The sequence below is a fragment of the Equus asinus genome, chromosome 2, assembly GCF_041296235.1.
Source record: "Equus asinus isolate D_3611 breed Donkey chromosome 2, EquAss-T2T_v2, whole genome shotgun sequence".
NCBI classification, from domain to species: domain Eukaryota; kingdom Metazoa; phylum Chordata; class Mammalia; order Perissodactyla; family Equidae; genus Equus; species Equus asinus.
The window spans coordinates 125,893,073-126,024,178 of record NC_091791.1 but is presented as its reverse complement, the minus strand read 5'-3'; the positions used below and the strand labels follow the sequence as shown (position 1 = coordinate 126,024,178).

General features: G+C 52.0%; 8 protein-coding genes and 1 long non-coding RNA gene across 39 annotated transcripts; 4 read left to right on the top strand and 5 right to left on the bottom strand.

Annotated features, from left to right (window-relative positions):
* The first annotated feature begins 9,855 nt into the window (after positions 1-9,855).
* Positions 9,856-28,468, top strand: CSK (C-terminal Src kinase). 7 transcript variants are annotated; one of them, XM_044764500.2, is made up of 14 exons: positions 9,856-10,649; positions 23,335-23,434; positions 23,531-23,600; positions 23,775-23,888; positions 24,011-24,123; positions 24,480-24,699; positions 25,596-25,689; positions 25,891-25,956; positions 26,036-26,135; positions 26,227-26,317; positions 26,802-26,875; positions 26,962-27,157; positions 27,263-27,349; positions 27,613-28,468. In XM_044764500.2, the coding sequence occupies exons 1-14, from the start codon at positions 10,604-10,606 to the stop codon at positions 27,793-27,795; spliced, it is 1,554 nt and encodes a 517-aa protein (XP_044620435.1). In that variant the 5' UTR covers positions 9,856-10,603; the 3' UTR covers positions 27,796-28,468. The 7 variants fall into 7 exon arrangements, with proteins under 7 accessions (XP_044620435.1, XP_014696838.1, XP_070354063.1 ...); XM_070497962.1 differs by having other exon boundaries at positions 10,255-10,649; positions 23,355-23,434; XM_070497965.1 differs by lacking the exon at positions 9,856-10,649 and adding an exon at positions 15,280-15,331 and having other exon boundaries at positions 23,355-23,434.
* A 5,801-nt stretch (positions 28,469-34,269) lies between these two features.
* Positions 34,270-45,921, top strand: LMAN1L (lectin, mannose binding 1 like). 9 transcript variants are annotated; one of them, XM_044764498.2, is made up of 13 exons: positions 34,270-34,578; positions 36,932-37,086; positions 37,200-37,307; positions 37,399-37,457; positions 39,064-39,097; positions 39,475-39,595; positions 40,426-40,481; positions 41,044-41,176; positions 41,486-41,637; positions 42,765-42,832; positions 43,666-43,801; positions 44,438-44,565; positions 45,620-45,921. In XM_044764498.2, exons 1-13 carry the CDS (start codon positions 34,401-34,403, stop codon positions 45,750-45,752), a joined length of 1,461 nt encoding a protein of 486 aa, XP_044620433.2. In that variant the 5' UTR covers positions 34,270-34,400; the 3' UTR covers positions 45,753-45,921. The 9 variants fall into 9 exon arrangements, with proteins under 9 accessions (XP_044620433.2, XP_014696841.3, XP_014696842.3 ...); XM_014841355.3 differs by having other exon boundaries at positions 38,998-39,097; XM_014841356.3 differs by having other exon boundaries at positions 38,998-39,097; positions 45,623-45,920.
* Positions 45,922-46,665: 744 nt separating this feature from the next.
* Positions 46,666-51,096, top strand: CPLX3 (complexin 3). The gene is made up of 3 exons (XM_014841365.3): positions 46,666-46,983; positions 48,198-48,285; positions 49,964-51,096. Exons 1-3 carry the CDS (start codon positions 46,820-46,822, stop codon positions 50,186-50,188), a joined length of 477 nt encoding a protein of 158 aa, XP_014696851.2. The 5' UTR covers positions 46,666-46,819; the 3' UTR covers positions 50,189-51,096.
* Positions 51,097-55,791: 4,695 nt separating this feature from the next.
* ULK3 (unc-51 like kinase 3) lies at positions 55,792-62,891 on the bottom strand. Of its 8 annotated transcripts, none has more exons than XM_070497897.1 (16): positions 62,655-62,891; positions 61,818-61,958; positions 61,620-61,692; positions 60,959-61,065; positions 60,053-60,196; positions 59,764-59,829; positions 59,058-59,213; positions 58,773-58,878; positions 58,504-58,544; positions 58,170-58,272; positions 57,971-58,035; positions 57,806-57,884; positions 57,687-57,727; positions 57,280-57,327; positions 56,983-57,049; positions 55,792-56,862 (listed from the first exon to the last, which is right to left on the bottom strand). In XM_070497897.1, exons 1-16 carry the CDS (start codon positions 62,754-62,756, stop codon positions 56,846-56,848), a joined length of 1,356 nt encoding a protein of 451 aa, XP_070353998.1. In that variant the 5' UTR covers positions 62,757-62,891; the 3' UTR covers positions 55,792-56,845. The 8 variants fall into 8 exon arrangements, with proteins under 8 accessions (XP_070353998.1, XP_014696854.1, XP_044620430.1 ...); XM_014841368.3 differs by having other exon boundaries at positions 61,615-61,735; positions 62,655-62,886; XM_044764495.2 differs by having other exon boundaries at positions 59,764-59,846; positions 60,961-61,065; positions 62,655-62,885.
* Positions 62,892-63,483: 592 nt separating this feature from the next.
* SCAMP2 (secretory carrier membrane protein 2) lies at positions 63,484-85,277 on the bottom strand. 2 transcript variants are annotated; one of them, XM_044764497.2, is made up of 10 exons: positions 85,067-85,248; positions 73,998-74,066; positions 73,452-73,550; positions 72,797-72,925; positions 71,424-71,541; positions 70,746-70,874; positions 69,895-70,054; positions 68,705-68,806; positions 65,330-65,450; positions 63,484-65,073 (listed from the first exon to the last, which is right to left on the bottom strand). In XM_044764497.2, exons 1-10 carry the CDS (start codon positions 85,121-85,123, stop codon positions 64,939-64,941), a joined length of 1,119 nt encoding a protein of 372 aa, XP_044620432.1. In that variant the 5' UTR covers positions 85,124-85,248; the 3' UTR covers positions 63,484-64,938. The 2 variants fall into 2 exon arrangements, with proteins under 2 accessions (XP_044620432.1, XP_014696857.2); XM_014841371.3 differs by lacking the exon at positions 72,797-72,925 and having other exon boundaries at positions 63,487-65,073; positions 85,067-85,277.
* Positions 85,278-87,381: 2,104 nt separating this feature from the next.
* On the bottom strand, positions 87,382-92,427 carry LOC123282852 (uncharacterized). Its single transcript, XR_006523146.2, has 3 exons — positions 92,291-92,427; positions 87,978-88,111; positions 87,382-87,571 (listed from the first exon to the last, which is right to left on the bottom strand). It is a non-coding gene; the product is annotated as an uncharacterized lncRNA (long non-coding RNA).
* A 1-nt stretch (position 92,428) lies between these two features.
* Positions 92,429-100,537, top strand: MPI (mannose phosphate isomerase). Of its 2 annotated transcripts, XM_014841372.3 has the most exons (8): positions 92,429-92,523; positions 92,976-93,103; positions 94,104-94,304; positions 95,080-95,221; positions 95,559-95,741; positions 97,531-97,704; positions 98,393-98,601; positions 98,874-100,537. In XM_014841372.3, the coding sequence occupies exons 1-8, from the start codon at positions 92,508-92,510 to the stop codon at positions 99,090-99,092; spliced, it is 1,272 nt and encodes a 423-aa protein (XP_014696858.1). In that variant the 5' UTR covers positions 92,429-92,507; the 3' UTR covers positions 99,093-100,537. The 2 variants fall into 2 exon arrangements, with proteins under 2 accessions (XP_014696858.1, XP_014696859.1); XM_014841373.3 differs by lacking the exon at positions 92,976-93,103 and having other exon boundaries at positions 92,442-92,523.
* A 226-nt stretch (positions 100,538-100,763) lies between these two features.
* On the bottom strand, positions 100,764-107,046 carry FAM219B (family with sequence similarity 219 member B). Of its 8 annotated transcripts, none has more exons than XM_070497835.1 (6): positions 106,705-107,032; positions 106,438-106,525; positions 105,694-105,771; positions 105,205-105,253; positions 104,964-105,052; positions 101,327-103,458 (listed from the first exon to the last, which is right to left on the bottom strand). In XM_070497835.1, the coding sequence occupies exons 1-5, from the start codon at positions 106,916-106,918 to the stop codon at positions 104,969-104,971; spliced, it is 513 nt and encodes a 170-aa protein (XP_070353936.1). In that variant the 5' UTR covers positions 106,919-107,032; the 3' UTR covers positions 101,327-103,458; positions 104,964-104,968. The 8 variants fall into 8 exon arrangements, with proteins under 8 accessions (XP_014696860.1, XP_014696862.1, XP_014696863.1 ...); XM_044764493.2 differs by having other exon boundaries at positions 101,327-103,461; positions 106,705-107,031; XM_014841374.3 differs by lacking the exon at positions 104,964-105,052 and having other exon boundaries at positions 100,764-103,461; positions 106,705-107,046.
* Positions 107,047-115,917: 8,871 nt separating this feature from the next.
* COX5A (cytochrome c oxidase subunit 5A) lies at positions 115,918-129,303 on the bottom strand. The gene is made up of 5 exons (XM_014841378.3): positions 129,007-129,303; positions 122,113-122,229; positions 120,335-120,456; positions 118,735-118,857; positions 115,918-116,084 (listed from the first exon to the last, which is right to left on the bottom strand). Exons 1-4 carry the CDS (start codon positions 129,110-129,112, stop codon positions 118,744-118,746), a joined length of 459 nt encoding a protein of 152 aa, XP_014696864.1. The 5' UTR covers positions 129,113-129,303; the 3' UTR covers positions 115,918-116,084; positions 118,735-118,743.
* Between the last annotated feature and the right edge of the window lie 1,803 nt (positions 129,304-131,106).

Here is a 131,106-nt window from a genome sequence, read left to right as displayed (position 1 = left end):
CAGTCTCGGGCGCCCCCTCGTGGCCGATCGAGAAGCACATGCTTCCCGCAGCCACCGACGGTCACCGGCAGCCCTGGGATTCCCATTCCACATAGAAAATCTAAGGAAAAGCAGGTTTATTTTGCAAATGCAGCTTCAAGACAAGTCTCAAATTCTTCCTACTCAGAAATTCTGGGGAAACCACTAAGAATGACCAGAGGACACTCCCTCCATCATTCCCTGGTCTGGCCATTATAGACTTACCCGAAGTAGAAATTCTTTGTCCAACTCCCTGCCAAGAGTTTAACTTCTATTCTCTTAATTCCAGGGACAGGGAACTCACTACCCTCAAGGCTGACTCATCATCTTCCTGTGCTGGGGGTACGGGGAACACTGGTGGTGTAGACCCTTCCTGACCTCCTGGGACTCACACCGCTCACTTGCCTGGAGCAACAGGTGGGTAAATGAGGGTTACAGGTACACCGACAGGCACAGAGATGGGAGCGGCCAGTTCTACAAGGACCTGCACCCCCACCTACCTCTTCTCAGGGGTCTTGTAGTCAAAGGAATTAAATCCTAGGATCTTGGAGATGTCTGGAGTCCAACTGCCCCCTTGATTCTGCCTGAGAATCGGCCTGCGTTCCCTGAGCACTTGCTCTCTGCTGGAGTTTTGCCCCACTTAGTGCTCATGACACTCTGTGAGGCCAGTGTGCTCATGCCCACCAGGCAGATGGGGACAGGGGTGCAGAGGGGGAGGTTACTCACCCAGGATGACACTGCTAGTCATTTGCAGAGTCAGACTTGACCTCAGCCTGGCTGGTGGCTCTTGGAGCTCATGCAGAATTCCTTGCACAAATGCAGGACACCTGGGCCCAAGCCAGGCCTGCTGAGAAGGTTCAGGACGGACTGTGAAGCTGGAAATGTGACCCCTGTCTGCCCCCTACACCTTTGCTTCCCAGCCCTGCCTCTGCCAGTGCCCCAGCTCTGCCTCCCACCTTGGGTTCCAGGACCATTCTACACAGACTCTCCTGCCCCGCACCAGCAGCTCCTCTGTGCCTCAGTGGAGGACTGGCAGGCAGGATGTCAACATCTTCCCCAGCTCACTGCCAACAAACCTAGGACCTGGGGCCTGGGACCTCTGGAACTGCTGTCTGAGAGCCCAGGCTTTGGGCGGTCCCTCGAATCATGTTCTGTGGGCCTCCCTTGCCATACAGACAAGATCTAGATGCTACTGTTTTCCTTGAAGGATAAAGACCAAATGAGATCAAATGTACAAACAGCCAGCACACGGTAGGTGTTCAACAAAGCGTGCCTTCCTTCTTGTCCTTGTCCTGCTCTTGTTATTTAGGAGAATCCCAGAGATGTCAGCAACACCGAGGCCAGTCCAGGCACCCAGGAGACCAGAGTGGTGGTGACCTTGGAATCAGAGAGCAGCCCAAGTTGGGGGACTCTGGGGAATGGGGTAGCCAGGTGCTGATCTGGCTGTCCCCCACCAACACCCCATGTGGAAGAGCCCTTCCAGAGCCAGATGGGGGCCACTGGAAGTGGTTTCGGCAGGGCTGGTTTCTGCCTCTCTGGGAAGGAATGACCAATCCACCCATGCTTTCTTGAAGTGGCCGTATCTGCTCCCCTTCCAGCTCCCTCAGTTCCCCATCCTCATCTGCCTGGGCCAGCCCTGCCCAGAGCCTGCCCTGAGACACTCCCACTTGGAGAGGGTCAGCTCTGACTTTGGCTCTTGTTCACTCTGAGTCCTCTCTCAGCTCCCAGCAGCCAACCTTTTCCAGAGCAGACATGCTCCTGCTCTCCGGACGTGGTCCTGGGGCTGCTGGTCGGAGCCTGTGACTCTGCCCTGCCTCCAGCCCCATCGCCTCCCCTTCCCCTTGGGATCTGCACTCTGGCCACCAGGAGGCGCTGTTCCCCCTCAGACCTGATGAGCCCACAGGCCAGCACCGTCAGAGACCAACTCTATTCTAGATAAGGGCAGAAGCAAGTCACTGTGGGGAGTGCAAGGGGAAGACAATGGCCTTTGTCTAATCGCCGCTATGAATCTGGCACTTCCCACGCAGGACCTTACCTCATCCTCCCTCTGCCATGATGAGGGTGGGGTCAGGGGCACCGGGCAGGGTTCTAAGACTCAAACAACAGAAACCGACCTCTGGTTAACATAAGCGAAAAATAAACGTACTGCTCACAAAAGTGGCAGGAAAGACAGTCACCCAAGGAAGAAAGCAGCAAGGAGACAGCTAAGATCAGGCTCGGGTGCAGTTTGAACAGGGTGCTGTCCCTGGCCTCTCAGCTCCCAGCTGCCACTGAAAACCGTCTCCAAGGGTCCCTGGTGTTTGTGGTACTGCTTTCCTCCATCACGCACCCTCGCCCTAGCCAACTTGAAGCTTCTTGTTCCCTCTGCACCCCAAGCTCAGGGAAGCAACCCGCTCCTCCCAGCCTTTGGTCCTGTCACCCTATCTTCAATCCTTTGCTCATTCAACCAATGCCAGGTCCCTGTCGAATCGAACACCTAGGACTCAGGTTCCCAGACGCAGGCTGGCCTTCTCTCTGAGGCTGCCCTGCTCACAGCTGGGGTGAGGGCTGGCTGAGGAACTGGAGTTTCACGGCCCCAGGAGTGGGAGGGGAGACTTCAGGGGATAGGAGGGCCACCTCTCCAACCAGAACTGGCTCTGCCTGGAGGGAGAGGTGACCTAGACCTCCAGGGGCCTATCTCTATGTCAGGATAGCGCCCCTGGAGACCCAGAGGTTAAGGAGAGAGGTCTAAGAAGATGGGCTGGGGGGGGAGAAAACAGGGAGGCAGGTAAAGACCTTCTCCTTGGAATGGGAGCCCTGAGACCTGTGGCTGGAGACCCCAAGGAGAATTCAGTCACTCACTTATTCAATCAACATGGCTTTACAGTTACAGGCTCTGTGCCACCCTGTGGAGAGACAAAGAAAAGGAGCTAGTCCCTGTCCTCAGAGAGCTCGCCCTGCCCAGATACCTACTCTCTGGAACTAAACTCTGAGGGGTCTAACAACCAAAACGGCGGGGGGTGGGGGGGGGCCAGGGCCACTTCCCTCCTGGTCCCCTGGAGCCCACTGAGGAAGGGCCCTCTAGGCTCCATCCCTAACTCCCAGGTGGCTTCCAGAAACTCCTCCTGTGTAGGGAAGGTCCTGTACCTACCCAGCTCCGCCCCACTCCCAACCAAGGGAGGGGTCTTTGGAAATCTCCCCTGATGTCCCACAGGGACAGGTGTTGACACTTACCAGTCACAGGTACGGATACCTGGGCCAGAGGATTTGCATGTGATTTACAAAAGCTTGGCCTGAGGCAGCTCACCAGCACCCAGCTGCTCTCCCTTTGCAGCCTAAGCCAGGCCAACCCCCTGCGCCCTCTCCTTGCCTGCCCCGGGCCAAGTTTCCATCCTTTGCACCTTGGAGAACCCCAGGACCCCTTTTCTTGCGTCCCCCCAAACCGTTCCCATGCAGAAGCCAGAACAGCACCAACTGGGGCCTCCAATCCACAAAGCAGAACCTGGAGACTTCTGGGTGGGGGTGGTCTGGCTTAAAGATGACACCTGGCAGGCGAGGGTCTCTGGGCAGCACTGAGGGGGAAGCGCCAACCTGTAAGACATTTTGTGAGCCCAGGACTCCAGGTGAGAACCAAAGAAGCTCTGGCCCTGTCCCCTCTCAGGGGCCCTGGGGCCTGGAAAGTAGTCCAGGAAACACACCCTCGATATCTGGTGAATGGACGAAGAAGAGCTTCAGTTCATCAGCCTCTGTGAAACTGTAGGCTCAGGAACAGACAAAGCCTCAGGGAGCAGACTAAACACTGGGAGGACAGCAGGCGAGGCCCGGCACTACACAGCCTGTTTCCAGAGTCAGAGAAAAATATTCATCTCACTGCCAGTGAGCAAGAGTGCCCTGCACCAAAGCACTGTGCTAATGAGGAAATTTACATCATCTCAGTTTAGCACAGGGAGTACCTTGTGAGGTGGGCCTCTCATCCCCATTTTAGAGATGAGGAAATTGAGGCTTCAAAAGGTTAAGTGACTTTTACTTAAGGTCACATAGCTGAGCAGTGGTGAGCCTGTAAAAAAAATTCTGTGAGAATGATGTGATGGCATCGCGGGTCCTTTTTCCCTGACCCAGGATCTGGCAACTGAGTTCCTTCACTGGAAGCCCTCTTCAGATTCCTTATCTGCAAATGGAGACAAGAATGATGTCGAATATATTGTGAGGATTAAATGACACTTAAGACATGCAAAATGCTTAGGACAGTGTCTGGCACCTTGTAAGCCCTATATTAGTATTACCTATTATTATTATTATTATGAATTTAAATCCATGTCACTCATTCATTCAACCAACATCTGGGCACCAGGTTTCAGCCTCCAAGAGCAGATCAGGCAGCCCGCACAAAGTGGGCAATCAGTGCTACAGTGCTGAGAAGTGGGCCCGTTGAGGGGCACAGCAGAGGGGAATGGTCTAGCCTTGCAATTTGGGAAAGGTCATTGCAGTTTCCTGGGAGCAAAAAGCCAGTCAATTCGCACCAAGAAGCAGGGGTGATCTTTTACAAATGCATGGCTGAGACTGTGGTAAAACCCTCAAACAGCAGGGTCCCTCTTTCCTGAGGAGGATGTTGAGATTCCCGCCATCCACAGGAGGCCCTGCAGGCTCTGGCCACTCGGCCTCTGCTCCAGGGCTCTGCCCCCAGGAGCTGCACCTCACCCCATTCTGGCCTCTTGCCCCTTCTCCCAAAGCGCAACCCCTCACGGCTCCAGGGCCTCTGCTCCTGGGTCCCCTCTGCTGACCTCCCAGGCATCTCTCTTCCTGCAGGGTCTGAGCGCTCAGGTGAGGAGAGCTCCTCTGCTCTGCACCCACATCATACGTGCACATCCCTCCTGGTAACTTTCATCACCTTGTTTAACATCTGTGCCCCCACTAGACAGAACATTCCAAGAAGACCGGCACTGAGGAGGAGAGAAATATGTGCCATGAGGGAGGCACCACGACAGTTTGCAGGGATCCCAGGTCCCTTGACCAATTCATGTCTTGGACTTGGTTCTGGATCTGCCTACTCCAGGAAGATTCCAAATCGGAGAGCCCAGAACCTATGACCTTCAAGGTCAGGGGACCAGCCAGTTAACACCTATGGTGTGGCAGGGGAGGTGCAGAGTGGGGTCCTCCAGCCCCCACTGGCCTCTTGATTGGGTCACCACCACCAGAAACACCACTAAAGCCACAAAGCCACCAAACCACCACCACCAAGACTTCTGCCACCGTGACATCAAAAACAAAGACTAACTTACTAGGAAATCCCCTTGGAGCAAACTGGTGCAGTGAAGACAACAGATCTTAACCTGACATAAAAAATGCTTGGGCATAGTACATGCTCAGTAAATATTAGCTATCATCATCGTAATAATCATGAAGTACCCAGCACACAGCAGGTGCTCAGTAGCTCCCTGGTCCCAGGGGGACAGAAGTTGGAGGAAGTTGGCAGCCACCCACCCACCCCCATCCCTAGGGCCTCCTCTTGTGCACAAGGAGTCAGAGCACCAAATGCAACCCTTTGGTACACAGGTGGGCAAACTGAAGCCTGGACAGGGAGGACTTGCCCAAAGTCAGAAGCCAGGTCTGTCCCTGGAACCTGGGTCTCCCAAGCCCCAAGCCGATGCCTTGTCCCCTGATGAACTCAGCCAGTCTGAGGAGGGAGGTTTTCAGTGTGTGCTGCCTCTGGCTTCAGGCAGGTGATGCTGACTCCGAGGACAGCCTTGTGGGGCGGAGCTCAGGCCCCTTGAGCAGAGCTCCAGGGCTTCTCTGGAAGGCTGGGGCTTGGCCCCTGCATGAGGCAGGTGCAGCTTCTTGACTTGATGGAGCCAAAAGAAGCCTGCTGTCCGGCCAGTCAGGAAGGGAAGAGGTCACAGGGGAGGCCCATCCTGGCCCCTGGTTCCCTGAGTCTTTAGCAGCTATGAATGTCAGTGTGGCCATCCAGCCAAGCGGCCCCTGGCATTGAGATGGCAGGGGCCACCGTGGCCACTTGCTTTCTCCTGGTTTCTGGCCTTCCCTGAGACTCTCAGCCACCAGCACTGGTCCCTGGCCACCTTCCCTTAGGCTCTCTTTCCACTGCTTCCACCCCTCAACCTACCCCCACAGGTCAGTGAGACACTGCAAGTCAGTGACCAAGGAAATGGCATTCACACCAAGCCCGAGGGACCCCAAAGCCCGTACCCTTTCCGCTTGGTCTCACTGCACCAGGTTTCCCCAGGTGCTGTTTCCTGTCAGTGCCACCACTAGGCCTCTTTCCCAGTGACCGCTCCTTCCACCTTCCATGGCCTCTTTCTGGAGGAGGCTCATTCCCCAAGGCCCTGGCAGGAGCTCCCTGGTGGGGATGGTGATGACAAGGTCAAAGAACAGCTCCCAAAGGAGGAAGGCTGGCATGGGGCACCCAGAGGTGCTGTCAGCAGAGGAAGCTGCTCACAGTGAGCTCAGCCTGAGCACCTGCTCTGCCGGAAGTAGAAGGGGACTTTGCTGGAAATCTGCCTTTAATCTTGGCTTCCTGTTTTCTGCCCTGGGGGACCGCCCAGAAGATCTGAGTTTCAAACTATTTCACACCAGCTTCTCTAAACTGTGATCTCAGAGCAAAGGGGCTGGGGGAGGGGAGAAGGCAGGGTAGAGGGAGAGAGCCCCTCCTCTCCCCAGAGGACCCATAAAGGTGCTTAAGCTCTGGACTTCTGGCTACCACTGACCAACTCCACTTTGCATCGAGCTCGCCCAGTTGGCCTGTATCATCAAAATGCAGCCAGAAGTCTGAGCTCCATTCCCCATATCCAGGGGTCTCCCCTCTCTCCTCTTTTCTCCATTCCTCCAGGGTGGGCTCACCATACTGGGGACAAGTAGCCCAGCCTGGGAAACCTAGTGCTTGAGCCTACCTGGCCGAGAGGGGGCTCCTCCTAAATTTACTCCCCAATCCTGAAACCCAAGGCCCCCTTTCTGATAATTTCCTACCGCGAAATCTGTTGAGGGGAGAGGCTGTGTGGTGCTCCAGGCTTTGGAGGTCCTCAGACCTCAATCTCAGTCCTGGGGGTGGACTCTGGAAAAGTTCTTGATGTTGGAGCCTCATTGGGCTTGTCTGTAAAATGTGGCTCCAAACACTGACTTGCTGTCTCCACGTCTCACAGGGACCTTAAACTCAGGTTGTCCAAAGTCCAGCTCTTGAGCGTTACCCCCTGTCCCTCTCCCAGGTCCTCCCTACCTCAGCAAAGAGCATCACTGTTTCCCAGCTGCTCCAGCCGCACCTGAGGATCAGGCCTGCCTTCTCCAGTGGCCTCACTCCCCACAAACAGCCCCTCACCGAGAGCTGTCACATGGCTCTCCTCTGTCCACCAGGGCCCATGCCCATCATGACTGGCCAGACAAAGCAAAGCCTCCTCAGCGGTCTCTTGACCTTCCCTCAATCATGTCACCCCCCCTGTTTAAAATCCTCCCACGGCTCCCCCTTGCTCATACAATACAGTCTGAACTCATGTAATAAAATCCCTGCCCACAATGCCCCACAGGATCTGGCCTTGTCCTCTCATACCATTCTCGCCCACTTGCTGGTCTTGTCACCTTGGCCTTCTGGCTGACCCTGAAGACACTGAGCCCTGGGTGCTGGTGTCCCCCAGTCCTCTCTCCTCCAACAAACGTTCGTTGCCTTCATATCCCAGTGTCTAATTGCCCTGCTTATTTATTTACCCTATTGGGCAAGAACTGTGGCGGTCTTGCTCACATCTTCATCTCCAGCGTCCTGAATGGTGCCTTCACTTAATAGGTGTTCAGTCAGTTTTTGTGAGCGCGCGAATGAGGGAGTGAACGAAGGGTGAGGTTGCAAGCTAACTACTCTTCCACTAAAAGATGGCTCTATGGGGCAGGGCCCTTGATCAATTTGTCCTCTGTGCCTGGGGTTCAGGGAAGTTAAAAAATGTGTTTCACTGCGCTGTGAAGAGGTGGAGCCAGGATTCAAATGCAAGTCTATTTGACTCCAAAGTTCACTCTCTAGGCCACAGCAAACCCAGGGGAAAAAGTCAAATGTGTTTGGAGTAAAGGAAGATAGGCTGGTGACAAAACTGGGACAGGCATTAGAGTATTTTCCTCAAATCCCCACAATCCTTTCCCATTTTGCCAGCTGATTCAGTCAGAGGAGGGAAGATGCCAACTTCTCCCTTCCAGAAGCCTCTGCAGAGCTGCTGAAGTGCTTTCCTTTAGGCTGAGAGATGGCCCCATCCGGCCCGCTTTATCGTTCCATCTTGACCTCAGAGGAAAGAAAGGGAAACCAACCGAGCTGAGCACCTTCCCCGCCCCCCTCACCCCAGGCCGTTATCTTGCTGAATCTGCATCATCTCTCACAAGGGAGGTGTATTTTGAGCCTGATCTTACAGAAGAGGAAACTGAGCTCAGAGACCTTAAGTAATTATCCCAAGGTCACACAGCTAGTAAGTGGCCCAGTTGAGATTTCACTTTGAGATTTGAACACTGAATCCATGCTTTTTTCCATTACACCATAGACATCGCTGAGACTTACTGAATATCTCCTCAAAGGGCAGGGATGTGGCCACTGCCTTCTTCCTTGGAGGGCTGCCCCTTCCCTGGGAAGCTGGCCCAGGGTACACTGGGTCAGAGGGCCAACTTGTGGTTTGTCTGGCAGGGCACACCCAACTCCTGCTCCTGGCATTTGAGGCTCATTTCAATTCTGCAGCCACACTGTCTCCCAGCTCACTCTCCCACAGGGCCCCTTACTGTCCGCTCACTCTCTCGGCCCCTCACTTGTTTTGAATTTCAAGACTTTACCTTGAAGTTTCAACTCATTTCCCCCACCGGAGAATGCCTGTCCTCTCTGCCCACCCAACCCTGACCTTTCTCTCAGGGCCCAGTCCCTGGGAAGTGCCCTGACACCTCCTATCTACACTGGAGTCTCTGGGCTCTCCCCCATCACTGCCTGCCCCAACTCTGTGCCACCCGCCCCCACCACCACCACCGCTATGTGCTCATGGAGCTCAGAGCAGATCACCTCTCGGCACTCTGTTAACACTAACACATAATAGTAGGCAATACTTAACTGAGGGCTGACCGTGTGCCAGCCACTGCACATTAAGCACCTCAAACGTATTAACTCATTTCCTCCCCACAAAACCTTAAGAAGTTGGTGCTATTTCCCCCCCCACCCCCATTTTACCAAATGGGGAAACTACAGCACAGAGAGGTTAAGTAACTTTCCCAAGGTCACACAGCTACTGGCAACTTCCTTATTGCCTCCAGGCTGAAAACAAAGTCCAGGAAAGTCCTACAAGTCTCCTGGGAGCTCTCTTGTCCCTGTGGCCTTCAGGGACCCTATCTCCCACCACTCTCCTGGACCCATACTGCAAACTGTGGCCACACTGGGCTATTTACAGTTCCCAGAGCCATCAAGTTCTCTCACCTCTCCCTACCTTTGTCCATGCTGTTCCCTCTGCCTAGGGTCCCAGCTCTGTGAAGTCTCCCCATTAGCCTTCACCTCTTTTCTGCTCCCTGTGGACCTTGTACCCCACCTCTCCACTCTTATCAACTATTTTTTTGCGCTTGTCTGTTGGCCTGTCAGTTCTCCTCCTGAGAACTCCTTACAGTAATGAAGTGGTCCTACTAGTAGACTCCAAAGAGGGCCTGTCCCGCTGTCAGCGCCAGGAAGTGTTTGTGAATGAATGCTCACTACTGCGAGCGAGGCCCACTCTCCCAAACAGATCCGAGGAGAGGAGCCCAAACCGGGCCTCAAACGCTTCTACCTCGGAGAAGCTGCGCCCGGAGAAGCCTCGGAGGTTGCTCGAAGGCGGGTGGGTTGGCCCTCTAGGAGGGACCTCCGGGAGCCTTCAACGCGGGCAGGCAGGTGGGGGGCAGGGCGTGGGCGCGGACACACCCCCCGCCATGCCCCCGGCGCCCGGCAGGGGGCGCCGCCCCGCCGGCCCACGCCCAGCCGCGCGCCGGGCAGGCCCCCTCGCGCAGGCGCGCTGCCGCGGGCGGAGGATCCGGGCCGCGCTTCCTCTCGCCAGGCCTGCGAGCTTCCTCCCAGCGGAGCCCGGGGCGAGCCGAGCTTGGCCGCCGCCGCCGCCGAGACCGCCGCCGCCGAGACCGCCGCCGCCCTCCCGCTCCCGCCCCGCCTCGCACTCTACCCGGGAGTCCTGCCGGGGTGGGGTCCGAGCGGGCGAGCGCCCGGGCCGCCGCCGTCGGGGCGTCCCCTGGCCGGCCGTCCCTCCCGCCCCAGCCAGCCTGTGGCCGCCGGAGCCTCCGGGGCGTGGAGCGCGGGGAGCCCCCGCGGCCCCCGACGCAGCGTCCGGGGCTGCCCCCGGCGGCCGGCGCGACGGTCCCAAATCGAACCTCAGTGGCGGCGTTGGGAAGCGGAACTCTGCCGGGCCGCGCCGGCTACATTGTCCTCCCCCCGACTCCCTCCCGCCCCCCTTCTCCCGCCTTTCTTCCCTCCCCGACCCGGGCCGCGCGGCCATCCCCTTGCCTCTGTGTGGCCGTCCCTCCTTCCCCTCTCTTCGCACCCTTACCTCTTTGTACCGCACCCCCTGGGGACCTTTGCGCCCCTCCCCCCTGGCTGCATGGACTGTCCCGCAGGCCGCTGATGCTGCCCGCAGCGAGGTGGCCCGGACCGCTGTGCCCCGAGAGAGGTGAGTGCCTGGCAGGCCTGGAGGAGGTGGGCGTCCTAGTGCTTCCCGCCGGCGAGGAGGGTGGAGGTCGCAGGTCCCGCTGCTCTTGCCTCTGTTGCAGCTGCCGTCGCTTCCACTCCCATCCCCCACTCCCTTGCCCCCTCCTTCCCGCGTTCGAATTCTCCCGGGAGTCGCTGTCAGCCCGACTGGGAGGGGAGCGCACGAGGGAGGTACTGCCCTGCGAGCCCCACAGACTTGTCTCAGGCCACTACGAGTCTGTCCTCACCGTGCCCCCTCCCCGTGTAGGGTCTGGCTGGAGCTGGGAGGGAGGCGGTCAGCATGGGCCAGGGCCCTGGAAAAGGGACAGTTTTCCATTCCCTGCCCAGGGCCTCCCCGCAGGTTCCCTGGCCTGCCTGGTTCTGACCCTTCCTTGGTTCTCCCACCGAGGCCCTGCCAGCTCCAGGAAGCCCAGGGCGCAGCCACCTCCCTTGAGCCTACCAGAAGTTGAGCCTGTCACCCTGGACGTCCCAGAAGACTAGGCCTAAGCCAAGGGACCTCTGACCCTTGGGTGGGGAAACTGGGCAAGGTCTCTGTTCTGGGTGGAGGTGACACTGGGTATAAGGACCATACCCCCAACTCATGGCAGCCTGGTCAGCCCATTCGCCCAAGCTCCTCAGGGCCCAGGCCAGGTGTCAGGAAGGGGCGTGTCCATCTCCAGATCCTTGGAGCTTAACTAGGGGTTCACCTCCTCTCTCATTTTAGTGGACCAGGGAACTGAGGCTCAAAGAGGGAAGTTGCTACTCCAGGCCTCTGGCAGAGTTAGGCCATCTCTCTTTTCATCCCCTGCTCTGCAGAGCTGGACTGGGGTGGGTGGAGGGAAACTAGGCAGGCACCTTCACCCACCAGGGGCACAGGGCCCCAGCCTGGCCCAAGGGACCTTGTGGGATGAGCATGTGCTCCCCTGCAGAGGGCTGGAGAGAAGAAAGAGGGCTTCCGGCCCCAGCTCTGCCTGTTTCTAGGCTCAGGCAGCATGGGCAGTGCCTGTGGGATTTCCCCCTGTTGCCTGAGGCTGGGTCCCACTGGCAGGGGATGTGGGGTTGCCTGTGTCGTGTGACCCTGGCACTGAGCTGAAACAGCCTGGTGATCAGTCCTGACCCAGCCTTCCCACACCTTGGCCCAGCTGGTATAGGAGCAACCAAGTTCAAAACATGAATGGGATCTGGATGGGGAAGGTGAGAGCCCTGTTTCCACAGGGAGCACCCTATAGCCTTGACATAGGAGCATTGTCAGAGTGAGGACACCCAGAGAGTCTGTTCCAAGCTCCCCACACCCTGGGGGTCCCAGTGTCTGTTGGTGGGGCCCCATCCAGAACAGGGTGAAGGCAGCAGAAGGGCAGTTGGGAGTGTGGCAGGATCCTCTTGCTTCTGGAAGGATGTGGGTTCCCTGGAGGATGCCAAGCTGTGTCTGGGGCCCGTTGGGTGCTCCTGGGAGTTTTGTCCTGCTCAGGCCTCTGCCCTTGATGTAGAGTTTTTTCCAGTTGCCCTGACATGCACAGCGGGGGGAACCCAGATGTGGTGGACCTGGGAGGCTCCCCTCACCCAGCCCTACCCCCAGCCCTAACTTCCTTTTCAGCCTGAGGGCCTGCCGCTGAGGCCTGACATGGTTGGGCACTTTTATACCAACTGTGAGCTGTACAGTGCGGCCCGGGTCCCCAGGCCTTTGTAGACAGGGCTCAGGCTTCAGGCTAGCACATGTGCTGGGATGTATTTTTTATTTGGTGAGCTTGGTGCCTGTCTCCCTCCCAGAAGGGGCTCCTCTTTTCTCTACATTGGGTCAGGGGCAAGAAAAGACTGGAAGATGGTCTCTAGCCCCACTGCAGGAGGCATTGGTCCCCAAGAGGTTGAGCCACCACAGACCAGCCCAGAGTAGAGGCAGGTGCTGAGGCCCAGGATCCACAGTGTGGCGTGGCTACCCCAGCAAACCCCCAGGTGGTCTGATTGGGCAGGACGGCCTGGTTACAGTTCTGGGCTCCACCTTTTGAGGAATTTCGAAGCCTTGACATATAGTCCCCAAAGAGCAGAGGTGTTTGGTCTGGGGAAGAGAACGTAGGGAAAGACCTTCACGTGTCTGAGGGCTGTACCGAGTGGGAAAGGCCATCAGATGGTAGAAGATGTCTCAGAAGCCAGTGCCAGAGCTGGGGGGTGGGCGGGTCCCAGGGAAGCGAATCTGAGCTCATTGTGAGAACACTACGTATGTATTAGTTTTCTTAATTTAGAAAGTAACAAAACAGCACTTCAGAAAATTTAGAAAACAAAACAAAAATCACCACTCTTTCTTCACCAGTGCCGTGACTGTTGGGATCTCAGAGTTCCCTGCCAGTCTTTCTGATTTTTTTCCCTCGTCGCTGTTGTCATTTGAGTGTGTGTGCATGACACCTTTTTTCATCTAATACTGTGTCTATGGGCATTTTCTCATGTTGCTATATGGTCTGTGTTGCTTTGCCTCTAAAAAGCTAGAGAATATTCCAAATAGTTCTGCCACAGGAGCCTAACCCCAACCCTCTTACTAAGCATGTACACTGTCGTTTCCCATCTGTCACTGTTGTGGTGGTTGTTACTACAGGCCCCCAAAGCAGCCAGGAGTACTGGGGAGAGTGGGCAACTTGGCACCCAGCCAACTGGGGTTCCAGGTCCAGCCATGCCATTTAGGCCAGAGTGGAGGGACTTTGGACAAGTCATTCTCTGAGCCAGAGTTCCTTTATATGCACAATAGGGACGGTGATCCTGCTGCAGAGGAGTGTATGCAGTGTGAACTAACTAACCCAGGTCCTAGAAGGTGCTGGGCACAGCCCCTGGCCTCCAGTAGGCACTGTGTGAGGAGGGGCTGGCATTGGTGATGGAGTACCCACCGAAGGCTGCCTCAACATGTGGCGAAGACACCTCGGCCAGGTTGGCTGATGGCTCACCCAGCCGGGCCTGGTCTCTGCCCCAGGAGCCCTTATGAAACCCTCTGTCCCTGCAGTTCTGGACTCCTCTAGCCAGTGCTCTGTCCTACCTCCCTGCCCTCCCTCCTCCTTGTCACCATGGGATTGGGTGGCCCAGGGCATGAACCTGACCCTGGGAAGATGGGCTACTGGTTGGTTTCTGGGGCCTGACCCTACACATCCTCCTCGTTTTTTCCAAGTGTCAGAGTTGAATGGACAAGGCTTCGTCTCTAAGAGCTCAGCTGCCTCCTGTCCCCCAGCTCTGGGTACTTCCTAGGCCAGCCCCGAATTTCCCCAGTGAAGATAGAGGCGTACTTTCCTGAAAAAACTGAGACTTGGGCAACGAACCCAGGCATCCTGAGCCCCAACCCAAGGACAGCCATGCCAGCCTCATCTCCCACCCTTTCCCAGTGGCCAAGGCAGGGAAGAAAGCTGAAGGGGCAGGGATTCTAGAGCCTCCCCGCTGGGAGTTGGAAGGGAACAGAGATGTCGACAAATCACTGGGAAAGTCTTGTGTGTGAGTGTCCTCCTCTTTGGCAGGTGTTCCCCACGTCTAACCTGAGTGTGTACTGCTGTGACATAACTTGCTTCCTCTTATTCTGCTTCTTTGGAGACCAGAGAACTGGGAATGCCCTCTTGGGGCCACCCCCTGCACAGTAGGAGGAAATCAGTCTCAGCTTGGCACTCCCACGGCCTATGAGACCATAGCCCCAGATGACCCTAGGACCATCCGGGACTAACCTAGGCAGGAAGTCCTCCCCCAGGTGGCCCATTCAGTGCAGAGGTCCCCCAGGCATGTGACCTTGGACTCTGCTGCCGGACTCTTGCCTGTGGGGTGTCTCCCTCCTCCTTGGTCTTAGGGCAGGGGAAGTGGGCATTACAACTACTCTCCTGTCCCACAGCTTGGGTTGAGATGAGGTCACAGGGTGGGGTCCTCTCCAAGATACTGGCCTGGCTGGGGCAAGCCCTTTGGGTGTTTCTCAGTCCCCCCCATCCTTGGTTGGGGACAGGATGGGTGGAGGAGCAGGCTGCCCTCGCACCAGGCAGGGAGCACTGTCTCCCTTCCTCCTCGCCTCTGGGTCCCTTCATCTGAGGGCTGGAAATAGAATCCGCTAAGTAATGATTAAAGTCAAATTCAGACCTAAAAATAAAGAGCTGGTGAAGGAAGAGCTAGTGTGCTCCCTGCATGGCTGAGGGGAGAAATGAGCAGGGCGAGGCTAACTTCGGGGGGCTGAGCCCCTGCATCCTGGGAGAGGCCAAAGCCCACTGGGGGGTCAGGGGTGCTCCACCAGTTGAGGGTCTCTTCTTGGGCAGGATACAGCCTGCACCAATCAAGGACAGACTGGCAGGACCAAGGAGAGAATCTCCTTTTTCCCAGGGGGAAACTGAGGCCCAGAAGGGAGAAGTGGTTTGTCCAGCGACTGTCCAGAAGCTCCCCTTGGCAGGCCCCCAGGGGGCCTGAGGGCCCCACGAAGCCCAGCTCACCCTTTCTGCCTGCTCAGTTTCTCTTCCTGGTTTTAAGGTACTGCGATGAGAGTAGCTCTCATCACACACTAGCTGTGTACGCCTCAGTGGGGCTGGGCCTCCAACCGCAGCTTCCCTTGGCCTCCCCCCACCCCCACTCTCCCGCCCGCCCCTTCTGTGGTCTAGGCCCGGAGGCACAGAACAAGCAGCAGAGAGGCTGCCTGTCCCGCTCTGCAAACAGTTGGAAGCCTTGTGGGTGGGTGAAGACCTGGGTGTCATCTGATGCCTGCCTACCCTGGCTGCTGCTGCACAGCCCTGCCCAGCCCAGCACCTGGTTCTTACCCAGCCTGGGCATCTGCAGCCTGTGTTGTCCACGCTGCGGGGAGACTGGAGGGAAGAATGAAGAGGGGACCCTGAGAGCTCCCCTGCTGGCCGGTAGAGGAGACCAGACTCAGAGAGGAGTCAACTGGGGGAGGCCTGTGGCTCTGACTTCCTGGCAGGGCTGGTGGGAGCTCAGAAGCTGGGGATCTGCGTAGGCTGCAGCAGCCAGGAAGGCTTCCTGGAGGGGAAGGGCCAAGAAAACCAAGAAGCATTTGAGGAAGAGGCTGGGTGGAAACAGAGGTCCTTGCTTGGAACTTCTACCCTCTCTCGGGCTGCTGGCTTCTCTGGTTGCTGTGTGGCCCTGGAAAGACTCTTGGCTTTTCTGTGCAAGGCAGGGTATGGCAGATGAGCAAGGAGGTGGCTCAGATGTAAGCTATGCTCCTGAGAGCAGGAGGGCCCAGCTCTGGACAGCCCTCTCAGCCACCCTCCCTCACTATCTGTCCATTTTCAGGATATCATCGGTCCTGCCCAAGGAAGGATAGAGGATTTTTCTCCTTACCAAATTCAGACAAATCTGAGCCCAAACCCCTGCTGTACCCCTTGAAAGCTGGGTGACCCTCTTCAGAGCCGGATTCCTTGTCTGTCGAACGGAGAACAATAGTAAAACCTCATGGGGTTTTTGAGGATTAAATAACTAACGCAAGGTTGGGTTGGAGACTCTCTCCCCGGCTTTCATTTTTACCGTCTGTCCTGCTGAGGGAGGGCATTGAAAACCGTGGGTGGGTAGCAAGGCTCTATGTCCTTTGTGTTGGGCCCCCATAGCTGTGGGTCCCAGTTCTGAGACAGGAAGACTAGGAATCTGGGGGCCAAAGTTCTAGACAGCTCATGGGCCTCTGGGGCTCAGTCTCCCCACCTATGACCTGGCTAGGACTGAGGGGACAAGGACACTCCATGATTCCTTAGGGTTCTTTGGAAGTCAGTGCTGAGAGGCTAGATGTAGATACAGGCAAATGAGGATGCAAAAGCACAGCCTCTGCTGAGGGGGGTGGGAGAACAGAGGCCTGGGTTAGGGCCCTGGGGAGGCCCAGAGTCCCCGCTGCCCAGGTAATTAGGCTCCTGAGCGGTAATTAGAAACCTTTCTGGGCCAGGAGTTTCGGCCTCAAGCGGCAGCGGTGCCTGGGGGAGGAGGCTCCCCACTAGCCTCCTCTCACTCCAGCCCTCACCCTTCCCAACCATGAGGTGGGATTTCCAGTCCCACTGAGCCACTGAGGGCAGGAAGGAATCCAGTGAGTTGCTGTCATTTGTTTTTTAACATTTTTCAGCCATTAAACTCGCTCCTCTCCTTAGGGCAAGGGGGCTTAAGGCTGAGGGAGCCCTGGGAGTGGGGAGCGGCAGCATACACTGGAGCCAAAGTGGAGAACCATCGATCCCGGCCTCCAGGGAGGTTTAGGCGTCTCCAAGGGTCTTGTGCCTAATTCTGCTGCCGACCTTGAGACATCTGTGCAGTGGAGGTGCTGAGGGCTCTGGACCACCTCCTGGGTCAGTGGCTGCCCTCCAGCCCCACTGCCTGGTATGTGGCCAGGGGCGTCACAGTGTGGGCAGCCTGGGTGCCCTTGACAGACCCAGAGGTGGGGCTGATTTTACTGCTGCCAAACCAGCCCAACTGCTGGTGGTGACCATATCTGTCTATCTGTCCTGTGCTTCTATCTGTCTTGTGACCTATCAGAAACTTCCGGGCTGGGTTCAAAGTTTCCATGGACCCCCACCCTGAGCCTTCTTCAGCCTTAGTTAACTCCCTCCTTACGACTGTTTGGACTCTTAGTCCTGGCCTGATCTAGCACACCCCTCTCCCAGTTACTTCCACCTAAAATCCTCCCAGTTCCAGCTCCCTTCCCCTTCTTCCTGGAAGCCTTTGTGGGTTGCCCCGGTCTCTCCTGTTGAGTCACTGAGCTCACCTGGTCATGATTGACCATCTGGTAGCCAAGAGGAGAGGAGCAGGGCTGCATTTTGTTGGGGTCCCCAGGCTGGCCACAGAGACCGATGAGTGGAGTTCTTAGGACCCCAAGGGCAGGACTCCTGGGCCCTTTCTTCCTCCTGCCCATGCTGGCCCCCCAAGCATGGTGCACAGGAAGGCTCCTGAAACACTGGCTCAAAGAATGAGAAGGCAAGGTGGACCTACCTGTTGCCTCCACTGGCTGCCCCTGCCCCCAGAGGCTCTAGCTGGGTCCTGTGGCAGGACCAGAGTCTCTGGGGGCCATGGCCCCGAGTTCCCCCAGGTCTCATGTGCACTTCCCTTTTCAGTGGGTATTTTTAGCTGGGTGTAAACAGTTACTGAAGGCTCCCACGCCCCACTGGGCAGTGGAGTTTTGGTGAGGGGGGCAGGACAGGGGCCCCTTGACCTACCCTGGTCCTCAGCACGTGCTTGGCTGTGGGGGTCTACAGCTGCCCCCAGGGCAGGAAAAGGGCAGCCTGGGAGTTTCTGGGCTCCCCTCTCCCTGCCGGCCTGGACTCTCAAGAAAGGCCTGCCTGAGGCTGCTTCCACTGACCTCAGTGCTTGGGCACAGTGCCCAGCCTGTTCTCAGGACCCCAGCACAAGGACTGCTGAGAGCAGGGTTTGGGACAGGAAGTCAGAGTGAAGCATTGACTTCACAAAGTTCCAAAACCCCTTGTTCCCTAGACCTGTGGGGGTGGGGTGATAGCGGCTATCCCTCTGGTTACGGGACCTCGGTGTGGTGTGGCCAGCCTGCTTCACCCTTTCGTTTGTTGGTTCATTCATTCATTCAGCACTCATTTACTGAGCTGCCACTCTGGGCCCAGCCCATGCTGGCTTTCCCCCTGCAGAGCTCCCAGGCAAGGATCGGTGGGGTCCTCCCTGGAGCATGGAGATGTGTGAGCGGCTGTGGAGGCCCGGAGCAGCCTCCACAGCTGGTGGACCATGGAAGGCTCCTGGCAGAGGTAGCTTTCAAAAAGTTACTTGTTTTCAATCAGATTTTTAGGGGGAAGGTAATAGATGTATGTGGTTAAAAAAAAATCAAAAAGGACAAAACAGCAAATATACAGTGAAAAGTTTCCCTTGAACTTGATTCTTCCCCTTCCCATCCCAGAGGTGACCTCTGTTATCAGTTTCCTCTATCTTTCAAAGATGATCTGTGGATATCTGAGTTTAGGGATGAATCATATGTCCCCTTGAAAAACAGAGCTTGTGATATACCACGGATGGTGGCCTGCACCTCACTCTCTTTCACAGTCTTTTCTTTTGAGTATTTCAAACCTACCAAAAAGCTGAAATAATAGTATAATGAATACCCACATATCCTTTACCCAGAATCACCATTTCTTAACATTTTGTCATATTTGCTTTACCTCTTCCTTTATATACATAGACATATGTGTTTATTTTTTGCTGATTTATCTGAGTGTTAGTTGTGGGCATCACATCTAAGTACTCCTAAGTACTGTAGCATGCATCTCTTACATAATAGTACCATGATTACACTTAAGAAAATTAACATTAGTTCCATATTATCTAACATTTTCATTTTCCCAATTGTCCCCAAATGGTTTTTATAGCTATTTTTTCCCTCTGATTCAGAATCCGATTCAGGATCACTCATTGAATCTTGTTGTTGTGTTTCTTTCTTTTTTTTCCAGCTTTATTGAGATATGATTGACATAGAACATTATGTAAGTTTAGGTGTACAGTGTGATGATTTGATAACACATGTATGTTGCAAAGCAGTTACCACAGTAAGGTTAGTTAACACCTCCCTCAACTCACGTCATTATAATTTTGTTGTTGTCATGTTTTTTTAGTGTCTTATTTAATCTAGAACATTCCCCAGCCTTCGTTTGTTTTGTCTTTTGTGACGCTGACTCTAAGAGTCCAGGCCAGTTGTTTGGGCTGTGTGATTGCCCCTTCCTGGTGGAGTCAGAGCAGCAGCTCTGCAGGAATACCACAGAGATGCTGTGCCCTCCTCAGTGCCTGGGAGCAGGAGGCACTCGTGTCGCTTCTCTCTTTATCGGTGATGCTGAATTTGATCATTTGGTTAATGAGGAGTCTGCCAGACCTCCCTGTTGTGAAGGTGCTCTGTCATCTTTCTCATTAATCCGTGGGGTGGTACTTGGAAGCCGTGTCACTGTCCTATCCCCCCAGCAACTTTCCCTTCACTGGCTGGCTTTTCACCATTTCTACTTACTCTCTCCCAGGGAGTGTTCTGACCCCGTCACAGCTGGAGCTGTGTTGTTCTCTTTAGGGATATCTGGTCATTTATTCACTTTGTCCCTTGTTAATCGACGTGAATGTTGTCTCCCAGTCTCTTGCTACCACAGACAGTACGGCAGAGACTGTCCTCCTATATTTTTTTAGGCATTGTCTCAGCTGCCCCCCGAAGGCAGAGTGGAAGTTCCTTGGGTAGAGAAGGGGGAGGGAGTGGCGAGGGAATGTGAAGGCAGGGAGGTGGGCAGGGTACAGGTGCCCTGGGAAGAGCAGGTGAGCCAGCAAGTCCCAGAAAGTTCAAGTAACTTTCCCAAGGTCACATAGCAAAGTGGCAGAGCCAGGAGCAGGACTCAGAGTCCCTGACTCCCAGGACAGTATTCCTGCACTGCCTCCACGAAGTGCCCTGAAACCAGGCCCCTCTCTGCCTGACCCAAGCCAGATTGAAGGACAACCACTCTCACTCTTGGCCTCTGAACTGGAGTAGGGTGGCTTGGCTGGACCCTCAGAGCCTTAAGGAGGGGACCCCAGCCTAGGCACTGGCTGGGAGACTGTTGAGCCGTCCTGGGCTCACGGCTTCAGGAAGGAGCTGTCAAGAGATGGTCCACAGCTCCTGCAGGCAGGGTTTTTGCGTCCAGCTGGGCCTTGTTCCTGGTGCTGAGAGGTGGCAGCTCCAGTCCTCAGAGTAGCCCTAGGAGCTGCAGGGTTATCACCAACCCATTGAACAGATGGAGAAACTGGGTCCCAAAGTCAAAAAAAAAAAAGCTGGTAGAGCAAAGGGGAGAGGTTATCTCCTCCCTCTCCTTTCCACATCTTTCTTGGTTGTTAAAGCCCAGACCCTCGAGGAAGCCCACCCGGACCACTCCTGCCTGAGCTTACCCCTTCCTCTGAGCACTACTTGCTTCTCTCTCCTCCCTTGCACTCTCTCTTCTAGGCCAGTGAGGTCCTAACATGCTTGCAGCTCCTGGGGGTATAGTACAGACATCGAAGGCCCAGAGGCACTGGGGGATGGGGGGGTGGGGGTAGGGAGGCCTAATGGCTCAGCGGGGCAGGATGCTCGCTCAAGGTGTAATCTCAGGCCAGGCCACCTTACCTCTTGGCCTTGCCTGTGGTCCTCATCTGTAAAATGGCGTTAATAATAGCCTCTCTCTCTCAGAATTGTCAGAGATTTGATGAGCCATACATGCCAAGGACAGGGCCTGGCACAGAATAAGTGCTCAGAAAACAGGGCCTGTTGTTATTTATTATCATCATCACATCAGTGGGGAGGCGGCAGCAGTAGCAGCTGCAAGCCTGGAAAGGAGTGTTTGCACACTGACAGCTGGGAGGGTGACTAAAGGTACCACAGCCTCCGCACCCTCCTGGGGCTGGTGAGTTTGGGGGGTGGGGGATGTGGAGAACTAGCAGAGCCCCTGTTCCTAAGGACCTGAAGGTTGGGGACCCAGCCAAGCCCAGTGGGACCCCAAATCAAGTTCTAGGCTGTCACCCCTAGCTAGCTGTGTAGCTTCAGGAAAATTATTCGACCTCGTGAGCCTCAGTTTCTGCTTCTATAAAATAGGAGTAAGAAAGATCACAGCTCCCCACAGCCTGTGGTCCTCAGGAGCCCAGGGGGTGGTTCCTGTACTTGTGGTGGCTCAGTCATGTGAATGTGTTGGGGGGGCGGTGTCCAGCCTCATCCTCCTTTAACTCCAGTCTCCCTGTCTAGAGGGTAGAGGTTGATGGGCTGGCCCCTGGGGACGGGAGGTACTGTGTGTTCTGGGAGAAAGGGAAGCTCTTTTGTCCAGGAGGAGGAAGGAGTGCATGCCAGGCCTGTGCCAGAGACTTCCAAGTCTGGGTCTCATTCCACTCCATCCACAGCCTGCTTGCAGGGGACCCCTATCCCCACCTTTCAGGGTGAGGGATCTGAGGCTCAGAAGGGTTGAGTCATTCTCCTGAGCTGCACTCGACAGAGCCAGGACTACCCGACTCCAGCACCTGGAGTGAGACCTGGAGCAGCGCTTCTCCCTGGCTCCACTCTGCCCAGCTCATCTGGTCTGCAAGACCACGCTCCCCTGCTGAGGCCCCCGAGCCCCACCCCTCAGAAGCAAACTCTGGTTCCTCACTTTGGCATTTGATTCCTGCTGCCCTGCAAGATTTATACCAGGCCCACTCGAAACCGTCCCCTTAGAGCAGGCTGACAGGGTGCTCGGGGTGGACTCTGGAAGCTCGGGGTCCCAGAGCCCTTGATGGGCAGGGTCTGTCCATGGGCTTCCAGCCAGGCCAGTTTCTCATGGCTGTGCCTGTCTATACCCTGACATCTTTGCTCAGGTCCCTTCTCCAGCCCGTCCTCTGTGTATCTAAGCTCTCAGTCCTCAGGGCTCAGCTCCAGCGCTCTCTCCTCCAGGAAGCCCACCTAAGCTCTGCACTCCTTGCTCACCTCACACCTCTAAGCACTTGTGCTCAAAAGTCTTCGCCTGGCCTGGGGTGGGTGGTAATGTTTGTGACCGTCAGCCCGGCCCCCAGACCTCATCCATCCTGTCAGATGAGCCTGGGAACCTGGGAGGTGCATGGAGGTGTTTCCCTAAGATTCAATGACCGTTGAGGAGTCACTGGCCCTGTCTATAGATTCAGTTTCCTCATCTGTAAAAAGGGGACAGTAGCCCCAGCCCCTCTGCTTCCTGAGACAGGGATAAGGGGCTCAGGGTGTGTTTGGGAAGACGACAGTTAGGGGCAGCTGTGGGCAGTGTGTGTGCAGGATGGGTTGGCTGGGGTAGATTTGTTTGAGGAGTTAGCTTTGTTGAAGTAAATATATGCACTGAAAAGTGCACCGATCACAAGGATGGAGCTCAATGAGTGGTCACAGAGTGGACTCACCCCTCACTGGGCCCAGAGGAGCCAGATATCAGAGGCCCCTTCCGCCCCTTGTGGTCACTGTCGCCTCCCAAGGTAGTCGCCATCCTGCACCATGGTTTCCAGATTTTGAACTTTTTACACGTGGAATCATAGGCCATGTGCTCTTCTGTGTCTGGCTTCTTGGTGAACGTTACGTGTAGAAAGTCATCAGTGTTGTTTCATAGCTGTAGTTCATTCATGTTTGCTGCCCTACAGTGTTCCTTCTGTGAACAAACCACAGGGGATCCATCTGACTCTTGATGGGCATCTGAGCAGTTCCAAGTTTGAGGTTTATTACAACTTGTGCTGCTGTGAGTGCTCATGCCTATCTCGGAGGACACCTGTCCTATTTTCTCCTGGTTTGTGCCTAGAAGTGGGATGACCAGGTTGTGGGGTTGGTGTACATTTGGCTCTAGAGATGCTGCCTGGGCAAGTTTTTATAGGCGCGGGAACTGAGAGGCCCACAGAGGACAAGTACTTTCCCAAGTCAGAGCACCTGCCCCAGGTTCCTTCCCCCAACAGACCAGTTAGCACCCAGGCTTAGGGCTGGCGGGGCAGGTGGCACTGGTCTGCTCACTCCCCCGAGCCTCCTTTGCCCCTGTTGGCCATTCTGTTGGGCTGTAAGGCCCCCTGTGGGCTTAGGGTTGGTGGCCCCTCTGTCCCTGGGGATCCTCGGCCCTCGTGTTCCTGCCTCCTCCCCTGTGCAGTGCCCTCAGCCTGCCGAGCGAGATTAGAGAGACGGCCCTTGCCCGGTGTCCCAGCTCTGGGAGCTTTTGACACCTGTTGACATTTCTCTGTGGAAGGAGTGGGCTCTCAGAGGCCTGAGGGGAGCTGTCTTCTCACCCCCTCCTCAGTCTTCCCCTTGTCCCTGCAGCTCTCATGGTACCAAGCAACAGGTTGGCCTTCCTGTGACACGGGGACGCCGGATCTTCTGAGAAGATGTCAGCAATACAGGTACCGCAGGGGTGCGAGTATGCCCACCACCCGGAGGGGAGTGTTGAGGGAGAGAAAGAAAGAGGGCTTAGATCAATTGGCTCCCGTTTTTCCCAGCCCTGGCTTTCAACAAAGTAGAATTCCAGGGTGCACTGTCGGACACGAGGCCCTCAAGATGGGAACACAGGTCTGGAGGCAGTGGGGCAATCCCAGCTGGAAGGGACCCAGAGTTCTCAGGGGGAGGGGCACCTCAGCCAGGCTCATGGAGGGCAGCCGAGAGGCTGTGGCCTCGAGGGTGTGCAGGCAGGTGGGTGGGGAGGGGCCCTGGGCTGCACCTGCCCACCTGTCACCTGCCCTGCAGGCCGCTTGGCCATCTGGTACAGAATGTATTGCCAAGTACAACTTCCATGGCACTGCTGAGCAAGACCTTCCCTTCTGCAAAGGAGATGTGCTCACCATTGTGGCCGTCACCAAGGTAATCAGGGACCTCACCTGCCCACTGCCACCCCCTGCCACCTCTGGGCATTCCCTCTGGGTCCTGGCTCCCCTGCAGGGGAGGGTGGGCCTGAGAGCATGTCTGGACTTCCCTCTCCCCAGGACCCCAACTGGTACAAAGCCAAGAACAAGGTGGGCCGTGAGGGCATCATCCCAGCCAACTATGTCCAGAAGCGGGAGGGCGTGAAGGCGGGCACCAAACTCAGCCTTATGCCGTGAGTACCACTGTGGCAGGGTCAGGATCTCCCAGTCTGGGAAGGAAGGAGGACGAGAAGCGCTTGTTCCCCAAGAAGAGAGTCAGAGGAAAACAGGAGGGTGAGAGGAAGGAGCAGGAATGTCCGTGAGGGCTTCTGGAGATGAGGGGAAGGGCCAGGGTGCTAGACCTCAAAGGGGAGGACGGGGCTGGGAGGACTAAAGAAAGAAGGAGCAGAAGCAGAAGACGAGGGCCCGAGTGCCAGAATGAGCCAGTGGGAAGGGCCTTCAGAGGAGGACCTGCAGAAAGTGGAGCCTGTCAGGTGCGCTGGGGTCAGACCCTCGGGCTACCATGACCCCTGGCCTGGCTGCCCCCCAGTTGGTTCCATGGCAAGATCACGCGGGAGCAGGCAGAGCGGCTCCTGTGCCCTCCGGAGACAGGCTTGTTCCTGGTGCGGGAGAGCACCAACTACCCCGGGGACTACACGCTGTGTGTGAGCTGCGACGGCAAGGTGGAGCACTACCGCATCATGTACCATGCCAGCAAGCTCAGCATCGACGAGGAGGTGTACTTTGAGAACCTCATGCAGCTGGTGGAGGTGAGCACCCATGCAAGCCTGCATTCGGCTCCAGTCCCGCCACTTCCAGCGGGTGACCATGGGCGTGTCATGCAACCTCTGGGAGCCTGCATTTCCTCCCCCTTGATGGAGCACCTCCTATGTGCCAGAGTTGGTCACTCACCCCATGATGCCACTACAGGGAGGGTGCCACCATCCCCATTTCCTAAGTCAGAAAATGAAGGTTCAGAGCAGTTAAGGGACCTACCTTAAGTCGCACAGCTATAAATTGAAGGTGCCAGGACTTGAATCTGAGTCTGTCTGACTTCAGAACTAGCTTCCTTCCAGCCACTCACAGAACCACATGCTCAGGTATGTGTATATAAGCATGTCCTCATGAGCTACACCTAAAAGACCAGGGTCCCCTGGGCTCCTGCACCTGCACGGATGCCCACGTGTCCCTGCAGCTCCTGAGGCCAGCCCTGCCAGCCCTGGCCAGGCCACACCTGGTGTCCGGTTGCTCCAGGCAGCCATCCAGATGCCCCCTGCACTCACTCTCAGCTCCTTCCCCCTGCTAGCCTGGCTTGGCCTATGGCAGGGCAGGGTCCTGGGCATACCTGGCTAGAGGCTGGTGTCTGGACTGAGCGAGGGTTTGCCCTCTGCCTCGGGATGCTGGTGAGGCCCAGAGTGGTAGCAACACTGGGGTGTCTGTCCAGTACTTAGGTGTGGGGTGGCATGGGAAATGGGCTGCATGTCCGAGTCTGGGGCCTCCCTAACCCCTGCCCTGCCGGAAATAGGGAGCCCTCCCCACTCAAAGCAACTCCCAGCTGGGCAGGACCAGCCTCTGCTTCCCTCTGGTGGTCAGACCTGGGCAGTGCGTGCAAGCTGCTGGTGGGGCCCTAGGGGCTGGCTCTGAGTGCCTGTGCTGCCCTCTGTAGCACTACACCTCAGATGCAGATGGACTCTGTACTCGCCTCATCAAGCCAAAGGTCATGGAGGGCACAGTGGCAGCCCAGGATGAGTTCTTCCGCAGTGAGTGCCACCCCACCCCAGTCCTTACTTGCTTACCTGCCTCCTCCCTCCCAGGCTTCCTGCCACTCCCCCCATCCCAGAGGCTCTGGAGACCTCCAGGGACCCCCACACATGTTATAGTCCAGTCTGCCTCTGTCACCCCTGCTGTAAACCCTGCTCTGGCCTCAACACCCCTCACGGAACCACCCCTCCCCCCACCAGGCGGCTGGGCGCTGAACATGAAGGATCTGAAGCTGCTGCAGACCATTGGGAAGGGGGAGTTTGGAGGTGAGTGGGAAGGGCTGGACCCCTGGAAGGGCCAAGGGGCTGTGGGGAGTCCAGGGAACAACCCCACCTCTTCCCCCAGATGTGATGCTGGGTGATTACCGAGGGAATAAAGTTGCTGTCAAGTGCATTAAGAACGATGCCACGGCCCAGGCCTTCCTGGCTGAAGCCTCGGTCATGACGTGAGTAGGGGTGGGGGAGTGGAGAGGTCGGCCTGGGCCAGGAGGTAATAGGGAGGCTTGGCAGGCCCTAACCTCCACCGTCCTGCCCCAGGCAACTTCGGCATAGCAACCTGGTACAGCTTCTAGGCGTGATCGTGGAGGAGAAAGGCGGGCTCTACATCGTCACTGAGTACATGGCCAAGGTGTGCACCTGCCCCCGATGCAGCCCCCATCCTAGAGCTGAACACTGGGGCTCCAGCTTCCAACTGCCCCAAACCACCCATTGCACCCGTGGGCCCCTACTCCCTCAGTCACCTCCCCCCTTCTGAGCTGCAAAGTCACCAGGGCTTAGCTTTTGTCCTGGCTTGTCATTTATTCACTATGACCTTGAACAAGTTGTGTCACCTCACTAAGTCGCAGTTTCCTCATCTGTGAAATGATGATAATGATAAAGTTTACCTCAGAGATTTGTGAGGACTTAAGAGAGACAGTACATGACAATTGCTGAGCACAGTGTCCAGCATGTAGACACTAATATTCATGCAGAAGTGGTGTCCTGATCCCGCCCCTGCTCCTTCCCTCTCCTCACACCTCCCTTGGGTGTCACCATTTACCAGCTCCAGGCCTGTTCCTGGAGGCTGGAGGGCAAGTCTGACCTGTGGGGCTGGTCTGTCTGTCCTGCCCCAGGGGAGCCTGGTGGACTATCTGCGGTCACGCGGTCGGTCGGTGCTAGGCGGAGACTGTCTCCTCAAGTTCTCACTGTGAGTGAAGCAGCCCCTGGGGGCGGGAGGCCCTGCCCAGCTATGGGAGCCCCGTCTGAGGGGACATGTGGCTGGCTTACCTCCAGAGACGTCTGCGAGGCTATGGAATACCTGGAGGGCAACAACTTCGTGCACCGGGACCTGGCCGCCCGCAATGTGCTGGTGTCCGAGGACAACGTGGCCAAGGTCAGCGACTTTGGCCTCACCAAGGAGGCCTCCAGCACCCAGGACACGGGCAAGCTGCCAGTCAAGTGGACAGCCCCAGAGGCTCTGAGAGAGAAGGTGGGGCAGGCCTCTCCCAGGGCCTGAGCAGTGGTGGATGGGGGCCCTGGGTCACCCCTACCCCCAAATTCCCAGGATCTGACACTGCTCCCTTCCACATGGCAGAAATTCTCCACCAAGTCTGACGTGTGGAGTTTTGGAATTCTTCTCTGGGAAATCTACTCCTTTGGGCGAGTGCCTTATCCAAGAATTGTGAGTGTGGACCCTCGGACCAGGGCATGACTGGGGCTAAGGGTAGGGCTTGGAGCAAAGGAGGGGGTGGTAGGGGAGGGGGTCTCATTGGCCCTCCCTCTCCAATCTGAGGCCTAGAAGCCGCAGACCTACCCCCCGGAGCCTCCAGACCACTTCCTGGGCCTGGGTCTGAGGCAGAGCTGAAGGGGATCCCTGAAGCTGAGAGAGGGGTCCCCTCCAGAGTTAGGTCCTGCACCGACTCTGTACCACCCACCTGCCCACAGCCCCTGAAGGACGTTGTCCCTCGGGTGGAGAAGGGCTACAAGATGGATGCCCCCGACGGCTGCCCGCCTGCAGTCTACGATGTCATGAAGAACTGCTGGCACCTGGACGCCGCCACACGGCCCTCCTTCCTGCAGCTCCGGGAGCAGCTCGAGCACATCAAAGCCCACGAGCTACACCTGTGACCGCCGGCCTCCGCCCAGGTCTTGGGCACGTGGGGACTGAACCTGGAAAGATTGTGGACCTGGGGCCCCCGCTCACTAGGCTCAAACCTGAACTGAGCCCAGCAGGCTGGTGGGCCTCTTTCCTCTGTCCCAGCCTGCACCCCCTCTGGCCCCCCAGGGACCCCGCCTAGACCTGGCACCTTCTCTCATGGACCCACTTGTGTGGCTTCAGGAGCCCCAACAAAGGGCCGAGAAGGAAGGGTGAGGGGCGGGAGGCAGATGCCCCCTCCCATGCTCAGGCTTTCCTGGCCTCCCGTCTCTCGCCTTCTTAGAGTTTTATTCCTTTCCTTTTTTGAGATTTTTTTCCGTGTGTTTATTTTTTATTATTTTTCAAGATAAGGAGAAAGAAAGTACCCAGGAAATGGGCATTTTACAAGAAGTACGAATCTTATTTTTCCTGTCCTGCCCAAAAGGGTTGGGGAAACCAGGCCCCTCTCTAGGGACCCATTGCCCCAGCCTTGTTCCCCGTTCCGTGTCCCGTGTCGCCTCGGTCGCCCGTGTTTGCGCTTGACCGTGTTGCACTGTTTGCATGCGCCCGCGGCAGACGTCTGTCAGGGGCTTGGAGTTCATGTGCCGCTGCCGCCGCCCACCTGCCTTGTGAGATGGAATCGTAATAAACCACTCCATGAGGACACCGCTGCCCAGCCTCGGCGCTTCCTCCGCCGAGCCTGCCTGTCCTACCCGGCCCCCCATCCCCGTGCCATCTTGTCCATCCCCCTGTCTCTGTGAGTGGGGCTGTGCTTGCCCTGTGAGTGGGGTGGGGTGGGGAGCACGGCTGGGAGATGTAGCCGCCGCTTTGTGTCAGCTGCACGAGCGAGTGTCCTGTGTCTGCCGTGGGGGAGCTCTTGCCACCCACCCGCCCCCCCCATCCTGCTGCAGCGCAGGCTTGGTTCTGGGCCATCTTGGGCTTGGGCCCCGTCCAAGGGAAATGCCTGAGGGTCCCGGCTGCCTCTCCTGCTGTGTTGTTCAAGCCATCAGCACAAGGAGGGCTGGAGCCAAGGACAGGAGGAGGCCAGGCCTGACTAGATGGAGGTGGGGTCCCCTGATAGGAGGCAAGATAAACGCCTCATGCCTCAGAGAAGATGCTGACCCTGGAGGGTGAGGGGGAAGGGGTGACTCTGAGCTGCTGGTGGTTCTTACAGTTTCGCCTAAGATGTAACAGCACTACCCCAGCCCCACACCCAAGGGCCCAGCCTGTACCTGAGGATGTAAAGGAGAGGGCCTTCCCCACCTCACCCTGGGAGGCACAGGTGGAGAATGAGGACCAGCCATGGCATTTTCACTCCCCTCAGTCAGGATCCCCAGGAGCAGTGGTCTGTGCAGAACCTCTGAGGGTTGAGGATGGCTCACTTTGTTCAATGAGACAGGCAGCTGGGGGACCCCCTTGTCATGTTGGGGCTCTGATCCTTCCTGTCCCAGCCAGCAGGACGTGAAATCCAGAGTTCTGACTTTGCAATGTGCCTCATGTCTGCTCCTCCTCAGTCCACTGCGGTCCAGCTGCCATCATCCCCTGGCCCAGAGGAGCAGCTTCCTCGTCTCCCCCAGTCCATCCTCTCTGCACACTGCCTGACTCATTTTCCTAAAACCAGACCATTCAGTAACAAATATTTGAATACCTGCTGTGTGCTAGGACTGGAGTTCAGCAGTGAGCAAAACAGACCCTGTGGAGTTCACAGTTAGGAAGACAGTCAGACAATTACAAACTGATAAGTGCTGTGGAAGAAACATGTATAATATGGGAATCGGATCTTGTCTATAGATCAGGGAGGGCTTCTTGGGAGAGGCAGTATGTACGCTGAGATCAGAAGGACGAACAGGAGGTATGGCGGGGGCGGGTAGCAGTATTCCAGGAAGAGATGCTGAGACTCGTGGGAGGGCAACTGGTTCCAGGATCTCCGAGAAGGCCAGTGAAGATGTACAGTGAGCGCAAGGCTGAGAGGTGTGAAATGGGCTTGGAGAGGTGAGGCTGTGGCAAGGTCTGGCTTTCATCACACAGAGCCATCGGGAGCCAGCGACAGGTTCTGAGCAGGAGGGTGACATGTCAGACACATGTTTTTGAAATGACCATCCTGGCTACTGGTGGAGAGGATCTGAGGGGAGCACAGTAAGGACTCATCCATGTGAGAGACAATGATGGGAGTGGACAGACTCTAGAGAGATGTAAGAGGTGAAACTGACCGAACTTGGTAATGGATTTCGGATGAAGGTGAAGGAGAGAGTGGAGCCATACAACTCCTGATTACCGGGAAGGGTGTGGGAGGACGGGAACCAAGAAACCCATGTTTAGGAGGAGACATCATGAGTTCTGTTAGGGACATCTTGAGTTTTAAGTGTGCCTTTGAAACTGCCGAGAGGTGTTGAGTAAGTTATTGGAACCCAGAGGCTGGAGAGGGAAATTTGAGAGTTATCAGCAAGTGGCTTGTCCATGAGGCCATGGCAAAGAGGAAGTCACTTTGAGAGGACATGCAGAAGAGAAGAGGGCCCAGGACCAAGCCTCGGGGGCTCAACATTCAAAGGTGAAGAAGAAAAGGCTGGCCAAGCAAGGTGCAAAGGAGGAAGTAGGAGTCCTTGCTTTGGAGGCCGAGGGACAGGCCAAGAAGGAAGAACCAGCAGGTCCCGCTTCCCGGAAAACAGAGAGGGAGACTGAGCCAGCCCCTTGTTGTTAGCCATGAGGAGGTCGCTGGTGACTTTAGCAAGACCTGAGTTGTGTGAGGGCAGATTCCAGATTACAATGGCTAGAGGAGGGTGCGAGAAATTCAGGAAGGTTGACGATCTGGAGAAATTTAGCTGTAATGGAGAGGAAAGAGAATGAGAGAGGATTTTTAAGATGGCAGAGGCTTGAACAAATTTGCCAAAGGAAAGGACATTTACCTTCGAGTCTGCGTACCGGGAGGAGGGCAGGAAGAATGGAGGGGCAAGAGTGGTAGTGATGGAAGGTAGAGCGTTCCTTGGAGCAGGGAAGGTGGCTGGAGTCCAGAGCATGAGTGGGAATGGGCCTGTGATGGGCGAGGGACTGCCCACGGCGAAACTGCAGAGGAGAGAGTCAGGCCAAGGCGCGCTGGTGAATGTTTAACAGCCAGATCTGGGGCAGGGGTGAGGCGGGGGGCTCCGATTCATAGTTTGCTGATACCTGTGATGTAGTCTCTCACCATAGCCCATTTCAAGCTACCGACCTGACTTCACTGAATGCAGGAGTTGGGGAGATTTTGACCACCGGCTCTCACTAGCTGTCCAAGCCAATTGGGGTTCAGAAACCGGCAAATGGTGCCCCTGGCCATGGGGTCACAAGAGGGGCCAGGCAGGCGACATAACAGAGAATTGGACAGGTGGGACAAAGGAGAGTGAAGGGGCAGCGTCCAGTTGATGGGGACTTGCAGGAATGCAGGCCCAGGGAGCAGATGTTGCACCTTTCTGCCTGGTCGCATGCGTGTCCCCACCCTCGATTCCTGCATCACTTCCTGTTTCTTACTTAGTTTACGGGGTTTTTATTTTCTCCCTCTTTCTTTTCTCTCATACTTCCCTTCTGCTCTGTGCTGGCCACTGGCATATCATAGATGCGCAAAACAGTTCTCACCCTGAAGGAACTCATAGAGTGATGGGGATCCCACTCGGGACTCAACTTGGTGCCAAGGAATCTGGCGGGCAGCACCCACCACCAGCACCAAGCGGGGGGCAGGGGAAGGAGGCCAGAGGTGGCTTCTCAGACACTTGGAGCCCAGGCAGGGACAGGGAGCAAGGGCAGTCCTGGCAAAGGAAGGGCACTGCCCAGGCAGAGGTGGTGAGGTGCGACAGCCTGCCAAGGCGCTTCTGTGCAGCCAGGGCTAAGGTGCCAAGGGATGCGGTTTGGGATCAAGTAAAGCTGAAGGGAAAGCAGGGCCCAGGCTCCACCTGGCTTTGCAGGCCCCATGAGGAGCTTAACTTTATGCAGAGATGATCAGGAGCAATTGAAGGGTTTAGGACGGAAGAGTGACATGGTCAGCTGTGCATTTTAGAAAGATCTTTCTGGTGGCAGTCTGGCCGGAGAGAGGGAGTGTCCAGAGTGGAGAGAAGGGGATGTGGTGGGGAGGCTGCAGTCAGCCAGGCAGGAGGTGATTGATGGTGGCCTGGGCTGGGGAAGCTGGTGGGAGGAGAGGAAGTGAACACAGTTGACGTTTTCCTGAGCTGAGTGCTCACTGTCTTTAGGCCCTGTTTTAAGTAGAATAGATGTATTATCTCGGTAACCCTCCAAATGACTCTTGGAGACATACGCTATTATCATCTACATTTTACAGATAAGGAAACTGAGGCCTGGAGAGATCAAAGAGTCAGGTCTCAATATGAGGGTGGCAAGAGCAAACTGAAGGGCTTGCTGATGGCTGCTGAGGAGGTGAGGCAGAGGAGGGCATCTGGGAGATTCCAGTCTCTGGCTTGATAAGGTGGGGGCACCATCCATGAGACCCCAGCTCTGAAGGAGAATGGGCCAGGGGTTGGAAAGAGGAGTTCAATTTGGACATGTTGTCTGGGGGCCTTTGTGACATCCAAGGAGAGATGTCCCCTGCAGAGTTGGATATTCAATTGAGCCCGCAGCTCCGGGAGAAGCCAGGCTGAAAGTAGAGATTTGGGGATCGGGCACAGCAAGGGTGCTTGAAGCCATGGGCATGGACAAGCTTGGCCAAGGAGCACGTGGAGAACAGCCGTAAGGAGCCCCCGTGTCAGAAGCCAGGAGGGAGAGCAGTGGCAGAGACACAGCTAACGGGCAGCCTGGGGGCAGGGGAGAGGCAGGTGAGCCTTGAGGGGCCTCAGAGCATGGGGCAGGGGAGGGGACGAGAGGATGTGAAATGTCCACAGCATTTCACGTTGCAGAGACCGGGCAGAGAAGTGTCCACCAGGCACAGAGAACAGGGGCCATTGGCAGGCCTCAGTGGGGTGGTATTCGTGGGGCGGTGGGGCAGGAGCTGGAAGGACTGAGGGGGAGGCAGGGCAGCAGGGCTGGAGTGGGCCCACCTTTCCATAGCTGGGCCGTGAAGGTGATGGGGAGAGCGGGTGGAGGTGGCTGGGGGCTTAGTGTTGAGAAATGAAGTTTTTCTTTTTTTTTCCTTAAAGATTGGCACCTGAGCTGACATCTGTTGCCAATCTTCTTTTTTTTTCTTCTTCTTCTTCTTCTCCCCAAAGCCCCCTAGTACATAGTTGTATATTCTGGTTGTACGTCCTTCTGGTTGTGCCATGTGGGACACCACCTCAGTGTGGCTTGATGAGGTGCCATGTCCACGCCCAGGATCTGAACCGGCGAAACCCTGGGCCACCAAAGCGGAGCACACCAACTTAACCATTCGGCCACAGGGCGGACCCCAAAAGTTTTTCTTTTAGCGTATCTGAAAATTTCCCATTTACAGCCTTGATTTTAATTAATTTGTGGGGCTTCGGTAGCTTAATCCTACTGGGGACCCAAAAGTACAGTAAAACTTCAGCTATCCAGAATTCTCGGCAAACAAGCCACTCTGGAAAACCAACATTTATTTGGATAAAAATATTTGAAATAAAGGATTTCTTACTTTTTAAAAACTTTTTTTTATGGAAAATATCAAACATACAAAAGTAAAGAGAAGAATATAACAAACTCCCATGTCCTCACTGTCGAACTTTGACGGTTATCAGCACAAAGTTCTGTGCCATCCACACCCCATTCCCCCCAAGCTCTGAGATATTTGGAAGCAGATCCTAGACATTATAGCAATTCATCCAAAAGCTTTAGTACATGTCTCCAGAAGACAAAAGACTTTTAAAAAAACATAACCACAGGGGCTGGACTGGTGGTGTAGTGGTTAAGTTCACAGGTTTGGATCTCAGGCGTGGACCTACACACTGCTCATCAAGCCATGCTGTGGCAACATCCCACGTACAAAATAGAGGAAGACTGGCACAAATGTTAGCTCAAGGACAGTCTTCCTCAGCAAAAAGAGGAGGAATGGTGGCGGATGTTAGCTCAGGGCTAATCTTCCACAAAAAAAAAAAAAAAATTAGGCTCCAAACAAGGCCCACATGTTGCATTCATCTGCTCTGTGTCTTAAGGCTCTCTTTCTTTTTTTTCATATGATCTATTTCTTGGGGAAACCAGGTATCCTGGAGGCATGAGAATTTGGGAACATGGGAGAGAGCTGAGCACCACAGCAGAGAGCAGGACAGGGGAGGGTGGGGACATCCATCTTCGGGAAGGAGGCAGGATGTGGAGGCCCATCCCCCAGAGCAGGGAAGAAAGGTCAGCTGCTGAAGGGTAGGCCTATCCCAGGAGTCCCCAAGGCCCCTCAGCTGCTGGAGCTGAGGAAGGTAGAAAGATGGCCCCAGCTGAGTCAGGTTGGCAAGGGGTCTGGCTGCCCCCATCAGGCTGGTGGTAAGCGGGGCGGGGCCTGAGGTGAGGCCTGGAAAGAACAGGATGTCTGTGTTGGGGAGGAAGGGAGGGAGAGGACAGTGCCAAAACCCAGCTCCTGGCCAATCCCCAGCTCCTCCCCACTTGGCCCAGTCCCAGGAGCCCATCCCTGGCCTCTTAGCTACCAATCTACCCTGGGGCCCGGCCGCCAGATCCCTTCACCATGCCGGTGGTCAGTGGCCCTAAACCCTTGCTCTGCCTTCTCCTCTTTCTGCTCCTGGACCCCTACAGCCCTGAGGGGGGTCGTCCTCCTCAGCGAAGGTTTGAATACAAGCTCAGCTTCAAAGGACCACGGCTGGCTTTGCCTGGGGCTGGAATACCCTTCTGGAGCCATCATGGAGGTGAGGGATGGGGTGGGGACCAGCCATGCCCAGAGCTCCTCAGAGTGCCGGAGGGGCCAGCACTGGGTGGCTGTGACTTGGTGGGAGCAGGCCTACCAGTACTAGCCTCTGCCTAAGATGGGGCCAGGCCTGGGGCAGGCAGTGCCAGGGGCCCCAGGACCCCTCCCAGACTTGTCTCTTGCTCTACCACTACAACCCCATCCCCAGCCACCAGCCTCAGTTTCTCCTCTCTGCCCCTCTCCTTCTCCGCCCTAGGACTTCTCTCTTCTCCTTTTCTCTCTCCTTGGGCCCCCTCTCCTCCTCTGCCTCTTGAACCTGTGAACACACACACACATACAGATACACACACACATGCTCACATGCTGAGTCCCAGACAGATGGACTCGAGGCAACTTGGACCAGCACAAACCTCCGCTCTCCTGGCTCCGTGCTGTCAGGCCTTTGGCTGTCCATGAGCACTGGGGGGCTGCCTGCAGGGAACCATCCTCACAGCCAGCTGTTTTGCCAAAGAGGGCGCCAGCCCTGCCCTGTGTGTGTGTTGGGTGGAAGCAGGCATGAGAGCACAGGTTGTGTTCTGGACTTTCTAAAGCCGGAACTACAAAGAGTCTGTCTTTTACTTAGTCTTGTTCACAAAAGGATTTTTGAGGACTTACAAGGACCTATGCAATAGAGAGGAGCTTAAATTAAGAGTGAACCAGAAGAATAAGACTTAGAGTTACAGCTGGGGCATGAAATCAGTCTAGGAATGTGGCTTGTTGCCAAAACACATGCTACAAGTCTGCCCACCCTTCAGAGTTGGGCCATAGATCTGGTTCAGAGCCTCCTAGCAGGCAAAACAAAGAGAGAAAACAGATCAGTCGTGTATTTCTGATGTCTGTAAGATGTAAGTTCTGCGAAACGGCATGATTCCTAAGTGAGACTAGAACAAATATCCCTTTAAGATGGGAGACCCCGTCAGCAGGGTCTTTGGCCCAGTCTTCCTTCACAGAGGCAAAGGAGGGCACTGTCTCTCACAGCACCAAGCCAGGCCCTGCCTCAGGGCCAGGATGGCAGGGCTGGTACCGTCCTCACTGCTCTGGGCCTTGCCGCGTCTGGGGTGTCACAAACCATCTAAGGGAGCAGAGGCACATTCTCCAAGATCACCCAGTGATGTGCTCTTTGTCTTTTCATTCACTTATCCTTTTATTGGATTCCCGCCCCCCTCCCCCGTGCCCCTCTGTGCCCAGCCCAGAGAAGAGGGCTGAGTCAGGCCCAGGGAGCCCACAGTCTGGGGCGAGGTGCCATGAACAGTCCACATAAGGTGCATGCATAAGTGTAGCAGACAGTGGGCAATCCTTGCCTCCTGAAAGTCACTTCAGAGGCAAGTCCTTGGTGGCTTCCAAGGCCACAAAGACTTCCGGCCTTGTAGCCTCTGAGCCTCCCCACCCCCAGCCCTGGCCTTTGCCAAGCAAACAGGGTGGATTAGCAGTCTTCGGAAAGTCCTGGCAGGGCCTGGGCCCTGAGCCAGGTTCCAGGCTGGCAGGCCAGAGGGGTGGGGAGCGAGCTGGAATGGGGCCTCTGATCTCCCTTTCCCTGGTTCCTGCCAAGCCTGCCTCAGTTTCTCTCCCCTTTCTTCTCTCCCACCAAATATTGCTCCTTTCTCCCCCCTCTCTGCCACCAGCGATAATTCTCCCACACACACTCCCTCCTTTGCCTTTTCCTAACAGTCCTGCGGTCCAGGTCCCACCTTTGCTTTCATGCTTTCCTCTCCTTGGGACGCCCCCTTGGGCACCCCCAGGCAGCCCTCAGCCTCATTTGTCCACCTTGCAGTGTCCTCCGTGCTTCCACAGCCCAGAGTCCTGACCCTCCACATAGTCCTTCTCTCAATGTGCCCTCCTGTGTCCTGAGGTCTCAGGCATGTCCTTCCCTCCTAGGGCCTGCTTCCTCATCTGAGAGACAGGAAGGGTTGAACACAAATCTCTCTCATGGTGGAAAAAGCTTGTAGTTTGGAGTCAGATGGACCTGAGTTCCAACGCACTTAGTTCCTTGACTTTTCTGAGCCTCGGGTTCCCCATCTGTAAAATGGGGTCTTATAAAAACAGGCCACACAGACTTGTGGTGAGGCTTAAGTGGGAATGCAGATAAAGTGCTCCAAGTGGGTCTGGTGTTAGTTGCCCTCCCCTGGCAAAGGCCCCTCCAGCTGTACTGGGCTCCAGTTCCCGCTTCTTCAGCGGATTCCTGCACCCGTGATTTCACGGCTGGCCTGGAGGTTACCGCCTTCCTCCTCTGGGACCCCAGCCCAGGCCAATGAGAGAGAATGATGGGGTGGCCAGGGGATGGTGGGGCCTGGGCCTTGAGCTGCCCTGGTCCACAGATGCCATCCCAGGCCTGGAGGAAGTGCGGCTGGCGCCATCCATGCGGAACCGGAGTGGCGCCGTGTGGAGCAGGGCCCCAGTCCTCTTCTCTGCCTGGGAGGTAGAGATGCACATGAGGGTGACCGGGCCAGGGCGCCGGGGAGCTCAGGGCATGGTGAGTGGCCCCCACCAGAGCCCGGGAGAGGGGTGAGTCAGGGAGGCAGGCAGTGAGCCTGGGGTTCCAGGGTCCTGCAGGGACCGCTGAGCTGAGCAGCTGGGGACCCGCAGGCTGTGTGGTATACCCAGGACAGGGGCCAAGTAAGCTCTGTCCTGGGGGGGCTGGCCTCCTGGGACGGCATCGGGATCCTCTTCGATTCCTCGGCTGAGGATACCCAGGTGAGTAGTGGTCTCGTGCCTGCCCTCCCGCCCACACCCTCACCCTCCACCCTGTGCACATGGCTCAGGCTGCTTGTCACCTCCCATGCAGAGCAGCCCTGCCATCCGTGTGCTGGCCAGTGATGGGCACCCCCTCTACGAGCCGCTTGGGTAAGGGCCTGTTTGGATTGACCCCAACCTGATTCCTGGGCTGCAAGGGGCTCAGCAGTTACCCACACTGCCCACTCGTGCCCCTGTCCCAGCCTGTGACAGAGAGCCCACCCCTCCTAGGGCTGTGCCCTCCTTGCTGGATTTTCATCGAGCTAATGGCTGCCACCCTGGAACTCCCTCCCACTTGGTCACAGCTGTGCATCCTCCTGGCTGAGACTAGAGTTTACTTGTTCTCCCTGGGAACTGCCCCACTGAGTCCTCAATTCATTCAACCAATGTCCCCAGGTCATGGGGGGAGTGAAATGACACAAGGTGGGGCCTGGGCTGAGTGTTTTCACTCACATCATCTCATCTGATCCCCAACACTCTTGAGAAGTGGGAATTATTAGTCCCTAGTTACAGGTGAGGACATTGAGGTGCAGAGAGGTGAAGTGACTGGCCCGAGGTCACACAGCCGTGTGCAGAACTGAGATTTGAGGCCAGACTTCCTTGTGGAGGCTCCACGCCCTCTGCCTGCGCAGGCTGCCTGCCTGCCAGTGCGCTACCTTTCTCCCAGATGACATGGCTTCCCAGCCCTCCGGCCTGGCTGCCTCCTCAGTAGCTGGGCCGGTTAGTCAGTGTCTCTCCGCAAACACCCCTTAGCTCATAACAATTAGAATAATTGCTAATGTTTATGGAGCAGAGCTTACTGTACACCAGGCATGGCGCCAAGCACTTCACATTCATTTTCTTAGCTCACCCTCATAAGGACATTATGGGACAACTTCAATTATTATTCTCATTTTAAAGATGGGGAAGCTGGGGTTTGGAAAGGGGAGGGAACTCGCCCAAGGTCACACAGCCAGGAGTGCAAAGGCAGGTGGCTGCTCTGAGCTGGCTTTTCCCTGTTCTGTGCTGGCTTCCTCTTGGCTGAAGGTGGCAGGGACAGGTGCTGTGGTGTGAGCAGCGTCTGTGTCCCCCTGTGCCCAGAGAAACTCAGGACCTCTCAGCTCAACGCCTTCCTCCTAACTCCCCAGAGCCTGCTGCGCTGCTCCTGTCGGGGAGGCAGGCTGGTCATGTTGTTCTTGGCTGCTAGGACGCTTCTCGTGTTGTCTGTCCTGAGTCTGTCCTGCTGCAGTCCAAGCCTGGCAGAAGGGAGAGGAAAGAGAAGCCCCACCCAGAGGCGCAGGGGCACTTGGAGTTTAAGGGAAGCGGGGGAGGGAGGGCAGCCAGAGGAGGTGTGGCCTGGGGGATTGAGGGGCGGAAACCCCACTCTTGGTCCATGTTCTGACCCCTGGGGAAGAGCCACAGGAGGCCCTTGGCCTCTTCTATAAACTCCAAGTGCCAGTACTCTGCCAGGCAGGGCTTGCTGTCCTGCTCCTCTCTCTTCTGCTAAGGGAGCAGACCACAGCAAGGGAGACTCAAGCTAGACAACAGGGACGCGTCCTGTACCAGTGAGGGGGAGTGGCACTGCACACCTGGGCAGAACAACCTCTGGGGCCTCCCCCACTGGCCAGGTCTTGGGTCCTGTGTGGCCCAGCTGGATTCCAAGTGCCCACAGGGATGGAGCCAGCCGGGTGCTGGGCTCCTGCCACCGGGACTTCAGGAACCGGCCATACCCTTTCAGAGCACGGATCACCTACTGGGGGCAGAGGCTGCGCGTGAGTCACCCCTCCTGCTTCTGCAGGTCCTCTGGGTGGGGAGTGCAGATTATAGGGCTTAGAGCTACAGAGTTGCTGTGTGAGTGCCCATGATCCCAAGAGACTCATGCCAGAGACACTACACAGGGTCCCTGGTACAATACAGGCAACACCCACACAGGATCCTCCTCCCTACACAGAATCCTAACTTGCCTGAGCACATCCTTGTGAGGGTTAGCGTGAGACCAGGTGTGCAAGCCCCTCCACGCCATCCTCACACCAAGCCCTGTGGCTGCCTTCCCTCCTTTAGGGCCAGGGAGCCAGTGAGTCAGAAGTGGGGTCAGGGGAGATGGAGTGGGCTCCACCTGCAAGGGGCTCTTTCCCTCCATGCCCCTCAGGTGTCCGTGAACAGCGGCCTCACTCCCAGAGACCCAGACGAGGTGTGCATCGATGTGGGGCCCCTGCTTTTGGCCCCTGGAGGTTTCTTTGGGGTCTCAGCAGCCACCAGCACCCTGGCAGGTGAGGGCCTTCTGGACTGGTAACAGCAGAGGAGCGGTCCCTAGCGAGCCATCCTGAGCATACCTTCCAAGGGAGCACAGGGTGTGAGGCCAGCTACTTCCTCACCATGTGACCTGGGCAAGTCACAAGCCCTCTCTAGGCTCCGTTACCATCTGGAAGGTCATGTCTGCCCCCAAGAAATGTTGAAATTCTCAAATAGGATAAAACACGAGAAGCTTTTATTCTAGTTTGGCCCCATAAGTGCCCCTAGCTGGAAGCTGTGGGGCAAGTGGAGGAGGGAGAGCCAAGAGGGACATTTAGGGAAGTGGAGCGAAGGGATGTGATGTAACGGAGAGTCCATGGAAGGACCCACGGCTGGGAAGCAGGGTGCAACCAGAGGGTGAGAGTCCTTGAATACCAGGACTTTGGTCTTTAGACCCTGGGCACTGGGGAGCCATGGAAGGTTTCTGAGGAGAAGAGTGGCATGGTCAAAGCCATGCTGAGGAGGTGGCCACTGCATGGTTGCCTCTGCCAGCAGCAGCTGTGCTCTTGGGGCCTGAGGGTGTCATGCTCGGTCTGCTGCCAGGGCTCTAGCCCAAGGCTGTCCAGTTTTCCCACTCACTGGGGTCCCACCTCTGGCTGTGTGTGGGGTTCAGCCCTCACAGCCCACCCATCTGCTTGTCTGACCCTCACCTCTTTCCTGTGAAGTGAGCAAGACAAGGGTCAGAGCTGCCCAAAGTCCCCCAGATCTCTTGCCTGCCTGGAATACAAGAGCCTGAGGGGTGAGAGCTGAGTTAAGTGGGCTGCTGGGTGGGGGGGTCTTACCTTCCTTTCTCTACCCCCCTTTCCAGATGACCATGATGTCCTGTCCTTCCTGACCTTCAGTCTGAGTGAGCCAGGTCCAGAGGTGATGCCAGTGCAACCCTGCCCTGTGGGGAGGGGCGGCCCTGGGACCCTTCCCTCCCCAGATGCTTCTGCTCATGTCATGGTGCTGTTAGAGCTGTCATTCCAGCCTTGTCTCTACCTGATCTCTGAGCTCTGCTCAGGCCAACCTTGTACTGGGCAGTGCTGGGGGCCAGAGGTGACTCAGAGTCAGGCCCTGTCCTCAAGGACCTCCCAGGCTGGCGGGAGCTGTGGGAGCACAGAGGAGGGGTCCTAACCAGCCTGGAGGAGATGAGCTTGAAGGAGCTGTGTGGAGGAGTGGAGACCTGAGGCCTGTGAGAGCTGCGGGGTCTGGGCCGCAGCGGGAGGGAAGTGTGTGGGGATGGGCAGTGGAGCAGGGCTAGGGAGCTGAGACTGCAGGGCCTGGCAGCTGAACCGAGGGACAGCCAGCTGGCGGACTCTTCCCTTGCTGGCGTGAATGTTTGTTCAGGGCGGGGAACTGAGCTCCCGGGCGCCCTGTGAGAAGGCTCCCCTCGCCCACGGGTCTCCTACGGGTTTCAGACTGAGTTTTTGTCCTTCTCCTCTAGCCTCCCCCCGAGGCCTTCCCGGAGATGGAGCAGCTCCGCCTGGCAAGGCAGCTAGAAGGTCTGCAGGCAAGGTTGGCCCTGGGCACCAAGGAGGACATGGTTCCAAAGCTGAAGTCTGAAGCCCAGGAAGAGGGTAGGGACCCAGGGAACACCAGGTGGGGCAGGGACCCATTTAGGTGTCACAGGATACTCTTCCCTTTGAACTAGGAGTCCTTTAACCAGTGGGAAGATGGAGGCCTGAGGAGGCATATCTAAACAGGCCCTGGGGCCTGGGTGCTCTGTCCTGTCCCTGCCCCACCACCCAGACGCACCTTCCCGGAGAGAGTATTGGAAGCAAAAGCCACGCCTTTCTGAACCCCCCCTCTCAAAGAAGCCCCCAAATGATAGAATCTATTGCCGCACCCCAGCTGGCTGCCTGTCCCAGCTCTGCTCCAATTCCCAGGGGAAAGGATCTTTGCCCTGGAGGAGACGCTGGGCAGACACAGACAGATCCTGCAGGCTCTCCAGGGTCTCTCTGAGCAGTTGGCCCAGGCTGAGAGGCAATGGAAGAAGCAGCTGGGGCCCCCAGGCCAGGCCAGACCTGAGGGAGCCTGGGTGAGTGACCCCTCAGGCATCCAATGGTCCACCTGCAGGCCTGGAGAAGCTGTCCTCCCTAGGCACTGGGTCCCATGGCACCAGTGGGCTCCCTTTGTCCAGAAAGAGGAGGAAGCACTATTTGTGAGAACTAGTGTCCCCCAAGGTCTGGAGGGAAAGGTGGATAGGAGTAAAATGCTGCACGTGACAGGATGGGGTAGAACCTGCCAGGTGGGGGAGCGTGCAGGAGGGCAGCTCTGCACAAGGAAATGCCCAAGGAGCCACATGGCTGGGGCTGGGGAGAGGAGATGCCAGGTCTTTGTATGTGGGTCTGCAGACAAGTGACAGAAATAGACTGGATGCTAATTTGCATGTAGCTCCACATGTGATTTGATTCACATACGGCTTGCTTAATGCTCAGATGCACCAGAATCTCCTGCCATCCTGGCTCCTCCCCCAGGAATCATGCCCCATGTCATCCCCAGCCTAGGGCCTGAGAGCTGAACTCAGTCAAGATATTAGATGCTAGGCAGAGGAGGCCAGCAGCTCCTGTGGGCTTTGCTGGGTTCTGGCAGCTTGGGACTGAGTCTTGTATCCTTAGGCCAGAGCAGTTAGAGCTGGGCTGCTGGGGTGGAGCAGAGGGGAGGGGCACCGCACTCCAAGCTCTCTGATGCTGCTTCCAGGCCCCGGACCCCTCCTGTCAGATTCCACCCACCCCAGAGAGGGGTGGCCACCTCTTTCAGGTCACTCAGCCAGACAAGGGCCCAAGCACTGGGAGTTGACCAGCATTGGCCCAAGCTTGGACTGTGCCTTGGGGGAAGTGGGAAGAGGGGACTGGACTGGGCCTCTTCCTCCTTCAGGGGCAGAACCACTTCTGGGAAGGGGAGGGACTTTGAGAAAGCCCAGGAGTAGCCACTGTTGTGGGGTTGGGGGGAGACCAACACCCTCAGGGAGAGGGGTTTGAGAGGAGGGAGAATCCAGAAGCCCACATGGACAATGTGTCCTCAATGTGTCCAAAATGAGGAGGGCCCAGGTAATCTGGTAAGGCCTCTGGAAGTAAAAGGGCTGCAGTGTCCCCGGGGAAGGTGAACTCTGAGGAGAGAGGGGCTGTGCCCTGGGCCCTGGGGAAGAGGCTGGCACTTCTGCAGGACTCTGCCAAAATCAGCACCCTGCTCCATGGACAGCAGACTCTGCTCCAGGACCTGCAAGAGATGAGGTAAGCCCAGGGAGAGGAGGGGTCCTGCGAGACAGGGACGAGAAGTTCCCATCCACCAACTTGCTTCTCTGCCTGAAGCTCCTCCATCAGCCCTGTATTCCTTTCATCATTTCCTGAACACCCAGCACAAAGCCTGGTGCACACAGAGGGGCTGGGGGCAGAATTAGGTTTGTCGAGTTGACTGAATTTAATTGAAATCCAGTTTAAAGTTTTGAAAGTCCTAGTTTAAAAGCAACTGTCCCTGGGAGAGGCCCCGCCTGAGGCCCCCTTCAGGCATTTCCGCCCCAGGGAGGGTCAGTAAATCTGAGCTTTCCTTCAGTGACAGCTCCTGGAAGGAGGAGATGTTCTGATGGGATTCCTGGAGGAAGCATAACCAAGATCAGGCCAAGTTGGAGGAGGCAGTCCCTGACTTCATTTTACCCCGCTCCAACCTCCCAGCATCCCATTCTAGGCCAGGTCTTGGGAGCTACCCGTAGAGCCCTGGCAGCAGGGGGGTCACTTTGATGCCATGAAAGAGGGAGGCTTCAGGCTGGATGCTCGATGCTGGATCCCCTGCTCACTAGATGCTTGGGGTGGGGAGATGGGAAGAGGGAGAGGAGTAAAATCCCCTGGGAGCTGGGAATGGAAGGCAGAGCAGGGAACCTGGGGTTGGGACAGCTTTAGGGAGACCCTTCTCTGAGCTAAAGGAGACTGAGGATCCAGGAAAAAGGTTTGGGGTAAGAAGACTAGCCCCCAAGAAGGTGCTGCCTCTGAGGATTATGAGAAATGGTTAGGAGGTCTGGGTGCAACCAGAAGGGATAGAGTCATCTCCCTTGGTTTCTATCCCCCACCAGGGATGCAGCTGCCCACGTGGTCTCAAGAGCCCAGATCTTCTACCTGCCTGTAGGCACCAAGCATCATTTCTTAGAGTTGGCCCAGATCCTGAGCCTCCTGCAGAAGGACCTTCGGGGCCCAGTGGTGAGGGGGAAGGTACCGTGGGGGCTCCATCCCTGAGGTCTGGGTTTAGCCTCCTTCTTCCAGCACTTCTGCCTTTACCCTCTGCTCCCGGGACCCCTAGTTGGCACACCTATGTCTGTGTCTCTGTGTGTATGCACACGCGCACACAGAGACAGATGTCACCTTCTCTCTGCCCTCTCTGCTCTCTAGAGAGTCCCACAGACTGTCAGTGCCAGCAGGGCCCTGGAGACCACCTGGTCCAATATCCTCAATGACCAGAAGGGAAATGGGAGTGGGCCGTGCCCAAGATCCTTTAGAGCTCCAGGGTGAAGCCCATGCTTCCTCTGCCCCTGCCTCATCTTGCTCTTTCCCTTGCCCTCACCATCACCCTGTCTTTTGCTCTCTACTTCTCTCTCTCATCTCTAGACCCTTTGGCCTCCTGACTATCCCAGGCCCCAGGCCTTCCCAGCTGTTCCCACAGATGGAGCCGTAGGAGCTGGGGTGGGGGGAGGGCAGCTTTGTCCTCTGCCCATCTCCAAGTGCCCCAGATGAGAGCCAGGGTACCCCAAGCCTGGGAGAGGGAAACAGAGCCCACACATGGCCTGGATTCCAGGTCCCCTCCCTCCTGTGTAAGAGACTGGTCCAGGGCCTTACAATGTCCTCTTTCAGAAAGCAGGAGCCAAGGACCCTCACCCACCTGGCTGGCTCCCAGGGGCCTCCTCATGCCTGCGGCCAGGCATCTTCCTGTTCTTCCTCCTCATCCAGACTGTAGGATTCTTCTGCTATGTGCACTTCAGGTGGGCCTTCTCATGGGCAGGACTTCCCACACCTACCCGGCATCTCTTGGTTCTAGGCCATAGCCATCTTATTGGAAAGAGGCGGCACTAAGGCCCAGGGGGAACCTGCCTGGCCCACCAACTGGCAAGGAGCAGTGCCCAGGCCAGGATCCATTTTTCCAATAGCCTCTACTGACCACCTGCTCAGCCGCTGGTCCCATCTGGGTCCTGTGCTCACAGAGCTCATTCTGTAGTGTGAGAAACTGACACGTAATTGATAGTCACATGCTATGTGGTCAGTGCCATGATGGCAGGAAGCTCAGGGGCAATAAGAGTACAGTAAAAAGCACTTAACCCAGCTTGGGGAGATCAGGGAATAAACCTGGAAGGGCCATTTGATGTGGGTCATCAAGTCCAACCAGGGGTTTTTCCAGCCTTACAAGATAAGTAAAAGGCATTGATGCAGAGGGAACAGCATGAGAAAAGGCAAGGAAGCATGAAAAAAAGCATAGTATTTTGGAGAAAAAAGTGCTAAGTTCAGTACTGTCAGAGCAAAGGATGGGACCAGTTTGTGAATCTGGGCAAAGAGAATTAAAAAGGTTGGGGAGAGGTCACTATTTCTGCTTGGTGGGTATTTGTTGAATGAATGAAACATTTAGATATATAGGGTGTGCTAAGGGGCTCAGAAATGGGACTGACAGTCCTTGTTGGTGAAATTCCAAGACAAGAAGAATCATTGTGGGTGGGGTGGTCCCAGAGGAGGAGTGAAATGTGCTGAGCTTTAAAAAGCAGAGTAGGAGAGGACAGCCTCCAGGTGAAGAGAACAGCAAGGTACAAGGTGGAAATGATGACAGGGCTATGTATTACATAGGAGTGTAATGGTGGCTAGAGCCACCTGGACAGACCTTGAATGCCAGGGGGAAAGTGTGGTCCTGATGGGGAGGCCAAGGAAGCCATAAAGGTCCCATAGCAGGGAGGCTGTGGTCCGTGAGCATAGGGAGATGAGTGTGGGAGCCTGGTTTCAAGAGCCCAGTAGGGAGAAGTCCAAGTAACCTTCTTCTCCTCTCCCTGGCAGCAGGCAGGAGCAGGACCAGAACCGTCCAGACTATTTGTCCACAGGCAGCCTTCCTCTGAGTCCGGCACCACCCATCCCTAGGGCCCTGGGGGTTCTAAGGAGGCAGCCCCTCTCTCCCGGCATGCATGCATGACCCACCTCAAAGCCCTGAAGGAATGTCCACTTCTCATCACTGGGAAGTAAATAGTGTCTAGCTGGGTGGAGGGCTTGGCCAGTATCCTCTCCCTCTAGGTGCCCAGCAACTACCCATACCTTAGCTTCTGCAGAGCTTCCACCTTATTAAAGATGACTTCCCTCTCCCCATGCTGTGCTATGCTCATTTACCTTCCAGCTGCACCTTAATCTCTCTGAAGACTTCCCCCTTTTCTGGACAGGTAGCTGAGAGTGGGCTCCAAGTACACAAGGAGGCCAAGAGCTGGCTTTAATGCCAAAAGACCAGACACCCCGCAGGCCTTGAGTCCTGGACTATGGAGGGAGAGAGTCATAACAGTATAATTCTGTCCCTCCAATTCACCCAGAACAAGAAGTGGTGTCTCCAGGTGCCCTTCCTAGCTCAGCCAGCATCACCTTGAGCAACTCTGTCCTGCCCTCCCCTCCTCCCCGCTCAGTTCCAGGGGTCAGCAGGGCAGGCACGTGACCAAGAACTCTAAGAGGCAACCCATGGAGCCATGATTGGGATTCCCGCTCTCTGGTCCCCCCTCCCTTCCCCAGCCTCAAGCTCTTTGGGCAGCTGCTGGGGAAGCAGGTTGGGGAGAAGGATGGGGTGGGGCCCAGGGCTGGATCTTTGTCCCTTGCTTTTACTCCGATCTCCCAGCTGAAATCCTATCAGCGACCTGGGAAAGGAGGAAGTGGGCGGAGAGTAGGAAGAAAGGTTCAGGGCACGAATCAGCGAAACCCCTTTCCCAGGGGAGCGACCCCACCCCCAAAGGCCCTAATCCATTGTCAGCAGTGCCCGGCTGAGCTTGGGGTTGAAGGAGGCACGTGGGGTAGGCGGGAGTGTGGGGCCGGCACGTGGTCCAGCCTCCTCGGCCGCGTGCAGGCCCCCCGCCCCCCGAGAGGAGGGGTTTGGGGAAGTAGGGGCGGGCCGGGCGGGGGCCGGCGGCGGGAGCTGTCCGCGAGCCCTAGTGCTGAAGTAGGCTCGGACGAGCCTGGTGCCTGGTGCGTAGAACCCGGTGCGTGGTGCCCGGGCCAGAGAAGACCATGGCGTTCATGGTGAAGACCATGGTGGGCGGCCAGCTGAAGAACCTCACCGGGAGCCTGGGGGGCGGCGAAGACAAGGAGGACGGGGACAAGTCGGCGGCCGAAGCGCAGGGCATGAGCCGAGAGGAGTATGAGGAGTATCAGAAGCAACTGGTGGAAGAAAAGTGAGTGGGATCCCTTCCCGGCTCCAATGACCCTGCCCCTACACCCCGCCCCCACCCAACAGTTACCTGGCCCACCCCTAGGGCAGTCTCAGACCCCGAGCCCTCCTCCCCTACTTTTCCAGACGCGGTAAGAGATGTGGAATGTGCCTCCTAGGCTGCCCCCAGAGCCACCCCATCTCAAAAACAAGACCCTGCCCCAGGTTCGCATTCGAGCCCAGAGGGAATGGGGACAGGGGCGAAAGGGTCCTAGGATGGTGCAGGCACGTGCATTTCTGACGAAACAAGTAATCCCTTAATCCGATCTGGTCCCAGCCGTCTGTGTCTTCCAACTGGAGCTCCTCCGAGCTTGAGTTTCTGAGAAAAGTGCTGTAGCTGAGAGGGGCTCAGAGTCACAGAGACTGTCCCTGAGAGGGGAGGAGTCATAGATACTGAGGCTTGTCATATGCCAGGAGTGCTGGGGCAGAGAGCCAGCCAGAGGGGAGTTCAGGGCTGGACTCCACAGCTAGGCTGCTTGGGATCCAGAGCCAGGCTTTTCTTCTTTTTAACTGGGTGACTTTAGGCAAGTTACTTAACCTTTCTGTGCCTCAGTTTCCTCTTTTGTAAAATGGGGATGGTGATCATAAAACATGCCTCATAAATTTATGAGGATTAAATTACTTAGTGCATATAAACTGCTTAGCATAGCGCCTGGCACGTGATAAATCATTAAATGTTAGCTATTATTATTTCACTTAATCCTGCCAACAGTTTTTTGAGTTGCAAAATCTTATCCGCATTTTACAAAAGAGGAAGGTAAGCGACTTACCCGAAGACATACCAAAAGTGGTAGTGGAGCCAGGATGCGAACCTAAGTCTGTCCGTAATACTTTGCTCCACATGACACAATCTGTCAGGGAGGGAAAAGACAGACCGAGTCGGAGGCCGCGAGGGACATATATCAGGGCCTGCAGAGAAAGACATACTGACGTCCCCGCCCGGAGAGCTCCGTCCAGCGGCGGGTGCGCAGACGACAAAGGGCGCTGTGATGCGGGGCCAGACAGCAAAGACTGATCGTGGCCGGTCTGGTCCGAGCACCCTCCCAACACACAGGCCCGCGGGCGGGAGAGATGCGGTTGCCCTCCAGGACGCGGAGACCCCTCCCGCCCCTTCCTCGCAGACCCTGCCCGCCCGTTCTCTCAGCCTTCGCTATGACTCCGCCCCCGGTGCCCCCGCAGGATGGAGAGGGACGCGCAGTTCACACAGAGGAAGGCCGAGCGGGCCACGCTGCGGAGCCACTTCCGAGACAAATACCGGCTCCCCAAGGTAAGCTTACAAGCGGGGCTGCGAGGCACATTCGGGCTCCGGACTCCTTTGCCTGACTCTGGGCACCGCAACTCTCAGCCTGTAAGACTCATGGAGTGCTTGGTTACATCCTTCGTTCTCTCACTCGTTCATTCATTCACTCATTCATGGTTAATTGGCTCCAGCCAAGGGCCAGGGCTTGGCGCTGAGGAGAAGCCCAGTCCGCCAGAGACTGATAGGTTTGTGTTTCTGGAGCCAGTCCAGGGCCCTTCTCTCCTCCACACCCCACTCCCCCAACCCCCGAGGCAGCCCGGGGCAGATGAAGAGATGGAAGGCAGTAGATTTTACCGCAGGGTTGAGTGCTCCTGGGGCTTCTGAACCCTCGGGGAGAGCAGGGTGGAGGAGAGAAGGTGGAACCTCTGTTGATCTTCATGCCCCTACCTAACCTCTCAGTAACTGCCAGGTAGCTATCACCCACATCTACAAATAAGGAAACCGAGGCTCAGAGAGATTAAGAGACTTGACTAAGGTCATACAGCCAGAGAATGATGGAGCTGGGGTCAGAGCTCAAGCCTGTGAATGCTGAGCCTGCGCTTGCTCCAGGACCCCTGGCTGCCTTCCAAGGTATGGAGTCTGTCTGCAGAGAGCAAAGAACCCCTTGGTTGGCCAAGCAGCCAGGAGGTTGTCTCCCCTAGGCACTGCAGCACCAGAGGGGCATGTAAGTGTTGGCTAAGGAGGGAACTGAGGCATAAGCCACTCCCAGTGTCCAGAACTGTGTGAGACTGAGGGGAAATGGAAGTACAGGGCTATAGCACTCCTGACCTTGATCTTCCACTTGAATTGGAAGATCAGATACATGGACATCACATTCATTCATTCAACAAATGTTTACTGAGCCCCTAGCTGCTTCTGACTCCCCATAGGGCACCAGTCTTCTGGAAATCTCTCAAAAGGAAAACCAGTCCAGAAAGCCTACCTTTCTGGAAAGTTGCTGAGTTAAACCCAGCTAGGGATGGAGTCGTTCCTCCAAAGCTTGCACAAAGGGTACGAGAGGCATAACTCCTGCCATCAGGCAACTCTGAGTCCAGTAGATGAGGGAAGACATGGCTGTAAGTGAGTAGGACATAAAGTGGAAAGCCCCAGGGTCCCCAAAGGGACAGAGAAGTGCAGTGACAATCAGCAGGTGCCATGCAACGAGAGCAGAGATTGGAATCCGTGATGCAGGTTTAAATCTAGCTCCTTCACTGCCTAGTTGTGTGACCTTGAGCAAGTTACTCACTTAAATTGGCTGAGCCTCAATTTCCTTATTTGTAAAATGGAAATAACAATACCTGCCTCAAGAGTTATTGTGAGAATTAAAAGCACTTAGCTCAATGTCAGCCATATAGTAGGTATTTGATAAATGGTACCCATCACTACTATCGGTGAGTCCTTTCGTATAGTTAATGATAGTCACCATATGGCTTAGCTCACTGGAGCAGTTTGACTCCTAGGTATTTTCATTTCCTCTGTGCTCTCTATGCTAGTATCTTACCTTCAGTATCTCAGAGTGAAGGAAGGAGGTATAAAAGTGCAAGGTCTCCATGCCCAAGTGTCAGAAGCTTGATCCTGGAATATGGGAACCCCGTCTAGGCCTCCTCCCTGCCCCCTCAACTCTGGGTCCTCACAGACCTCCAACCCCCTCCTCTCTTCCCTCCAGAATGAGACAGATGAGAGCCAGATCCAGATGGCAGGTGGAGACGTGGAACTGCCCCGGGAGCTGGCCAAGATGATTGAGGAGGACACAGAGGAGGAGCAGGAGAGGGCCTCGGTCCTCGGGCAGCTGGCCAGCCTCCCTGGCTTGGACCTTGGCTCACTCAAGGACAAGGCCCAGGCCACATTGGGGGACCTAAAGCAATCAGCTGAGAAGTGCCACATCATGTGACGACTTTCCCTGGAGTTGCCCACTGGGATGATCAGAGGGCTGGGCCCACATGAGGGCTAAGAGCATGTCTCAACTTCCAGGGACCTATACCCCATCTTGGCTTTGTTTTTCCTGCTCCACACTAGCCCTAGGATCCTTCTCATCCATGGCCCAAGCCTACTTTCCTAGTCTCTCCCTCTCCACTGGGAGCGAAGTCCTCATTTCTCACCCTACCCTCAGGACCCCGACTCAGCCTGGGGAGGCCTCCCAAGATTGTAGGAATAGGCCCGTGCTCTCTGGCCATAGCCCCAAGTTCTTGCACACAGGAGCACCCACAGAGAGACACACAGAGGGACATGGGAACCCTGGGATGTGCAGAGGCATACACCACAGATGCATCCTAGCACACAAAGACACACACACCCAGGCCAGCTGCCCTGTGTGCCTCACACCTCCAGACACCAGCCCTCAGAGATGCTGGGAGGAGGCTTTGGACAGATGCCCTCAGCAAGCAGGAGGCCTGAGTTCGAGTCTCCACATGTGTTCTCTTTGAACGCCACTGCTCTTTCTGGGCCTCATTTCATCATCTGTAAAATAGGGGTGGACTGGGTGATTTCTAACACTTTCTAGCTTGGCCTCCCTGGCCCTCAGAGCCAATCCTACACCCTTCCTTCAGCAGGGCAGCAGCTGCAGCCATAGCCTCAAGCAGCTGCCATTGTACTGTGGGCTCTGGCTCCTGGAGCTGAGCGATGTTGTGGGAAGGCCTGAGTACCAAGGATGAAGCTGGCACTGAACATTAGCCCGGGAAGCTCCAGGCCTCCTCTGGGCCCAGGCCCAGGCAATTTGTGTTCTGTCCCTGTAGAACTCTCTGGATTCCATAGCTGGATCTCCTCTCTTGGCTCAGTGAAAAATAAAAATTCCAAATGGCATGCCTATCCTCCTACTTCTTACTGACCTCCAGGAGTCTTGGGGTTCCCTTACCTTTGGAGGGGTGTCCCTTACCTCCTCACCCACAGCTTCATAGGAGCGCCAGCCCTTGTAAGATGTCAAACTCTACCCTCTCAGGGCACTAAGTGAGGCAAGGTCCAGCCTGGGGCCAGACAAAATAGATCTGGGCTTTGAGGAAAATGTGTCAGCCAGCTGGATGGGGATGCACCTGGGGAAGGTGGGCCTCTGGGCCATTACCTGAGACCACAGGAAGGGTCACGGCTCAACCACAACTGTCTCTGGAACCTGTGAGATGGAAGGTGTTACAGGAGACAAGACAACTGCGTTCCAGCCCTGGCACTGCTATGTGACTTTGAGCAGGTTCTTTTCCCTCTCTCAGCCTGTTACCCCCCTATAAAATGAAGATCCCCTTTACCCAAAATAATAATACTACATGTTTCAAAGGGTGACCATTTGTAAATCCCTTGGCACATAATAGACCATATCAATAAATGGTAACTCATTCTTAAAAAAATGGAGAGCCCAAATCTCACCCTGCTCACCTGTAAGGGGTCCAGGAAACCAACCAGGAGGCTCCACAAGCAGGCCACCCCAGGGGCCTGAGCAGGAACAAGGTGCTACAGGCAGAGCCTGAACCCCCTTGGCACTAGCCTCGGGGAAGCTAGCTAAGATGTACAGGCAAAACTGCCATGTGAGGGTCTGGTTTCAAGGGGCAGAGTTTCCACTAGGCCTCCTTTGTAAAATAAGGACAAGGAACATACAACGTGTGCAGTAGATAACGTGGAAAGGGACAGGAGGAGGAGAGAGGAAAAAGTGAGGACAAGGAATTAGGAGGGTGAGGGCAGGGAGGGACGCAGACCCAGGATGGGGGCAGTGCTGCTCAGGCTGTCGAGCTGGGCCTTGTCTCCTGAGCATCCCCGGGGAAGGTGCCCAGGCCTCTGAGCTGCTCCTAGGCTGCCCCCCCTGGGTGATCGCTGGACAAAAACCCCTCCTGACCTTCCTGGAGCTGGAGAAGACCCATATGGGGGCCCCAGGCTGGGTAGGGGGGGCCATGGGCTTCCTCAGCAGCATCAGCAGCAAGGCCCACGTCAGCACTCCACCCTCCAGGGGCCTTCTGCCTAATGGGATTGGACAGGCCCCTTTCCCCTCAGTGGTTTGCAGGACCCAGAGTGAAAGAGGCAGGGAGGCGGGCTGTTGGGAAGCTAGGGGTTAGCATTCACTGACCCCTCACAAAACGGGCTGGTTGGGGCCTGGGGTCAGGGAGTGGGAGGGGACTGAACCCCCACACTAGTTCCCTCCTCACAGCCTGGGAACACCAAGAAGCCCAGACTTGTCTGCACAACCCTGGAATCGAGGAGGGGAGGTGTAGACAGAAGGAACAGCACCTAGGCTCAGGCAGAGATGGCCAAGAGGGTAGGCTGAGGGGTCCCCAGGCTCTGCTGGCCTCGCCCTGCCTCCCCCCTTCCTTTCCCTGCTCTCCGGGCTTCTCTGTCAGTCCACATCCTTCTCATCTGTGTCCCCCAGCCCTCAGCCTCATTCCTAGTTCATACCTGTCCTCCACCAGGCCCTCAGCTAGGGGCCAACCTGGCCAAGCTGGAGCCTCCTCTGTGCCTGCCCCCAGCCCCGAGCCCTCAGGGCCTGTGCATGTCCACCACTAGCTCACTGCTCTCTTCCCATCCTCTTTCTACTCCCGCTTATTTAGACAATCACTTGCTCCCTGTCGGTCCACCCACCTGATGTGATGTGAGGGCCATAGGGAAAGCCACTTGCCACCAAAACTTCCATTTTCATGGTGATTAAAGTCCCACCACAGGGCACCACAGTTTAGAGTGAGGAATTTGCCTCTCCAGGCCTTCTCCCTCCCTCCTGTTCTTCCTTCCCCCTTCTTTCTTCTTTCTCACCCTTGGCGGCTGTCTAAGGATACAGGAAATATTGAAAGGTGAGGGGATAGCCCCTCCACCACCACCCCCCATTTCAGGAAGAGAGAAATGGCAAAGACAGCTGGCCTGCTCCTCCTCACCCCTGCAATACAGGGGAATTCAGGGAGATTGGTAGCAAGCCCTGGCCTCTGCCTGGCTCCAGTCCCTTCTCCTGCCTTCCACCCATCCAGACAGCTGAGGCCTAGTTCCCAGAGGGACTAGGGTGCAGAGAGAACAAGTGACTTTCCGGAGGCCAGTTGGTCCTTGGGAGGACCTGGGGACAGTGAGGGGTCTGGAGTTCAGAGGATCTCCCCTTTCCCCAATGGCCAGATGGTCCCTCCTCAGATACTGCAGCCGACCCCCCTCTCCCCTGCCAGGACCGGCAAGCAGGCGCTGGGGACTTCTGGGGGAATGTTCATTTGCTGAGATTGAGCTGCTGGCAGTGCCTATTGACCCAGCTGAAGCCTGAGGCTGGGTTAGGAGTGGGAAGCCCCTGTGAGGAGAGTGGGAAGGAGCCATAGAGCCAGCCTGCTGTCCTGCCTCTAACCCCATGCCTGCCAGGCATAGCTGTTCCCAGAATCACTGAGGCTTGGGGACAGCAAGGGAGCCAGGCCGGCTGGGTCAGGGGAGCAGCAGCATTGAGGCTGCCTCACCCTTATTCAGCAGGACCCGTGCCTGGGGATGTGTGTGTATAACCATGAGGTTAAGTCTGTGCGGGATCTGCGTGGGGCTGTGAGCCTGTATGTGACTTTCAGTATTTTTGTATGTGTCTGCTGCCTGTGGCCTGTTAGTGTCTGTGTCTGTGTGTTTGTGTGTCTGTGGGATTTTGAGTATACAGGTGTGGATGTGAGTTATTCTGGGGAAAGTGGTCCTTGACATGCCCCCTTCTCTCATGCCCCAGCCTCAGGGTTGGGCCCTCCCCGTCCCCCTCTCAGGGAGGGCTGGGATGGCAGCTGGCTTCTGGGGACCAAGAGACCTTCTAGATGACATCCTACAGGAACCAAGGCTCTATGTCCTTCCCCACTTCTCCAATTAGCAAAAGAAGGGGTAGACCGTGCACAGGGACACCTGGGTCCCTCATTCTGCTCCAGAAGCCCATCTGCTTCTCCCAGGGCTGGCCCCTTGGGAGAGAGGGGCCTGGGCTCAGGTGTTCCCCCAGCTTGGCCCAGTGCTGGCTCTGGGCTTGGGGACTGAGTGGAGGTGGGAGGACAGGGCGAGTGAAGCACCCAGACATTGCTGGGGATTGTCTGCCCTGCTTGGGCATTTGCAAAGTGTAAAAGGTGAGACTTTCGCCCCAAGGAGGAAAAATTTATTTTTTAAAAAGCAGATTAGCATATTTCCCAAGGCCTCTGCCATTGGAAGAGAGAGAGAACACTAGCCCCACACCCTCTGGCTGGGCTGCCTCCCTCCTTGGCAGGTGGCCTGGACTCAGGACCAGCCTGGAGGCCATCTAAATGTTTTGCCCAGGGAGACTCCTTTCCCAGGTCCTCTCCGCTGGCCTCAACTTCCCAGCCCTTTCCTGTACCCAGTCCCCCTAGGGGGCCCACTCCTCCCTGCACCCACGTGTATAGGAATTTCAGGTGCCTGTTCTCAGCCAGCCAGTGCAGATATCACAAAAAAAAACTGAGGTCTGTGGGCCAATCCTCCAACCTGTCATCCTCCTAGTCCATCAGTCATTCACCCAGTCCCTCCTCATTCCCGCTCTCCCACCCAGTCTTCTCCATTTGTCACCCACCAGCTCCATTCATTCCTCTCCTTCCTTTCCCTCATTTTACTTATTGAGGCTTTTTCATCTAGCCCATTCTCAGAGATAATCTGAAGTACATTTCTCTCCCTAGATCTGAAAATAACATTTTATTGAATTCTTATGTGCCTGCCTCATGTACAGTAACTCATTTAATCCTTACAAATTCCCATGGGGCATTTTTATCTTCATCCTTGTTTTACTGAGAAACTGGCTAATCAATGGGTCTCGAGGTTCTGGGCCAAGTGGCAGAGCCAGGATTTTAGCTGCGCCTCCCGCCTTCTGGACCACTGCTCTACACTGCCCCCCAACGACCAGGCTTCGGGGAAATGAGGTCTCTCCTAGCGTATTTCCCTCTCTGTACAGAAGCCCTTTAATCTTGGCATGGAAGGCTGAGCATCTGGGTGGGCTCTGCTAAGCCGAGGAAGGAACTGCTGCCTTGGCGATGGACTGCCCCTCCCTTAAGTCCCCAAAGATTCTCTTGAGTGCTGTTCTGACTGAGAGCTGGGTAGGAGGGTGGCTGGGTGGGGAGAAGGGCCTGCTGGAAACGACCCCAGTTTGGGGGTCCTGGGGGGCGGGGTATGAGCACAAGACACCCTAGAGGATGCCCTTTTTCCCAGTCCAGTTACTGCTCACTCAGCAGCCCAGGAGGCCAGGGGCCTCTGTCCAGGTCAAGGGAGTATGTGGTGCGCAGAGCATGGGGAGCGTTCACAGAAGCCTACCCTTCTCCAGGTGCAGAGGAAGGGCCTTGCGCGCGCTCCCAGGCCTATGCTTGCCGGCTCCCCACTGGTCCCCTGGGTGGTAGACAGGAATGGTGGCTGGTCAGCCTGACTCTCCTTGAGCCCCCAGGAACTGCGGGCAGGAGGCAGATGTGGCTGTTACTGCCTCCACCCCCAACCCCGTGGCCTCTCCAGCCCTTCCCCAAGTTACCCAGCTTTCCCTGGGGCCCCTCCAGTCTCAGCCTCTGCACAGGGGTCCCCTCTCCTTTTTCCCCCAGGGCAGGAAGAGAAGCACACCGTCAGAAAATAATTTAATAGAGAAACAATGAATTACATTCTCCAAGCCCAGCCACCTGCTGGGCAGAAAGACAACTCTTGCCCCAAGGAGGCTTTTAAGGGCAGAGAGAAATCTCACACACACACCCTCTGTGATTTTTTAAAAGAAACCCCTAAGTAACTCCAGGTGTGTACATTCTTCTTCAGATTAAAGTCACCCTCTCCTCCTCAGAGTCCCTACAGGGGACTGAGGAGGTATTCACAGCCCCACTGGAGACGTGGAGCTCCAGGCGGAGAGGGGAAGGGCCTTGCCGGGCCACAGTCCGATGGTCAGGCCACCCCCATGCCTCCTCCCAGGCCAGAATCAGCTCTGTGGCAAGTAGGGTGTTCCCCAAAGAGGATGGAGGTGGGAGGGATGAGGATTGAGGACCCTCCCCTTGCGCCCCCTGGGCCAGGGCAGGAACAAAGCATGGGTTTCTCAGATTTGTCCTACCCCTAAAAAGAAGATTATTTTCATGCTTGAAGGATTATCTTAGAATACAGAGAGGGTGGACAGGGCTCAGCTCCCAGAAGACCAGTGAGTTCTACAGGGCTGAGTACATACTGTGGGGTGGGTGGTCCCTGAGGGGTCTTGAAGTGCCCCATTCCAGTGCAAGGAGGGAGGCAATAAGGGCTCCCAGAAAGGACAGGGGTGCAGCTGCCAGCTGGCAGGGAGGGGGTGAGAGCCCCTTGTCTTTTTCTCAGATCAAAAACAGAAGGCTTGATGCCCCCAAATCGACAGGCTCAGGGCCCAGCCACCACCAAGTAACACAAGTCACATGAAAGAAACACTCTTCTCACAGAGCCCTGCTCCCCTCCCCCAGGGCCAAGGCCCAGCGCCCCCAGCACACACCATGGGCCATCTGACCCGCGAGGGGTGCTGGGGACCCTGGGATGTGGGGAACTCAGAGCTGCCCATCTAGGAAGGCTGCTCTGCAGTGTTGCAGAGGGCCACGGAATTCTGGGCGTCAGCCTGGGTGACTGTGTCCCCAACTCCAGGGGGCTCGTGGTCTGTCCAGTCATCCTTCTGAGGTCACTGCAGGGTGCAAGCTGTGGAGGGGTAAGCGGGGAGGGTCAGTCTCAGGTCTCTGGCAAGAGAGGCAGAATCCAGGGCCACCCCAGCCTTCACCCCTCCCTGGGGGGAGCATCAGACCCCAGGGCAAGACTCACAGCTACGAACAGACTCTAACAGCCCCTCTTTGTCCAGGGTCTCGGCTTCCCAGCGAGACTCCCTCATCTGTGGAACATAAAGGCAGCACAGTGGGTGAGAGGCAGCCAGAGACACGGACAGGAGCCAAAAGGAACGGCCGCTGAGCACCCGAGTACGCGAAGGACAGAGACAGCGATGGAGAGGCCTTCAGGAGACTGGAGGCAGACACACACAGCAGAGCGGGCGACAGAAAGCCACAGGCAGAGGGAAGCAGAACCCATACAGCTTCATCCCAACATGGCCCCCCACGTGCCCACCTTGACCTGCTCCTTCAAGTATTCAGCTCGAGCCATGAGGTTCTGAACCTGCCAAGGGAAGACATGCCCATGGGTGTGGGGGGCAGAGGGCCTTCAGTCGGAGTTCCCTCTCACCCCTGATGCTCTCCAGAACCCCAAGTCCTTCATCTGCACTCTTCCAGGAAGCTCCCCAACTGCAACAGCCCAGCTGCCTTTCTGTGGCCAGCTTCCCAGATCCTGCCTGCCCACTGCCCTGACCTGAGCACCCGAGCCCCGACAGAGTGCACGGGGCCACTGACTTATCAAGTCTGGGAGGTCTGACTCCTAGACATGGAACACCCCAAGGGAACCCGAGAAGGTTCCCCAGATGAGAGCAGGGTAAAAGGGGAAGGAGGAAGCCTCCCAACCCTCCCAACCCTAGTGGGCACCTCAGTGTGAAGCAGCTCCCGCCTCCGGCCTGGGGGCTCCGCTGCAAAGAGAGGGAGGGCGCAGTGGTGAAGGCAGGGCAGCGGGGCTCGAGGCTGTGGTGATGTGGGCGGGGCCTCACCTGCCAGCAGCAGCAGCAGCTCCTCCAGGCCATGCTGGTATAGGGCCAGGGCGTCCTGCTCCCCACCAGCTTCCTCCTCCTGCAGCCACAGGGACACAAGGTCACTTAGGGTCATGACCTGGATTGCCCCCTGCCCCACCTGGATCCCTCCCGTTGGGTACAAACCTTGGCCATGGCAGCTGAAGCCACTTCTAGAGCAGCAAGGAGGCGCGGCTTGTCCCGGGCCATCTCTGAGGAGGGGCAAAAGCTCAGGATGAGGGGAGCAGCCTGTTTTTTCGTCTCAGGGACCCTACCCCAACCTGCCTCCCCTTCAGGCTGGAGGGAAGTCGCTGGGGGCTGGTGGTCAGCCAGGAACTAGGCCTACCTCTGAGCAGGTCTCGGGCAGATGCCCCTTGCCTCAGCAGGGCCCGATTGGAGGAGGAGACGATGGCCTTGAGCTCCTCAGCCCGGGACACGTACTGCCCCACCTGCAGGAGGACAGGGGGCCGAGGAGGGGCTGTCCTACCCTGCCTCCCTCGCCAGCACCCTCCTCCAAGTTCTTCCCCTGGGTCTTCAGTGACTGCCCCAACCTGTAATGTCAGTGGCCAACCGAGGCCGGCCTGGCCTCTTCCCAGGAGAAGTTCCAGTTCTAAGAGAGCCAGTCCACAGGGGGCCCAGGATCCCTCGCCCTTTCCTCAAGTGGACTCTCACTCACCCACCTTTGCCTTAATTGCCTCCTTCCGCTGGGCATCCACTTCGTCTGCACAAAGTGAGGGTTTATGTGAGGAATGTGGAGCGAGAGGACCTCTGCCCACACCAAACCCTCTGGAATCCCCAAAAGCACCAGTCCAAGATTTACCTTCTGCCTTGTCTCCCACAAAATTCTGGATGGGCAGCTGCTTCTGGAATCCATCCGCTGCAGCTATGGCTGACGCCCCCTCCCCCCCCGCCACCGCCACTGCCGCAACCAGGGGCTCCAGACACTCACAGTGCAGTGCAGGCACGAAGAAGTCCAGAGCCTTACAGTAGAGAGACAAGGCAGCTGCAGCATCCCCCTCCTGGTCCTTCTTCACAGCCTGCACCACCAGGGCGGTCTGGGGGACGGGCAGATCAGGAGTCATGCCCACTCCCATGCTCACCATGAGGCAGGAAGAGAGGTCTCCTGAGCTCACCCTCTGCCTCCTGTTGGGCAAGTCACCTGTTCACCACTGAAAGGGGTAGATGAGACCCACAACCCATCCTCACCCCACCCCATCCCCATGGGCCTGCTCACTGCTTGTGCCAGGCTCTCCCCACTGGGCATGTGTTCCAGGTCCACCCAGGGGTGGGCGAAGAAGTCCTGGAAGGAGATGCGACGGCTGGGGTCCCGTTCTAGGAGCCTCTGCAACAGGTCCCGGCAGTCTGGGGAGAGCGGAGGCCGCAGGGGGAGCTGTAGGGAGAGGAGGGTGGGGGACAGATCACACTGGGCTCCAGCACCTCAGCCCCCAGCCCAGGGCCCCGTCAGGCCCACCCTGTCCTGGGATGCCTCTGAGGTACATGTTTGACAGGTGGAGAATCTGAGACCCAGGAGGAACAGTGACAGGCCAGGGTAATGGAGCAGGGGAAAGGCAAGCCTCCTCCCCCTGGCTCCTGCCCATGCCCTCAGTGGAACACTCAGCTGTCCTAGAACCCTGTTTCCAGGTGCTTGCCCCTCCCGGGATTATCCTCCTGGGAAAGCTGGGTCTGGCTCTGTGTTGGCCTTCTCCCCAGGGGCGTCTGCAACAATCTGGGGGACAGGCCCTTTGCTCCCTGTAATGGACTAATCTGGGTCCCTGGAACTGAATGTAGCCCTGACCAGTCTAGAGCATGCCCCCAGCACCACAAAGGTGGCCTGGAGCCCGCACTCCACACCATTCTGGTGGAAGTGAGGTCTCCAACCTCAGGGCCCTGAATCCCTCTGTCCCCAAACCCTGCAGGTGCCAAGGCTCTGCAAGACCCACCTCAATAACCCGGTTGCTCCGGATCTTCTCTTCCAGCTCCGAGAACGACCTGGAGGCAAAGGGGGGCTGCCCGAAGAGGGCTTCTGTGGAAGGGAGGCAGAGGGCAGGCTGGGAGGGGACAGGGTCGAGCCTGGCCTGGCCCACTCCTGGAGAGGCAGCCTAACATCCCTCAGAGCAGTGGTCCTGGGCCAGCATTCTCATTAGAACCCTTCAGGAGTGGCCCAGAGGGCACAGGCCTGAGGACACACCATGCAAACCTCGGGCTAGGGCCAGGGGACAGAGCTCTCACCATATAGGATGACCCCCACAGACCAGAGGTCCACACGGGCGTCGTACTGCCGCTGACACACCATCTCAGGGGCCATGTAGAGGGGGGAGCCACGGAGCACATGCTTCTCATCCCAGGGGGACATGTGCTGTGCAAAGCCGAAGTCTGCAAGCAAGAGGCCGGAAGCAGGGCTCAAATTCCAGCTGCTTCTGCTCCTGGCCTTAAAGCTTCACCCTGGGCTCTAGCGCAGGGCTCCTCCATGCCCTCCAGACTCACCAGGATTAATGCTACTTCCCTACTGTGTTCATGCTGTTTCTCTCATGATTAGCCTGTAACATCCTTTTACCTCTTCCTTTGGGAGCATAAATCTTACCTCTCCTCCACAGTCCCTTAAGGAACCTTTTTTCCTAGGAAGTCGACCCTGATCACACCAGCTATGAGGATGAGGGGTCATCAGGGGCCAGACCCTCCCTCACTGCTCCACCAAGTTCAGGTTATACCATGCCCTCTGGCCTCCAGCCTCAAGTCAATTGACCAAATCTTATCAGGGGCCATAACCACCTCCTCCCCCACCTCACACCCTCCAACACTGCCATAGATGGGTCATTATTTGAGCCCCAATCCTGGGGACAGACCAAGTTCTGACCCTGGTCACACACTGAGCCCTGAGACTGGTCACACACTGAGTCTTGACTCTGACCCTAGGCCAAGCATGACCCCATCTATTACAATGCTGGAGTCAAGTGTGGGTAGCCTGAAAAAGGTCCTACCTTTTGGTGATGGGGACCATCCCTGGATCTCCCAGCCTGTTGCCATCTGATGACTCAACAGAGGGTTCCATGAGAACCGGGGCTGCTGAGTAAGCCCAGGCAGAGGCAGACCCTGCACACCCACCCTCCAAACCTCATTTCTGCGTTCCAGACTCACACCTGCCAGTTTAAGGTGGGGCTTCTCCAAGGAGCTCAGGAGAATGTTCTGTGGCTTCAGATCCAGGTGAGAGATGTTCTGTTGGTGCAGGAACTGCAGGGCACTAGCTAAGGAATAGGACCCATGAACAGAAACAGGTCAGAGGAGCCCATCTCTCACCTGCCTCTCGCCTCCCCAGGCTTATGTCTGCCTGCACAACCTTAGTTCTGGCCTGGCTGGTTTCCTGAATACTTTACATTCAAGACCAGCTTCCTGCCACTTCTAAGAATTTGCCCTACCCCCACCCTAAGTGACCTCCTTCCCTTCCCTTGAGCCCCTTCACAAGGCTCCCCTCTTCCCAGAAGCCTCCCTGGATGCCCCAGCTCTTTAGGCTCTTGCCCTTTTCCTTGGTAAAGCACTTGGGTCCCACCCACTGGGCCCTGGAATGTTCTATGAGGTCCTTATATTATGTGCCACGTGCAGATGGGGCTCCTCCCTCTGTCTCCCTCACAGCATCCTTAGGCCAGAGATGGGCACATGGGAAAGATGAAGCCCTAAAGCAAGCTAGAACAGTAGGCAATTGCTAAGAGTGCCTGGGCTCTAAGCCTGATGCAGGGGTGGGATGGGAGGGCAGAGATCACGGGAAGGGGTGTCAGGCTGGGGTCAGAGGCTTTTACCCAACTGCTGCATGAAGACACGAGCCACCTTCTCAGGCAGAATCCTGCGGGTGTGAATGAAGCGAGACAGGTCACCCCCTGCGCAGAATTCCATGATGAGGTAGATGTTGTCACTGTCCCACTGTGGTTAGAGGCAGAGAGGCAGCTTGAAGAGTGTCCCTTATCCAGCCCCCTTTGGGAGTGGCCCCACCCCAGGCCCGCACCTGGAAGTCTTTCAGCTGTACGATGTGGGGGTGTTGAATGCCCTTGAGGATCTCAATCTCTGTCAGGAGGTTTTCCACAGATGCCTTGTTCAGACTCTTCTTGGCCACGCACTTGATGGCTACCACCTCACGAGTGTCCTTCTAGGTGGATAGGATATTTGTAGGTTCTGCCTTGAGAGGGCTAGGGCCCATGCCTGGCCAGAAGGGCTCTGGTTCCCTCTGCCCCTCTCCCTCTCACTGGGCCTACCCACTCTCTCCAGCATCCAGGCTTCCCAGCTTCCCCTTCTCAGGCCAATGAAGCACCAGATTCTGAAATCCTAGCTTTCCAACTCTGCCTGCCATTCGTTCTCCAATCCTCTGCTCAAAAATCTATGTCTTTGTATTCTAGACTGCCTCCGCTAAGGCATGTCATTCAGTACTCTAGAACTGCCCAGTCTGCTTCCTAATTGGGTCCAGCCTTCTAGAACCCTGTCCCACACCCTTCCAGGCCACCAGCTATCCTCCCTGTTTTGAGCCTATTCTTCAGCTACTGACACCAAGGCTCCATCGAGGTCTCCATCCGTCTCTCTAGACAAAACAGGGGTGTGTGTGTGTGTGTGTGTGTGTGTGTGTGTTTGTTTTTAAGACCAACGGGTGGAGTCAGCTCCGGCCTCCTCCACCGAAGGTCAGATTGGGACGTGGCAGGCCGCAGACTCCAGCCTCTCCTCGTTTCCCAGCCCGGCCCCCACCTGGACTTGCTCAGGGTCTGGCAGGCATGGCGGCCGGGCCCTTGGAAGTTCTCGTGCCCCGGATTCCTGCCGCGCACAGGAGCCCCGGGGCGCCCTGGCCTGCACCCACCTTGGCGTAGGCCTTGTACACCGTGGCATACGTGCCACTTCCCAGGCGCTCGGTGAGGATGAAGCCGTCCAGTCGCGGGGGACCCCAGCCGGGCCCCGCCATGCCCGCCGCCCCGCGCCCCGCGCCCCGCGCCCGACGCCAGGCGCTTCCTGGTTCCCGGCGCCGGGTTCCGGAGGGCGAGCTGCCGCCCGGCCGGACCCCACGCTGCCCCCAGCGCCGCCCGCCGGAAGTGCAGCGCAGAGCCGGGCGCCGGCTCCCCACCGCCCCGCGCCCCGCCCCGCGCCCCGCCCCTCCAGGTGCCCCAGGTGCTGCTCCTGTGCGCATCCACGGCCTCCACCCCCACTGGAAATCACATGTTCCGCCAGTCCCCGCAAGATCCATTTGCGGATCCTGAGGCCCCTGCGGGCCGAACGGAAGTGAGCAGAGGCCAGCGGATGAGATCACCCAGGGAATCCCGTCCAGGCTGGGTTAGCACCCCAGAGATCGCCCACGTGAGAGCAGAAAGAGAGGAGCCCGGCCAAGCAGGTGCGTGTGGTGGAGGGCGGGGGGCACGGGGAGGGGGAGACTCAAAGAGGTGCCCTCCCCCCAAGACCAGCAGCTCTGAAAGTGAAAGTAGTGGGACAAGAAAGTCCCATGGAAGAGGCCAAGCAGACTTCTCAGGAACGGGCTCATCCCCAAGGATGAGGGGCTTGGCCTGTCACAGACCAGCCATGGCGCAGGGTGGCCACGTGCAGCATCTTGACTGTCCCCTCACCCACTGCTGGAGCACCTCAGCCCCGACCCCTGTGAGCCACCCCCATCCTCCCAAGTCCTGCAGACATCAGAACCAGAGTTGTCTGAAAATGTCTTGTTTTTATTTAAGCACAAAAATTGAAACATAACATATACATTTGTACAAGAAAAAAATACCAGAAAGGAGTTTACAAATCCTTGGTTGCTGCCATCATCATTCAGTGGCTCTGGGGCTGCGAGGCTAACAGTCTGAGTGAGGGCTGCCTCTGGGTGGGTCCCAGAGGCAGAAGGTTGGCCAGCTTTTTGAGAAGTTCCCTCAGTCCACACACCCACTCTACAGCCTCTGGAGGACAGGGTGCAGGTTTTAATGTGGACTCCCAGGCACCCATCGTAGTGACACACTTCCCAGGGAATCCCCAGGACCAGTGAAGGTAACCTAGGCTCTACTCGGGGGATGAGGGGACCCTGGAGGATTAGTCTGGACTCCTCAGAAAGGTGGCTATTCAGTCTAGCCTGAAGTTGCAGTTCCCCATTGATTCCCCCTGCCCTCCCTCGGAGTCGCGGAAGCTAGACATTGCTGATGGTGCGGGGCGCCGAGTGGGGTGGAATCTGAGGCCAAGGCAAAGACAGCTGGCCCTCAGAAGGAGAGGATATCAAAACAGAGCCAAACAAAGCACACCATGACAGTCAGACCCCAACCTCCTAGACACTGCCAAGGCGTGGCAGGACAAGTCAGGGTCAGCGTCCTCTATCCCTCCCCATCCCCAAATCCCAACCAACCCCATTGCACATTCAGTAAGTCACAAGAGGGAAAGACTCAGGGAAGGCCCCAGAGGGCACAAGGTGTTACCCACACCAGTGGGTACAGGGGCTAAAAGGCTATGAATCTGTGAGAAACACAAGGCAGGGAAGAGCCTGGGGCAACCAGGCCAGAGGCTCTGGAAGCCCCGAGACCACCACAGAGCGATCTGGGGAAGAGCTGTCCACTCGCCCAGACTGCAGCTCATCTACAGGAGAGCCGACCCTTGGGAGGCGACCCAAGCCTGGGCAGGAAGGAAGGACAGAACCGTGGAAGCCACAGGCTGGGTCTGTGAAGCCAGCTTCAGGCCAGGCCTGCTGGGGTAGGGGAGGGAGGAGTGGAGTCCCAGGACCCTGGCAGAAATAAATTCCAGCTGGGGTGGGCCCACGTCAGCTGGTGATCCAAGATGTGTACGTGTGTGTACGTGTGTGTGTGTGAGAGTGGGTGTGTGGCGAAGAGAACTTCAATCCCACTGCTTCCAGAGAGAAAAGAATCCTACCAAACCACCGCCAGAGAAGAAAGCGTTTTGTTCTTTTTCTTTTCTCCTGTGTGGAAAAAAAGTCCCTGTCCCTCCCTCACTCCCCTTCCCTGGGGCGGAAGGGAGAGCTGGTTGCTGAGGAAGGAGGAAGAGCCATGGCAAGACTCTCCCCAGGTCTGTGCTGGGCATAACCACTGCTTAAGGCACCCATGGAAAGTGCAGCTAGAAGGCAGACGAGAGAAAAGGCTGGGGCAGAGGGAGGAGAGTCAGGAGGACTAATTCCCCTGGAAGGCTCCCCGGGCAGCAGATGAGGCAGCGCTGCGGAAGGTCCTGTTGCTGAAGATGCCCTGGGAAAACTCCTCCTGGGCCTGCTGGAAGCTGGCCCCTGTCCGGCGATACAGGGAGTGCACCTGGGGAAAGAGGCTGGGGTGAGAGAAGCCCACCCTGTGGGCCCACCAGGAACTGAGCCATTCATGTTATACTCCCAAGGGAGCCACCAGGAACCCAAGCCTGCCTGGCCTCTCACCCAGAGCCTTGGATAGAGCTGCTGGACCTTTGGAGACCCAGGATGCTCAACTCCTGTAGTGATGAACATCCTCATGGCTACGGCAGGAGAGAGGCACTTGCTTCCTCAGGTTTGCTGTTGGCCCAGCACCCACCACTTACCCGCTTCAAGAGGAAGACCGAGAGCACAGCACAGAGGGTGAAGAACCCAGCCACCACCATCATGATGATCGACAGAGCCAAATGTTTTGGTTGCAGTGTAGACACGGCTGCGATCCAACCACTACAAAGGGAGGAGGAGGCCAGACGGGGAGAGTGAGAGTGGGCCTCAGAGGTCCCTGAGAGGGAGTCTTCTCCAAGTGGCTGCTGTATGCTGACCACCACCCAGGCATCTCCCTGCAGCACAGAGCTCTATGGGCCAGAAGCCCATGGCTATGAGAGGCCAGGCCTCTGTGAAAGCCAACAGGCCCCAGACTGCCCATGGGGAATCTTCTGGCCGTGTGAGGTCTGGAAGGGAGAACGTGGCTGCTTCCCTCACAGTCAAGAGTAGCACTGGGTAGGGCCATTTCCTGCTGTTTTGGGGATTTGGGGACCCCCCGCCAAAGCCTGGAAAGCCTGGCTGCTTACTCCTAAGTGCCCACTCTCTGGGAAGGAGGATCACTGGACAACCCACAGCGTGCATCCTGTCCCTCAGCTCCTCCCACTGAGGCCTAGGAACAGACCCTCTGCCTCCAGTCAGTCATGTCACCTTCCTGAGCCCCTGTGTCCTCATCTATAAAAGGGGGTCTCTCCACACTTCCTGATTTAAAAGCTTACCATAAAGCTACATTTATCAAAACAGTCTGGTACTCGCATAAGGATAAACATATAGGTCAATGGAATAGAACTGAGAGTCCAGAAATAAAACCATGCGTCTGTCATCAACTGGTTTTTGAGAAGGGTGCCAAGACCACTGAATAGGGAAAGAACAGTCTCGTCAACAAATGGTGCAGGGACAACTGGATATCCACATGCAATGACTATCCACGTGCAAAACAATGAAGTTGGACCTTTACTTTGGCCACATACAAAAATTAACTCAAAGTGGATCAAAGACCTAATAATAAGAGTTAAAATTATAAAAATCTCAGAGGAAAACAGAGGTAACTCTTCATGATCTTGGATTTGTCAATAGTTCTTAGACATGACACCTAAAGCACAAGCAACACAAGAAAAAGATAAATTGGCCTTCATCAAAATTAAAAACTTTTGTACATCATAGGACACTATCAAGAGAGTGAAAAAATAACACACAGAATGGAAAAAAATTTTTAAATTACATATCTGATAAGGAGCTAATGTCCAGAATATATAAACAGCTCAGTGAAGAGACAACCCAATTACTAAATTAACAAAGGACTTGAATAGACATTTCCCCAACGAAAATATACAAAAGGCCATCAAGCACATAAAAATGGCCAACATCATTAGAAATTTAGGAAATGCCAACAAAACCACAATGAGATATCATACCTCTAGGTTGGCTATAGCAGAAAAAAGAAAAAAGAAGGAAAATAGTGTTGCTGAGGATGTAGAGAAACTGGAACCTTCATACAATGCTACTGGGAATGTAAAATGGGTCAGCCACTATGGGAAACAGTTTGCTGGTTCCTCAATAGACTTACCGTATGACCCAGCCATTCCACTCCTAGATACATACCCAAAAGAACAGAAAACATGAAAACAAGTATCTGGAAACTTGTACACAAATGTTTATAGCAGCACTATTCATAACAGCAAAAAGGTAGAAACAACCCAAATGTCTATGAACTGACAAGTGGATAAACAAAATGCAGTATAACCAAATAATGGAATATTATTTAGCCATAAGAATGAATGAAGTACTAGTACACGCTACATCACTCACCTTGAAAACATTATGCTAAGTGAAAGAAGCCAGACACAAAAAGCCCCATGGTGTAGGATTCCCTTTATATGAAATGTTCAGGATAGGCAAATCCGGAGGGACAGAAAGCAGGTTAACAGTTGCCAGGGACTCAGGGAAAGAGGGAACGAGGAGTGACTGCTTAATGGGTATGGAGTTTCCTTTTGGGGTGATAAAAATGTCCTGGAACTAGATAGTGGTGATGACTCCACAACCTCTGAATGTACTAAATGCCACTGAAGTGTATGCTTTAAAATGGTTTAAGTGGTAAATAAAATGATAAATTTTATGTTATATGTATTTTACAATCAATAACAAAAAAGGGGGGATTATATCCACCCACCTGTGGGTGTTATGAGGTGAGATGAGAAAGGCTGGAGGCTGCAGAGCTCATCTAGGCAGGCCCAGGCAGGGCAGTGAGGGGTGGAGCCAAGGCCAGAACTCAAGCATTCTGACTCCCCGTCCAGGGTGTAAACAGCACTTATTAATCACAGCCCTTCTACCAGGATCTCACTTAGGGTAATGAGTAATGAAATTAGGTCACCACTTAAAGAGAAAAGGAGCCAGATTAGAAACAGCAAGGTGAGGGGCCGGCCCCATGGCCGAGTGGTCAAGTTCACATGCTCCACTTCAGTAGCCCATGGTTTCGCTGGTTCAGATCCTGGGCACGGACATAGCACCACTCATCAAGCCATGCTAAGGTGGCATCCCACACAGCATAACCAGAGGGACATACATCTGTGTACTGGGGTGCTTTGGGGAGAAGAAGAAAAAAAAAGACTGGCAACAGATGTTAGCTCAGGTGCCAGTCTTTAAAAAAAACGAAACAAACAGTGAAGGGAGATAGAAGAGGGGTGGCAGGAGGGCAGCATGCACTTGCTTGGAGTGCAAGGTGGGTCAGCCCCCTCCCCACTGCTCTGGACTTGCCAGCTCTACTGGAGGGAGGGGACCAAAATAGTATAGCCCTTCCAGGCTTGGGTTTTCAGCCACATGCCAGCTTGACCTTTCTATAATGTTGCATGTGCACTGGGGCAGAAAGGAAAACACCAGCCATCAGCTTTTCTTTTTGAGACTAATTTTGAGTTGTGGACTGCAGCGCCCAGGAAACTCAAGCCAGCTGTATGCTGAGAGAGAGTAGCCAGAAGGAGCCAGTCCATGAGAGGCTAGGCTCCAACTCCTGATGTACAGGGCATCTGGAAAAGTCACAGCTCAGGGTCTGCAAAGGCCAGGAGAGCCATCAGCAGCTGCCCAAACCCAAGGCTCGTCTCGGGCCTGTGGAAATAGCACCAGCTTCCAGGAGGGCATGGCAGGAGAAAAGGAAGAGGACGCCGTCCAGTGCAGGACACAGCCCTGGTAGCCTAAGGATTCAGGCCACATTCACCCACAACACCCTAGAAAGTGGCAAGCAAGGTAAGACAGTGAGCGGCCACTGGTGAAGGACTGGAGAGGGAGCAGGAAGGCACACCCAAGCTGGCACCCCCCCACCCCCACCCCAGCTCCCTGCCAGGATAGAAGGTGAGTCATCTGTGGGGCATCTCTGGGAGTGGGGAAATGGTGAGAGAGGCCAAACCACCTCCAAAGTGTAATTCCCTCTGCGACGCCCCAGGTCTCACCTGTCCCCCAGGTTAGGGATGCCGACCAACTGGATGACGTAGATCACTATTTGACAAAAAAATACAAAGAAGAACACGAAGAAGCTGAAAGAGTTGTCAGACCTGTGGAGAGAGGGGGAAATCAGAAGTCACAAGAGGACTTGGGGCTCATTCCTCAGTATTCCTCACCTGGTATGACATCTCTCCTCACTATGAGCCAGGTGGCAGGATGGGAGAGTAGACAGAGCTCCAGAGGACCAGCCACACTGTCCATAAGGGCACCGACACACAGATACCCACAACCATAATCAAAAAGGGCTTGCCTTTCACTGCCTTCCAGTTTAAGGGGTCAATGCTTGACCTCTTCCTCAAACAGCTAATAAAGTTGCTCACCCAAAGGACAATATCAAGAGCCTAACACTTATCTGCATTTCATAAGAGGCAAGAAAATCTAAGCCAAAGGTATAAATCTCTAATAATAAAACTGTAGGCCTGGGTAGAAGAAAAGGTATTTGAGGAGTAGAGAACACCAGACAAAACTCTATCTCTGTGTCCTTGAGGGCCCGAATACAGTGAGGGTTCAGGTCCTGCCTGCTGAGTGCAGGGGAGGGTTCAGCCACTGCCCTGCCCCCTCCTTCCAGGGCCTGCTGGGCTCCCAGCCCTGAAAGCATCAACTCTGAGGAGCAATTCCAAAAGCTCTAGGGGTCTTTGAGGTGGACCCATTAATGTCCACGGTGTCTATTCTAGGTCAACTGGTTAAGTACTGGCACTCAGCAATGCTCAAGAGTTACTGGGGAGGTGGGGGGAGGCATAAATGAGCATAGAGAGATAAGCAGCTGAGAGCTTATCTGACTCTGTCAGAGAAATACACTCTAGAGCCTCAGAGGGGAGCTAAGAAAGTCCCCTCCCTCTTCGCACTGACTGAAATCCCACTGCACAGACTGGGAGCAGTGGGAGGGCAAGTAAGCTCCTGATCCCCTCTCTAGGTTTCCTGTGCCTAGTCCAGGGACAGTGCCCAGAGCAGACCTCAGGCACAACAACTGAGGAAACTGGCTTTTGATCCCTGTCTGCTCTCACTATGTGTAGGAATGGGAAAGTGAATTTCCCCACCATTTGATTCTGCTCTAAGATTGGAATGGAGACCCAGAGCATATGGCCCTTGGCCTGCCACCTAGGATGCCAGCCATACACTCACCCCTTGCCCTACTCACCTAAAAGCCTTATAGATGGGTCGGTACCAACAAAGGAAGGCACAGGGGGTGAACATCACAAACCACAGGATGGAGAGGCCAAAGTCTACTCCCTTGGTGTTGTCGACTAAGAACCAAGCCAGGCAGGCAAGCAGGTTCAGAAACAGAGTCACTGAATGCACTGGGAAGGGGGAAAGGAGAGAGAGATGGGCTGGTACCAAGGTGGCTGAAGGGCTCCCCAACATGGCAGACCACCCCCTGGAGAGGAAATGAGGTCCACGCTGTGAGGGCAGCTGGAGAAATACGAGAGGACCTTGGTCTGTACCTAGGCAGGGTTGGCTCCCAAATCCTGCTTTTCTGGGACCTCAAAACCAGGGACTAAACCAAGTTCCTAAGAGGTGATGGGACAGCCCAGGTATCTGATTGGTGGCGGTGGAGGGGGGAATGCAGACCAAAGGGCTGATCCTTGGGGAATGAAGTCTTCCTCTCAACAACTCTCCCCTGGCCCTGGATGACCCACAGTGGAGCTACAGGGAGTCTTTGATCCTCACTCCCAGGAGCCCAGGGGCCTATGGGGAGGGGAGGCCTTCACCTACAGAGGGCCTTTCAGAGCAATGAGCTCCACAGGAACTCAGAAGCCTCTGGCTAGTCCCACCCTACTTGATCCTTGGTTACTGGCCCTTTCAAGGAGATTCCCAGGACAGGAAGCAGACTGTGGAGGGCCAGTTATGCAGGTAGAAGGTAACCCCCTAGCCTGGCCTAGCACTGAGGAAGGCTGGAGTCTGCCAGGGAGGAGCAGCCACAGCATAGGTAAAGCTCTCAAGTCACATCCCATTTCACCCTTGAGCTCAAAGTGCAGGAGGGGGACTCACACATCCAGAGATAGTAGAGCATCTTGCATATCCGTTGGTAGTCAGCAGGGATCTCTATGGAGAAATCCTGATAGAAGCAGGGCTTGATGGGGCAGAACGAGGGCAGGGGCGGCCAGTTGTTCTCTCTCACTGTGTGGAAACAGGCGACCAGATGAGGCCCAGCCTCAGCAGCAGCATCGTGGAGTGCACATACAGGCCCAGTTTATGGGCCAAACCAGGGCTCGCAGAAGGGTGCCAGGAAGTGGGGCTCAGGGTCTTCATGGGTATGCAGCGGGATGGGAAAAGGGTGATGAAACACCAACACTCACAAGCTCACTCCAAGCTAATGGACCCCAAATGCATGGGAAAACACAGAACTAAATGGCCTAAGTGATTATTTTTATGACAAGCAGCCCTTAAGCACAAAAGTTCATCATCACGAGCAAGGAATTGTGGCACCAGTGCCCTCACTCTATCAAAGAATTTCAGAGCTGGGAAGGAGTGCAGAAGTAATCTGCATCCATTAGGATTACACTGCAGGTCTCCTGAATCCCACCTTATTGCTTTTCCCCAGGACCAACACCATTCTAAGATGATCAAGAGCTCAGCAAAGTCCCCAGGCGGCCCCAGGAACAAGCAGGCTCAGGGAACTCTCCTGTGCCAGGCACAGCAGCCCAGGGCCCGCGGGGCCTCCCTTACCATGTAGGTTGGTCACAGTGTTCTGCAGCTCCCGCTCCTTGCGTTCCAGCTCAGCTGCCTTCCTGTCCAGCTCTTCCTGCTGCCGGAGCAGGCTTGCCTGGGCTGCAGAGGCCACGGCCTGGAGGGAACCAGGGAGGTAGAGGGCAGCCAGACACGAGACATAGGGACAGTGTCAGCCTGGGTAGGAAGTCAGAAGGGCCTTGCCCTATGCAGGGACAGGCAGCAGGGAGTCCCAGAGGCAGTCCCAGCCCCACAGTGTCTTGGGTACCTCAGACCACGACAGAGAGGCCAAGGTGACCTGTCCTCTACTACCTCTGTACCACCTCTGGCCCCCTTAGCCATTACCAGGGCTCTCCTCTCCCCTTTATCCCTGAGCTTGAGATAGAACTCTCCCCCATCCTGGAGTCCAGCCAAAGTTCAGGTATAGTGACTTCTGGGGTATCAGCAAAGGGCAAAAGGCCTCACAAGAGACTGACCTGTAGTCAGAAACCCAGAGACCCAAGCCCCACTTGAAGAGCCTGGAGAGCGTGCATGTGAAGGGAAACAGTACCATCCTGTTAGCAGTGAGTGGGGAGGGCGACACTTGTGGGCAGACCGTGTGTAGCTGGAGTCTCTGGGGTCTATATTTAAGCAGCTCCCCCGCTCCATCCCCAGGAGCTGCCACGTGAGGTCCACCTGAACTGTGACCGGCTACATTCCAGGACAGCCCCTTAGGCTTGGTCCTGCTCTGCCTGGCTTTCCTGATGTGCAGAATCCAAGCTTTTTCCCTCTTCAGGCAGTGCAGGGCCTCCAAGTGAGGCAGCTAGGGGACTCGACATGAGGCTGAGCAGAGCTGGCCCTGGCATTCCAGCTGCAGCTGTTGGGCCCAGTTCCTCATGAAGCCTACACTCCTTTTTAGGGAGCAGATATTAAACTGGTCACCTCGCAGGATGACAAGCCAGGCATAATGTATGTACATATGTGTACACACACAAGTACACACTCTCCAAAAGGAGTTCTCCAAAGAGCCGAGGCTGCCTTCAGGAGGTAAACTGCAGGCACTGGGGGCAGAAGCAGGACCACTGACTACACTGGACCATGCTGAGGGTCTTAGCCTCCTCTCCCCAAATCTGTGACTTCAGTTGAACAGGACCCCGGTCCCTACAGCCCACCACCCAGCTGAACAAGAAAGTCACCCCTCCCTCTAAGCCTTGCCTCACCTCCACAGGGTTCTAGGGTCATGGGTGGGGCCTAGGGCCGTAGGGTGCCAGGAAGGAGGAAAGCAAGACCAGTCAGACGGTGGGAGCAGTGTGGGACCCACGAGAGTGCAAAGCCCAGCCTGGGCAGGCTCCAGGCACCTGGCCCTCCCTCGTGTTCATCTACACTTTGCCTACCTTCGGAAGCTCTCGCATGTAGCTGTCTCTGAGACTACTATCTCCTCCTAGTAGCATCTGCCTCTCTGAGAACTCGCTCACTGCCAGGAATCTGGTAGGCAGGAACCTGCTGGCCTGTCTAAGCAGGAGCTGCAACATACAACTCCACTGTGGGTCATGCTCACTGGGGGCACAAGGAGTACGGGGGAAGGCAAGGAGGTGATGGCGTAGAGTGTCGGGCAGGAAGCCGACAAGATTCACAGTATTTGGTGAAGGGACAATGGAAAATAGGAAGGAAGGCAGAAATAAGTGAGGTTAAAAAAGAGAGACAGAGAGATTCTCGGCCCTGAGTAAGAGAGAATAAACCAAAGGCCCCAGGAGGATCTGGAATGGCACAACAGGCAAAAGCTCTCTCTGAAGACACCAAGGACCCCAGTCTGGTGAGTTGAACTCAGGTTTTAGTGTTGGTAGTGGGATTGGGCGGTGAGGATAAGGGTGACAGAGCAGACCCTTCATGTGCAAGTGACCAACTCCAAAGAGATTATCAAAGAGGCCCCTGCAGGAAAGAGTCAGGGGTTACGGCCCTCTGCCCACCCCCAATCTCAGGACTCAACTACTGGTCTGGGTGCTTCCCTTTCTGGAAAGGAGAAGCGAAAGGGATCTTTGTTAACAGTACCTGGGGGCTTGGCTGGGTTGGTTCCACTGAGGGCTGAAGAACCGCTGGCTGCGAGGGCCCAGGAAGCTGTGTGACAGGAACCGTTGTCGCTGCATTTGTCTGTGTGGGCCAGATCAGAGGAGGGAGGTGAGTGGGGCTCCACTAGTTGGCCATGTTGGGGCAAACCCACAGCAGGGTGAGTGTTGTGCCCCTGCCTGTGAGAGGCACTCCCTTAGGACCTGCCCTGGGCCTCCCCCTACAGCTTCTTGGCCAACCAGTCTTAGGCCCCGGGTAATGTGATGCCTAACCCAGCACCCCTGGCCTTGCTGGATCCAGAGCTCCCTGGCACTGCCCTGCCCTCTTCAAAGACGGGCCCTGTTAATGGTCCCAAGGGGAGAACTGGTGACTTCCTCATCCTTACCCCTACCCCGAGTTCATGTTAGGACTGTCCCTTTGAGGACTGCAGCTGCTTAGAGCTGTCTCTGTCTCTGCCAAGGCTCCTTGCCCCAGAGACCCCAGCACCACCCAGAGGACCTGGGGACTCAGAAAGAGGACATGCTCACCAACCTCTGAGAAGGGGTTGAATTCAGCCAGGCCACCTTGAGGGGCACTGGTCAGCTGGGTCACAGAGGGATCCTAAGAAGGTGAAAAAGAGCCATTAGACACTGGGGAGAAGAGAGAACCTTGGCAAGGGGGGTCATTACTATCTCTTAGCCCCACCCAGGGACACCTGGCTGAAGTGAGGCTACTGAGGGTCCTTCCTAGTGCCCTGAAAAGCCTCTCCTGAAGGCTCCTGTGCCTGGCCCGTGCCACACCACAGCTGCAATTTCTTCTCCCTTTCTGGAAAAGGAGTTCCATCCAGACGACTTCCCAGAAGAGACCCTGAGCAAGCTTTACACTCTGAGGCCTGGGAATAGACACCACACTTGTTCTTGTTAGTGCCCTTTATAGGTTCAAAATGGTTCATAATATTTATTTCCAAGGAGTTTTTCTTTGGTGGGGAGGGAGGGTGGATGGGGTGGTGCGAGTGGAGACTCACTTTTCACTTTATAACTTTTCTGGACTGTTTTATTTATTATTTTATAGAAAGCATTTATTCCTCTTATTTTTTTAAAGGACAGTTTAAGATTCTGGAACACAAACATGGTGCTGGCTGCCAGTGCTGATTTGATTAAATCAGGCACGCTTGCTAGGAATAGAGACATGAAGGGCTCAGATGAAAAGCCGGGAAAATGTTTGTTTTTGGTTTTTTTCCTGGATTCTTTTCAAAAAATGCAAAAATGTCCTCAGAACACAGCGTTTTCCTGAGTTTTCAGTCTTCGCTTTTCCATCTGATCTCTGCTGAGGCCAGCCCTTCTGGCCTAGGGCCTGCACAGGGCTCCCTGCCATCTTCTTCACCCAAGCAGCCTCCCTGCTGGCCTGAGGCTGGTCTGTCTTCACCCTGCCCCTCACCAGCAGAGGTCCTATACACCCCTTCCCCAAACATAATATGGTATGGGGCTCAGGTCCAGCTTGACAGTGATGCCTGGGCTCTGGAAGAAACAGCTGTGAAGGACAGGCAGCCTGCCACTGGACTCTGCCAAGGCCCCTGTTACAAGGCCTCACTTAGGCTCTCCTGTCTGCACACCTTACCCGCCCTGTCCCTCACCACTCGTCCAGATGCTCCTGTCCTTCTGGCCCAGCCTCACCTCCACCAGGAAGCCTCCATAGATTGGATTCTTAAACACACTGTTAACATTAGATAGACCCTCAGAGAAAAGCCCCTCAATTTTTAGATGTGGGAATGGATACTCACCATGGTGCAGTACTTGTCCTTGGTCTCAAAATGGGAGCTGGCTCCCTATAACATTTCTAGAGCTGAGGGTCAGCGCTGAAGGTGTTTTCTGACTTTTTCACGCATGCTAACTCTCATCTTCCCACCTGGGCCATGAGTTCCTAGAGACTGTGTCCAACAGGCCCCACGGCCTAGCCCAAAGCTGAGCGCACCACCCCAACTCACTTCTTGTCTCTGGATGGGCCTCATCCCCTGCACTCCCACCCAACCTCCTCTGCAAGGAGGGAATGTGGCTGTGTCCTTTCTGCTGGACACCATCCCTGTGTGGTGGCTCCTACAACTTGGACAAAGTGCCAAGGTGAGGTTCAGGAGGCCACCTGAAGCTGTAGGAACTGGCCTTGAGATTATGTGTTGGCTGAACGACTAGATGATTTCTCCCAGAATTACTGGGCTGACTTCCTGCAAAAAAGATTTGGGGTTCAGTATCTGTACCCCTTTTAGACTCAGTAGACACCAAGCCCCAGTGCAGAGTGAGCTAAATCACTGAAATCATATCCACCATCCAAGGAACTGGTTACTTGAGTCTGAGTCACTACAGGACAGAGGGGGGCTCTGGTAGCAGTTCTGCGTGCTGGCATATACACCCGGCCGAGGTGTACAAGTTTAACAAGCACCTCCAGACCCATGAAGAGATTTCATTTCCTTTACCAACGTCAGCCAGAAGAGGATTTGGGGGAGTGGGTGTGGGGGGCTGACTACCCTATCCACACTGATCCTTCCTTCCTTTTCTAAAATCTTAAAGACCTGGTCCTAGACCCCTCACCAAGGTTCACCATAAACAAATCCTGTCTCCACTATCAGGCTGTAACTCTGCAGCCAGGTGCTTCTGTGTCCAACACTTCTGGCTCCCTAGTGCTTGGTGAAGGGCCTGATGCAGACCAGAAGTAATGTTTGAGAATAAATGCTGCATGCTGTAGGCCCTCCTCTCCTTTTTCTAGGAGGTACTGCCCAAACGCTAGGGCATGGGGAGTGGGGGCACCTGCATCACAGCGGCAGCCCCAGGCCCAGAAGCACCTTGCCTAGAAAGAGCCTGGACCACTGAGAGATGGGTATCTTCCATCTGGATAGAGTCCACCTGGATCTTTCTGAAAGATGTGTGTGGCTTCAGGAAAGCTTCAAGAGAAGCTGAGGCCTGGTGAGAGAGGGAGTGAGGAGGAGGGACTGAGGAGGGAGCTGACATTTACTGAGTGTCTACTACGCGCCAGGCTTACCATGCAATGATGCTATTGTGAAATTCTAGTCACCCTAGAACTGCCCACTGTGTCAAGCTGTCAGAAAAGAAGGTTCTGGGGCTGGCCCCGTGGCCGAGTGGTTAAGTTTGCGCGCTCCGCTGCAGGCGGCCCAGTGTTTCGTTGGTTCGAATCCTGGGTGCGGACATGGCACTGCTCATCAAACCACGCTGAGGCAGCGTCCCACATGCCACAACTAGAAGAACCCACAACTAAGAATATACAACTATGTACTGGGGGGCTTTGGGGAGAAAAAGGAAAAAATAAAATCTTAAAAAAAAAAAAAGAAGAAAAAAGAAAAGAAGGTTCTACCAGCCTTTCTCCACCTGATTCTTGACAGAATTAAGCCCCACTGCTCTAAGGCATCCACTGTCTACAATGACTTGACTTCTCTCTTGTGCACCTAGAATGGTCCTGGTTACAGCCCATCCTTGAGAGAATGGAGAAAACAGTCACTCCAATCAGTTTCTGTGTTCTGTGGCTCAACTGCAAAGCCCTGGCTGAGAAAAGCTACAACACACCTCCTCATTCAACCTCCCAACCACCGTGTGAGGGAGAAAGCCCAGCTCCCTCGTGCAAAATCTCAGGGCTAGTGGCTGAGCCCCATTCTGATTCTAAGTCTGTCTGTCTCCAAAGACACGAGTGGTAAGCCTGAGAGGACAAGGCCTGGGTCCACTTTGTTCAGCAGGGCATCCCCAAGGTACAGTGCCTGACAAACGTAAGGTGCTCTATCAACATGTGGTTGAATGAACGAACCCACTCTGGAGGGACGCTGAGAAGGGCACCGGGAGTGACCAGGATGATTGCTTCTGCTCGTTTCTTTATTTCTGGACTTCAGAGAAGTCCTTAGTGGAGAACACCCTTGGTGGGACACATGCAGAGAGGTTGCAAGTAAGGACTACACTGACTGGCCTGAATGAGGACCCTCAGCTTTTACTCCAAGTCATAAATGGAAGTCAACAGCAGCATCCTTCATTCCTGCTCACCAAGCATCAACTGGTTCGTAAGTGGGTCAAGTGGTTATTTAAAAGGATGGTGAGAGCTAAGTTTCACCTGCGAAGAAGTAACCTAAAACTCCCTGAGTGCCGAAAGGACTCAGACTGACTAATGCCCTTTACTGAATTTATAACAAATATAAAGCTCTTGAACTCACTTCTTCTCATTCAGCAGTGACAGTGTGAGGGACACACCAAGATGAAGAGGACACAGCTTTTGCCCTTCTGGAGTCCACAATCTGGGGTAGCTGAGATAGGTGCACACAGCACAAGAGCTGTGGGAGGAGTGAAGACAGGAGGGGAGGGGAGGGGAGGCCTGGGGAGGGCTTCGAGGGAAGCAGGGTTCCAAGAGGAGGGGAGAAAGATGGGCAAAGACCCAGTCAGTAAGGCCCACCACAGCTCTGGGGCAGGGGGGCACTTCTGCGTAGCTGAGGTGAGAGGGACCTAAGAGAAAAGAGGCAGAGTTAGGTTCGAGCTCTGCCAGGAAGGGCCTTGAAAAACACACTTGTTTTCACTGGTTTAGCAATGTCTTCCCATGCATTTCACAGGTCCTGGCTGTGCTCGAGCTTTCTGTGACTCTTCCTTGTTTTCCCACCCTACTCTCCACCCAAGCTCCAAGCATGGGGTTTATTTCAGGCTCCAAGTAAACACATTAAATAAATACCTCATGGACTAAAAAACCCAGCCACGCTCTCCGGGGGGCAGAGAGTCACCAATACTTTGGAACTTCTGTGAAGTCCTATTTGCTTTGGAGACATGGCTATGTGTCATAGAACAAGAAAGGGCAATCAGCCCCAGACTGGCCAGTGGCAGGGTCTCACGTGCAAAAAGAGCACAGGTAACCTTGGTACTCTCTGACCCGGAATCTGAGAATCCATCCTAAGGAAATATGACAAAAATGTAAAAATCTGTATCTGCAAAGATATTCATTGCATCAGTATTTACAAGAGGAGAAAAAAGCAAGAAATGATTTAAATATCCAATGTCAGTGAGCTCAGTATGTTTTGGTGCACATCCCCTCGATGGCCTGAACAGCCATTAAAATCACACCTATGAACACAGGGCAGAATAGGGAAAAGGCTTTGTTACATGAATACCAAATGATGATTTTGTCAAAAGTACCCACATGAAAAGAGACTGGCAAGAAAACACATCAAAATAACAGTGGTTGCACAAGACTGGTAGCAATACGGATGATTTATTTTGTTTTCCAAATTTTCTATATTGTCCTTATGTTATCTTTACTTTAAAAACACACATACACATATATTTTTTTAAAAGAAAGTCTGAGAACCCACCAAATGAGCAAGGTGCACTCTTGGGCCTGCCGCCCTGCCACAGCAATGATGCACAGACCTGCCGGGAAAAGCGAGTCTGCACTAGCTGGCCTGGTGTTCAAGGCCCTCCATCACCCGGCACGAGCACTCTTTTCAGCACAGTCTGTCCTCAGTCAGACTGAGCCATTGCCATCTCCTTCCAGCTGCGTCTGTTTACTCCCTACACAAAACCATTCCACACCAAGTGTAGGGCCAGGGCATCAAGAAAAAGCCTTGGTCCCTGCACCCAACAAGCAAACACTACAGAGAACAAAACAGAAGCCAGGGCAAAAGTGATAGCCCAAGGGCCGGCCCGGTGGCGCAGCGGTGAAGCGCACACATTCCGCTTCAGTGGCCCGGGGTTCACTGGTCCGGATTCTGGGTGCAGACATGGCACCGCTTGGCAAGCCATGCTGTGGCAGGCGCGCCACATATAAAGTAGAGGAAGATGGGCACGGATGTTAGCTCAGGGCCAGTCTTCCTCAGCAAAGAGAGGAGGATTGGCAGCAGTTAGCTCAGGCTAATCTTCCTCAAAAAAACCCCCCCAAAACAAAAAAAAGACAGTGATAGCCCATGATCAGTGCTGTAACAAGGTGAGTGCTGTAACAGGGTGAGGGCAAATGCAACGGGGTCACAGGGGAGGGAGGGACTAAGCTGTTGGGGAGAGTCAGGGAAGGCTTTACAGAGGCGGCATCTGAGTTGGATCTTAGGAGACAAAAGAAGTTCAGCGAGCCCTAAGGAGGGAGGCAAGAACAGCATTTGCAAAGACACAGCATCTTTAAAAAGAGCTTACATGTGTTCAGGGAACAGGAGAAGGTTCTGGGGGCTGTGGAGCAGTGTGTATAGAGAGGAGCCAGGAGTGCCAGGGAAGCAGCCTGAAGAGGAGGCCAGGCCAGCCTACAGGAGTTTGGACTTTACCTCAGGGGCATCAGAGGACAAGTAGAGATTGGGAGCAGGGAGTGCCAGGGTCATCTCTGCCAGCAGGGAGGAGAGTGCAATGTGCAAGGAAGGAGGATGGTGGGAAGACTGGCTGGGACACAACAGTCCACTGGGTGACAGTGCAGACTGAATTAAAGCATAACAGCTGGGGATGGAGAAGAGGGGATGGACTCGAGACCCTTCTCAGGTAGATGCCACAGGCTTGGCCACTCTCTGGTTGCTCAGGGTATGGAGTTACTGCAAGGCAAGAGAGAGGGGAAGGGAAGGGAAAGGAAGGAGTTGAGTGTCTGGGGTTGCTAGCTTGGCTAACAGGTGAACAGTGCCCCCACTGAGCAAGTGATCATGGGAGAAGAGAAACAGGTTTTTCAGGAGTGGGTGTGCAGGAGCAGGGAGAGGATCCAAGAAGAGCGCGCCTTGGAAATGCTGGTTTGAAGATCAGGAGACAGGTGAAAGCCAGAGTTCTAGATCTGGGATCGCTGGTATGTGGATGCTATTCTGAAGCCATAGAAGTGGAAGAAATTACTCAGAGTACACACTAAGAACAAAGTCAAGGACGGAACTCCAGGACCATCCCTAAATGTATGAGACAGCAAGTGAAACCAGGCTGAAGGAGGTGAGAGTTACCAGTGTTAAACAGGCCAAGGACAGAGAGCCTGGCTAAACGAACATGTGTGTCACAAGAAGCAGACATATCTCAGGCCCATGGCTCCCGAAGAGACCACAGGATCTAAAAGTGAGGAGGTGCCTGAGGCTGTGGGGGCGACAGTGTGCACAAGCGATTTTTGGTTCTTGGTGCTCCTTTACCTGAAATATCCTCTCTTCCCGGCGGCCAGGCTTTCTGCTTTCGGCCCAAGCCCCATCTACTACAAGACTCTGCCCTTCCTCCTCAGATCCCTCACAGCTCCTTTAGGCGAGTTTTAACTGCCTCTATCGTACCCACAGTCTTGTCATGATCAGCAAGCAGATCTGGCTTAGTCTCCTGCGTGGGCCCTCAGAGCAACAGGGCTCAGTGATGTGCACTAATGTGTCAGCATCTCAAAGGGGCACTTCTGGATACTCACACCTTGCTAATATGCATGGCACTCTTCTCTGAACGACTGGCAAGTACCCCTTGTTTGTCCTGGTTAAATATTACCATTTCTCCGAACACAGGATTATTCTACACCAAGTGGCTCCAAAGAAAACTTAACAGAAGGGTAGGGTCAAAGTTCACCTATGTCTCTGGCCAAGAACTTTCTAACACCCAGCTTGGCTCCAGGTGCCAACCATAAAGGCAGAGAGACACCCTCCCACCTGGGCAGCTGTCTGGAGTCAGTTAAACTGTATGAACATTGCCATTTTCAAATTTCTTGAGTCAATGCTCCTGTTCCACAGGAAAGTTCTACCACTTCCATCTGGTGGTTTTGAGAATTCCCAAAGTTACAGTCAAGCTGGAGCCGATCCTCTCTGAGAAATGGCAAAGTGCTTAGTGTCTGTTCAGGGAACTTCTTGTAACTTTGTTCATACCCACATCACGTTTCTGCCACCACTTTCTCCTCCCACAGGACAGAAATGTTTTAAATCCTTGGGAAGCAGCCAGGCCACTAAGATTATCTTGTAACTGCGAGGAGGCAACATGTGAGAGTGATATTGTGTAATCTGGCAACTCACAAACACTGAAAGGCTTTCTCTGTTCAGCACCACCAGCTAGTCCACTCCCCCTCCTCGAGATCGATGCTGCCTGCCTGGGTAATCCGGCAGAAAGGCCAAGGACAACAGCAGCCCCAGCATCTGCCTGGGTGATCTGCTTGTTAGTGGACAGCTGGAAAATAAAATGCACAGTACAATGCCAAGCAATAGCCCTCTACCTCTTCATCACTCAACAAGACATAACGAGAAACGTTCGGGAGCAGACAGGTTGGAATCAGTGCAAAGCAGGGACCGACATACCCAAAGGGTACAAAGCAGATGCGCCATTGTTAACAGAGGGATGAGGGTGTGCCAGTGGAGGTTGTGAAATTGCCAACACTTGGCTTGCAGTTTCCTGCTTCCTCTTAGGAGTTGGTAAAACCTCTGCTGCACTCTTGTGACTTAACTCTCTACTCACAGCTCTTACTGTGCAGGAAGTTTTCTAATAACCCAAATTATAACTATACACAAGGGAGAGGTCATAAAATCCCATGCCCACAGTGTGGGGTCGGGATGGGAGTGAGAGGTGGGTAAAGAACATGGGTAAGGAAGTCAACTTAAAGGCCCACTGGGAGTTTCAGGGGATATTACAAGAGTTAACAGAAAAAGGATTCCACGGTTGAAAAACTCTTAGAAATGCTAGATCAAATAAAGTTGAGCAAATGTCTTTATTGTAGGATTTCTCAGAACCTTTACCCAACAACAACCCTTTTCAATCTTCAAGAAAAATGGAGGGGATGGCCCCATGGCCAAGTGGTTAAGTTCGCACGCTCCACTTCGGCAGCCCAGGGTTTCGCCCGTTCGGATCCTGGGCGTGGACATGGCACCACTCATCAGGCCATGTTGGGGTGGCGTCCCACAGGCCACAACTAGAAGGACCTACAGCTAAAAATACACAACTATCTACTGGGGGGGTTTGGGGGCAAAAAGGAAAAAAAATAAAATCTTTATAAAAAAAGAAAAATGGAACTTATTTGACCCCAGAACCTTGAGCAGCTTTCAAGACTGGTATTACTCAAAACATGTGCTGCTATAAAGTACTGTCTTTAAAAGCACAATACAATCTGCATTATTTCATCCCCACCCACTGGGAAAAGAAAAACTGGTTAGCTAATACTAATTTACTAGTTTCACCACTACCAGTACTCTCATTTCAAGAATGATGACAGTGGTGAAGTTACATTCTTTCCTCAGCTGACCTAAATAACCCCAAGGCAGTTTAATACCAATATCTGAGCTTCAAAAACTTTTAAAACAGCACTGGCCTGGGACTGAGACCCAGGTCTGGGCCCCTTCCTGCTGCTAATTAGTTGGGGATTCTAGCATGTCCCATCCTCACTGGGGTCTTGGTTTCCTCATCTCTAAACTGAAGGGTTGGAATAGATTTCTGAGGATGTTCCTAGCTCTCATAGTCCACCATGGACTCGGAACACTACGTATATTTTCGTAACCCACCATGGAGTGACAGAAAAAACAACTCTGCTCTGAAGGCTGACTAGATGTGACAGTTTCTGAGCCTATCTCCTCCCTACCTGCTCTCTCCTGAGCTCTGTACCAACACCCTGGGTGAATGAAGCTGGGCTCACACCCAGTCACCCAATGTCCCAGCCCTGGCAGTCAGGGAAGCAGACAATACCATCACAAGGAGAGCGAGGGCAGTTTTCCAGAAGAAGGAGCCTGGTGGCCTCAAGTTCAAAGCTCCTTCTCCACAGAAGTGTGTGCCAAGAGGAAAAACCCAGCCCAGGGTAGAGAGGAGGAAAATCGTAGGCAGCCAGCCCTCTTCTCCTCACACAGAATTCCCACCAGATGTTGCTGTTTACAGGACCACAGTTGCTTCCTGTCCTGCCATATCCTGGGGCTGCGTGATAGACAGACTCTCTTGCTTGAACGCAGAAATTACTTCTACCACAGTTTGCACAATCATTTCTGGGGCTGAAGATGTGGTTTAAGCCTTTCAAGCTGCTATTAATACAGGGCAGAACTCAGGCCAACTATCTTGCCCACTGCTGGCACTGGGGACAAGTTCTCTGCATCATTAGACAGCATACTGCCTATGACTTTCAGATAGGGGCAGACATTTCATTTCTGACTCTGACAGAATAAAAATTAAAAAGGCAAATCATCACAGAGCAGACACACCAAAAGGCTACTAGATCCTTACTAAAACTCAAACTCCAGTATTATACAGCAGTATTGTAAAAAGCAAAACAGTTACCAGAAGACACTGGCAGGAAGAAATTCAAACGTTTTTTCTTTACTCAACTACTAGAGATGACTGCATTACATAAGAGCCGAGGTCTTGCAAAGGTTCTGTCAAGAAGCATTAAGCTACAAGAAGAACGTCTGGAATTCCCTGTTGCAAAGAACAAGCCACCAAAATTTGCCTTGAGAGCTCCTGTTGGCTAAGTCACTTTGACACCAAGAAAGCAGCAGACATTTTTCACTCTCCTGACAGCACATAATTGTTTCAGTTAAGTCTCCTTTGTCTTTGCTCTGACCCTTGAAGGGATTTAAGGTGGGAAAGCTAATGCTGTGAGACACAGGAAGGACCCCTCCAAGGACTTCCTCTGTACCTGCAGGAAACTTTGAAACTGTTAATGACCAAAAGAAAGTACAAATAGGATAAGTTCATGTGCCTGGTGACATCCTGACAGGGCAGAAACCTCGGGGCTCATAAATCACTAGTCAGCACAAGCAAGTTTCCCTAGAACTGGTTTCGAGCAGACATGAAACGAGAGGCACAGGAGCTTTGGAGCTAACAAGAGTCCCAGTCCTACATCAGGAAAAAGGAATACCCCTGTGCGCTCAGCTCAAAGGCAGAAAGGTCTTGGCTTTAAGTAGGAAGATTGTTTCTTTCTCGATCACTTGTTCCAAAGGTCAGGCCAGCTCATAAGTGACTGCACCTCAACTACCCTGCCACCACACACAGGCCCATCAGACCAACGTTACCTGTGCTTCAAGACCCTCAGAGCCCCCTCACTTCTCTTCTCTTCCTAATCTGGGCTGTCCTGTCCGGCCAAAACCCAGTCCAAACTAGACCTATGACCAAGGAGTGGAATTCTTATCAAGGCCACTCTCTCAGCTTGGCTTACCTTCTCACCCTCTCCCAGCCTTCCTTTCCTGACAAATCTCAAGGACTCTCTTATAGTTTATAGGTCAGTTTGGCTGTTGGGTGGGTGGGTGGGGGGTGTCTTGGGATTTTCCCACATTTCTCCATCCCACCAGAGGCTTCCACTTCCTCATTATGTTGGAGTCACTCCCTCTCGTAAGGTGACTCAAGGCAGGTGTCTCCCCAAGACTGCGGGATGTGGTAGCCACACTTCCCCATCAGATGAAGTCGCTTCTCTCCCTGACACTACGGGATCTCCCTGACCGTACCTACTCCAGTCCCCTTCCCCAGCAGTGTCTAGTCAAAGGGGCTGCGTCCCAGGAGCTGGAAGATCCCGCTTCTTCCCAGGCTACAGAGCCCCGCCCCTCCGCAATTCCACCTGCTGCTAGTACCGCCCTCCAGACGCTACGATAGGCCAGCCCTCAGAGCTCGCTGTCCCATTGGACAGACAGCCCATCCCTCCTACGCCACGTCTCCCGGCTCTGGCGAAAGAGGCCCGGGCGGTGGCCCTCGGAACTAGAGAGAGCTGTGAGCTGGTAGCTCTACCTGGAAGGGGTTTACGTCCACTGGGTCCGCAAAGGGGTTGGTATCGAAGGTCGACATGGTGGTCGGGGGCCGAGGGGCGAGCTCCGCAAGCGCTTCTGCCTCCAGGCACCCAGAGCCAGCGGCACTCCTCGGACAGACCCTGGACTTCCGGGAGCTAGGCAGCCGTTCCAGCGCAGGCGCAATGCCCTCCCAGAGGGGCGGGGTCATGCGACGACACAGAGGCCCGCTCCGCCCCCCTTCCCACCCCACTGCAGAGCGGCGGTAGGCGTTTGGTTTCCATCCGCTTCTTCTATATTCCTGTGCTTCAAAGTGGAGGCGGCACAGAGGCACTAGGCAGCCAGAGATGGAGCCGGAGCTGGAGCCGTTCCCAAATGCCTCGGTCTGATAGCTTCCAGCTTTGTGTTGGAAACTCCCCAAAGTGGAACCAGAACTTAACCCCTTCACTTCTCTGGAGGGCAAGTTTGGAAGGTCGCACTGGTTCAGGAAGGGGCAGGACGGTGAGCCTACTTCGGCGGGAGTGGAAAATGGAGTTCCTAATCTGAGAGGACTTCGATCTAGGAAACGGTTCTGGTGGTAGGGGCCGAGGAGAGGGGTTCTTTTCGGAAGAACCGGCCGTGTAGCCGTCCCCTACACTAGCTGACCCCTGCATCTTTTAGGCCTCGCCCCCTGATGCCAAGTTTTATCGTTTTAGGGATGAGCACCCCTGAGCCCAAACAGGTTTAGGGCCTCAGCTGGGATTTGAATCTGGGCATCAAGCATTTATCAAGTGAACGAAGGAATTCAGCAATAGAGCCATCAGCCATGGGGAAGGTGGTTGATTCGCTCCCCACAAACACCTTATTTATTCATATCTCTCTGGCTTTGCTCATCTCCGCTGCCACCGAACCCAGCCACTGTCATTCCTTACCCTGGACTGGTATAGGGCTGCTAATTGTCCTATTGTTCATGTTGTAACCAGAAATCTATGTAAAGGGGACAAAATTATTGTGGGACTTTCGGTTTAAAATCGTTCAATTAGGGGCTGGCACGGTGGCGCAGCAGTTAAGTGCGCACATTCCGCTTCAGCGGCCCAGGGTTCCCCGGTTCGGATCCTGGGTGCGGACGTGGCACCGCTTGACAAGCCATGCTATGGTAGGCGTCCCACATGTAAAGTAGAGGGAGATGGGCATGGATGTCGGCTCAGGGCCAGTCTTCCTCAGCAAAAAGAAGAGGATTGGCAGATGTTAGCTCAGGGCTGAGCTTCCTCAAAATAAATAAATAAATAAAATGATCTGTTTATAAAAAAATAAAATCCTTCAATTATTTTTCCATAAAGGCCCATATTCTTAGTTTGGCCTTAAGGTCCTGCAGGATCGGCCCTCCACCTCTCCCCCACCTTCACACCCCTTCCTGTGCCCCTGCATACCAGCCTTCCTAGTGGCTTTTCAGTTCCTCAAACTTCCCGTGTTCCCCCCTACCTCTTTGCACATGATGTTCCCTCTTTCTGATACACTGTTAGCCCATGCCCTCATCATCCCCTAGTTAACTCCTACCTATCCTTCAAATCCAAGCTCAGATGCCCCTTCCTCAGGAGTGGCCTCTCTCCACTCTATAGGTTAGATCAGCCTCCCCTCCCCCAAACCCCGCTGCTCCCACCCCCCAAACTCTCATATTACCCTGTACTTTTCCTTCATAACACCTCTTGCAGATTGCAATTACACACTTGTACAGGGGGTTACTTGTTTATATCTGTCTCTCCCACTAGACTATAAGCTCCACAAAGGCATGGGTGGCACTAATATAGTACCAAGCACATAACAGGTATTTAGTAAATATTTATTGTTTCCCTCATCCATTTCCCTTACCTTCCTCTCCCCTGGGTAAATCTCAATGATCCTTTAGGGTCCAGCTCAACTTTTCTCCAGGAAATGTCCTCAAGTGGGAGGATGGGAAGGGATCCATGTTTGTGTCCCCTTAGCATCCACCTACCCCTAACCCCTCACAGCCACCATCAGAGGGCAATGTAAAGAAAAACTCTTGTGTTTCTCCTTTGCTACTCACACAGAATACTTCTGTGACCAGACATGTGGATTTTTTCCCCACACTAACCAATTCTCTGACAGTAGCTGGGTATCTCACATTCAATTCAGTTCTGATACTATCTACCTGGAGTTAGTGTCAGATCCTACAGGTTAAGTAAGGGCTCAGTCCCACAAGATTGCTCCCATCTCACATGCCAATTGAAAGCCCCAGGTTGTCACCTATACTTCTGTAAATCAGGGTCCCCACGACCTCCTCCTCAGGTTCAATAATTTGCTAGAATGGCTCACAGAACTCAGGGAAACATGCTTACCCATTTATTGTATAATAAAGGATATGATAAACGATACAGATGAGCAGCCAAATGAACAGATACACAGGGTAAGGTCCGGGTCCTGAATACAGAAGCTTCTGTCCCCGTGGAGTTGGGGTGCACCACCCTTCCGACACGTGGATGTGTTCACCAATCTAGAAGCTCTCCAAACCCTGTAGTTCAGGGATTTTTATGAAGCCTTCATCACATAGGCATGATTGATTAACTCAATCTTCAGCCCCTCTCCCCTCCCAGGAGGATGGGGAGAGGGGCTGAAAGTTCCAACCTTCTAATCATAACTTGGCCCTTCTGGTGACCAAGCCCTTCCTGAAGCTATTGTAGAGGAGGAAGACATTTCCTCTTCCCAAATGTGGGTTCGTCTGGCCGGAGAATGAATTAAATTCACATGAGACAGAATAGCAAGAGAAAATTAAACAAAGTTTTATGAGGAACTATGGCCCGGGGCCTTTCTTCCCAAAGGAAGAAAGGGCACTGAAGAAGTGGGGTACACAGAGTGGTTATATACCCCCAAACAGGATATTTCACATATGATTGAAATGTCCCTCCCACAGTACTCACAAGATTGCCCTGTTGGCACAGCTCTTGATGGACACAGCAGGTAGTGGGTCTGCTATCTTGGTGGGTGTAGCAGGAGGCAAGTCTATTGTCTGGAGCTGGGAGGTCACAGGTGAACGCAGCAATCAGTTCCTAGCCTAAGGAAAGATGCTTAATCCTTAAAGAAATGCCAAAGTTGGGAGGAGGAGGGAAGTCAGTTACAGGAGGTTACCAGACAAGCACAATAAACAAATGCAGATTTAAGTCCTTGCCTTTGGTATTGATTAAGAGTTTCTAGAGAGAAGGTCATCTCCTTTCTTCTTCCTGGTACAGAGAGGGAGGCACCTTTTACAGATAGAGATTTACCTTACAAATGTAAATGTGTCCTAACAAAGGGCAAGTTCCATTCCTCAGAGCCTCCTTCCCTGTCCCAGTTTGTCAAAAGCAATCAGCCTCAAATAATTCTGATGCCAAAGAGACATATCTTGGGGTGGCCATTTCCAGGTCCCCACACTATCTAGGAGCCCATTAAGAGTTGCCTCATTATGGGGCCGGCCCCATGGCTGAGTGATTAAGTTCACGTGCTCTGCTTTGGCGGCCCAGGGTTTCGCCAGTTCGAATCCTGGGCGCAGACATGGCACCGCTCATCAAGCATCCCACGTGCTTGGGATCCCACATGCCACAACTAGAGGGACCCACAACTGAAAATACACAACTATGTACCGGGGAGCTTTGGGAGAAAAAGGAAAAGTAAAATCTTTAAAAAAAAAAAAAAGAAGAGTCGCCTCATTCAAACAAAGATGCTCCTAGCATCTTTATTGCTTAGGAAATTACTAAGGTTTTAGGAACTCTGGCGAGGAGCTGGTTATTATATCCCAATATCATAGGCAGCATACAGAGATCTTTGCTGTCTGCAACCTGAGAGAACAGTACACATGACATGAGGCTGTCCTGCTTCCTCCTTGTCCACTCCAGCCTAGTACAGTGCTTGACTAGTGAAAACAGAATGGAACTTGATATCACCAATGTGCAGCCTGCCCACCCATCTGTCTCTGAAGACCCCTGGGATCTGTCTATTTTCCTATGAAAGAGACATCATGCATTTATTCACTCATTCACTTATTCACCAAGGGAGAAGGTATAGCAGATTGGACGCCTATGCCCTTGGACCAGTTCCTTCCCCTCTCCAAGGTATATTTTTCCCATCTCTAAAATGGGGCTAATGACAGTGCCTGCGTCATAGGGTTCTCTTGAGAATGAAGTGAGAGAATTCTTGAAAAGGGCTTAGCATAGTATCTAATGCATAACAGACGGTAAATTTTAGCTGCTATTATAGCCTGAGCCCTCAGGTGGGCACTGGCAAAAATGTGAAGCTGAATTAGACATCTAGTAGGGAAGAGAGAGAGGAAAGCAAATCATCACTAGATAATAAAGTGTGATCAGTTCTACTAGACATAGACAAGAGTTAAGGATAAAAAATTCTAGATTTTCCAAACACCCTAGTTTCCCTTACAGATATATTTTTCTATGTGCAGGGAGGGTGGTGTGGGTTGTGGGCTTTGCCTATCCCAACTGTGAAAATTAATGAACAGAAACCTCATTTAAAATGGAGTTGGGGGGCCGGCCTGGTGGCACAGTGGTTAAGTTCGCACGTTATGCTTCTCGGTGGCCCGGGGTTAGCCGGTTCAGATCCTGGGTGTGGACATGGCACCACTTGGCAAAAGCCATGCTGTGGTAGGCGTCCCACATATAAAGTAGAGGGAGATGGGCATGGATGTTAGCTCAGGGCCAGTCTTCCTCAGCAAAAAAGAGGAGGATGGGCAGTAGTTAGCCCAGGGCTAATCTTCCTCGGAAAAAAATGGAGTTGAGAGGCCAGAAAGGGGACCTCTCACACACCTACCACTCAAGGTCAACACAGACCTCAACAGGAAGAGACCTACCTTGCATCTCCAGTAGGAAGTGATCCTACTTTACTACCTCAGAAGGAGAAAGGAGATTTCTCCTTGCTCAGCAACAGCTCAGCCAACGAGTGACTGTCACAACTCAGCCAATGAAAAGCCGCTATACTGCAAACTCCCAGTCTCCTCCAATAGATTCTTCATTTATAACAGCGCCTCCCAACTCCCCCTTCTCCCCTGTAAAACAACATAGCTCTCCTTCGTTCTCCAGATTTGCATGTGGTTCATCATAGATTGCATGTTTCAAACTGCAATTCTTGGCTATTCCCAGATAAACTCATTTTGCTGGTAAAATAAATGGCTGTTTTATGTATTTTAGGTCAACACAACCACCTAAGTTCTTCCTTCCGTGTGCAGAGATATTATGAGGAAATGACTCTAACTCTGGCTTCAGTGGTGGTGGTAGTGGGAGGTACTCCAAGAGTCTCCTGTGCTTAAAGTAACCCCTCATTGTTCTCCCAGGAGGTTCACATGGCTAGAGGGGTGGGGATGAAGGGAAAGAGAGGATTCAGAGGTAGAAGGTATGTGACAGGTGCTGTTAGTCTGATTCTTGTGTTTTCCACTTTACTATTCTTTAGTGTATAGTGAAGCTTCCTTTGAAAAGCAGGCTGATTTATCTGAGCCAGGGGACCCCAGAGAACATCACCCTCCACAGCTGGGTAGAACACTACAGAGAAAACAGTACCTCTCTCTCCCTGGGCATGTGTGGTAGAGGCTGTGGGAATCAGGGTGTGTGTGGGGGTGGGAGGGAAGGCATAGTCAGGACTGTAGCCCTTCACTCCAGGCTCCCTGGATCTTTGGTTGCTGTGCTCTTGGACCCCTCCAGCTGGCTACTCTCCTCCTATGCTGTTGACTGAAGAAGTCTGGGTGCCAGCCCGGTGGCACAGTGATTAAGTTCACATGTTCCACTTTGGGGGCCTGGGGTTCACCAGTTTGGATCCCAGATGCGGACCTATGCACCACTTGTCAAGCCATGCTGTGGCAGGCGTCCCACATATAAAGTGGAGGAAGATGGGCACAGATTTTACCTCAGAGCCAGTCTTCCTCAGCAAAAAAGAGGAGGATTGGTGGCAGATGTTGGCTCAGGGCTAATCTTCCTCAGTAAAAATAAAAATAATAATAAAATGATACATAAAAGATAATAATAATAAAGAAGTCCGAATGTCAGAGCCTTTCTCTACAGGATACAGTAAAGTTACTCCACAGCCAAGGCCCAGCCCAGCCTTTGCCATGCAGGGCTTCTGGTGACTCTCCTGATTAATGTGTGTGTGACTTGTGAGCAGCTCAGCCTGGAGGAGGGGCTAGGGTTTTTTTTTAATAAAACCTTCGTTTTTTTTTTTTTAAGATTGGCACCTGAGCTAACATCTGTTGCCAGTCTTCTTTTTTTTCTTCTTCATCTCCCCAAAGCCCCCGAGTACATAGTTGTATATTCTAGTTGTGAGTGCCTCTGGCTGTGCTATGTGGGATGCCGCCTGATGAGCAGTGCCATGTCCGTGTCCAGGATGCGAACTGGTGAAGCCCTGGGCCACTGAAGCGGTGCGCATGAGCTTAACCACTCGGCCACGGGGCTGGCCCCAGGGCTGGGGTTTTGAGTCCTGCTGTACCTAGGCAGGGAGGATCAGAGGAGCATTGAGCACTGACTGCCTTCCTGAATCCCACATCATCCCATCCGACCCTCCAGCAAGCCTGTCACGTGGCATTATTATCCTCATTTTACAGAGGAAGAATCTGAAGCTCAGACAGATTAAGGGCCTTGCATGTGATATTTGTCATCATCGTCAAGCATCAGTGAGTCCCTGCTTAGATCACGGCAATTCTTTGCTCAAATCCGCTAATGACTGAGATACTCAGAGGAAAACCTGAAGTCCTCACAATAGCCTATAAAGTTCTGCCCACTGCCTTTCTTTTCTGATCACTTCACTTCCTCCTTGTCCTGCTCACTCTGGTCCAGCCACATTGGCTTCTTTGCTACTTCCTCCTGAATATGACAGACACATTCCCACGTTCCCACCTTAGGGTCTTTGCTCTAGCTGTTTCTTCTGCCCAGAACATTCTCTCCTCCTCACCTCCAAGTCTGTGCTCAAATTTCACCTTCTCAATAAGGCATACCTAGACAACCTTTTAAATTCTGCAAACTGCCTCCTACTCCTACCCATCCCCCTTACTTACAGTAGCACTTATCTTTCACCATGCTATATGATTTACTTATTTATTATACTTATTTGCCAGTCTTCCTTCCCCAGAATGTAAGCTCCAAAAGGCAAAGGGATTGTTATCTTGTTCTCTGATGTTATCTCCAGCCCTTAGAACAGACTGTGGCATTTACCACGTTCTCAATAAAATGTGTCCCGTTGAAGGAATGAATGAATGTATACTGACCCAGGATTGAGGGTTGGAAGCCTCTGGGTTCAGCAGGGTTCCTCCTGAACTCCTGAACTCCTGGAGGGTGGAAGAGGGACTCCGAACGTGGGGAGAGGCCCGGCCTTTGAGGAGGCGCTCGAGGAACTACATTTCCCATGAAGCTCTGGGCGTAGAGGGGCCGCGGGTGCTGCCGGGAAGGGCATACGTGCGAGAAGGCAGGTTCGGGGCCGCAAGGATGACCGCTCAGCAAGGTGAGTTGTTGGCTGGGGTGCTGGCCAGCGTGTGGGTGAGACGCGTCCTGGGATCTTTCCAGACTTGATAAGCCAGGTCGAACACACCCTTGGGGCTCCGAGGAAAGATGGATGAGCGCTGGGTAGAGAAAGGAGCACTTGCGACAGGGATTGAGCCGTTATTGCAGCCGGCGAAGGAGGTTCTTCAGGGGAGGGGGAGGCATGGAATAGATACCTCCTGTTCGCTCCCCCTCACCTCAGTGCATCTATCTGCCTCACGTCAGCAGAAGATGCCTACTGCCCGTTTTACAGATGGGAACATCAAGGCCTGCAGAGAAGAGTCTCAACTACCTACAAACTCCTTACTTGATTTTGTCCGCCAGCCAAAACCCTCAGCTGTGTCTAGTTTCCCTGGACAGTAGGGTCAGGTGTCAGGAGTGGAGTGGAAGCTGACCCTCTGTCTGTGCCCCCAGTTTTCCCACTTTCCTGTGTGGTGCAGCAGTATGCCTGGGGGAAGATGGGTTCCAACAGTGAAGTGGCTCGGCTGCTGGCCAGCAGTGACCCACTGGCCCGGATCTCAGAGGACAAGCCATATGCAGAGGTGAGACCTGGGCTGTATTTCACCCCACTTTACCAGCAGCTGAGACCAAGGGACGTCTCCACTCGGAGAGCCTGAGGCAAGTCATGTGGATCAGCTGGAAGAGGGGAGGCAGCAAAGAAGAGATCCTCTTGGCTCTTCTTATCAGTGCCTGTTGATGAACCCAGATGGTGGCATCAAAAGAAGAGAGGTTTTGTCATAGTGGGCTGGGATTTCCAGTATCATTCTTCCCCCATGAACTGTCAGCACTTAGTGAATTTTAATTCAGCCCTCTTTGACAATTAAAATTTTTACTTTGACTTTTTTTTTTTTTTTTAGGAAGATTAGCCCTGAGGTAACTGTTGCCAGTCCTCCTTTTTTTTCTGAGGAAGACTGGCCCCAAGCTAACATCCGTGCCCATCCTCCTCTAACTTATATGTGGGACGCCTACCACAGCTTGGTCTGCCACACGGTGCCATGTCCACACCCGGGATCCGACCCGACCCGGTTAACCCCAGGCTGCTGAAGCGGAACATGCTCACTTAACCGCTGTGCCACCAGGCCGGCCCCAACTTTTACATTTTTAATAACCTAAAATACATATTTCTCCTGCCCTTTAGTAGAGAAAAAACCCAAAGCATAGGAAGACTTTAGCTTCTACTTCTGAGACTGGAATAAATGACTATTAACCTTTCACAGAGCCATTTGAGAGTCAGAACTTTTCAGTGACCTTGACAGTGCAGGTGTCATTCTCCTCATTGGACAGATAAGGAAACTGAGACCCAGAGACAGGAAATAACTAGCCCAAGTTTAGAGGTAGAGCCTGGGTCTCCTGACTCTTGGTGTTCTGCGGTCTGCTGCCTCCCTATATGTGGGTGATGGCATGAGCATTTATACCCAGTCCTGGGAGGCCCATCTCAGGACTCAGCTGCCCCGTGAGGAGCATGGAGTGAGTAGGTTTGGGGCAGGCCAACTGGTACTGCTAGGTTTTCCCCCTTTCCGCCCAAGTTTCCTGTTTTTCCAGATGTGGATGGGGACCCATCCCCGGGGAGATGCCAAGATCCTTGACAACCGCATCTCACAGAAGACCCTAGGCCAGTGGATCGCTGAGAACCAGGACAGCTTGGGTTCAAAGGTCAAGGACATCTTTAATGGCAAGCTGCCCTTCCTCTTCAAAGTGCTCTCAGTTGAAACAGCTCTGTCCATCCAGGCACACCCTAACAAGGTACAGAATCAGACTGGGGCACAGAGGTCAGGGTAGAGAAGAGCTTCTGTCAAGGCCCTCCCACGATTTTTGCTGCTACATTTACCCTACCCATGCCAGGCTCCAGCCCAAAGCTAAATCCAGGCCTGACAACTCCCACTTTAGCTCTGCAAGGCCAGATGCTGGTGACACATGCTGGCAACTAAGTCTAAGTAGACAGGTGAACAGCCTGTGCCAGGGAAGCTTCTCCAGGCTCATTCCTGGGATCTTGTTCCTGGGTTCCCCTTACCCAGCCCAAGACCATTTATGTCTGCCATTTTCCCACCTGGCTCTGTAGGAGAGTTCACTTTCCAGGGCAGGGCAGGTACCCTAGCTGTTGCCTCAACTCCACCCCCGTAGTCTTTGCGCACAAGTCTCTGAGTCACAGCCTAAGCATTTGTCTGTCAAAACTCTTCATTTCTAGATGAACAAACGAAGACCCAGAGAAGAATGGGGTTTACCCAAAGCCACACAGCTTGTTAGGGTCAGAGCTTGGCCTGGTGTTAGGGTTCCTTCATTCACAGTCCCGGTCTTTTAAAGTCTGCCCAGCTTTCCCCCAGATTTGGCCCATGTCCCTGCCCTGGGTTGGCTGAACCTCAAGTTTCCGCATTATGCTTTGCCTGGGTTCGTTGCCAGAGGTAAGAAGCCACTGCTGTCTGGTGACTGGGGAGGGTAGAAAGCAAGGGCGGGGTGGGACTTTCCAGCTAGGTGAGGGCTGCACCTTGACCATCCTCCTCTTTCCCTGGCCACCCCACAGGAACTGGCTGAGAAGCTGCACCTCCAGGCTCCACAGCACTACCCCGATGCCAACCATAAGCCAGAGATGGCCATTGCCCTTACCTCCTTCCAAGGCTTATGTGGCTTCCGGCCAGTTGAGGAGATTGTGACCTTTCTGACAAGTAAGGTTGGGCAAAATGCTGAGAGCATGCACACTGGGCCTAGAATGCATGGGGGACCCAGGCCAGAGCTGAACAGTGGCAGAGAACAGAGGCTGAATGCCACAGGAACTGAGGGGCTGGTTGGCCTTATGAATTCTTGGAGCCACTGGGTAGGCCTGTGAGACCAGGCTCAGGTACGGTTGCCGAAGTGGGGAGTGGTCAGTTTTCACTACAAAGTTTGCTTAGCATTGCCTGGCTCCATGGTTAGGGATGGGACGGGGAAGATTCCTCCAACTCCCCACTTCTGTGGGTTCCATCTTGCCATTCCTGATGTGGCCCTGGCCTGGCCTTTCTGCAGAAGTGCCTGAGTTCCAGTTTCTGATTGGAGATAATGCAGCAACACAGCTGAAGCAGAGCATGAGCTGTGACTCCCAGGCCACGGCGTCTGCTCTGCAGAGCTGTTTCTCTCACCTGATGAAGAGTGAGAAGAAGGTGGTAGTGGAGCAGCTCAACCTGTTGGTGAAGCGGATCTCCCAGCAAGGTGAGTATTGTCATAAGCCTGGGTGCAGTGCTCCCTCCTGGGCCCCCAGCACAGACACTAGGCTGTGGGGACAGGGTTCTCAACCCCTTTGCTCAAGTGGAACATTAAAATGGGCCTGACTTAGATGGCCTGTTAGCAACTTAGCATTTCTTTCCCAGTCTTTGTGGAGCAGGGCCCTAGGTTGAGTGCTGCTTCCTAACTTGTCATCTTCTCTAGATGGCTGGAAGCAGACTGGCCTAGAAGTCTCTTAGGATATCTTCCACACAGGCATTCTGAGACTTCTCCAGCCCTACAGCTGCTCCCCATGGATGGATTTGTACTTTGGGGCTAGAGAGCAGGAAGGGGACAAAGAGATTCCCCTCTCCTCCAAAGGGCTGATGCCCAGAATTCTCAATTATGAGATCTTTCCTTAAATACTTGCTCTGTGCCCAACCTTGTGCTAACTAAGGAAGGTTCAGGAAATGACTGTGATGGGTGTGGTCCTGTCCCCTTTGGGTTAGGGAGTCAATACAAGCAGCGTAAAACACAAGGCAGTGGACTCCCAGGTATGACCTTATGTGGCACATGGGGCCCCAGCCCTTTCTCCAGGCAACTCCAGAGCTCTTCTGGTTCTTTCTCTAGGCATTTCCCCTGCTACCTTTGAGGCACAAGGAACTATTTACTTTACCCAAGCATACTGTATGTTTTCTTTGCTTGCGTGTCTCTCCCTTTAGGGCTTCTTGCACTCATAGCAGAACCGATTACTCCTGCCCGGAGCTCCCATAACACCCTGTTTGTATGTCAGGTATAGCCCTTAGCACCTGTGAGTCTATATCATCAGGTGCACACTTGTTAAAACTGGGGTTATCTCCAGGCCAGGGACCTGTCTCCTTGACCTTCGTGTCCTCGCAGTGCTTAGCACAGAGTAGGTATTCAGCAGTTGCTGTATGAAGATTCAAAACCACCCTCCAATCCAGACCAGCTAGTGTCTTCACTGTGGCACTGATACACTATGTTTCTACTTACAAACACCCTCCCCCCTTCTCTGCACACTGCAGAAGACTCAGCGCACTGACCTCCCCTCCGACTTCCCATAAGCCTTCCTTCACCACTCTGGCCCAAGCTGAGCTCATCCTCCTCTGGTCAGTCTCCAGGACACATTTTGGCCATTGGAGCATTCTGCCTCATGCTACCTGGGGTGACCAACCACCTCAGTTTGCCTGGGACTGAGAGATTTTTTGAGACGTAGGCTTTCAGTGCTAAAAAAGAGAAAGGCCTGGGCTATCTGGGACAGTTGGTCACCCTACATGGAACTCTCAGATATCTCCCTAACTAGATTTTGAGTTCCTAGAATAGTGGTTCTCAACCAGGGGACATTGGCAATTGTCTGGAGACATTTTTGGTTGTCAAAACCTTGCTTAGGGGTGCTAATGGTATCTCATGGGTAAAGGCTAGGGATGTTGCTAAGCATCCAGTGCACAGGACAGTCCCCACAACAAAGAATTATCTGGCCTAAAATGTCAGTAGTGCTGAGATTGAGAAAGACTGTGCTAAAAGGACCACACTTTAGCCCTTTTAGTGCCTAGTATAGTGCTGGGCAGATAGACAGTCAAAATGGGAAAAATGGCACCTCTCTGGGCTGGAGTATCAGGAAGCCTGGCACCCAAAGGACTAGAGGTGTGGCTAGGACATGCTCACCAGTTTCCAGATTCATGTGGGCAGGGACTTCCTAAGAGCTCCCTGGGCAAGGTGGGGCTGTGAACACCACTGTGTGTTCCTAAGTGGCCTTGGGGTGTTCTGTGACCCTCAGTGGCTGCTGGAAACAATATGGAGGACATCTGCGGGGACCTCCTGCTGCAGCTGCACCAGCAGTATCCAGGTGATATTGGATGCTTTGCCATCTATTTCCTGAACCTGCTTACCCTGAAGCCAGGGGAGGCCATGTTTCTGGAGGCCAACGTTCCCCATGCCTACCTGAAAGGAGGTGAGCCACATTGCAGCAGTGAGCCCACTACCATCCCCTTGAGCCTTGTTTCCCCATTGGGACAAAAGTGGAGGAGGGTAGTCAAGCAGACCTTCTTTAAGCTCCCATCCAGCTCTGACATCCCAGGGTTCCTGGGGTCAGCAGGAAAGCAGCTAGTGGGGATGATGAATGCCAGCTTGGTGTTGTACACTGCTTGAATCTTCACACTAACTCCCCTCGTGATACTCTCATGATAAGTCCTGTCAGAACTACAATTTGAACCCAGGCTATACTGGATCAAGGCTGCTGTTCTCCCCAGCATCACACTGCCTTTGCATGTCTGTCCTATCTACCCAGAGATTTTTACATTAAAATACACGTTACCACAGAAGGGTGTCACATTTTGACTGTTGGCTGTTTATCCACTTAGGGACAGGATTCTGTGGTAGAAGTGGAGAATACAGAATCTGGGGAGGGCTGGGGCTCCCCCAGGGGTTAACATGACTCCCCTGACAATAGTGGGTGATGTGTCACCTGTTTTCGGTATCTGATGTCTTTGGCTGGCTCTCCCAGAGACTGCAATTCACACATTTTTACCTACTTCTGCAGGGGGTTCATGGCACTCAGGTTAGGAGGCCCAGCCCTGAAGAGTCAGATTCCAAGGTATCCTTATCCTTCATCAGCTTAGCACATAACTGTCTGTCCCCAGACTGCGTGGAGTGCATGGCATGTTCAGACAACACAGTGCGTGCTGGCCTGACACCTAAGTTCATCGATGTTCCAACCCTGTGTGAGATGCTCAGCTATACATCCAGCCCCAGCAAGGACAGGCTCTTTCTTCCAACACGGAGTCAGGAAGACCCCTACCTCTTTATTTATGATCCCCCAGTGCCAGACTTCACTGTTATGAAGATGGAGGTGAGTGGGGGGCCATGGTAGGTGTTGTGTGGCATGAAAAACCCTGGCAAAGGCTACAATTTGGAGTATACCTAGGGCTGGGTTTCCTTTCTTTCCAGCTCACTTCGTGGGGGATGGCCACAGGGCCTGCTCACTCCTCTCTGTAACAGGGACCAGATGTGGGCATCCATGCCAACAAGAGCCTGAGAGGTGGAAGAGCACTCCCTCTCACTGTGCTTGGGGTTGTCGTGGGCCCTGTGAGCTACACTATCCTATTGTTTCTTTTTGCCCAGGTCCCTGGCTCCATCACTGAATACAAGGTCTTAGCGGTGGATTCTGCCAGCATCCTCCTAATGGTACAGGGGACAGTGACAGCCAGCACTCCCACAGCCCAGTCAACAATCCCCCTGCAGCGTGGCGGGGTGCTCTTCATTGGGGCCAATGAGAGTGTCTCATTGAAGCTCACTGTGCCTGAGGACCTGCTGATATTCCGTGCCTGCTGTTTACTGTAGAAGCCACAGCCTTCTGGCTCTCTTCTGCAAGTCACCCTAAATCCTAGTCAGCCACACCTCCGACCCAGGCCAAACCCCTTCCTGCTCTGGACTCTTTGGGTACACCCTGGAAGAGCTGGGGTAGAGGAGTGAGCTTGAAGGTATGACTCCTGAGCAGACCTAGGCTGATCCATCTTCTTCCTGGGAGGAGGGACCCATGTGAGGACTAAGGGCTGACACTCCCCCTTGTATTGTTGCCACACCTGAGCCAGGCTCTCCTCAACACAGGAGGCAGCAGCTCTGTTCCAGCCTATAGCATTAGGCAGGCTGGTGAAATCTATGATTAGCTCAGCATCAGTCACAGCAAGAGGGTAGGTAATTAATTTCTAAGAACAGGGTTCTGGCCCTGAGACTGCCCATTTCCTTAGGTGCAGAGGAGGAGAAAGGGTAAGCCTGTGGACTGATAAATTGTTCTTCATCACCCTCTTGTTCTGTCAAAGCAATTAAAGATCACTTGTGTAGAGGCTGTGGGGTAAAGAGCATTCAGCCTTTGGCATTCTAGTCTCTGAAGTGGGCTGAAAGATGCCTCCCTGGATGTTATCCAGCTTTTGCTTTATTCCTGCTTCACACAGCTTCCTCAAGTGGGCAGGGTGGACTCCAGAGCCCTTTTATGGGAAGGTGTGGGAGAGGCAGCTGGCTTCAGCCTCAGATGGAGAGCTTTCAGACAAGCCTTGGGCCCTCCAACCCTGCAGACAGTGAAAGGTGGGTCTAAAGATACTATGCATTGTCAGTGCAAGCTGCTTCTCTCCAGTGTTTCAGTTGGCTCTAGGGCACGGATCAGCAAGCTAAGGCCAGCAAGCTGGATCTGGCCACACCCATTTGTTTACATCCTGTCCGGCTGCTTTCAGACTATAATGGGAAAGTTGGATAGATGTGCCAGACTATGTGGCCTGCCAAGCCAAAAGTATTGACTGCCCTTCATAGAGAAAGTTTTGTCAAGCACTTCTCTAGAGCACATTCACTCATTCTAGATACAAGGAAGGACCCGGGGACAGGCCGATCCAATTCTCATTGTGAAGAGAAACCTAGCTACTTTTTCTAAACTGGCTGCGGAGTACCTAGGAGAGCATCTAGTCTCCCTTTTCCTACCCTCTTGAGGTGGGACACACCTCCACAGGAGGCTGCACAGCTGTCTGCTTTGCCACTGAAGTTTCTGACTGGTAGTCTTAGATCCTGTCACCCCAGACTAAGCAGAGACCTAGGCTATTGGCTCCTTCCTGTGAGGTAAGGGTTTAGACTGGCACAAAAGGATCTTTCTGAGCTGCTGCCCACAGTAGACCCCCTGTACAATGTAATTCCTTCAAAAAAGTTCTGATCAATCTGTTCTGTTTTTATTGGCTTCCAAATTTTCTTCAGCTAAAAAATAAAATAAAATGACCTGGGAAGAAAGGGTCTGCTAAAGGGAACCCATTTTAAAGAGAAGTGATGTGCAAAGGTCTAGTCCATCTATGGTCTCCAATGAAGCAGGCCTGAAAATGAGGCCCATTGGGAATAGCAGAAAGGAGAGAATGTCCTAGGAGGAATGGTCACAGTTGGGGTTATTAGCCTATTTCTTCATTTCAGAATTCAGAAAGAACAGTGATTTTTGTCTAGGCCTTTCTTAAAAATCCTATTGCAACACAGAGACAGCTCTACTATCATGATTCTATTTATTCTTAGAAACTTACAGAGCTGTAGAAGCATAAGCCAAGAGTTCTGTACTCTGTAAATACCATACAGTGCCACTCCCACCTGTGAGGTAAGCCCAAATACACACCTCTCTCCCCACGGCGGTGTCACTTGCAGAACACCCAGCACTCTGAATTAAGGCAGTTTGGCTCTGGGCACTTTGGTGCCTTTTATTGGTGACATTTTAGGCCGTGGCCTGGGGCCCCAAACAACTATTTCTACCCTGCCTTGCTGCACAGTGTCCTCTGTTCCAGGTTCCTGCAACTTTTTCCACAAAGGTAATACCTCCCACATGGGGTCAACCAGCTCTGAACATCCTCTCCAGGGACAGCTGCAGCCAAATACACCACTGCTGATTTATAGCAACAACTACCCAGAGGGCCTTGGTCTTGGAGTCCTGCTGCCACCCTCCCCCCCCAGCAGCTGCCAAATGTTCAAGCTACTCTGCCTTAACTAACCCCCACAGAAATGTGGCCCCACAGTTAGCTTCCAGAGCCGCTTTCTGGCCCCCACTGGGTTTCCCACTACCACCACTTTTTTTTTTTTTTTTTTTACACTGTCCTGCTTCTGAACCCTTTCTTCATGTGCACTCTTCCACATCTGCAGAGACCAGAAAGGCCTGGATGTAATCTCTGTGGGTGGCCAGGGGCTTCAGAATGGAGATGTTCTCACTCCCTGCAGAACTCTCATTCTCATCCGATTCCAGAACAGAATAACTATCTGCCTCCCCTATTCCCCAGACCCCAATCTGAAGTACCTCTGGTCTCTGTTCCCTCTCGCTCCTGCTGTGATGCTGCTAGATTGTAGAATAAAAGTTAGCCACAGCCCCCTGGATACCGTATACTCCTCACAACTTTCTATGACTTGAGAAAAGCACCAAGATAGATGCCAATTGAGCAGTGAGAGGATTATCCTCATGAGGACAGTCGTATGACAAATAAGGCCTTTTTATCGATGTTTTTCAGTCTTCCAATCACCCCATGTGGTAGCGGAAGAGACTGTGCCATCCCTCATATATTCCTGGCAGTCATAGGACATCAAATGAAGCAAAAGACTGGCACTTTCCCATGTTAAGCCTACACCCCAATCCTGACTGCCATGCCCCTTAGGCTGGGAACTCTGTCCACTCCCATTCAGTCCTCACCACAATTCTGGCTGAGGCAAGAAAAAAAGGAACCATTGCAAAACTAAGTTCTAGAAGGAGGCCTGATATAGCAATAGATGTTATCTAGTGGTAATCACAGGGGAGATCATGCCTGTCTTTGCTGTTGTGTTCAGACTGGGGCCTGAGAGAGGCTGTGTTGCACCCAGAGGTTTACTATAAAGCCCAATGCTGAGTATACACCATGAGGCCCATGCAGTGGTCAGAGAAATCTGGAGGGCTGGATGGCATAGAATGGACCACACTAGGATGAAGGAAGGCCTTCTGCAAAGGCAAATTATCTCCTCAGGCAGGGGCCTTGGGACCCGGCATAGGTCCCTCTTCCCCATCCTGTCTCTGGGCTTCCGTCTATGTCAAAGCCCACGTAACTGTGCCAGTGTACCTTTCACCCATTGCTAGTCAAGTTTAAAAAGCTAAACAAACAGGAAGGCACCTGACTGCTCCCTACAGCTCCCTCTGCTGGTAATCAAAAACTGCAGGCTTCTGGGTGAGCTCGTCCCTTCAGCCAACCTTTAGCTCAAAGAGCAGGTGGAGAACTAGCTAAGACCAAGGCGAAGAATGGTGACCAAGGAAAGACAAATAAATATGTACATAGTGGAGCAGTTTTTCTCTAACTAGGGATGGCCTGACCAGAGTCACTAAACCCACTCAGACTGTTGGACCAGTTGGGGATGCCCTGCGTCCAGTGATTCTGGAACCTTGATCCTGGTGTACCATCAAGCAACCTGCTATACTCCCTGCCAAAGTCAGACAGGCACAACCAGATGAGAGCCAAAGGGCCCTGCTTTACGCTCTCTCAAAGGTCAAACATGTAACCCACGTTGGAGCTAGGAAGAGGAGAACACATGGAATTTCTTGAACTGGTCCCAAATAGTTAAATTAGCTTTCAAAGATTCCCAGCTGCAAGTCATAAAGTGCTATTTTCTGCCTCCATATAACACCATCCAGCATAGCCTGGGCACAAAAGCTCTCTTTTCCCCTCCCTAGAGTATGATAACAAATACCAGTCAAGAAGTTTGCAGGTGTTTTTCTTAGCCAACTTTGCCACTCACCATAAGATCCACAATTACCTCTGTTCTTGCCCTTATTAAAGTGGTTTCTCCAAAGTCTGCTCCAACAGCGGAGGAAAACTGCAGAATTCCACCCATCACCCCATGACCCAGATGGGGGCCTCTGGCCTGAGAAGCACCAGGTCACTGACCTTCCCAGAGGGTCAGTGCCTCCAGTGATTCTGGGGCTGACAGTAGTTCCCACTGCACTCTGTGAACTATGAATAATGGCCAACAGGGCTCTGCTGACATGGAGAGCAGGGCCCATCTTAGAGGGTTATGTCTACTGGAGGGTACAGGAGGAAGAGTCCCCAAGACAGCACCAGCAGCAGGAGCACGTTGAGGAGGCCATAGGCTTGGGGGGAATGAGATCCAAGTCCTCATCATCTGGAATCTCATCTAGGTGATACCCATCCTGGAGCAGCTGCCGGCTCACATCCTGGTTCACCTGCTAAGAGCAGGAGAAGAGAGAACTATAAGCCAGGCTGCAAAGCAAAAATAACTGCTACCCAAAAGGCAGACCCATATTCCCTTACCGGAGCTTCCTGTCTATGCTCCCTCCTTAGGCCAACCTGGAGGAACCAGGAGGAAGTAACACCTTTTCCTACCTGTGCCTCGTCCAGCAGTGAGGGGCAATCAGGGGCCTGAGCCAGTACTGTCCAGACTGCACTCCCAAGGGAGATGCTCTCACTAAAGAATCCTGAGGCGTCTGATGTAAATATCAGATCCTAGATTATGTTTGAAAGTCAATGCCCTGACCATTCCCTATGAAGGCTTAAGACTATGGGGCAATGATACAAGAACAATGGGGTAGAAGAGTAGAGGAATCTGGTTATAGTGGAATGGGGTGGGGAGAAGCTTTGTCTGCACTGCCAGTTAGATGTGCCATCCTTCGATGCCAGCAGAGCTCGTTCCCTACAAAGTGGACCCTGTCAGCCTGGCTTCATCAGTTCCACTGAGCAGAAGGAAAATGAGACTGGGAATAGTGTAGTACTTTCTCTGGCTCTTGGCTAATTTTTCTTCTCTTAGCTTTAACAATCTTAGACACCCAGATATTCAAGGAAGATACAGTTTATAAACTGCCTGGGGGCCAGCCCGGTAGCGCAGTGGTTAAGTTTGCATGTTCCGCTTCTCGGCAGCCCAGGGTTCGCTGGTTCGGATCCTGGGTGCAGACATGGCACCGCTTGGCAAAAAGCCATGCTGTGGTAGGCATCCCACGTATAAAGTAGAGGAAGACGAGCATGGATGTTAGCTCAGGGCCAGTCTTCCTCAGCAAAAAGAGGAGGATTGGCAGTAGTTAGCTCAGGGCTAATCTTCCTCAAAAAAATAAATAAATAAAAAATAAACTGCCTCTACTCTCTTTGGCAGAAACTTAGGGGGTGGCCAAGAGTTTCCAGGAGAATAAGGAAGAAATACCACTGGTGTACAATCATGTCCCCAGCACTTCACCTCTGTCAAAGGCAGTAAGCTGCACATGTGAGAACTTTATGTCCCTTTGTTTCTGTCTGGGACAATCACTCTGGAAACATGTCCAAAAGGCCAGCCCAGGAGTATCTCAGTCTGAGTTCCCATAGATGGAACAACTGAAGGAACAGAAGTCGTTGGCCTGGAAGAAAGTAAGCTTGGTGGAGGATGGCTGGGGGAGGGACATGAATGCTGACCTGAGAGAAAGGACAATCAAAAGAAGGGAGACTACAATTACTGTGTGACACTGGAGGGCAGGCTTAGGACCACTGAGTCCAGGCTGCAGGAGACATTTCAAATTAATAATCAAGACTTCTCTAAGAGCTACCTGAAGAAGGAATTGTGCATGTGTGTGTATTTGCGGGAGGGCAAGCAGCAAGGCTTCTTGGAGGTAGTTGAGTACCTAATTATAAGAAGCATTCAAGCAAGCAGAAGCTAGTAAACACTTAGCTCAGATATATCAAGAGGATTCCTTTTCTCAGTAGTGACCTGGACTAGAAGGTTTGTGAGGCCATTTCCATCCCTAAGGTTCTGTGGTCTCCTGGATTTTCAACAGCCCTTCTCAGACACCTATACCTCTGTTGGGGGAAGAGGGCAGAGTAGAAGATTGGAGAACAGACCGGAAGTCTGGCACAGTGCCGTGCACACAGCAGGCACCAGACAAGCATTTGGCAGTGGCGGTGGCGCTGCCTGCAGCCTGGCCTTGCGCAGAAAGGCGCTCTGGACTTGCCTCTGCAGAGGAATACCCGGAAGAGTATCTGGATTCCAGCTCCCCATCACTAGGAGAAGAGGAAGACAGTCAGTTCAGGGGGATGCCTGTGGAGCACAGCTGCAAATGGCAAGGTGGAGAGCATGCAAGGGGTCTGGAGGACTTGTGAAGCAAAGGCCACACACCATAGAATTCAAGCCCAGTATCTGCTGTGAGTACAAACAGCTCCTTCAGTTCGCTCCAGCAGGGAAAGGGTCACCGTCACTAACAGTACAGACATGATAGGGCAGGATGACTCCCCCAGAGAAGGTTGGTATTCCAAATCCAAGAGCAACACGTTCACCTAGGAGTCTGCTAACCAAGCCATCCTGGGAAGGGATAGTGCTCTGAAGACAGCCCTGGAACATGCAGGAAGGGTCTTGGAAGAACAGGGAACAAGCAAAGGCACCAAGCTACCTGCAGTTTTACCCAAGTCATTCCCCAAGGGGTATTTCCAAGGAGAGCACTCACCTGTCAGAGTCGAGGGACACCAGGTTTTCATCTGGACTCTGACTAAGAGCAGTATAGCCCTTGTTAAACTTCACCGACCTGAGGGGAGATGGAGGAGAGACCAAGCATAGATGAAGCACCAGTATTTCACAGGGAAAGCCAAAGTCCTCTCCCTTATGGAAGAAGAAGCGACTGCACTACTCCTGACTTGCCTTCTCCCTGATCACACAGCCACCACTGCCTGCCGTGTACTATCTGGCATTCGCACTTCCTCGCACCACTCCCCCCCAACTGTTCCTGAGGAAAAGCCCCTCCCCCCACCTTACTTAACCAGAGAACAGAAACGGCAAGTCCCTTCACCTCTGAGTTTTACCTCTTATCTGTAAAAGAAGCACTGAAGAAGCTCCAATTCAGCCCTCAGAGTTTACCACTCTGTTAAAAAAAAAAATAACAGCGCTGGCTGTTCCCACACTGCTCTCCATCCTCACTCCTGGGGACCCAGCTACTCTGCTCCTCCCTAACTTGGTCAGACAGTGGTGGATCGCAGGCACGGACTAAACTCTCTCATTCCAAAGCGCTTTCCCTGAGACCATCACATCCTTAAAGGGAAGGAAAAGCTCGCTCCTCTTCCGGTTTTAAAATAGAGAACCTGACAGGCTGGCGTCATGGGATTCACCAGCCTTAACCGTGAGTACTGTCGCCCAGCCTGAGGACCAGGGCCTTCTCTGGAAAGTGCTTGCACAGGGGAGGTGGCGCCTGCTGGACCTTTTCCCGGAAGAATCGGGGCGCTTCGGCGAGGCCCCCAGCATGCCTTTTCTCCGCAGAACGGCCTTGGCCAGGTCCCGGTGCTTCTCTGGAAGTCAAAGGGCCCGGGTCAGCGGGGTCTTCCCCACTCGCCGTGGCTCCCAAACAGATTTTCGGGGGCGGGAGCGGGCTGCAGAGCCCCTCCGAGGTGGCCCAGAGGGGCTCCGGAGCCTGCCCCGGGACCCGGCAGCCCGCCCAGGCACAGACCCGCTATCGGGCCGCACTCACGCAGCTTGGCCTGAATGGAAGGCGCTCGCGTCACCATGTAGGGCCCCCGCTTCTCTACAGCCGCCGGGGTCCGCTCCCCCAGCCTGGGGACTCCGCTGCCCCTTCGCCCAGAGGGCGGACCCGCAGCTCCTGCCACGCGGGCCGGGGTCCCCCCGGGCCGGGCTGCAGGACTAGACGCCCGCGCCGCGTGCACGCCGGGCTCCGCCGTCGCCATGGTCTGGCCCCGCCCCGCCGGGTCTGGGAGCCCCGCCTCATGGCTAACGAGCCGTCGGCCGGGGGTAGGCGGCCTCTCCTTGAGCAAGATGGCGGCGCGCAGGTGCGGGCCGCACTCTTCCGAGCTTTCCGACCCCGCCTCCTGTGGGGTTGGCCCAACTGTTCCGTCCTTCCGGGGGCTGGGTAGTTTCACTCCCTCCTTTCCGGCACACTGCGGTACTTGTAGTTGGCCTGAGGCTGGGATGTGGAGGCCAGTTCTGTCTCTAGTTGAAACTGAGTATTGATATTTATGGCAGGCCGCGAGTGGGCGCCCGCGGGCCGGAGGCCGAGCCCTTTACGCCCTGGCACGCGCGCGCTCTCCGCAGTGTCTTCTCGCAGGTCATCTCGCCACAGCTGGAGCTCCTCAAGGACAAACCCGAGTCGAACCGAAAAGAGCTGTATGAGAAAGGGAGTTATTAGAGCCCTTCTCCAGAAAAGAAAACAGGCCTGAGAGAGAGGTTCTAGGACCTTCTGGAGGTCACACAACTAGAAACCTCCTGTGCTGATCCATCTAACGCCAAACCCGCGTTATATCCAACACCACGCCGTGCCTCAGACGTTTGACAAGGCCTGACCCTCCCTAGGCGTCAGTTTCCACATTTTAAAGTAGAACTGACGTCACTACCCGCCTTAGAGGGACAAATAAGGGAAAAGTAGGCCTTGAAAAGAAGGGTGAAAGTGCGAGGAGTCTGTTTGTGGCAGGGCACAGAGCTGTCACGGCTCTTGACTTCTCTGGCCCCAAGGGATGTGCTTGCTTGTGGCTAGCTGGAAGGAAACTCCAGATCCTCGAAGGAATTGCCAAATCTCACGAGGCTGTCCCAAGGCTAATTTATTGGCCTCCTCAGGGTAGGTCAACATTGTGCAACTTCTGAGCCCCCAGGACCACCCAATCAGTTGAATAGAACTATGCCTTAGGGAAGATAGGAGAAAAGAATTTAGGGCTGGAATTTTTGAAAAGTCAGAAGCACAAAGGAATGCTAACTGTTTTGGTAGATTCCACCCGTGTTTTTGACTTCTAGAAACAGCAGTTTCCTATGGCTTAACTTAATCTTCCCAATGAAGCCAGTTGTTACTGCTGTTATGCAAATAAAGACTTAGACTTGGTCAAATTCACCAGTTAAGTGGTAAACCTTGGAATCTGAACCCCAGCTCCCAGTGGACTCCAAAGAAATGGTTCTTCTGGTGGCTATGCTGCCTGTTAAACTGCTGGGGACCCCACCAAGGACCAAAGAAAATGCCATCAAAACCCACTTGATGTCACAAAATCTTTTGTAGTGAAAAGAGTCTGAGTGCCCTCATCTATGCCCCTCCTGCGTCTCCCATCATTAGTTTTCAGTTAATTGCTATGTGATTGAACACGGACCCTGAATCCGGATTATTTGCTCTGCCACTTGCAGGAAAATTATTTAACCTCTTTATGTGTCAGTTTCTTTAGCTGAGAAATGGGGATAATAATAGTATGTATCTAATAGAATTGTGAAGTTAAACTTTAACGTGCTTGGAATGGCACCTGGCATATGGTAAGCACTCAAGAATGTACCCTTACAAAGCTTACACAGTGTTCTAAGGACTTAGTGTTTATTCTCTCACTTGGCTTTACACTCCCCAAGGGCAGACTGCCTTATTCATTTTGTATACGTTGTTTTTAGCACAAAGTCATAGTAATATGTATTTATTGAGTGGCTGTCCTATTTCTCCTCTTAACTTTTAGTTAATTTAGAATCATAGAACTTTGGGGCTGGGAGGGACCTTAGAGACTATATAGTCCAAATTCTTTTTTTTTTTGAGGAAGATCAGCCCTGAGCTAACATCCATGCCCATCTTCCTCTACTTTATATGTGGGACACCTGCCACAGCCTGGCTTGACAAATGGTGCGTATGTCCACACCCAGGATCCGAACCAGCGAACCCTGGGCCCCGGAAGTGGAATGTGGGAACTTAACTGCTGCGCCAGCAGGCCAGCCCCAAATTCATTTTATTAATGAAGAAATTGTGATTGCCCAACTGTCCTGACTTGGGTGTGGGCAGTTCTCTTTTCCACTGAAGATATTATGTTCACTAGGAACCTAAGAAAAATAAATTACTCTTCGCTCCCCAAAACAAACAACAAAGAATAAAATCTAGGTTGTGAGGGGCTGAGTCTCTAGGGCAAGAACTGCCACAGCACACAAGGCACAAAACCCCTCCTGCTCACCCCTGCTACTCAGATCCTAACACAGAATGACTGTGCTCACTCCCCTGATGGGCCTGGGGGTCCTCAGGTCCTCCATTCAGCGAAGGTTTATTCATCTCCTAATGTGTGGCAGGTGCTATGCTAGGCCCTGCAGATCTAATGATGAACAGGACAGATAAGGTCCCTCCTAGTACCTGATTCTCCGTCTTGTTTTATTCTTTGTTGTTTGGGGTAGGGGGTGGATTCTTGGCTGTTAAGAGCAAAGGCTCCCGCCCTGGCTTTCAGGTCTTCCTGCCCACATTGGGGAGTTATATCCTTTATCCTTGGCTTCAGGTCATGGAAATCCCACCCAGTCCCTAACCTTTCTTGGTCCTGGGACGCATGAATCATGATCAGTTGAGAATTCTGGTTCTGCTGTCCATTGGAGCCAAATTCCTTCATCTAGGCAGGTATCTGGGATTAGGCATAGGAAGGGATGGGGGACAGTGGTGAATTTTTCTTTTTTAAGCTTTATTAGCAGGCTTTTTTTGGTGAGGAAAATTGGCTCTGAGCTAACATCTGTTGCCAATCTTCTTCTCTTTTTTTTCCCCCCAGAGCCCCAGTACATAGTTGTATATCCTAGTTGTGAGTCCTAGTTCTTCTACGTGGGATGCACCACAACATGGCTTGATGAGCGGTGTGTAGGTCCGTGCCCAGGATCCACACAGGTGAACCCCGGGCCACTGAGGCGGAGTGCACGAACTTAACCACTATGCCACTGGCCAGCCCCTGAATTTTTTTTAATTGAAGTATAATTGTCATATAACATTATATTAGTTTCAGTGTACAACATAATGATTTGATATTTGTATACACTGTGAAATGATAACCAGAATAAGTCTAGTTAACATCCATCGCCATATACAGTTATAAAATTTTTTTTCTTGTGATGATTACTTGTAAGATCTACTCTCTTAGCAACTTTCAAATATGCAATACAGTATTAACTACAGTCACCATGTAGTACATTACATCCCTATGAGTTATTTATTTTATAGCTGGAAGTCTGTCCCATTTGATCCCTTTCACCCATTTCACCAATCCCCGACAACTGGCAACCGCCAATATGTTCTCTGTATCTATGAGCTTGTTTGTTTGTTTGTTTGTTTTGTTTTTTAGATTCCATATATAAGTGAGATCATACAGTATTTGTCTTTCTCTGTCTGGCATTTCATTTAGCATAATGTTCTCAAGGTCCATCCATGTTGTCACAAATGGCAAGATTTCATTCTTTTTTTATGGCTGAGTAGTATTCCATTGTGTGTATATATATCTTCTTTATCCATTCATCCATCAGTGGATACTTAGGTTGTTTCCATATCTTGGCTATTACAAATAATGCTGCAATGAACATGGGGGTGCAGATATCTTTTTGAGTTAGTGTTTTCATTTCCTTTGGATAAATACCCAGAAGTGGAATTGCTGGGTCATATGGTAGTTCTATTTTTAATTTTTTGAGGAACCTCCGTACTGTCTTCCATAGTGGCTGCACCAACAGTGCGAAAGGGTTCCCTTTTCTCTGCATCCTCGCCAACTCTTATTTCTTGTCTTTTTTATAATAGCCATTCTAACAGGTGTGAGGTGATTTCTCTCTGTGGTTTTGATTTGCATTTCTCTGATGATTAGTGATGTTGAGCATCTTTTCATGTGCCTATTGGCCATCTCTATGTCTTCTTTGGAAAAATGGTCATTAAGTAACTACCCATTTTTAAATCAAATTGGTTTTTTTGCTATCAAGTTGTATGAGTTCTTCATATATTTTGGATATTAACCCCTTATCAGATATATAATTTGCAAATATTTTCTCCCATTTGGTAGGATGCCTTTTCATTTTGTTGATTGTTTCCTTTGCTGTGCAGAAGCTTTAGTTTGATGTAGTCCTACTTGTTTATTTTTACTTGTGTTGTCTTTACTTTTGGAGTCAGGTCCAAAAAATCATCACCCAGACTGACATCAAGGAGCTTACTGCCTCTTTTCTTCCAGGAGTTTTATGGTTTCAAGTCTTACATTCAAGTCTTTAATCCATTTTGAGTTACTTTTTGTGTATGGTGTAAGATGTCAAATTTCATTGTTTTGAGTGTGGCTGTCCAGTTTTCCCAACACCATTTATTGAAGAGACTGTCCTTTCCTCATTGTATATTCTTGCCTCCTTTGTTGTAAATTAATTGACCGTATATGCGTGGGTTTATTTCTGGGCTGTCTATTCTGTTCCATTGATCTGTATGTCTGTTTTCATCCCAGTACTGTGCTATTTTGAGTACTGTAGCTTTGTAATACAGTTTGAAACCAGGGAGTGTGATGCCTCAACTTTGGTTCTTCTTTCTCAAGATTGTTTTGGCTATTCGGGGTCTTTTGTGGTTCCATGTAAATTTTAGGATTGTTTGTTCTATTTTTTGTGAAAAATGCCACTGGAATTCTGATGGGGATTGCATTGAATGTGTAGATTGCTTTGAATAGTATGGACATTTTAACAATATTAATTCTTCCAATCCATGAGCACAGATATCTTTCCATTTATTTGTGTCTTCTTCAGTTTCTTTCATCAGTCTTATAGTTTTCAGTGTGTAGGTCTTTCACCTCCTTGCTTAATTTTTTTTAAAGATTGGCGCCTGAGCTAACATCTGTTGCCAATCTTTTTTTTTTTCCTTTCTCTCCCCGAAGCCCCCCAGTACATAGTTGTATATTCTAGTTGTACGTCCACCTAGTTGTGCTTTGTGGGATGCTGCCTCACCATGGCTTGATGAGCAGTGCCATGTCCGTGCCCAGGATCTGAACCAGCAAAACCCTGGGATGCCGAAGCAGAGCATGTGAACTCAACCACTCAGCCACGGGGCCAGCCCCTTCTTGGTTAAATTTATTCCTAGGTATTTTATTTTACTTTATTTATTTATTTTTTATTTTTTGGTGAGGAAGATTGGCCCTGAGCTAACATCTGTTGCCAATCTTCCTCTTTTCTTTTCTCCCCAAAGCCCCAGTACATAGTTGTATATCCTAGTTGTAGGTCATTCTAGTTCTTCTGTGGGATGCCACCATAGCTTGGCTTGATGAGCGGTGTGTAGGTCTGTGCCCAGGATCCACACAGGTGAACCCTGGGCCGCTGAAGTGGAGCACATGAACTTAACCACTTGGGCCCGGGGCCGGCCCCTATTTTATTCTTTTTGATGCAACTGTAAATGGAATGGTTGTGTTTTTTTTTTTTTTTTTGAGGAAGATTAGCCCTGAGCTAACATCTGCCAACAATCCTCCTCTTTTTGCTGAGGAAGACTGGCCCTGAGTTAACATCCATGCCCATCTTCCTCTACTTTATATGTGGTACCACAGCATGGCTTTTGCCAAGTGGTGCCATGTCCGCACCTGGGATCTGAACTGGCAAACCCCGGGCCGCCGAAGCAGAACATGCGAACTTAATTGCTGTGCCACTGGGTCGGCTCCTGGTATTGTTTTCTCAATAGCTCTAATAGTTAGTTGTTAGTATATAGAAATGGAACAGATTTTTGTATATTGATTTTGTATCCTTCAACTTTACTGAATTCGTTTATTAGTTCTAACAGTTTTCTGGTGGAGTCTTTAGGGTTTTCTATATATAATATCATGTCATCTGCAAATAGTGATCGTTTTACTTCTTCCTTTCCAATTTGTATGCCTTTTGTTTCTTTTTTCTTGCCTAACTGCTCTGGCTAAGACTTCCAATACTATGTTGAATGAAAGTGATGAGAGTGGGCATCCTTGTCTTGTACCTGATCTTAGAGGAAAAGCTTTCAGCTTTTCACCATTATGTTAGCTGTGGGTTGGCTGTACATGGCCTTTACTATGTTGAGGTACATTCCCTCTATACTCACTTTGTTCAGAGTTTTTATCATAAATGGATGTTGAATTTTGTCAAATACTTTTTCTGCATCATTTAGATGATCATATAGTTTTTATCCTTCATTTTGTTAATGTGGTGTATCATGTTGATTGATTTGTGAATGTTGAATCATCCTTGCATCCTTGGAATAAATTTTACTTGATCATGGTGTATAATCCTTTTAATGTGCTGTTGAATTTGATTTGCTAATATTTTGTTGTTCTACATCTGTGTTCATCAGGGGTGAATATTTTATCATGCTACTTTCCTCTCAGGCTCTCTTTTCTCATCTCATCAGGTTTCAGACTCTAGCCTTCGACTTTTCCCATTGTTGGTAGAACAAAGATAACTGACAGATGAAACTCATTAATCTGCAGGTCTTTCTGGGCTCCGAGGTCACTGGCCCCACCTTCATCCAGATATTAATTCATGTCACCTCTCTCTGGGGAAGAGATATTTCCCAATCCTCACATGGCACTGTCATACACACTTCACATATGTATAAGGAAACTGAGGGTCACAGGGGTTAACTGATTTGCCTAAGGCCACAAAGTTGTAGAGGTGAGAGTTGAATCACCTGCCTCTAATGCCTGTCCTCCTTTTATACCAGTAAGCTGTGTCCTTTTTTTTTTTTTTTTTTTTGGAGGAAGACTGGTTCTGAGCTAACATCCATGCTCATCTTCCTCTACTTTATATGTGGGACACTTGCCACAGCATGGCTTGCCAAGCAGTGCCATGTCCGCACCTGGGATCCGAACTGGTGAACCCTGGGCTGCTGAAGCGGAACATTTGAACTTAACCGCTGCGCCACCGTGGGCCAGCCCCATCAGTGTATTTTATTCTTGTATTTTTCTGTACTGTTTCATGAACATGTATTATCTTTATATTGAGGAAGATCAGTAAAGACATTTTTATTTGAAGGAAAAAAGGCCACCACCAAAACCTAAAAAAAAAAAAAGTTTAAAATCTTTCTTTATTGTGGTTGTGCTTAAAAATATATATACTTTGAGGTATTCCAAACTATTGGTTTACAGATGAAATGACATGATATCTGAGATTTGATTCAAAATATTTGGAGTTGGGGTGAATGAGGATGAAATGACATGATATCTGAGATTTGATTCAAAATATTTGGAGTTGGGGTGAATGAGGATATAGACGAAAGAGTGGCCAGGAGTTGATAATTCCTGAAGTAGAGTGATGAATATATGGGAATTTATAATGTTACTCTATCTTGTAAATGTTTGACATTTTCTTTAATAGTTACTCTCCCTTTCCCTTCTAAATATACCTGCTCCTGCAATTTCAGCCACCAGCTTATTTCACATCTGCCTCCAAATGGCCTTCCTTAGAAATCTTACTTTTTGCTGTTTCGAACCTTAAATTCTTCTCTCTAGTCTCAATCTCTTTTCAGAGCTCTAGGCCTACTTTGCCCATTGATACCTGATATTTAACATGTCCAGAATGAAACGCAATACACCTTCTCTACCCTGCATAAAGCCCCTCTTTTTGCTGACTCCTATTTTCCTAAGAATGGCACCATCACTCAAATCTGTAAAATGGGCCTTCCAAGAGTTCTCACTCCCTTTCACTTAATTACACCTCAAAAATGTGACTCTCAAAATTAATCTTTCTATTTCTGCTACCACCCTAATTCAAAATCTTAAGTTATAACTACAGTATATAACTTCCTAAATTGTGTCCCTACCTCCAGTTTCTCCAGGCTCTAATTCTGTCTCTGCCGTTCGCTGCTCTATCTTCAGTACCTGGCAAAATGCTTGGTATATAGTAGGTGTTCAATAATTGTTTGTAGCATGAAGACCATCATAGCACTTATTTCACCCTTGTAGATAGTTGTGAACCTATGTTCCCTCCTCAGGCTGCTCCCATAACCTTAAGAGCTGAAACCATTGTATTTTATTTATTTACTTATTTATTTATTGAGGAAGATTAGCCCTGAGCTAACTGCCACCAATCCTCTTCTTTTTGCTGAGGAAGACTGGCCCTGAGCTAACATCCGTGCCCATCTTCCTCTACTTTATATGTGGGATGCCTACCACAGCACGGCCTGCCAAGCGGTGCCATGTCCACACCCGGGATCTGAACCGGCGAACCCTGGGCTGCTGAAGCAGAACGTGCATACCCAACTGCTGTGCCACTGGGCCAGCCCTGAGATCAACTTTTTATAAAAGGTCATTTGTGTTAAAACCTTACCAAAACTGATTTTCTCCTTACGTGGTTTTAGGAGAGAAGACATCTCAGTTTCAACCTGATATCAATCCCGTTCCCTGACACTGCAGTCTGAACTGGCTAGACTAGAAGTCACTTAGACCTGGAACCTCTTTATCCAGTAGCTGGTTTCCAGTACTATGGGGCTTCTGAAGTAAGACAGGATTTGTGTATTTTATTAATTCTCTCAAGAAGTAAATCCATTTACTCAGTTCTTTAAGCAGAAAGTCTCCAAATCCACCAGGTAAATTCTTTTTGTCCAAGGCTAATCCTGCACTTCGAGGGAAGAACAGGCAGGGAAGGAAAGGGGCACTAACGAGCTGCCCACCACACAGCACGTCCTCAAGACTATCTCAGTGACGACTTTTAAACTTTATTTCACCGCTTTTAGGAAGGCACACAATTTGATCTATCCCCACAGACAACCAACCCCCTAAGCCTTTGGTGCTTGCTGGTCCCGTCAACAAGAAAATTCCATATACGTAACTTTTAGCCTTTAGCTAATTTACCAGCCAGTGCCCAAAGTTGTTTAATTAGCTGACTTTCACATCAGATGGTTCCCAGAGAACTAAAGCAGTTCTCTCAGCGCGTAAGGTGGCAACAATCGTGAAATCAACGGCCCTGTAACAGTTTATTTTCTGCTTTTCAATGTAAACACATCAACAATACCTAATTTCCGTTCAAACTCATTTCCCTTTTATTAAAGTCCAAGTTACCATTACATGGTTTGGTACTCAATAAAGGAAAACTTGTTCAAATAAGGTAATATGTTATCATCAGTATTTCCAGGTGACTGTTTACAATCAAGTAGCATTATCAATAAATCCTTGGGAAGCCCATCTGTAAGAGAAAAAAATGAAGAATCAGACAGGATACAAAAAGGAAGAAATCTTGCTAAAACAACCTTTAGAGCAAGAGTCCAGGGAAATCACTGCCTCTGTGTAGCCTTTTCTGCTCTTACTTAATCTTGCCTAGAGTCAACTTACAGGGGACTAGCTGTGACTTTTTTGTTGTTTATACACCTGGTACTTACTAGAGTAGTCTTTTCCAATCAGGAAAGTATTGGGGAGTTGCCCTTTTAAAAAAATTTTAAAAGAAATATAATGCTGCTGCAACTAGAATATATCCAAAACACAAAGATCTTCTGAACTTCTTGGAATAATACTTGATAAAATGAAAATTAAGCCCAAATGTTTAGACAACCTTTTAAGAGTCCATTATGGAATATGAACCACAGACAAGAGCTTCAAAAATATAACTAGGAAATCTTCTATTCTCAATAGTTTTCTCCAAGTACTCACAGAAACTTTTAATAACACACACAAAAAAACTCTTTCCATTTATTACAAAGATGAGCTATCTGATTTTAGGGAGTTGGTGGCGATAGTGGTAGTATTGGGGTGGACAAAGATAAAATTAAGACTCCTGCTCCAAAGCAAGCTTTAAAAAGAGATCCCAAAAGTGGATTATAAACCTTAGGCATTTTCTGCTCAGTTTGTCAGCAGGAAGACTGAATATAATAGGGATTCTTTGAGTTCCAAGATTTTTTTTTTTTTTTTTAAAGATTGGCACCTGGGCTAACAACTGTTGCCAATCTTTTTTTTTTTTCTGCTTTATCTCCCAAAACCCCCCCTGTACACAGTTGTATATCTTAGTTGCACATCCTTCTAGTTGTGGGATGTGGGACACCGCCTCAATGTGGCCTGACGAGCCACAACCCTGGGCTGCTGCACTGGAGCGTGCGAACTTAACCACTCGGCCACGGAGCCGGCCCCAAGTTCCAAGATTTTTGAATACATGTTTCAATATGTGTTCACTAATGATGTCTTAACCAGGCTCAGTGGTTCTTTATCTAGTGAGGGATTTGATATTAGCACCGTAAATAATTTTAACACCACTTTTATTGAAACTTTTATTGATAAGAGAGTATCTCCAGTTTTAAAAATCAACTCCCTCTTACTCTTATGAAACAAATCCTCTCTTTAAGCCTCATTATTTACCTCTGAGAAATAAGAGTATGGCCTTAGTAAATGCCTCAATACTAAAATGGTATATAGGACATGTGGCATAGTAAGGACAATGGACTCCGGAGCCAGATTGCCTGGGTTCAAATGTGGGTTCCACTACTAGTTGTATGACCTTGGACAAGGTGCCTCAGTTTCCTCATTAGTAAAACAGTAAAATGGGAATAATTATAACAATACTAACTACCTCACAGGACTGCTTATGAGGATTGAATGAGTTAATATTTATAGAGCACTTAAAACAGGCCTGACACACAGTAAGAGTATACACAATATGTGTTTGTTAAATAAAATAAAACTTTGAGTTACTGCTTATATTATTTTCTGTTTCACAAAGAATTTTCTGCACACTGCTCACCACATTAATCCTATGGCTGGTTTTATTACCTAATCTGTCCTTCCATAGAGAACAAGGTATCAAATACTTCTTTTTTTTTTGCAAGGAAAGATCCACTCTGAGCTAAGATCTGTTGCCAATCTTCCTCTTTTTTTTTTCCTCCCCAAAGCCCCAGTACATGATTGTATATCCTAGTTGTAAGTCGTTCTAATTCTTCTATGTGAGCCACCACCAACAGCATGGCAAGTGACAGATGAGTGGTGTGGTTCTGCAACTAGGAAGTGAACCCAGGCTGCCAAAGTGATGAGCGCTAAACGCTGAACTTTAACCACAAGGCTGTCAGGGCTGGCTCTCAAATAAGTTTTTATTATTAATGAGTACTTACTTGACTATTAAATTCTAACTTGGGCACACAAAAACAAAGCCATCAAATTAATAAAACTCTGCTATTAAAAATAAACAATATGAATAAAAGCAGGCATGATGAGCACCTTGTATGCCGTGGATCACCTTTAGTTTGGGGGAGGTTAAAGGGCTGGAATTAAGGAAGGGTACACAGAGGGCTTCAACTCTATGTGAAACCAGTCATTTCTTGGGGGGGGGGGGGTGGAACCAAAGCAAATATGGCAAAATAATATCTGAAAATCTGGGTGTGGTTGCACTTATTCTCTATGCTATTCTTTTTTTTTTCCTGCTGAGGAAGATTTGCCCTGAGCTAACATCTGTTGCCAATCTTCCTCTTTTTGTATGTCAGCTCCTGAAGCAGCATGGCCACTGACAGACGAGTGGTGTAGGTCTGCTTCCAGGAATTGAACCCAGGCCACCAAAGCAGAGCATGCTGAACTTAACCACTAGGCCACTGGCACTGGCTCTCTATCTTTGAAATACTGTATATAGATTTTTAATTAAGGAGGTTTTTACTTGCCTTTACACCAGTAAGAGAAGAATTATAACAACTAGAAATAACAATTCTAGCTCCTTAAATTTATCATCATTGGTACTCTCTAAACCTCTATGCTCGCAGCCTCTAACAAGGCCATTAAAAGGTCTTACTCTGAGAATACTGAAATGTCGCTCATTCATCTCTCTCTAGATTCTTTCCTGCCTTATTCAGTAGTGAGTTGCTTACCCATGGGGTTTACACTTTGTCAAGGCCCAGTTCCTCTGGAGTGGAGATTCCCAGTTCATTTAAAGTTGGTCTAAGTTCCTGGATCACATAGGGGTATATTTCCTTATGAGGTCCTGCTTTGTCCTGACAGCAAAGAAAATATTCACATTTAGCTCTCTGAAAAGCCATCTCTATTACAATGAACTTGAAAATGCTTTTAATCAAATATACAGAGGATAGTGACAGAGAATACAAGTCACCTACTTCTTTTTAGGACTTTTATGGCTCGATGAGCAGTACACAGGTCTGTGCCTGGAATTCGAACCTGTGAACCCTGGGCAGCCAAAGTGGAGCATGCAAGCCTAACCGCTGCACCACCAGGCCAGCCCCGAAGTCACCTACTTTTAAGTTAACATATTTGTTCAATGAAGAGAACAACTTATGTAGGCACTATTCAAGGTAGGTTTTTAAGATACCTTGAGAATACCTAAGACAATTAAGACTAAATCCAGGGGGAAAAAATAAATATTTTAAAGCCTTGAGTTACTGGAAAAGAAGGTGGTGATGACAGAATTTTGTGAAGGTAATTAAATGTGCCCAGCAGGCAACAGGAATAATTAAGTTAACACAAGAAGAGTTTTTAAATTTGTCTCTAATTTCAGACTCTAACTGAATTAGCTGCTGGTGCTGAACGGATTGATAGCCTACAGAACCCTTAATTATCGTACCTGTTGTAGAAAAAGTAATGTCACATGTTCCCTCTTACAGACTTTGAATCTCTTTCTTCTAGACCATAATATCTTTTCCTGGAGAGCTACGCTTAGAGAACACTTATTTCCAAGACAAGAGAGTTTTGACGAATACTCATTCACCATGACATATAATTTTATCTATACTGTCACAGGGTACCTCAGGGACAAACATTAAAAAGGCAAATGGATTAAGACAGCGCCAAGCTGCTGTTATTCTGCCTTTAACAAATTCTAAGTCTTTTTAGTTCTATTTTTTTATTTATAAAATTCTTGTTTAAAATGCATTGTATTTATTTGTTCATTACAGAAAAATCAGAAACTATAATCAAATAACAAATAGCACAAAGGTAAATTGTAGTTAAACCTTTGTATATCCTTTTTTTTTTTAAGATTGGCCCTGAGCTAACATCTGTTGCCAATCTTTTTTTTCTCCTTCTACTTCCCAAAGCCCCCCAGTACGTAGTTGTATATTCTAGTTGTAGGTCCTTCTAGTTCTGCTATGTGGGACGCCACTTCAGCATGGTTTGATGAGTGGTGCTAGGTCCACACCCAGGATCCAAACCGCTGAAACCCTGGACTGTGGAAGTGGAGTGTGGGAAATTAACCACTCAGCCATGGGGCCAGCCCCTTGTAGATCCTTAATTATTTCTTTAAGATAAATTCTCAAATGGAATTGCTGAACAAAAGGATATCAAGCACAATTTTTAAGGCCTTGGATAAATTCTGCCAAACTGCCCTCCAGAAAGATTCTAACTGCAACGTACATTCCCGCTAAAAATGAGAACTGATTAAAAACCACAGAATATGCTGACACCTAATCAACGGCCCACCCACTTCCAGAACTTCTTTAGCATTATTATTTCACTGACCTTGACAACCTCTAGGATGCGAACTGCACTAGCAAAATCATTTAACCGTCTGCATGCCCGCAAAGCAGCATCAATGATTTTGGGTTCTGGAACCAGATCATAGCCAACAAGTGTATTCATCCCTGTCAAATTAAAAAGAGGGGCCATATCAACCTAGAATATCCTTACTTAAACTACAGTTTAATTATCTATATTTGTATTGAAACAGACATGTGATCTTGTCTGTTTAGGCCTCTATTATCTACAAAATGAGAGAATCTGCCTTTAACAAATTCTAGATGATAAGATCATAGTGGATCTTCCAGGGAATTAGTGGAAAGAAAGAAGTATGCAGTAGCATGCAGACTGAAGGGAAAAAAACCCAAAAGTTTTCTTAAATGCAAACACAATTTTCAATAATAATTAGCTGGTTTGTTTTCAAACAAGAGGGCTGTTTTCAACTCATATCTTTAGATCTTAGTACAATGTATGTACTTTGGTTGCTTTAAAATAAATTTGATTGGAAAGTAATCTAAAAACACCCAGAGAAATGCTTAAGGAGAGTTAATGAAGCCCAAATGAGGACATTAAGGAGATATAGAGAAATATTAGCACACAGACTCATAAACATTCAACCAAAAAATGACTGGACATGATTACTTTAGGCTCTGCACAAAATGACACATCATAAAATTTAAGATTCTCTTAATGGGAAAGCAGAATTGCCATTCTTTTCATCACTTCTACTCAAGATTATTCAATAAGAATTTCCCTGGTTGCAGCAAAATTGAGTCATTACATTCCTGCAGAGAAGTTTGAAGCACTTAGGTTTCTTGCTTTTATTTATTTTAAAATATTTAAACAAAGGACACCAGTGACTACAATGCTAGAATACAGTCATAAAGACTGAACTCTTGGTCTGAGATAAGTTGCCTACACTTAAAAATAGTTATCTACTAGTCTAACTATCAGACTAGTTATCATTTTTTCTTTAAGATTTTTTCTTTCATTTTTCTCCCCAAAGCCCCCGGTACATAGTTGTATATTCTTCGTTGTGGGTCCTTCTAGTTGTGGCATGGGGGATGCTGCCTCAGCGTGGTTTGATGAACAGTGGCATGTCCGCGCCCAGGATTCGAACCAACAAAACACTGGGCCACCTGCAGTGGAGCGCGCGAACTTAACCACTCGGCCACGGGGCCAGCCCCAAGAGACTAGTTATCATTAATACTACTCACGTTAAATGTGCATCTGCAAATTTAGGAAAAACAAATTCTAGCTTACTTAGACTGGGCACTTATTCAGGGCAAGACAAATCATAACTGAGAATAAAAATAACAAAAAACCCAAATTATTACCAAGAAGGGAAGAGAACCAAATGACGACTTGTATAAATTATTTAAAAGGTACAAAACTGTTAACTCTTGCTCACCCTGATCTATCATGATAGCCGTGGTTTTCAATCAGGGGTGATTTTGTCCCCCAGGAGACATTTTTGGTTGTCACAACTTGGGGGAGCTTGTGGCATCTAATGCATAGAAGTTAAAGATGCTATCTAACATCCTACAATGCAAAGGACAGTGCTTGCAACAAAGAATTATCTGGCCCAAAATGTCAATAGTGCCTGCCTTAAAAGAAACACTATGGAAGTTATAAACTTTCTTAACTGCAAGTTGCAAGACAATACCCAGTTTACATGATACATGTTTTTAAAATAGTTGCTTTCAACAAAGTAGTGGAAGACTACAAAGCAGTTCATAATTCTATACCAAAATAGACAAATATGGCTATGTTCCAATTACCTTTACGCAATTCCCAGGCATCAATATCTGGCTTGTTGAAGTACGTCACCCAGCGAGCATCAAACTCCTCATCTGTCTCATGTGACCCATGGGAGTAGCAGCGAACCGACTGGACAGCTACAATGGAGAAAGAGCAATAACTTCAATATACAGAAGTAGCACTTGACACGTCTCGTCAGTATAAGGTTTTTGCTTGTTTTTTCTTTTTATTGCATTAAAATTACACACAAAATTTACCATGTTAACCATCTTTTAGTGTACAATTCAAAGGTATTAAATACATTTGATTTGTATCATTTTGAATCAATTATCTATGTCATGGTAGGAAAATTATTCAGCAGGTCAAATGAAACAAATCTTATGTATTGATATGAAAAAAATCTTAAAAATTAGGCAAAGAAAAACCAGTAGAACAAAAAGCACTATATATGTATGTTTATGCTTTCCTCCCATTAATGTGTAATGCTAGCTTGAAATTGTTAACAGTGGCTACCTTTGGAAGGAAAAACTTTACTTCTTCATACACTTCCATAATGTCTGAATTTTTGCAATAAGTAGAGTATTAATTCCTAATTTAAAATAATGTCAATTCTAAGTTCCTAAGTAAATTTATAAGATATATATTTTTTTTTTGAGGAAGGTTAGCCCTGAACTAACTGCTACCAATTCTCCTCTTTTTGCTGAGGAAGACTGGCCCTGACATAACATCCATGCCCATCTTCCTCTACCTTATACGTGGGATGCCTGCCACAGCATGGCTTTTGCCAGGCAGTGCCATGTCCACACCCAGGATCCGAACTGGCAAACCCCAGGCCGCCGAGAAGTAGAATGTGCACACTTAACCGCTGCGCCACGGGGCCGGCCCCTATATTTTCTTGATAAAATTTTTTAAAAATCTTATGCCCTCCATTAAATTATATTTAAAAATAAATTACGGGGCCAGCTCAGTGGCGCACGGGTTAAGTTCACACGTTCTGCTTTGGTGGCCTGGGGTTTGCCAGTTCGGACCCCGGATGCGCACATGGCACCACGTGGCACACCATGCTATGGTAGGCATCCCACATATAAAGTGGAGGAAGATGGGCATGGAGGTTAGCTCAGGGCTAATCTTCCTCCAAAAAAAAATTAATTAAAAAAATTTACACATCCTGATAAAGCAATGTAATTTAAAAATTATTTTATCAAGCTACAGCCCCTTCCTTGCAAATTCTGATAAATCCCCTAAGGGAGAATATGCCCTCTGAGTTACATCCAATGAAAAAAACACTGCTTTCAGTGCTTAAGATTTCTAAGAAGTAAGATTTTTAAATATAACATTGTCAAGAAAACAGGACACACTTAGTGTTCTGCTCTCAATCAATATACCCTCTGCAGGACCAAATGAAAAGCCTCTCCGTTGTTAGTTTCTGCCTGACAAATGGACACTGAATTGGGAGTTAGAAAATCTGGATTCTTTCTAAACAACCTCTGGGTAGGCGGGAAGGGGGAGAAGAAAATTTTCTCTTTGGGTTTCAAGAGGCAGCAGAGGGGCCAGCCCTGTGACCCAGTGGTTAAGTTCACACACACTGTTTCAGTGGCCCAGGGTTTTGCCAGTTCAGATCCTGGGTGCAGACATGGCACCACTCATCTGGCCATGTTGAGGTGGTGTCCCACATAGCACAACCAGAAGGACCTACAACTAGAATATACAACTATGTACTGGGGGGCTTTGGGGAGAAGAAGGGGAAAAAAAAAAAAAAAGATTGGCAACAGATGTTAGCTCAGGGCCAGTCTTAAAAAAAAAGAGGCAGGGGGCCAGCCCCGTGGCCGAGTGGTTAAGTTCGTGTGCTCTGCTTCTACGGCCCAGGGTTTCGCCAGTTCGAATCCTGGTCGTGCACATGGCACTGCTCATCAAGCCATGCTGAGATGGCATGCCGCATGCCAAAACTACAAGGACCCAGAACTAAAAAAAAATACACAACTATGTACTGGGGGCTTTGGGGAGAAAAAGGAAAAATAAAATCTTAAAAAAAAAAAAAAAAAGAGGCAGCAGAGCCTAGTGGTCAGATACTTCTCAGCTTTTCACTGTCCCACTGTTTGACCCTGGAAAATTAACTCAAGTTTTATGTTCATTATCTCCAAAATGAGGATACCACTATCTTAGCAGATTATGATGATCAAAAATGGAAGCCAGGGGGCTGGCCCGGTGGCGCAGCAGTTAAGTGTGCATGTTCCGATTCAGTGGCCTGGGCTTTGCCGGTGTGGACATGGCACTGCTTGGCAAGCCATGCTGTGGTAGGCGTCCCACATATAAAGTAGAGGAAGATGGGCATGGATGTTAGCTCAGGGCCAGTCTTCCTCAGCAAAAAGAGGAGAATTGGCAGCAGTTAGCTCAGGGCTAATCTTCCTCCAAAAAAAAAAAAAAAAAAAAAAAAGGAAGCCAGGTAATACTTTGCCCAGGGCTTAGCACCTTAAATACTCAGTAAATGCCAGCTATAAATTAATTTTATCTAAAAATGTCTTAGTTGATCTTCTATTTATGTTAATCATAATTTACAGAAATAAACATTCTTCAAATTGCATTTCCTGTTACATGAATTAGACAAGCTTAGTATAATTTCTAATTTTTTGGGGGGGACGGAGAGTGAGGAAGATTGTCCCTGAGCTAACATCTGTGCCAATCTTCCTCTATTTTATATGTGGGATGCCACCACAGCATGGCTTGATGAGCAGTGTGTAGGTCCATGCCCAGGATCCGAACCTGCAAACTCCAGGCCGCCAAAGCAGAGCACACAAACTTAACCACTCGGCCACAGGGCTGGCCCTCTAGTTATTTTTAAAGGCTTAACATATCAAAAAAACAGTAACTACTCAGAAACCTCCACTGCAGTTCTAAGAATACTCCAAAATCTAAATGTCAGGAATATCCTATACATCCTTAATGCAATAACTGGCAGGAGAAAGAGCAGAGAGAAAAAAAAAAAAAAGAAAAGAGACAAAGATGGAAAACTGGCCAGTCCTGGAGATGGACTGTCACTGCTACATCAAGGACAAGAATTCTCACTTAAATTACTATTTGAGCCTATAGCAAAATACCTGCCAAAGTCGCAGAGGATCACAACACAAGTCCCAATTTTCTCAGAGACCTAAATTAGCTCCACAGTCCAGGCCCAGAACAAAGTGGGAGATGTACATAAATGGGCTGGAATTGGACACCCTTTAATCTCTATGACAAGAAAAAAGAATGGATCCCTAGATCTAAACGAACTTAGTAAATGCAAACATTTAAACAAAACTATGTGGGTATTTAATAACTCGTAAGGACTAATATTCATTTAATATATTGGGAAGCATAGATCACAACAACCCTCTAACCCACTGTTAGCAAAAACTTATAAGCTACCTTTTTCAAATATTAAAGTTACCCTTAGCTGAATATTTAAAGTGCAAATGTAAAATGCTACAACTTTGGAAGACTGTTTAGCAGCTTAACAAGTTAAACACATACCTATTATACTATGCAGTAATTTCACTTCAAAGTATTTACCCAAGAAAAGGGAAATAAATGTATTCCCTCCCCAGAGGTAATTATTAAGTGCACCTTTCCTATCACCCAGAAAAGTGTTTCATGATAACCAATTCCTTTTGCTCACTGCTGGGCATGGATTTCACCAGGTGACTGGTAGCTGGACTTTGTTTTCTAAGTGAAAAAGATGACCAGCAACTGCAAATCCTAGTCAAGGACATCAATGGATCACCTTCAATGATTTGTTCACCTTCCTTCTAGGAGTCCCAAATTATAAACTGGTTGCACTCCAAAAAAACCTAATATGAAACAACTATTTAGAATACCAAGCATGCACCCCTTACAGGAGGGCAAAAACAGACTTTCCCTCATGGTTTAAATTATATTGCTAATTCCAGGAATGGGTAGAATAGGATCTATTCTCCTAGCTGTGAACATGTCCCCCATATGCTTAATGTTTTGATTCTTAGGTAAACTAGATAGGCATTCTTTCCCTCTCCCCACCAACCCAACTTAAGTACAGTGTACAGCATTTCCACCTAGTTTTAAGGCTTGCAGGGCAACCTATCTTGGAAAACAACTGCTCAGAGCTTTTATAGAACCTAAAGTTTCCAGAGCAGGAAAAAGGAAGCAGCTGTAAAAAACAGGGACACACCTACGACCTCAAACTAAAAAGCAGAAACTGCTTTTTGGCATTCAATTAAGCACTCTATTAAAAAAGCTAACATATTTAGAAAATTAAGAGGCTCATTAATCTCTCTGGTTTAAGTTTAGTTAAATCAGATAGCTTTCCATCTAATAACTGATCAGCTCAGACAAAGCCCAAAGAATGGTCATTTTGGTGGTAGTAATGCTAGGAGTAAGAGAAAGAAACAAATAATGTGAAGGGCACATGAACAAGCTCAAAGGCAGGGTTGTTGAGGTCCAAGGCTTAGAGCATCCCTACACCTTGGGGCCCAAAGGCTGGAAATTTAGAAATGTGGAAGTGGTGCAGAAAAGAAGGTTGGAAGGTAATAAAAAGTGCTACTTAAATTCAGCCGTGCACCAAGAAAGGGAAAGAGAAAACTCCCACCCTTCCAGGTTGTATAGGTTTTGAGGGCTGACTAGAGAATCTAACCAATATTCAAAACATTTTAGGGGCCGGCCCCGTGGCCGAGTGGTTAAGTCTGGGCACTGCGCTTCGGTGGCCCAGGGTTTCGCCAGTTTGGCTCCTGGGTGCGGGCATGGCACCGCTCGTCAGGCCATGCTGAGGCGGTGTCCCACATGCCACAACCAGAGGGACCCACAACTGAAAATACACAACTATGTACCAGGAGACTTTGGGGAGAAAAAGGAAAAATAAAATCTTAAAAAAAAAACACCAAAACATTTTAATTATCCAATTTCAGCAGTTATTGGAAAAAATTCTGTTTCAAGTTGGAGGCTTCTTTACAGACCAAATATGGAATTTGAGTTACTACTCAACTAGAGCAAACTTGAGGCCCCTCAGGTTAACCCTTCTGGAGCTCTCTTTCAAGTATACTCTCATCTGACCTTGGATAGCCTCATCCAAGAACCTTAATCCTTTCTGACTCACAAGTGCATAAAATCTCTTCAGTTTCATACTGATAACAAACCTCAACCTATAATATACAAAAGTGAAAGGCACTACAATAAAGCAAATACGTACTAAGCATTTGTGCCAGGCAAGGTGCTAAGAGTTACATTATCTCATTCAAACCTCACAACTACCAAATATTATCCTGATTTTAGAGATGAGGCAACTGAGTCTTAAGGTTAACATGTCCAAGGTCACAGCTAGAAAGGAGCTGACATAAATGTAACCAATACTGCCTCCTTGTGGCAAATATTTAGGTCTATGGGACAAACACCTAAGATAAAGCTTTTTGTTTATGAACTATACTCAAGAGTGGGAATAGAATGCCTAGGAGATAAAACACTATGTCCAAACTTACTAAGAAAAGAGGAACTCCTTAATCTACAGTTTGCCAAAAACCTCTGCCATTTCCAAACCTGCCACAAAATGCAGCTATTCTTTTGAAGGGGACCTAAGAAACCTCCCCAAAACGTATCTGTATGAAAAAATTAAAGCAGTATTTGCTGATTTAGCACTTAGATAAGGAAAGAAACAAAAAAACATAAAATCTGACAAGCATCAGGATGCGCCGAAAATAACTATAACTAAGAAACAGAAAATGGTTCCATCACTAATAAAGGAGTCCGTTTCCCAGGACGGGCCTCAGTTTCTTTTTCTATAAGGTGGTCTCCATGGTCTTCGAAGTGTATGCCAGCCTCGCCCTTCTATGATAAAGTCTACATTGAATGAAGCAAAACACACTCCTTAGGTTCTCAAGTGTCTAATTAAAACACGCAAAATAGTCAAGAGAACAACCTTACTGGTTTTGAGTTTCTGAGCTCATGTGTTTAAATATGCATGCTTAGGGGCTAAATTTCATAATGTAGCATATACTAACACCATGGACCACGATCAAAGAGCAGCTACAATAATTAAAAGTGCAGTGCTGGGCACAAAGCCTCCTGGAATACATATAAGACAAAATAAGAGGCAGGAATCAGCAACACACTTCATAATCAAGCCATCAGGCTTCTAATCCGAAGCAAAAAAGAACCCTTCCCCATGTTTGCAGAACCCAGTATTTCCGGGTCTGTGGTACCCAATCTTCGAAAAGAGTAATGTTCTCATCATAAAACCTATCAATTCAGACTCTCTTCCAGACCCCCGCAAACAAGCACACACATCTATCTATGGTAAACGTGGAAGAATTAGAACGCGGCACAACAGTCTCTAAAAATGACAGCACGGTCTGTGAAAATGACACACAAAACGCCAACCAGGAAATGCATGATAACAAAGTATACTGTGTCCCACACGGAAGCATATTGTATTTTCGGAAGGCGCTGGGGGCGGCGGTGCCCGGGTCCCCGGAGGGGCCACCCCGCTCCTACACTGAGCAGCGCGCCCTGTGGCTCAATGTCACCTTCGCCGAAGCGCGGCGGGCTGGTGGCGGACGCTCCCAGTCAGGTGGCCGCAGGGGTCAGTGCCAGGGCAGGGCCACGGCCCGGGACCCGAACGGGTCCGGTAGGCGCCTGAGGTGGGCTGTCCCCTCCGCGGCGCCCACAGCTGGTCCACACCTGACCAGTCCGCGGTGCCCGCACCAGGAAGTCGCGCTGCGGAGGGCCCCCGGGTCACGTCCTCCAGTCCTCCACAACTGAAGGCAGCGGAGAGAGCGGCCAGTGGTCACCGGGTTCGGCCCCCCGCCCGCAGAGCAGGGACTAGGCCGCGGGGCGAACCAACTCTCGAGTGGCGGCGGGGGCCCAGGTCACCGCAAGGACACGCGGGCGCGGGCAATGGCAGGCGGGGGCCTTACCGGCGGCGGGGCCGGGGGCCGGGGCGGAGTGCAGGAGGCCTCGACGGCTGGCCCGGGCAGCTGCGGCTGCTGCTACCGCGCAGCGGCGAAGAGGGGCGCCCAGCATGACGGCTACGGCGGCAAGCAGGCTAAGGCTCAGTGGAAGCCGAGTGTGAGCTCACGGGCCGCTCCGGAGCGCGCGGGGTCGGACTCACGCACCGACGCACAGCGGGCGCAGCGTAAGGTCCCGCCCACTGCGGCGCTCGCGCCTCGGCGGGAGGGGGCCAACATGCTGCCGCGGGCGGACTACGGCGGCGCGATAAGGACAAACCACTTTGGCGCCGCCCCACGCCGGGAATCGGGTCTCGTGGATTGCAGCAGCCATTATGGAGCGAGCATGGGAGGAAATCGAGCGGCCAGCAGTGGACGGTACCGTGGTTTAAGTACGCTTCCGGAGGCAACTCCATCACCTACCTCAAAGTGGGAACGACTATAATAATAATGACAATTTAATAAAAATACCTTCTTTGCTTACACACAGCCTCCCCCATACCCCACCCCTTTGACGCTTAAAATAGGAGAACTAATGGGAAAACAACTGCTACATGTAAGGAACCTTATTAGTAACTATTCTTATATTACAAAACTACAAGTGAAACCGGTATACAGTTAGCCGTTGTCAACGAAAATAATCCATAACCAATCTATAAATGAAAATTTGGGAGAGTTTATTCTGAGCTGAAATCTGAGGACCATGGCCCGGGGCCTTTCTTCCCGAAGGAAGAAAGGGCACCAAAGAAGTGAGGTATACAGAGTGGTTATATACCCCCAAACAGGATATTTCACATATGATTGAAATGTCCTTCCCACAATAGTCACAGGATTGCCCTGTCAGCACAGCGCTTGGTGGACACAGCAGGGAGTGGTCTGCTATCTCGGAGGGCCAGAGGGCCGTAGCAGGAGGCAAGTCTGTTGTCTTGAGCTGGGTGGTCACAGGTGAGTGCAGCAATCAGTTCCTAGCCTAAGGAAAGATGCTTAATCCTTAAAGAAATGCCGGAGGGAAGTCAGTTACAGGAGGTTACCAGACAAGCACAATAAAATGTAGATTTAAGTCCTTGCCTTTGGCATTGATTAAGAGTTTCTAGAGAGAAGGTCATCTCCTTTCTTCTTGGTACAGAGAGGGAGGCACCTTTACAGATAGAGATTTCCTTTACAATGTAAATGTCTCCTTAAAAAAGGGCAAGCCAAGTTCTACTTTTCATTTGCTTTCCTGTCTGCAAAGAAACCAGCCTCAAATAATCATGCCAAAGAGACATATCTTGGGGTGGCCATTTCCAGGTCCCCACATCCTCATCAGTTGTAGGTCCTTCTGGTTGTGCTGTGTGGGACACAGCCTCAACATGGCTTGATGAGCGGTGCCATGTCCATGCCTGGGATCTGAACTGCAAAACCCTGGGCTCCTGAAGCAGGGTGCCTGAACTTAACCACTCAGCCTCGGGCTGGCCCCCCACCCATTATTAACTGTGATGCTTAGGCAATATACTATCCTACTCCCACTAGGTTCCTGTAGGTAACATCTCCCTAGTGCCTGGGTCACCATGGTAATGGGTGTTTTAGCTGTTTTTCAGGAATTAGGACCCCCTTGTCCAGTTCAGGCCACCTGAGGCCACCAACCAATCAACTAGACCTGTGAAGGTGTGTGATAAATGACCTTTTTGAGGTCAACAGACTAAACACTCCACGCTCAGATCATGCTAACACTACCATCTTGTGAACATGCATCCTGTGAAGAGCCGTGAAGCTTTACTAGGCTTGTGCAGATCATCAGTTACCTCACTTCTTACCTCCAGTCATCTATCCCCACACTTCAGACCACCTTGCCCACTACCCCATAAATATCCCTGATTCTCCATTTTGGGGGAGGCAGATTTGAGGCTAATTCTCCCACTTTCTTATGTGGCTGCCTTGTGATTTAAACCCTCTCTCTGCTGCAACCTTGTCATTTTGGTGATTGACTTCCTCGGCGACCAGCAAAAACAAACCTGGTTCGGTAACACAAGAATTGAAAAATGAGTCCAACTGCTTCTCTTTACAGATAGAAAACAGGCTCAGAAATTAGGT

Excerpts from the sequence above, each read along its gene's own strand:
- CSK (XM_044764500.2), top strand. The coding sequence starts at position 10,604 with ATGCTGCCCGCAGCGAGGTGGCCCGGACCGCTGTGCCCCGAGAGAG. Across the intron at positions 10,650-23,334 it reads ACCGCTGTGCCCCGAGAGAG|TCTTCCCCTTGTCCCTGCAG; the intron begins GTGAGTGCCTGG and ends CCCCCTCCTCAG. Across the intron at positions 26,318-26,801 it reads TCACTGAGTACATGGCCAAG|GGGAGCCTGGTGGACTATCT; the intron begins GTGTGCACCTGC and ends GTCCTGCCCCAG.
- LMAN1L (XM_014841355.3), top strand. The coding sequence starts at position 34,401 with ATGCCGGTGGTCAGTGGCCCTAAACCCTTGCTCTGCCTTCTCCTCTTT. Across the intron at positions 40,482-41,043 it reads TGAGTGAGCCAGGTCCAGAG|CCTCCCCCCGAGGCCTTCCC; the intron begins GTGATGCCAGTG and ends CTTCTCCTCTAG. Across the intron at positions 41,638-42,764 it reads CCAGACCTGAGGGAGCCTGG|GACTCTGCCAAAATCAGCAC; the intron begins GTGAGTGACCCC and ends GCACTTCTGCAG.
- CPLX3 (XM_014841365.3), top strand. The coding sequence starts at position 46,820 with ATGGCGTTCATGGTGAAGACCATGGTGGGCGGCCAGCTGAAGAACCTC. Across the intron at positions 46,984-48,197 it reads AAGCAACTGGTGGAAGAAAA|GATGGAGAGGGACGCGCAGT; the intron begins GTGAGTGGGATC and ends GTGCCCCCGCAG. Across the intron at positions 48,286-49,963 it reads ACAAATACCGGCTCCCCAAG|AATGAGACAGATGAGAGCCA; the intron begins GTAAGCTTACAA and ends TCTTCCCTCCAG.
- ULK3 (XM_014841366.3), bottom strand. The coding sequence starts at position 62,756 with ATGGCGGGGCCCGGCTGGGGTCCCCCGCGACTGGACGGCTTCATCCTC. Across the intron at positions 61,736-61,817 it reads TACAGCTGAAAGACTTCCAG|TGGGACAGTGACAACATCTA; the intron begins GTGCGGGCCTGG and ends CTCTAACCACAG. Across the intron at positions 59,847-60,052 it reads TGTGGGGGTCATCCTATATG|AAGCCCTCTTCGGGCAGCCC; the intron begins GTGAGAGCTCTG and ends TCCCTTCCACAG.
- SCAMP2 (XM_014841371.3), bottom strand. The coding sequence starts at position 85,273 with ATGACCCCGCCCCTCTGGGAGGGCATTGCGCCTGCGCTGGAACGGCTG. Across the intron at positions 73,551-73,997 it reads AATTCAACCCCTTCTCAGAG|ACAAATGCAGCGACAACGGT; the intron begins GTTGGTGAGCAT and ends TGGCCCACACAG. Across the intron at positions 65,074-65,329 it reads CGGTCTTCCTCTTGAAGCGG|GTGCACTCCCTGTATCGCCG; the intron begins GTAAGTGGTGGG and ends CTCTTTCCCCAG.
- MPI (XM_014841372.3), top strand. Across the intron at positions 94,305-95,079 it reads TCCAGGCACACCCTAACAAG|GAACTGGCTGAGAAGCTGCA; the intron begins GTACAGAATCAG and ends GCCACCCCACAG. Across the intron at positions 97,705-98,392 it reads CCATGCCTACCTGAAAGGAG|ACTGCGTGGAGTGCATGGCA; the intron begins GTGAGCCACATT and ends GTCTGTCCCCAG.
- FAM219B (XM_014841374.3), bottom strand. The coding sequence starts at position 106,918 with ATGGCGACGGCGGAGCCCGGCGTGCACGCGGCGCGGGCGTCTAGTCCT. Across the intron at positions 105,254-105,693 it reads GTGTCCCTCGACTCTGACAG|TGATGGGGAGCTGGAATCCA; the intron begins GTGAGTGCTCTC and ends CTCTTCTCCTAG. Across the intron at positions 103,462-105,204 it reads CCGGGTATTCCTCTGCAGAG|CAGGTGAACCAGGATGTGAG; the intron begins GCAAGTCCAGAG and ends TCCTGCTCTTAG.
- COX5A (XM_014841378.3), bottom strand. The coding sequence starts at position 129,112 with ATGCTGGGCGCCCCTCTTCGCCGCTGCGCGGTAGCAGCAGCCGCAGCT. Across the intron at positions 120,457-122,112 it reads TGCCTGGGAATTGCGTAAAG|GGATGAATACACTTGTTGGC; the intron begins GTAATTGGAACA and ends TTAATTTGACAG. Across the intron at positions 118,858-120,334 it reads GCATCCTAGAGGTTGTCAAG|GACAAAGCAGGACCTCATAA; the intron begins GTCAGTGAAATA and ends CTTTGCTGTCAG.